Raw genomic sequence first — 115,484 nt, 5'->3', positions numbered from 1 at the left:
TTCTTTTTAGTCCCAACATTTTTTCTTTTGGCCTGAAGACTTGCACATCCTCCCTTTTTTTTTCAACCGTGTCCTGTCCAGCAGAGTAGCGCTCAGAATTGTGTTCTGAGTGCCAAGAAGAAGCCCAACATATTTACTTTCACAAGTGGAGCATTACAGCTAACCATTTAATGCTCTGCTTGATATTTATTAAAGAAACGTTATTAGAAACTGCTAGGGATTAATTCAATTGTTACAGAGACCGAAACAAAAAGGAAAAAATAAGAATCATAAAAGAGAGTGGGGCAAAAAGGAAAACGGGAGAGAAGGAGAAAAGAATGGAGGGGAGAAAGAAGGATGAAGAGAATACAAGATAACACCCTGCTTGCTTCTACATCTGCAGAAACATATATGAAACAGCTTTTTTACCAAAAACTGAATGCAAGATGCATTTAGTGGTAACTACAGAACATTTGTGTATCTGTTAACAACTGAATCTAAACACCTGTGGGTCTGAATGTGAGCGTGTTTGTGTATACAAGGTTTCTCCATAAAAACATGCCATAGCGAGTGTGAGGGGCCACAGACCTGCTCCCCTGGACCAAGACAGACAAGAGGAGATCCGGGCCATAGAGATCCAAAGGCCTCCCAGACCACAGGAACCCCAGGAGAACCATTGCCAGGACTACCACTACCCCCCCAGAGAAGAGCAGGCGAGAGTCCCAGGGGAACCTCCTAGCAGCCACAATGCATGAGGCCCTGGGAAGCTGCAGCAACGAGCCCACAGGCCCCGCCTGCAGCCATCTACGCCAGAGCAGATCCAGCCATGGATCCAGAAGCTCGAGACCCCGGGACATATAACTCCCCAAGCACAGGCCCGACAGAGCCCAAGGGCCCAGGCCCCGGCAAGTAGCCACCGGGAGTGAGCCACCACACACCGAAGCACCCAGTCCCGGACACCGTGAACCACAAATACACAAGCGGGCAGAGACACCAGCCACCGACAGGTAGTGTGGCAGGGAGCAAATAGGCCTCACATTTGATGGGGGGCCTAAACTGATCCAGGAGAGGGAGCAGCCCAAGATCTACCTGACACAAAAAACAGGCACATACAGTCACAGCCACACATTCCCACCCTTATGCGTACACATAAAAACACTCACAACTATGCACCCAACGTAAAGACAAACAACAATGGATGTAGTACACTCACCCACACTCCCCATACATACTCTATACTCCCAGGTCCAGGTGCCAATACCCCATAGGGGCAATTGGGCCCCGGACCCAGGAGGTGGCCCCCTGCCGTCCGGGCAGGAGACACCACCTGAACCCCAGCGACCCTGGCCTGGACCCCGACCCCCTGCCCCGACCCCAATTCCCAACAAGCCCCATCCCCATCCGGAGAGGGGGCCATGTACAAAAGAGGGGTCTACCTGGACCAAACGTGCCCACCAACCAGAGCCATCACAGGATGAAACAGTCCCAACCCCCATGAACCCCAAAATGAACCCAAATGGCATGAATTCCCTCCCCACAAGGGCACAACCCCACAGGTGAGCTCCATCCCCGAAAAGCTGATGAAGACACATCCGCACAGCGTAAAGTCCACACACAGCCCCGCTCCAAGCACCCCCGCCACATCCTGCCCCTCACCACACAGTGCACCGCAATGGCAAGGCAACGGCCACATGCAATACCACCCCAGCCACCGTCCACAGGCGCAACAGGGCAGACACTACCATGCACTGTGCCCACAATGGAACCCCCAACCTGACACCAAGATGGGACAAACCTGGCAAGAGGTCCCTGGCCAGCAGCAAGCACCTGGGCCAGCGTCCCCACCACGCACCCCGCAACTACACAAAACACCACATCACTGCCATTGCAATGACAGCCCTGAGAAAAACATTAACCAGCTCCAGGCCAAGCACTACCTGCCAGCTGCCCCAGTGCAGGCAGAAGACATGCTCCACCTCCCCACCCACTCGACCGCCAACCGCAGCCCGTCGCCTGGCCAGGGGCTAGAGCCAAAGAAGGAAGCATCCAAGGGAAGCCACTACAGCATGCCAAGGACCAGGCACCCTGCAACCCTACAACCAAACCCCAGAGGTGCCCCAGCATGCCAATCACCCACACTCCCTCACAGCATACCCCGCTGCACCAAGCAGGCCCTCCATCAAAGTGGAGTCCGGGCACTGAGAACCAACTGAGAACCATGACCCAGGCAGTCAGGCAGACCCCGCGACGCACCACCCCGCCCACCACTGTGCTCAAAGGAAAGATGGCGGCCCAGCAAGCCAAAGGCTGCCACAGAAAGGCTACGGCATGCACAGCAAAGAGGCTGCACCCCCACCCACCCCCTAAGACGCAGAACCTCCAACATCCAGGCCTGCCAAGCAAAAACAATAGAGCCAAGACAAGTCATACCACAGTTCCCCCTGAGCCAACACCACATGTCTTTCCATATGTCGGTAGGGGCACGGTGAAGACCACCAGCACCAAGCACACACACCACCCACCAGGAGCCACCCAGCAGACAAGCAAAGCTCACCCCAGTATAAGACCGAGAAGCCTGATGCAACGCCCATCTCACAACCCACACACTTGCCGGCCAGAGCTGCCACGCACGCCATACAGCGCACTCAAAGCAAAGCCATGCACAAAGCCCACACAGTGCAAACGCACCCTCACCAACTTTCCAAAAATACCCCCCCACGAAAGTGTACCCCCGTGAAAAGAAGACCCACAGCATCCAGACCCAAGAACTTGCTGAACACCCATACCCTAGCCAGTAGTTGCCCTATGAGAAAACCCACACCAAAGCTCACAAAAGGCAGAGAGCCCACAGAGCCAAAACCAGACCCATCGAGAAGCCGAGACTAGTCCACCCCGAGATCAACCCCGGCCCGCCCCCCAGACAGAATTGGCACTGACGTCAGGAACCAGAACCAAGAGAAGGACCCAGAATCCAAACTGGAACCACCCAGATCCAAACGATGCCTATCCCCACCCTAGGCCAACCATCCACCTCCACCCCAGAAGAAGAAATTTCACACCCACTCCAACATTCAAACAACTCCCAGAACACATAAGACATTAGACACCCAGGTTGACTTCGCCCCACCCCTTCCCACGGACCCTCCGCCCTGTCAGCAGAATGCACTCCTTGGAGGAGAGAGCACCTGCAATGAGATGGTACCTACCCGCCGGTTTAGGAGGCCCTTAAGCCCACTGATGCACTGAAGGCTCCCGGGCCAGGGCCGGGTGCCAGAGCATGTACAGACATAAAACATCCTTCCTTTTTAAGCACACAATGCAGAATATGACGTCCTGGTCAGGTACAAGTGCCCGGACTGAAAATCTGTATAAAAATGAGCTAAAGTCCAAATGCAGTCATTGAAGTCAGCAATACCAGTTTCTTAGATTACACAAATATTGTGTGGTGGTGTAAAACATTTGCACTGTATTGTATTGTATTGTACAGTCATTTTTAATACATTTGAATATCACTGTAAAGTAAATTGTTTTCAGTAACTCAGTTCACTAAGTGAAACACATTATATAGATTAATTACACACCAACTGATGTTTTCCAGCTTTTATTTCTGCTAATTATGGGGATTTTCTTACAGCTCATACAAGATGAACATTTAAGATTAGAATATTACATCAGATCAATAAAAAAACATTTTAAAAACAGAAATGTAGGTTTAATGAGAAAGAATGTTTACTTCCTGCTTAAATGTTGCTAATGTCAAAAGATACTTTTAATCTAGCAAGTGAGCCTCATCGAAATTCATATTCTAATTTATTGAATATGACTGCAGCTGGACAGTATTAAGTAAAGGCCCTGCATTATGCGGTGATTAGAAAAACAAGTTCAGTTGATTCATGAAGTCGTTCACATTCTGCCTATTCAGCGAGAGCTGCATGCAAGCACTGTCTGAGCACCAACACACACACACACACATACTCAATGACCAGCACGGGTTAGAGTCTGGGCTCCGAGTTATTCAGCAAAAACGTTCAGCTATTCCACATCGAACAATGCCACAGACAAAACGAGCTTCAACACCATCCACTTTCTGTAAGAATACGCATGTCAGCAGAGGGAGCTCTTTGGGTATATGAATGTGTGTTTTAAAGACTTTCTTCTAAATAAAGAGAAAAAAGGAAGTATCCCTGTGTAGAAGCAGAAGGGTGTGTCTTGGACAGTAGTTTAAAAAGCCCTGTGATAAAACTGAGCTCTTGACGTCAAATAAAATGTCTATTCAGTGTAACTACTTTAAATTGTTGAAAATGTACAGTAAGGTACAAAACTTATAATCCACTACATATTATAGCTTAACGAGGTTGAGAGATTCAGTTTTCAGAAATCAAAGTTCTTTCTTTTTGGTTATGATTCATTCTCAGGATGTTTACTCCCTCTATACTCCTTACTAGCTTTACACCTCCCATGCTCTTGTTTCTCAAGAAATTATCAGCTGCAGTCATTGTAGGTCATCTGTTCCAAATCTCTAAATACAACTATACTGTGCCTTACAATAGTAGAAAGTATAATGTTGCATGGTTTTTAAAATTCTTTTCAAGGATACATCTGAAAAGTATGGCTTTACTCATATCCTGACACCTGAGTCAGTACTTTGTAGAACCAACTGCAGTTGGAGTTATAGCTACAAGCCTTTTGGGGTGTGTCTTCCTGAAATCTTTGCCCAGTCTTCCTTGCAAATTAGTTAAAGCTAGGTTACATAGGACTGAGAGCATATGTGAAAAGCACTTGTTGCGCCTCAGATTGTCAATTGGATTTGGGTCTGGACTTTGATTGGACTTTCATTATATCTCGCTGAATGTTCAGGGCTGTTGTTCTGATGAAAGATGAACCTACACCTCAGTCTTAAGCCTTTTAAAACCTCATACTGGTTTTCTTCCAGTACTGGTATTCCTCCAGTATAGTCCTGTATTCAGCTCCGATTATGTTTCCATCAACTCTGACCAGCTTCCTCGTCAGTCCTGAGGAAAAGCAACTTCATAGCATGATGCAGCTACTACCATGTTTAACCATTGGAATTGTTCAAGTGTGTGACAGATGTTCAGTATGAGGTTTGCAACACATATAGGCTGATTTACTAAAGATTTGCATATATTAAAACATGTGCAAACTTGATAGCAAGTGCAAAGCTAATCTACTAACCAGGTGCAACAAGGATTGCATCTATCAAATGAGCAAAATAGCAGGTGTAATCCATTTGAAGAGCATTCATAAATATGCTGAACAAATGCTGATCATCAGGATGTGCAAAATACAGGGAGAAGGAAATGCAAATGTGCTTAGTTACCACGTGAGAATAATAGAGATATCATCTATCCAGCAATGCCATTTTGGAGTTGCAGCATTCTAATTCCAGTGTCCATGAGGGCAGCCAGTAGCACACGTAAAATTCTCAGTATTTCTTTTTGCACGTGCAATTTAGCACCACTTAATTGGGATCTTTGTAAATCAGGCCCATAGCGTTTTGTGGGTAGGCCAGAAAGTTGAATTTTGGTCTCTTCTGACAAGACCACCTTCTAACACATTTGCTGTGTTACCTACTTTTCCTGTTGCACACTGCACATGTGGCTTCTCATTACTTTCTTTCAAATTCTTCTCACCACTCTTCCATGTAGGCTAGATAAATGATCCCAAAAGCTGAGCAGCCAACACTTTCTTCCACTTGAGCTGTATCGCTACTTGAGTACTGCTACACTCTTCAGATTTGTATTTGTAAAAAAAAAAAATTAAATACCGCATATCGTTTTTCTCCCATAAAATGGAAAAAAATTCACTCAGTCATTTTATATACCGCTTCTTCCATAGTGGGTTTTGGGGAACCTGGTGCCTATCTCCAACAGTCTATGGGTGAGAGGCGGGGTACACCCTGGACAGGTCGCCAGTCCATTGCAGGGAAAAAAATTCAAGGCACTGTGTTTGATACACACTTTAATTTTCGCCATGAGCCCCTGACAATTTGTAAGAAAAATGGCAGTTGTTTGTTGTTGTCAGGTTTTTCGCACATCTTCAGTATGTCACGATGTGGTTTTGGATCGGACCAAAGTGCAGACAAGAGCTCGGCAGGGTTAGGTTTAGGGTTATTTATTTGAAATTCAAAGATTTATTTACAAGGTCAAAAACGTAGCAAAATCCCTGCAGGTTTCCCAAGGCAAGGTGTGGCAACAAACAATCATAATCATGGACGAGAACGAGGTGTGACGAACACAAGGAACCAGCAACAAACAATGACACAAAACCAACTAATATACAGAGGGATAACAAAGGGCAGGTAATCAGAGAAAACAGGGAACAGGTGTGACAAGGAGGCAGGGAAACAGAAGGAACAGGTGAAAACAAATACAAAGACTGAGCATGGGCAAAGTAACTAATAAACAATAAACAGAAACACAGACCAAGCAAACCTATAGACAAAGATAAATTATCAAATGGGGAATAAGAAAACTAGAATAATCATGACCTAAAGTAAACGGAGCAACTAGAGGGAACATTGGAACAACAATACCAACCTAAGAACAAACAAAGAACCCATAAAGAAAACCTGAATACAAAAGTAAACAAACCTAACCACAGTGACTGAATAGACTGGAAAGGAAACAGAAAATAAACTAGTAAACAAGAAGAGTGCAAAGGAACAAATAATAAAACACAATTAAACACAAAGATACTAAAGAGAAATAAAACTAGAGAATCCAGGGAAGACCAAGAACTATAATAATAATAATAATAATAATAATAATAAACCATACCAAGTAATAAGAAAACAACCATAAAAGAACTTAAGAAGAAAACACTAGGAGGCAGAAGAGGGAGAAAAGAAAACATGATACAAAAACCGAAATAGAAACATCTAAGCAAAAGGTAAACAAACACAAAGCCACAAACAGAGTCCAAAAATGTCACTCTGTGACACAGTAACTGGAATGATGAGTTATGTTTGCAAGCAATGAAAATGCAAAGTACCACCCACTCATAGGAATTAAATATTGTGCTATGCAAATAGCTACCACACCATCACAAGGAGCACATTGTGTACAGGTGCGTGCATTAATAAATGTTGATGTCTCTCCCATCGATCAGAGTGTATAGAGATATTTTAATGGTGCAAACAAAAACAGGTCTTGACAGTTTTTTTTTTTGTGCTCATTTTGTGTCCAACCACTTGAGTGAACTAAGTAATAGGAATCCTGAGGCTACTAACTGGCTTTGTTCATATATATTTGATAGGGACAAAATGCATACTTATTAAAGGAAAAAATCTACCCAAAGCAACCTGCCTCTATATAATACGTAATAACCCCCCCTAAACCTAAACATTTGGTGTGCCACTGTTGGCAACATCAACTGTTATCAAGTGTTAGTGATAAATGGGGATGTGTCATTTACATCACTGTGGATACATCTTGGCCCACTCTTTTTTGTAGAATTTCTTCACTGTAGCGACATGCAATTAATTCAATAACACAGTTTCTCTAAACCTGAGTTTATATTTTCAGCAATTACAGGTTTTACTAGAAACATGGGCTATGGTGTCACCAACATACTGACCTTCTGAAGACAAATATTAGGGCAAACATTTGAAAGATGGTTTAGGTCCCATGCATTAAAAGCATGGAACCTAAAATGGTTCCCTGTGGTATTCATGTTTCAGTTTTTTTTTTTTTTTTGGAAAAACATTTATTTAAAAAAATTATAATGCAGACTTCATGTCCTTTAGATCTGATTTAAAAAAAAATTATAATAACTTATCAAACTGATTATGTTATGGGATGTCTTAGATTACAGTAATGTAAGATATTTACACTGAGATACAGTGACAGATTTTGATATCTGTAATGGCAATAATTACCATTGCTCAGATAAAAACAATCAGGAAACCAGATAAGGAAAAACGTTTTCACTCTAAGCTCATCACATACTAATGTTTGGAAAGGTTTTCAATCTAAATGATACCTCCAGTAACTAACTTTTTGATTTGTAGTGTTTTAACATTTGATGACTAAAGTATACCATGTCATTGCAACAGTTCATTTGGGGACACTGCTACTGCTTGAATGTCACAAATATGCAAGATCACTTGTAGCGCAGTTTGCAGAGTGTTACAAAGCTGATCCCGAAGACCATGTGTCAATACATGGCAGGTTTAGAGTACAAATGTGTTAGCAAAACACATTTTTGACCGCACACATATGTGTACATAGAGGCATCAACTTTTATCTATTATGTTTCCATTCCTCCGCCTTGTTCTCTCCAAGCTACAGCTGGAACCACTGATAATCATTTAAAAATAACTATTCTAACAAGATTTGCTCAATTATTTTAACAATTCAACCTCCAAAGGCTGATATGACAACTTGTAAATTGTCATATCAACCTGTGATTAAACTAAATCCTAGAAGCTGGTGAGACAAATTTCATAATTTCCTAACAGAGTTCTGTGTGATTGAAACTAAATATAACATGAGTAATACAAGCAAACACCCTCAAACACAACTTTGGGTCATCAGGGAGATTCTTTGTTGACTGACAGAGAGCAGGGTGGTGCCCATGCACCCCGTCAGCTGTCCTGACTCACTGCCTGAACAGAATAACCCCAAAATAAAAATATTTTATCTCTCTGTCTGCATGTTTGTGCAGTGCCTGCATTCAGCACTTGTGGTGACTGCTGATGATAATAAAAATATCTTTGTTCTAAGGAAGGAAAGCCAGTGAAATGTGTCCTTGTGTGTCATAGTGTTTGTGTAAAGGAAGGGAGATAAGCTGGGCAAGCGGCCTGCTTCAGGATGTAAACGTACATAGGCAGTAGTTTCTAACTTTGAAAACAGGAATAAGCACTGACAGATGCTGGTCTTCATTCATGCTGTTTTGAATTACCAAAAATGAGATAAAACATTGTGAAATATTGTATCATAAATTACAGCATCCACCACTCTCATGAAAGCCTTAAAATAGCCTTTTTTATTGCAAAAACATAATCATAATATCTGACTTATTATTAGAAACTAATTAGGTAATTAAAACCACAGGTGTCACTGTTAGTAGCACCCCTAACAATTCTAATAAATGTAACTCTGTCATGTGTGTTAAAAATAACAATGTCATTCTGGCAACAATTACAGATACAAATGGAAAGGTTAAAAGTTTATTGAAACAAATGTAGAAGTAGATGGTCCTTCAGGGTTTACAGCGGGATGCTGGGTTGGCACTGAGGAGAGGTAAGTGGTCAACGTCTGAGGCTTGAAATGAGGAAATATGTTGAAATATTGTCAGAGGTGAACTTGCACTGTTTGAGGAGGTGGTGGAGGTCCAAGGGGAGGTTAGAATACCCAGAGAGTCTGAGGCTGACAGGTGGTGGTGAATGGTGGCTTCATAATGCTTTCCTTTGTTGTTTTTTGTCAGAGTTGGAGTCTGAGGACTGGAGGAAGTGTAGCAAAGAGTGACATTTTGGAGATCAACAATGCTTAATTGAAAATGCTAAGACTTTTGTACAGTTCTTCACCTGGAGTACCAATAACTCCAGAAGGTGCTGTATGTGGTTTGGCAATATTTTAGTGATTAAACTGTGCGTAAAAGGTGTGCTTCGGGTGATCTGCTTCTCAAACATGTTTTAAAGTTAGGGTCCATTATGTTGGCTTCTTATAGCATTAAGGATTTATGTAGCTTAGAGGTCTTGTTGAAATCTTTTTAATTTCCCTGTCATCTTCTTTTATCCCATCATTTTCATTTTGGTTTATTAGTCTCTTGGTTCCTTAAGTGTCTGAGCTTCTGTTCCGAATTTGGCCAGGTGCTCACGCAAATGAATGAAAATCTGGGAATGCAAATAAAATGGAAAGCATGTGCTGATGTGTGTATGTGATCTTTTGTTTTGACCAGAGTGGCCAGCGGTAGTTACACACATATCCTGTCTGCAAGGGTGGGGCGTGGATTTGAAGGCAGATGGGAAAGGGTGTTTAGTGCATAAATTCTTTACTTTTTTCCTGCCTTTGTCATCTTATATTTATTCTAGGATAAAAACTACAAATCTTTATGTCTCTGAAAGTGGGTCCACACAGTGTTTGTTAGACTTTTGTTACAGGCAGAAGTGAATCCTGAATGTAATAATATCATATTCCAAACTATACTCTAGAATGCAGCAGAATCCATTGACCTAACCATGGCAGTGTTTGAGTGCTAAACCTTACACCAAACTAAGCTTGGCTTAAGTTTTAATGTTTAAAACTGTTGCAATTTAAGTGGAGAAGCTTTTGAAAATGTTTCAAGAGAGTAAACGATTGTTTTTTCTGTGTGTGTTTTAGTGAGTGGGCCTGTCATGCATCCATGTGGCAGACGTGCAGTGATGGCGAGGAGACTTTAGGCTTACTGCTCACACATGATGAACATAGCTGAATCATAGCACTTACCGTATGAACAATCAATATTGGTTTGAAATGCTGCATTTTCTCATGCATGTCTGATGGAACAAGATCACTCACAGAGTGTAGAAATGAAATTTTGTCACTAAAATGTACCAAACATGTCAGATTTAATGATCTGCCTTTTTCAAACTTGCAACAGACCTAAAAGAGTCAGTCTCTGAGAGAAAAGGGAACAAATGAAAACAACATGTATCCAGGTTTGTCATTTATAATTATACATTTATGTTTCATATACAGCCATGTCAAAATCTTAAGACACCCTAAGAAAGCCTGTGGATTTTCATTTGATATAAATTTCAATTATATAAAAATAATCATATAATAATTAAAAAAAAACAAATATTTTTTTCTGTAAAAGGTAAAATGGAAAATGCAGTTTATAGCAAGGAATAAATAACTATTCCTGCCTAAAATGTACAAAATAACACATAGGTGTATTACATCATGCATGTGATTATTTTACACCATTATTTTAAAGGAAGTTTGCCCTTGATGAACCTTAGCCATTTTGAAGTGTGAGTAAACACCATGCTGAGTTCAAATGTGCTGTTTGAGGCCTTTAGAACGAAGGTTGTAGCAGCTAATGAGTCTAGTGAGGTATTTAAAAAGGTTTTAATTTCAAATCAGTCTGCAAGGGGAAGACATTTCAAACAACTGCCAACACGACCAGGTCTGGTCGTGCAAGCAAGTTCATCCCAAGAGGAGACCACAAGAGAAATAAGTCTCTAAAACCCATAAAATGTCATCATGGGACCTACAGCACACTCTTGCTACTGCTGATATAAATGTGCATGCCTGTCAGCAAGAGGCAGCACACGTTTTTCATGGAAAGTGTTCAAGGAGGGAGCCTTTACTTGCTAACAAAAGCCCAAAGGCAGAATGAAGTTTGCCAGAAATATGTAGACAAAGACCCGGACTTCTAGAAAAATGTTCTTTGGACATATTGGTCTAACAAAAGAACCTCACACCAACACCAAAGCATGGAGGTGGAAGTGTCATGGTTTGGGGATTCCTTGCTGCAGATGGACCATGTCAGCTCCTGATTGTAGAATCCATGATGAATTCAACATGTCTCAGCAGGAGGGGAAAATGTGAGACTGAATGTACATACAAAAAGCCCTTTAAACATTTTAGAGCAGAAAGTGAGAATCTGGAGAAACCTACTTTTGATAGATGTTGGAGACAGGTAAATGGCAACAAGAAGCATCTCAGTGAAGTCATTCAGCTAAAGGTGTCAGGATCTGCCATTTTGGGTTTTGTGTTTGTTTACTTTTTCAGTCAGGTATTCCTTTGGGTTTAGTAGTTATGTTTGTTTATTCCTTCTGTCATCCTGACAGTTTTGTTCTCTCTCCTGCCCCCTAGTTTTAGCAGTTCTTTCTCCCCTCGCCCATAGCTCCCTTGGTGGTTGCTTTCTCATTTATTTATTATTTAGGATAGTTTTCTCCTCTGGTTATTATGATTATCATTATTATTAGAACAGTTCTCTTTGCTTCTTTGGGTTTTCTAGTTTAGTTTCTCAGTTAATGTTTCTGTGTTTGTTTACTGTTAGGGTTTTTATTTATATAGGCTTCCTTAGGTCTGTTTTCCATTAGCTTTTTCTATGGCGTCAAATTCATGCCAAAACCCAATAGGAGCAATAAAGAAGATCACGAGCAGCTCATTTTAATTCCAGGAGGGCGTGGATTACGTTCCATGTGCGCATTGGAAGTCCCACGTGCCCACAATCCAATGACCACGAGCACTACTCTTTGCTGCAGGCACAAAAGTTAACACAGGCGCGCCAGAGATGCTCCTTTCTGTGCTCTCGGTGTATCAATCTGCTCACGCGTGGATTACTCCTGCGCGCTTGTGTGAAAAATTGGGCTGTTTAGAAAAAAAAAAGACATTTACCTGCCTATGATTGGCCACTTTTCCGCTATCCCCGCCCCGTGACCCCTGTTGCTAACCGTGACCAGCTAATGCAGCAGAGATGAAAACTTTACCATTATATATAATACCATTATCCTGGTATTATATATAACACATTTTTGCAAAAAAAATTATCATTATTTTTATAATACCAGCACATAAGTGACACATTTTTGTTCAAATCTTTTGCTTAATGAGTAAAACATTAATCTGGTGTTCTAACCTTAACCAACAAAGAATAAACCAAGACAAGTGCTCTTATCTTCAAAACAAAATGAGGTAATGCCATTTTTTTCCACGTCTCCATGAGAGTTTTAGAAATCACCAGACGTCCAAGAGAAGAAAAGCTAGGCTGTTGTAGCTGCTGGTTAAAGTCCAGAATTTTGATTTCAGTTAATTATTCCTGGAAGCTGACGGAGTAGAAAGATGAGAATTTTTAAAATCAAATACAAAATAAAACCCAACATAATGTTAGATTTTGGACTGTACATTGTAGTCTGTCACCATTATTATCTGATACTATTTGCCTTTGCGTCTTGGTCACCCACTAATTATAATTATCAAAGCACAAAATATCCCAGTCCAGTTCAAATTTAACATTCTGTTTTTCTAGGCAGGTTGTCCTGTATGCTTGGTGTCCATACTTTGAAGCAGTTGTATAAAAATCGTTAACTAGGAGATTGCAAAGGTGACTTTTGATTAAATGTAAAAAAACATGAGAAAACAACTATCTACTTTGGCCTCACGGGAGACACAGCACTTTACTAAAAAGCCCCTTTTCCTGCCGTTTCGCTGCATATACGACTGCTTCATTGTTTCCACCAGGTCTCCAACAATAGCAGGTAACTGATATGAGTTCACAATGATTTATAAATGAAACCTGTGTAGTCTCCAATGCCTTTATCTCCAGTTAAACTAGTTCCTACCACTGCTACATGCATATGTATGTATGACAGTGCGTGAGATTGTTGGGGTCAATGGTCTAAAGGGCTGAGGCAGATGGGATTACTTTGCTGGCTAAACAAGCACTGGCTTTGGAGGTATGTATGTTTATGTTTGAACTATTTATTGCATCGGTATGATGTTGAAATTAACAACAAGTGGGCAGGACGCGTACACAGCACAGACACAAAAAAGTTAAAAAGAGACAAAATTAATTGGAAAAACATCAACTTTGTAGTTTAAACATATGGAATAAAGAAACTTTGTCTTAACAGGAGGAAGCTTTAAACTCAAGATTGGAAGATACAATAAGATGCCGTAACAGAATCCATTGTTAGGTGTGTTGCAATGTCACATAATCAGCTTAACATATAGATGCCATTCAATCTCTACTGCAGCCTCAACAACATTGCAGCTGTTCTTACCAGTGTTGCTGTATGGAATTTGTCCCATAAAAGAGCTCAGCAGAATAAATTGTGTGAGTATGTGTCATGAGTGTTATTGGTATAGGAAGATACTGTACGCTGCCTTGGCAAATGATCTTCCAGCCTCAGCGTCCGACACTGTGCCTTACACAGTTTGATCTCCAGCTAAGCTTGCCTGCCACAGATTTATTTTGGACATGTAAAACATTTTACAAAACTCTGAAATGCCATACATATGACACACTGCTTACTTATTCTCATGCTACACTATGCATAAGCTCTGCCTTTGTTCATGAAATTCTGCATTATGAAAGCTTGAAGAGACTCCTAAATGACGGTCGGATCTACTTTCTGTTTATTTTAGTGAATAATTATTTGACCAGCTGGGGTCACTCAGAGCATCAATCGTCATCTCTATATGGATATTAGAGCCTAAAATATGAGGAAAAATATAAAACAAGACAGTGATGAGACTGTGAAATTTAAAGTGTTTCATCTTAATACACCTGCACTAAAAGAAAAGGGGGCTGGTCACTGTGCGTGGCATAGTGGTAGAGGTCATGACCCATAGACAGAGACTTCATTCCTCGATGCAGCTGTCCCTGGTTGGAGTCTTGAACCTGGAGACCTGTGCTGCCTATCTTCCCCCTCTCTCCACCCAATTTCCTGTCTACCTACCTTCCAAAATATGACAAAAATAAAGGCCACTAGTGTGGCAAAAAAAAAAATCTTAAAAAAACCGAATAAATAACAGGGCCATTGGAAGCAATACTCACACACACATGAAAGATATGACAGGACTTCATGTTTCTCAAAATCCCATTTATTTCCCCATGTTTAGACCTGTGAAACATGCATTTTTTGTTACACCAACATCCACAGCAAAATAGGAAGCTGGATGTTATGTTATGGATGTATGATTCTGTGGCCTTTTTCAAGGCCCTGGTGTAGATTCTCAGACATCCAGGACGTGAAAATTCTAAGTGCTTCAGTCAACTGGACTTCTAAAGTTTCTTGAAGAGGTTTCACCTCTAATCCAAAAGTCTTTTTTCAGTTGTGAACTTGGTTAAAATCAATAGCCTTATAAATTGTAATCAGAACAATCACACTTATAGGGAGATTCAAGTCACTAATGGGACAATTAGGACATGTGAGCCACTGGCAAAACCCTCTGTTCAGCTTATTGCTTGCATCGTTGTTGTCTGATGATCCAAACATGTCACTAACAATGACATGTTAGTTGTTTTGGTCACACGTCCCAAGGTGTGAATTGCTGAAAAACCGCCTGGGGGGGACGAGTCAGGGCTGAAGAGTATATACAGGGGTTGGACAATGAAACTGAAACACCTGTCATTTTAGTGTGGGAGGTTTCATGGCTAAATTGGACCAGCCTGGTAGCCAGTCTTCATGGATTGCACATTGCACCAGTAAGAGCAGAGGTTCAATTAGCAGGGTAAGAGCACAGTTTTGCTCAAAATATTGAAATGCACACAACATTATGGGTGACATACCAGAGTTCAAAAGAGGACAAATTGTTGGTGCACATCTTGCTGGCGCATCTGTGACCAAAACAGCAAGTCTTTGTGATGTATCAAGAGCCACGGGATCCAGGGTAATGTCAGCATACCACCAAGAAGGACGAACCACATCCAACAGGATTAACTGTGGACGCAAAAGGAAGCTGTCTGAAAGGGATGTTCGGGTGCTAACCCAGATTGTATCCAAAAAACATAAAACCCAAATCACGGCAGAATTAAATGTGCACCTCAACTCTCCTGTTTCCACCAGAACTGTCCGTCAGGAGCTCCACAGGGTCAATATACACGGCCGGGCTGCTATAGACAAACCTTTGGTCACTCATGCCAATGCCAAACGTCAGTTTCAATGGTGCAAGGAGTGCAAATCTTGGGCTGTGGACAATGTGAAACATGTATTATTCTCTGATGAGTCCACCTTTACTGTTTTCCCCACAGTGTTACAGTGTTACAGAGTTACGGTGTGTAGAAGCCCCAAAGAAGCGTACCACTCAGACTGTTGCATGCCCAGAGTGAAGCATGGGGGTGGATCAGTGACGGTTTGGGCTGCCATATCATGACATTCCCTTGGCCCAATACTTGTGCTAGATGGGCGCGTCACTGCCAAGGACTACTGAACCATTCTCGAGGACCATGTGCATCCAATGGTTCAAACATTGTATCCTGAAGGCGGTACCGTGTATCAGGATGACAATGCATCAATACACACAGCAAGACTGGTGAAAGATTGGTTTGATGAACATGCAAGTGAAGTTGAACATCTCCCATGGCCTGCACAGTCACCAGATTTAAATATTATTGAGCCACTTTGGGATGTTTTAGAGGAGCGAGTCAGGAAACGTTTTCCTCCACCAGTATCACATAGTGACCTGGCCACTATCCTACAAGAAGAATGGCTTAAAATCCATCTGACCACTGTGCAGGACTTGTATATGTCATTCCCAAGATGAATTGACGCTGTATTGACTGCAAAAGGAGGCCCTACACCATACTAATAAATTATTGTGGTCTAAAACCTGGTGTTTCAGTTTCATTGTCCAACCCCTGTGTGTTTCTGCTCCAGCTCAAGGAGGCCCAGCCCTCACCAGTCAGTATAAAATCAAGGAATAATGTCATTTAAATAACCCTTTTGCACTTTTTGTTAACTTGACTAGCAAGTACCTTGCATGCAACTTAATTGTTTGATCTGAACTGAAGTACCAACCTTCTCACGGTGTGAATATAGGCTTTGTCCTGTGCACTGCTTGTTTAGCCTGCTAACAACAGGCAACTCTCACTTCCATGTTCAGCATAGCTAAAGTAATGCCTAATGTCCATTCTAACTAACCATCTCCTTATGACCAAAAGAACATAATTCCATTCCCAACACAACGACTGTGTTAGCTCATGTTAAACAGGTAATTGGTAATTTGATGGTGTGGGTCAGAAGACAAACATGATTTTCATATTAGCTGTTCAGGGTTTAGGTAAATATTGGTTGTGTTATCAACTAGTTGCCAGTGGAAGGCTGTGATATGTTGCCAGCACTACTCCATCATAGTCATGTGAACAACAGGCAACTCTCTCTTCCATGTTCAGCATAGCTAAAGTAATGCCAAAATAAATGTAGCCTTGCTGACAATTGAGCCTGTTTAGTTCACTTACTGGGAAGGACAGACAAAATAAGAAGGAAAAAGAGAAGGAGTTTCCTTGGTCGTTCCTACATTACCCCGGAAAGAAGAAGAAAGATGCCTAGCAATATCTAGCAATTCTAGCTAAGCAGACAACCCAGACTCTCACCTGTACTTCAATGTTTGGATACGGCTACACATGACCCAGTGTGTCCCAACATGTTGCATGCAAAGGCTGCCCTTGCTTGCACAGAGTTCAGTATGTCATATACTGTAGGTCTTTGTGCTATTCCTAGCGATTGGATGAATTCCCTGTTTTTGGGATGGAGGATGGCTGTCTTGCGGAACGAGGGCCTGAGAAAGATAAGAAAATGTGTGACAGGACATAAACTTGCTATCTTTCTAGCTTTATTCTCATGTACAAGGCTCAAACATTTTTGCAGAAGGATCTTCTATTTTTGAAATGCCAACAAATTTGGTTTAGTTTTATTGTTAATTAAGAAGTCACTTCTTTGGAAACTCTTTGGGTCTTAAGACTTCACACTTCACATTACTCTTAGTAAGTTCTAGCAGCTCTTGCACAATGCCCTTTAACAATTTTTGGCCAGCCAACTATGTGGTGCTCACTTCATTTCTCACTCAGCCTTCAATTTCAAATTGTTTACATCATGCCAAGTCATTTTCACTCGTGGTCACTGTGATTCTGGTTAGGAAAAATGCATGGAATTATGAGTGGGACACTGAGCTGTGACAATGCCCTCTTCTTTGCCTAATGTCCATTCTAACTAACCATCTCCTTATGACCAACAGAACATAATTCCATTCCCAACACAACGACTGTGTTGGCTCATGTTAAACAGGTAATTGGTAATTTGATGGTGTGGGTCAGAAGACAAACATGATTTTCATATTAGCTGTTCAGGTTTTAGGTAAATATTGGTTGTGTTATCAACTAGTTGCCAGTGGAAGGCTGTGATATGTTGCCAGCACTACTCCATCATAGTCATGTGAACAACAGGCAACTCTCTCTTCCATGTTCAGCATAGCTAAAGTAATGCCAAAATAAATGTAGCCTTGCTAACAATTGAGCCTGTTTAGTTCACTTACTGGGAAGGACAGACAAAAGAAGAAGGAAAAAGAGAAGGAGTTTCCTTGGTCATTCCTACATTACCCCGGAGAGAAGAAGAAAGATGCCTAGCAATATCTAGCAATTCTAGCTAAGCAGACAACCCAGACTCTCACCTGTGCTTCAATGCTTGGATACGGCTACACATGACCCAGTGTGAACAAACTATTAATGTTCACTTAATGATGTTTAATCTTCTTTTAATTTTCACCCTGGGAAAGAAGGAATATTGTTTTACCCCATTAAATATTAATATATACGTATATACTGTAAATATATATTTTCTAACTAGGGGAAGAAACTCGTACACGATGTTCCTAATATCATGCACCTTTTTTGGCTGAAATAACTTCAATGAGATGCATCTTGTGGCCATCTACCAGTCTGACATTGGTGTCATGAAAACCTGACCCACTTCTCATATTTAGTAGCTGTGTGATGTTTGAGGGGTGTCAGTGTGGTGCAGAGAAAGGCTGTGACGCTGGGCTTCCTTGCGACTGCCTGCTCAGAGCAGCTTGGTATATCAGCTCTGTCTCACACATAAAACAGTTCGATGGGAAGACTTCGTCCTGCCAGCAGTTTAAAGCGTGACATGGTGTCTGCGTATTTGGCCGTAAAAACTGAGGTTTGCGTGGATGTGTCTGGCAGACGTCCACATTGAGTCTGCCTCGAGTACGTGCAGACATCCGCGGACTCAAGTACACCTGAGTATGTGGGAGCCATTAGGCCCTGTTTACACAACAACATTTTTTGGTAAAAAATTAAAAAGTTTACTTTCATTTCTATCATTTGTGTACACAACAAAGGCGTCGTTTCTTTCTGAACAACACATTTTGAAAATTTTCAATTTTCGTAAAAACAGAAAAAAGGGAATCCTCCCATATGGGGAAGCTGGGAAACATGTGCAGAATGACTGCAGTCAGTAGAAATCAATGCAAACAGCATAATGGATGCCGACCACTTTAAAACACGCAGAAGAAGAAGATATCAATGATGACAATGCAGAGTACTGTTTGTGCTGCTAACTCTTTTGAATCTAAAAATGCTTCTCCAACAAAGTATTCATTTTTACCCTGTTTTTTAAGCAGGGAGTGTTAGTACACATATGAATGTTAAGTTTCAAAGAACATACTAGGGGTGCGGCAGGGGAATTACACCATTTTCCTCTTTCTACTAGTGTGGTGTGCACGGAGATCAAAATTAAAACGTCATCATGTAGATGTGTTGACAAAAATGGAAAGAAAGGAAAAAAAAAATCCCGTTTCCAATGGATTGTTGCCATGTGCACAAGGTCTTACAGTGCAATGCTTTGAACACCTCCCATGAAAGTTAAACTTATCAAGAATAGCAAGAACCTGCTGTTGGATCTGTGATGACTTTTTAGGGTGCTTGGAGATTTCTTTGATCATGTGGTCTGCTTTTAAGGCAGACTTCCTTTGACAGCTGGATCTTGGCATGTTGCTGGTTGTTATGAATACTTTTTTTTGGAATACTTTCTTTCATAAAGTAAAATTGCTGATTTCAAATGCTTTGGAAACCTCCTTAAATCTCTCACCAGACCCATAAGCTACAACAACCTTCCATCTGAAGGCCTCAAACAGATATGTTGACCTTACCATTGAGTTGACTCTTTACTACAGTCAGGACCACACCAAACTAAATGTCATGAGGTTCTAACCATGTGCACCTAATACTAATACCCCTATTTGTCATTTTATCCATTTGAAAAGAAGTGGGGAGACTGATTAATTTCTGACCAGAAATTTTGTTTTTAAAATGCATTTTCTTATGTTTTGATGTTTTGGTTATATTAATTTTCATTTTTTCACAATTAATGTTCAATATCTACATGCCCAAATATGGCTGTCGTTGACAGTTTGAATGTTATTACATGTGTGTAACTGATATACCTTTAGAGATTAGTGTAACATTGTTTAAATTCTGGCTTTGATATCTTCTGAGTGACTTAACATCACCAGGAAGTTTGGCAAAGAGAACAGAAAGACTGGACAGAGATTTGCCAGCTTTTCTTCTGTTTTATCCTCTGTGCAAAACTATGTTAATCTGATTCTGATTGTGGCTCTGTGTTTACTAAACAGACCCTTTCTGCTGCAAACAAGAGTGACTGAAGGAACCGCCAGAAGACATGTCTGTGCTGAGGCCGGCGATGTGTGTCAGCACAAACAGTCAGAAACTGATGTCAAAGCATAGATATGAAAGTCTTTAAAGAGACAAAATCTCTTTTTCCATGTTGGTTGCTTTGCTGTATCATGATTGCACTTTGAAAGAAAGCCAGTCCTTTGGACTCTAATAAGTGATGTGCCTCATTAGAACTTTCATTAAAATGCCCATGGCAGCACGCCCAAAGGGAAGGGGCGGCCTCTCTATTCAAACCAAACATTGAGGGCAGTTCAAACATCACATCAATAGAAAGGAGTTCTTCCCAGGTGAACAAGAATAACAGAAAAATGCAAACAAAGAAGTCACAGTGAAGTGAACTGCTTCTAACACGGAATCAGGAACTGATAAGGCACTGAACTATAAAATTTTATACAATGCCACAACCAAAAAGTTCAGTGGATTGTATTAGGATCCGATGTGAGAGAACAAAACAGTGGTGTATTGTTATGAAGTGGAAAGAACAGGATATCAGGTTTTAAAAATTCTTCCAAAATAACAATGTGAAAAGTGTGGCTTGCGTTTGTATTCAGTTTGTTTACTGTGACAACCCTAAATGCAATCAAGTGCAACCAATGGTCTTTGGAAGTCAACAAAATAGTCAATACAGTCTACCTTTCCTTTCACTAAAAATAAATCAAGGTAGGTTACAAAAACATGGAAGAAGGTTCTTCTGTCAGATGAGACCAAAGTGGAACTTTTTGGCCTACATGCAAAATGGCGTGTGTGGCAGAAATCCAACACTGCGCATCACCCTGAACACAGCATCCTTACTGTGACAGATGGTGATGGCAACATAATGCTATGGGCATGCTATTCTTTAGGAGGAACATGGAAGATGGCCAAAGTTAAGTGGAAGATGGGTGAAGCTAAATTTTGGGTAATACTGGGAAAAATCTGTTGGAAACTGCAAAATATATGGTGGATGTTAACCTTTCACCTCTAAACTTGTGTAGATTCTCAGCCATCCAGGGCATGGCAATCTTAGAGTTTAAGTAGAAGACAACTGGACAAGAAACAAGAGAGTAGGTCTAGTTGTCTTCTACTTAAGCACTCTGTGACTTCCAGCTCTAAACATAGTCAGAGATGTCCTGTTCTTATGGCTTTTAAGCTTTGTTCTTTCTTTGATTCCGTTTTGTCACCGTGGTTTTTGGCTGTCTCATTTTGGTTTTTCGAGTTTATGTGATTTATGTCTCTCTTTTCATTATCCTTGCATTTTTATATTTGCCATGTTTCCTGTATTTATTTAGTTTTTCTAGATCCCTGTATTTTTATTCTACAGTAATTTGTCATTTTCTCTTAGCTCCTCGTAGCATTGCTCTGCACACGGGTGCAGAGAATTCAGTTAATTGACTTCATATGATTTCCATGGATCTAATCACCTCCAACCTTTAAGCCCTGAAAAATATGGGGGAAATTTACTGCCAAAAATCAAGAGCACATATTTTCAATTTGAGAGCAAAATATGTGCTCTTGATTTTTGGCAGTTTCCCCCGTATGAAAATACCTGAAGCTGTAACTGCAGCAGAAGGTTGTTCTACAACATAGACTCAGAGGAGCTGGGCACACTTTTTTATACGCATAAATTTATGAAAATCATGTTTAATTTTTTATTTACTTCACATTCTACAAGATACAAATACCTCTATAATACATTACAATTTGTGGTTGTAACGTTGAAAATGTGAAAAACCTCAAGAGGAATGGATTTTTCAAGGCAGTCTATGTAGGATTACTATCATATTCCATTTTCTGAACCCTTATATCCTGCTCCTGATTGTTCATCCCCTTTTCATCTCTTTCATTTCCTCTTGTCTGCCTCTAACTGAACATTTCTCTTTTTCCCTTCTTTTCTCTTTCCACGTGAGAGGAAACGCTTTTCCCACAAAATCCTAAATACATTCACGCACACACTCAAATTTCCTAGAGCCACTCAATTTCTGTCCTACTGCTGTTAAGTCAAACCATCATTGGGTTTTTGTTCTCATATAGCCCTTTATGTACACACGCACAACTCGAGAGCCCAGCTCCAACCGCATACCACACCCTGCTTCAGGTCTCGAACCCTCCCACATGCACTCGCGACAGCCGGGGTCAGAGAGCGAGAGCCCATTGGACTGTTTTTGGGATGTTTTTGAGGAGGGGGGCTTCGAGTAAAGATTCCTGCTGTGTGTAACGTTTGGAGGCGTTTTTCTTTCTCTAATCTTTCAATTTTTTTCTTTCCTGGAAACTTCACACCTATTTGCTTCCTCCACGGTCCAAACTCGGTAAGTACTAAAACTGAAATTGGTTATATTTGGTTCACTTAAATGTTGAACATAATTTTGTGTGAAAATTCTCAACATTCAAATAAAATGCAGAGTTATTGAAACTCTTTGGGAGAAGACTGTGCACTAAAACTAGTATTGGTAAAATGTATTGTTACTTTTAATCTCTTGAAAAGTCTCTTTCTGCTGTGTTTTGCCTGCGGATATTTTTACTGAGCTCATAACTCAGGCGCTGGAGATGGAAGGGGCGTTGTCTGTCTGTGTGTGTGTGTGTGTGTGTGACTTTTAGAGAAACGTAACCCAAAGTTTCAGGGTTGTGTATGAATGTTTGGTGCGTTGGGAAGGAAGTGAAATAGTCATGCTTTCTTTACTTCAGTTGATGCAGAAAATTTGTCTCCCAGTAATTCAAAATAAAGGGAGACTTTTTTTTCTGTTCAAATTAGTTCCTTCAAAAAGTCATGGTTTATGTTTATGGAACATTTAAAACAAAAGTTAACCAAAGTGCTAAAGTCATCATTAACCTAATCAGCAAAGATAAACTACAACAAAAACATTGAAATATACAATAACTCTTTAAAAACATGATACATGTGCAGGATAAAATATTATTTGATTCACGTATTGGGGCTCAAATAAGTGTGCTCTTCTGTATAACTAGAAACAACTAAAATGCTGATTTCACTCCAATAGTTCAATGTCCTTCCTAATCACGGCCAACTGTGAAATGATCACCAGTGAAATGACTAGGGCATTCCACTGTTCAAATTAAATGGAGATTATAGTGAATTTGTGATATTTATATAAAAACATGAGCTTATATGAGTATTAATAAGTTATGTAAAAGAGCCATTTTATAATGAAATAGTTGTTGTAATGAGTCCCAATACATAACAGTCCGGTCTTTCATTTTTATGTCGTGGTAGAATACTACTGCAGTCTGCCTCTACTCAGGGCGCCCTCTTGTGGACCCAACTACAAAGAAAGGAATTTTTACCTCTGAGACACTGGGGAACATTTCTTTAACCTGAATCAGAAAAGGTAATCTATGTAAAGCCACATGTTGCTTTAATGTCACATGATGTCGGTATAAGCTGGTATGAAACGCTCATGGAATGATTGCATTGAGTAAAAATAGCATGATGTTTCTTTGTCACTGCTACTTGTACTGATCGAACAATTGTGAATAAATCTAATCACTTTTATTTGACAGAAAGGTGGTTAGATATTTTTTTCTTCCTATTTCTGCTAATATAAAATAGTATATTGTTTGCTGCTGTTAAAATAATGTTATTATTTTCGTTTATTTATTTTTAACAGGATTTTGTAACAGAAAAATTTGAATGAACAACTAAATATAGTAGCAGAATTTTATACCTTTCTACTGTTCTGCTCTTCACAGAACAACATGCATCTAAGCTGATTATAGCTTATATATAAATGTTGTTGCGATTCAACCATTTGTGTACATGATAGTGGGGCGTACTGTGTGACGGTATATCGTGACTATCTGTGCTTTTGTGACCAGAAATATTTCCAGCCACTGAATGTTGTTTTTGTAAGAAGAGTGAGAAGTGTAGGAACTCTTCTTTTAACCAGTCGGCCCGGAGTGTACAGCAACAGGTGTGGACTAAACTGGTCTCTGCTGCACTTTCTCTGGTATTTCATTAAAATGACTTTAAATTTTACAAATAGTATGAGTAAAACCTTTATTCATTTAAAATCACTAACTGTTGTATGTCTAGACATTTTTAACTTAAAGTTTTGGTCACAAATCCAGGCAAGTATTATGGAAACCTTGGTACACAGCTGTTGTTAGCATGCAGTAATGGAGAACTGGACATAATGTACTGAAAGGCAGAGATTGTGTAGAAAAAAATATATATATATTTTTGAATTTGGACCATTTAAGTCCAGATGTTCAGTTCATCACTGGCACTAAACAGGTGCATAATATAAGGGTGGTGATTTAAATCTGCAAGAAACACCCCAAACCTCTTAGTTACCATGGTTGAACGCATAGCTCAAGCAGTCAATGAAGATCAACACAAAATCCAGGAAAAAAAAAAAAAACACTTCGCACATAGGTTAAAATTTATTTGCGTCTCACTGAAATATGTCAGTATTCAATCCCAATGGACCTGGTGGAATAATCTTTGTTGGAAAGTGCAGTGGTAAGACATCTTCTGTACTTGGTCACATCTTAGGGAGTCTGAATCCACTTTTCTTTACAGAAACGCTAAATCATTTAGGTTTCATGGCAACCTACTGTCAACTAAAACCTTCAGCTTTCTCGAAGATTGTTCTGCAGAACTGAGGTCTAGAAACTGGCTAGGCCACTCCATGACATTTAGGTGCCTTTTCTTAAGCCACTCATTTGTTTCCTTAGTGCCATATTTTGTGTCTCTGTCATGCTGGTAGACCAATGCGCATATTTTATTCAGCGTTTCTATTGAGATACAAGGTTGTCCAGAACTTTATGACACATTGCCCCCCAATGGGGCAAGAAAAGAAACAGCGACAGACCATAATATTTCCATCTCCAAGCTTGACTGTGTGGATGGCATTCTGTGGGTAATACTGTTTCTTAAGTACTTTCTCCTTAGCCTTCTGTGAATTATTTTTGATATTTGGACAATTCAGATGGACCAGTGCATGTGCCTTCTAAAACAGAGGTCTTCAAGATTTGAGTCCATTACAGTGTACTGTGATTGGTGTTTGATGTGGTCCCAGCCAGCATGAGATCATTCAAAGCTTCACCTGTGTAGTTATGGGAAAATGTCTCATCTGTCCCTTTGTCATCCACACCCCATAAGACGAATCATTGTATATATCTTCCATCTCTGAATAGTCACTCAAACAGATATTACAAGGTTCTTACTATTGATCTTGAAGGTCTTTTTGGTAATGTACAAATCTACTATCTTGTCCAAGACATCCATTGGCATCTTTTTGCTTTTGTTTATGGTGGTGGGAGAAGACATTAAACAGCAAGATATGCAAACGTTGTAAGCTGTGCTGACATATATATTGCCACTGAACAAGTGTAGAGTATTAAGGAGAAGAAGAAGAAATTCAGACAACAGGTAGATAATAAATAGATGGAGATTAAAGTAGAGATCTTCTTTCTGTCTCACTATGCCATTTGGAAGTCATTACTCAGGGCTGTCTCACAAGGAATGCATGAAAAAAGACACAGGCACATAACAGCCCTGTTGGCAATCAACATGAAGGAATTCCTATGTCAGAGGGAGGTCTAAGCAGAGGAGAAAAACAGTTGTGTGCCTTTAAGTGTGTGTGCATTGTTTTTTAAGCACCTTTTCAGTCATCTAGACATTAATGGCTACACACTACTCTGTTTAAAGCTGCAAAATGCTGTGTTTCATTTACAGTGCAGATACAGAGGCTTATGGTATTATTGGCCGCTGTTGTAGGAGGTAAAAAAAAAAAATTGAATTTGACTTGAATAATTGTTTTAGCTGATTGACACTGTAGATTTTTAAGCAGTAGCAGGGATGTCAGGTTAAATAACTTCATGTTCCTCCATTCAATCACTGTATGTTAAATGTTAGCATCTAAACACACAACTTGCCTCATTGTGGCAGAAATCAGTACAAAAGAATGAAGCTCTGATTAAATTCCCATAACCTTTTGATAAGAAATAGATTTATCAAATGTTCTTACATGTTTGTTACTATGAATAAAAACGGAGATAAATTTTAAATAATAATTAATCCACTCTGGCTTGGCTCTTAGAAATACTTTATTCACACTTGGTCAACTGCTTGCAGTAAACTAAGTATACTGTAACAATTGTTTACCTCACCCAGTACCGTTTGCAGTGTACAAGAAGTTGAAGCCTAAATGGTAAACGTCTTGTTTACTGTATAAACAATAAACATATGCTATTTCCATCACCGTATTTCAAATTAAGTCTTCCTAAAAAAATAGGAGGTAAAACACCTTCAAAGATTGCTCATTTAGGTGCATTAATGGCATTTTTTTACTATTTTGCTGACATAGTTTTCATTATTTTTTAAGTGCAAAACAATAGCAACTCCCTGAAAATAATTCAGTAGGGCTCTACAAGAGAGAACAACACTCTCCAGCATTATGTGTTTTTAAATTCTGCCCACCTTTAACAGAAAACCTAAATACGGAGAAGCCTGAGCTTTATTCCTACATTAAGAGTACTAATGAAGTATGGATACATGTGGAAATAAATATTTCACAGACCTGGATAAGTATGAAAAAAGAAAATTGAATTTCGAAAAATATTTTGATATTTAATCTTTCTATTCCCTGTCTCATTGTTTGTCCATAAATGTACAATAAACTTTTGTATTCACACTTAAAATATGCAAAAACGTATTGAGAACAGTGGAACCTGAAGTTAACATGAAAAATGTGTTGGAGCCATGTAAAGTTATAGCCTCAAAATTCCTAAAATTGAAAGGAATTATATTTCTTCACTTAATGTATGTGTAATTTTTTTATAGGACAGTCAAGTATGTTACAGAACATTTGGTCAAGAAATGGGGCCTATCCTGTCGCAATACCCTAAAAATACCTTAAAACTTGCCTAGAGAAAAGTATCTTACCATCTGTCATCCAGCTTGTGCTTGTGCTTATTACAGGCAAAAGTATTATGGATTACAGGTATTACATTAGTTGTATCTATAACTCTTGCTCACATTCTGCAGTGTGTGTGTACATGCTTTCCTGTGCGCTTTTGTGTGTGCTTCCTAAACAAATCTGTATTTGTTTATGAGGTTTGGAGATGGGATGGGATGTGTCTTTTGCGTTTCCCTAACAATAAACTACAGCATGGCTGCCGATGTAGAGGTACCGCTGCAGATTAAAAATTACTTGAATGTTGCAGTATTTGCTGACTGTAACTCTAGTTTTGTGTATAGTAAAGCCTTCAGAGCTCTGAAGGTTAACATGTTGCTACACGCAGTAACAATAGAGTACTTATCTTGGGGACAAAAGTTTTAACCATGCTATTTTTGGACTTTAAAACATATATAACACTACTTTTACCAGCAAACCCATACTGCAAAGACCAGAAAAGCACACGAGTGACCAGTTCTTGAGCCAGTGAATTGGTGGTCTTTCTGGGTTCCCATGGTACAATGGCTGAACATATGTAGAACACATAATGGTGTTTTGTTATTACAAAACACCATTGCTGGTATTACATTAACATAGTAAAAAGTCAACCGCCATCTCAAAAACTATGGTTGTTGTGAAAAATTTGTATCTGGCTCCAGCTGCGGTTTTAGAAAGGAAACTTCTTGTTTGCAGTTTGACTTTACCAGAACACCTTAAAGCCTCCCTAAAACATTTTCTTCAGCATGTCAGTTTCATGGAGAGCACGAATACACTGTAAATAAATGATTAGTAAATATTTATTGCAGTACAAACAGTACTTTCAGATTCTGATTTTGTGTCCAGTGATACTGCAGTAATAATACATTTGTGATATATTGTGATAAATATAGCCGTAGTGTCGAGATGTTTCCCATTAACAGTGTCAGAGATCATAGTGTGGGAACAGCAGCTGGTGAGGTCCAAACCTGATTTCCAAAGAGAGGTGACTTCTCAGTCTGATTTTAGACCAAATGAGGAGTATGAGATTTTGATATTACTTTTGATATAGTTAAAACTTTCAATCAGTTGACAGTACTCTGAATGTTCAGAGTTCGTTCATTTCAAAATTTCCCTCAAGTAGTTTCATGTTTGTTTGCTTATGCTTCATTTCTTTGTTTCTTTCTTAATTATGATGTATTAGTGAGATCATTGATAGGTTAATTATTAATTCTGTGACTACTCCCAAACAAATAGTTTCATTTTGAACAAAAGTGCCAATGTGATGCTCAGACTAAATGTAATACATTTATAATACATTAACTGAATTTCCTTCTATAAACCACTGACAATAAAAATAAGACTTACAATTCAAAATGAGGACTTGAATGTATTCAAGACAATATGCAAAATAAATATTTGGACATTAAGCCTCCTTTTATAGTGGAATGGAAGTCTTTTACAGCAGTAAAGTTGTTCAGACACTGAAATATATTCTTGATGTCTTTATACCTTGGTCACCCTTTTCCATAGCAAGAGTGAGAGAAACAGAGAAGCAGACAGAAAAAGAAAGAGCTGGACACTGAGAGAGACGGGGGAGTGAGACTCAGCAGCCCAGTTAAGTCTGTGGCTTTGTGTTTTATGAAAGGAGTAAAAAAAGGACATTAAAAGTCAGCATTTTCCATCAGGCAAGGGAATCAGTCGACATGCTCACACAAACACACACACACAAACTTGCACTCAAACACAGAGTACCCCCGCCTCCTATTATAAGGCTGAGTGAAGATGAGGAATGGCTGCATGTGTGCTTGCTTATTATATGTGTTAGTGCGTTCAGGAAAGGTGGTTGGAGTTTATCTGTCCCTGTGGTTCCTTGTATTTGGTTCCACAAAGCCTGAAGTCAAAATTTCCAAGCATCAAATACAGCGGACACCTCCTCATGCAGAACACACTGAGTCAAGAAAATGTGCTGAAGTTAAAGTGGTTTACATTATAAAAGTCCTCTTTATGTTTGCGCATTTTTTCCTACTTCAGAATTTTCTTGGCTTTGTCTGCAAGTAGAGCGGGTCTTGTAAATCAATAGCTCTTTAAACAAGATATAAATCCACTTTTATTAGCTCCATAAACATTACTCTTACAGGGAAAAACATTATTCTACAAAAATCAGTTTTTCAAGCTATTATGTTTTTTATTCTGTTTCCATTTTGTTTTTGTGACAGGACCAAATCTCTGACTTTTGCATGTAATTGTGCTGTGGGGTGTCTGCATAGAGACATCATCTGGTTGGCTGCTCTGTGAGTTTTTCACAGATGCAGTGCAACCATTGCAGTAAACCTAACAAACTGAATTTGTTGCATTAGTTAAAATGACATGTGGTTTGTTTGGGTAGTGAAGGCCCATCTCTCATGGGCACACTATGCCACTGTTTTACTGACATTATTATTTCAATTATTTCTGTGATAAACTCAAATAGGAAATATATGATAGATGATAAGTAATTGTGTGCTTTGCTTCTAGTCACCGAAGGAAACACTTTTCCACAAAAATATTCCCATTTAAAAAAATAATAATAAAATAATACTAAAAATCTTGCATGTGGTAACTAGCTATGTATATGTGCACATTTGTTTGTCAGAATGTTTTTCTGTTATTGCTGCTGTGCATCATACTAAAATAGCAAATTATTTAGTTTTTTGTTTTGTTTTTGAGGTTTTGTCTCAGCAAGGCTGCATATTTTAGTATGTCATCATGTTATGCGGAGTTCTCATTGTTAAGCATTAATTTAAATTGGTGTGTTGAACCAGTGAAACATTTAAAAAAAAGGGGTATTCAACACCAATCCTCCAGAACTTATCAGCAAGCTGATTTAATAACCAGGAATACAATTGAAATATGGAATACAGAAATTGACAGTTATAGATTAGAGAAAGAAATGAAGAGCCTGAGCTGGTTTGCTAGGGACCCGAGGTTTAGACCGGGGGTTTATGATAAAGGGTTCAAGCATTGAGCAGATAGGGGGATTACAGTGACATGCAAAATGCTAGAACAAGATAGGCTGCTGAGTTTCGAGAACTTGAAGACAAAATTTGGACTGGGTGATCATGATCAATATCGATATTTACAGATAAGAGACTACTATGAGAAAGAGGTAAAAACTAAAATAAGTACAATAATTGGAATATTTCTGAAGGCTTACAAGGGGAAGAAATGTAGAGCTACGGTATTTCGGTACTGTATCGGGGGTTGATTGGAGGCAGGGAAACATCTACTGCATATATTAAAGAAACATGGGAAAAGGAACTGCAGGAACATATAAGTGAGGAAGAATGGTTTAAAATCTGTAAAACGCAGTGTACAGCCACTTGCTCCAAAGTTTGGAGAGAATTCAATTGGAAAAATATAATCAGATTTTTTATAATCCCAAAAATTAGAAAGAGGACAGTAACAAGCTCTCAGCCATGCTGAAGACTCTGCAGTCAGATGGATGTGGGCCATACCCACATATTTTGGTCCTGTCGAAGGTTAATTGGATACTGGGATAACATATGTGTTATTTTGAAAAAAATACTCGGATATGAAATACCCAGATCATGTAAGGTACTCTATTTGGGGTGTCTTACACACGACATAATTCAAAAAGAAGATGAATACCTGGTATAAAACTCATTTTCTGCAACTAAGAAAGCCATCACAAGACTATGGTACAAAGACGAACCACCAACTGTGGAGCGGTGGCTGGGCATTGTGGAGGAGATTTATATGATGGAAAGACTCACTATAAACTGAGACTGCAAGAAGACCAGTTTGTTGAAAAATGGGAAAAATGGAGTGATTATAAAAACAAGAATGATACCACCTTCACAACAAGCCAAAATGAACATTGATACAGAACAAATGAATATGGATGTATATATGTTGATACCTCTCCACTGTAACTGTTTAAATAAACGTTCAATAAAAAATAAGTAAAAAAAAGGAACTTACCAGCAAACATGAATCAAATGAATGGTTCATGACTAGGTCTATGCAAAACTTGATGACATGTTGAGGAGGTAATTTAGCCATTTGATTCAGGTGTGTTGGACCAGGGGTCAATCTAAAGTTGAGGGCCAGTGCATCTTGAGGATTGGAGTTGGAGACCCCATGGAGTGACCTTTTAGGCTCAACACTGGACACTACAGATTATTTTAATGTTGAGTTCATGACAATATCATATTTTCTCTTTGAAACCAATGTTGCTCAGCATCACATTGAAAATGAAAGTGAGAGGTGAGACAATAGTTTATTGGTCTTTTTTGTCTCCTACAAATAAGACATGGTGTTCAAAAGGAACTGACACACAAGATGAGGGAATTAAAAGCTTAAAATTTACATAACCACGCCAAGTCATTGACATGCTTTTATGTCTGCTCTTTGTGTAGTTTGGACTGTTGAATCATTCCAACTGCTTTTTTTTCTTCTTTTTTTTAACTTTCTTGGTAAACCAAAAATATGTGTTTGTGTGTTTATGTTTGCAATGTTCTTCTCCTTACACTCCAATGGAAATCACTTTCTTCTCTTTCTGCCTCAACCCTTTCCCCCCTCTGTTCAGTGGGACTGACATAGCAGTTACAGATGCAACTTTGTGTGCGTGTGTGTTTGTGTGTCGGGTGTGTGTGTGTGTTTTGTGTGTAAAAGTTTATTTATTTCACCAAAGAATTCTCCAGCTGGTTAGATTAGACCTGGGTTCCAGAGGTGGATGTAGCCCTTCAGTTTGCCCTTTAGCTTGTCTGATTTGTGTGAGGCTGCACAGGGGTGGAGCTGGTAGCACTGTTGCCTTGCAGTAAGAAGGTCCTAGGTTCAAATTCGGGACTGTAGTCTTTCTCCATGGAGTTCGCATAATCTCCTTGAGCATACATGAGTTGCGCTGTGCCGGTCCATTGTGGTGAAGAGAGAGCTGAGCCGAAAAGCAAAGCTCTCAATTTACTGGTCGGTCTACGTTCCTACCCTCACCTATGGCCATGAACTTTGGGTCATGACCGAAAGAACGAGATCACGGATACAAGCGGCTGAAATGAGCTTCCTCCGTAGGGTGGCCGGGCACTCCCTTAGAGATAGGATGAGGAGCTTGGCCATCCGGGAGGGGCTCGGAGTAGAGCCGCTGCTCCTCCACATCGAGAGGAGCCAGTTGAGGTGGCTCGGGCATCTATACCGGATGCCTCCTGGACGCCTTCCTCGGGAGGTGTTCCAGGCACGTCCCACCGGGAGGAGGCCCAGGGGACGGCCCAGGACACGCTGGAGGGACTATGTCTCTCGGCTGGCCTGGGAACGCCTTGGGCTCCCCCTGGAGGAACTGGAGGAGGTGTCTGGAGAGAGGGACGTCTGGGCGTCTCTGCTGAGTCTGCTGCCCCCGCGACCCGGTCCTGGATAAGCGGAAGACGACGAACGAACGAACGAACATACATGAGTTTTCTGCGGGGACTCTGGCTTCCTTCCACAGTGCAAAAACATAACTGTTAGGTTAATTTATCTCTTCGAGATTGCCCTTAGGTATGAGTGTGTGTGCACGGATGTTTGTCCTATGTGCCTCAGTGTTGACCTGTGATGAGCTTGCATAATGGTTGTCTCGCCCATAGAGCACTGGAAGTAGATACCTGCTCTCCTGTGACCTTGTAAGGACATGCGAGTTTGGAAAATGAATGGTTGGAAGATTGTGTGACCCTAACAGGTTTTTAAAGAAATTAGGATAAAACAGGCGAATCAACTGATATAACTTATCTCTGAATTTTATCAATTGGTTTTATACATGTGCTGTCAGTGGGAGTTGGCACCTCCTACTTGCTGCTCCTGAGAACAGGAAGAGTATTTTAGGTGCTTTGTGAAGGACTGCACTGCATTTTATCCCACCCAAGAATTTAAATGATTTTCAGCTTTTTGATTGGTTAGGGGACAGTAGAAAAGGGGCATGCAGCATTCATGGAAGAACAGCCACTGGACACAGGACTATTAGAAACAGGACTAAATGAATGATTATATGGACCTCTGCAGACCTATATTTTACCCACCCTGTGTCCCCTTTTATTTGTGAATTATGCCCTCATGTACACATATGAAAAAATCCATTACTGCCTACACCATACCTACACATTCAGATGACTTAGTTTGAATGTGTCCCCACTGCCATTTTCAGGATAAATGCTGTTTCCCCTTCCCCCACCTCAAACAGGGAGGTCCTATTCTGCACCACATCCCACAGCCACATGCTCTGTTTGCACACGAAAACCATGGCTGGCTTCCTGTTGGTGGCGAGAGGTTGTTTTTATTGTAACTCTACTTTGGCAGACAAGACTAATTCCACTACTGTCTGGCTCTCTGTTTTTGAGTGTGTGTCTGAGTGAGCACACATGTGCCTTTTAAATGAGTTTGGGTCTCTGCCTCCACAGCTTCAAAGTGTTATTTCTATATGAGTAACAGAGTTTGATATGCAGTACAATACTCAGAAAGCAGACAGTAGGTGTAGTCTTGGTACTCATGTGGTCCTTATTCTATGGTCATGTAATGTTTTAATCAACCTATAAGCTTAAAGGAGAACTGTAAAAGTAGTTTATACAGATTTTGGAGTGTTCTACATTTACCAAAGTCAGTGAGCAATACTTACAGAGCATAAAGGGAAGGTTAAAGCCTCACAGTTAGATATTAAAACACATACAAGAACTTCCTATATTGATAATGATAGTAATCAGGGTGCCCTTTGGCAAGGTTTTTGGAAAAAAAATACTTTATTTAGTCATTTTTATTACATGCGATGGTACAACTTGGTATTTTTTGGTTTTCTGTTGTAAGTATTGACACTTCACTCCATTTCATTTCATTTATTTCTGGCATTACTTTGACAAAGTTTTCAATCGAGCCAAACCGATACTATAGGGTGAACACTGGACAGGAAACACTGGACGTTATTCCTATCAGATATGAACGTCAACAGTTTTTTGCATAGCTCAGCCCATTTCAGTTCCTTCTTTCCTAGGGTCGTTTCAATGTCTGGCATAAAATTTACAGCATAAATGACAGCTCTCTCATGTCATTGTAAATGTATGTATGTAAAAAAAGTAATAATAATTCCCCATGACCTTTTTTATGGTTTGTTACACAACAATCACAAACCTTGATATATTTTGTTGCATTTTTAATGTAATAGACCAGTGGTCCCCCCCCACCCCCCCGGGTTGCGGACCAAGGGTATGGAGGACTAAAGGGACAAATTAAATAAATTACTTTTTCATGACATAAATACATGTGAATGTCCGATGAAATAAATAAAGTCAGTCAGTCATTTTCTACTGCTTATTCCATAGTGGGTCGCAGGGGAGCTGGTGCCTCCAGCAGTCCAGCAGTCTATGGGCGAGAGGCGGGGTACACCCTGGACAGGTCGCCAGTCCATCACAGGGCAACACACAAACAACCATGCACACACTCATTCATACACCTAAGGGCAATTTAGAGTTACCAATTAACCTAACAGGCATGTTTTTGGACTGTGGGAGGAAGCCGGAGTACCCGGTGAGAACCCACGCATGCACGGGGAGAACATGCAAACTCAATGCAGAAAGACCCCCGGCCGGGAATCGAACACAGGATTCCCGGCCAGGCTGCACGGTGGCGCAGTTGGTAGCACTGTTGCCTTGCAGCAAGAAGGTCCTGGGTTCAAAATAAATAAATGTACCATGAAATATCCCATTAAATAATATATGATGAATATAAATAATCAAATGTCATTTTGGATAAATAAGTTAAAGTTAAATTTAAAAATACATAGAATTATGTAAAAATTATAAAGTGTGTAAAATATATGTATTTTTAGGGGGCCGCCTGTCTCTGGCACCGTTATTTAGGAAATTTGTATTTGTATCTAGCCCTTTCAATCTTTTACTCCAAATAAAAACCAGCTTCTTCAAACTTCTTACAGAGCAGTGTTCAAGCCGTACTCGTCATACTCGTACTCATACTCGTCGTACTTGTACTCGTACTTGTCGTCTTCCGCTTATCCGGGACTGGGTCGCAGGGGCAGCAGACTCAGCGGAGACACCCAGACGTCCCTCACCCCAGACACCTCCTCCAGCTCCTCCAGAGGAAGCCAAGGTGTTCCCAGGCCAGCCGAGAGACATAGTCCCTCCAGCGTGTCCTGGGCCGTCACCTGGGCCTCCTCCCGATGGGACGTGCCTGGAACACCTCCCGAGGAAGGCGTCCAGGAGGCATCCGGTATAGATGCCCGAGCCACCTCAACTGGCTCCTGTCGATGTGGAGAAGCAGCGGCTCTACTCCGAGCCCCTCCCGGATTGCCGAGCTCCTCCACCCTATCTCTAAGGGTGTGCCCGGCCACCCTATGGAGGAAGCTCATTTCAGTCACTTGTATCAGGGATCTCGTTCTTTCGGTCATGACCCAAAGTTCATGGCCATAGGTGAGGGTAGGAACGTAGACAGACCGGTAAATCGAGAGCTTAGCTTTTCAGCTCAGCTCTCTCTTCACCACAACGGACCGGCACAGTGCCCCCATTACTGCGGCAGCCGCACCGATCCGTCTGTCGATCTCCCGCTCCATTCTTCCCTCACTCGTGAACAAGACCCCGAGATACTTAAACTCCTCCACTTGAGGCAGGAACTCCCCTCCAACCTGAAGACGACAAGCCACCCTTTTCCAGTCAAGAACCATGGCCTCGGACTCGGAGGAGCTGATCCTCTTCCCAGCCGCTTCACACTCGGCTGTGAACCACCCCAGCGCATGCTGTAGGTCTTGGCTAGAGGGAGCCAGCAGGACCACGTCATCTGCAAAAAGAAGAGACGAAATCCTCTGGTCCCCAAACCAGACCGCCTCCGGCCCTTGGCTGCGCCTAGAAATCCTGACCATAAAAGTTATGAACAGGACCAGTGACCAAGGGCAGCCCTGCAAGAGTCAAACATGCACCGGGAACAGGTCCGACTTAGTGCCGGCAATGCAAACCAACCTCCTGCTCCGTTTGTACAGAGACCGGATGGCCTCTAATAAAGGGCCCCCGACTCCATACCCCTGGAGCACCCCACTGGGCATCACGAGGGACACAGTCGAATGCCTTCTCCAGGTCCACAAAACACATGTAGACCAGTTGGCAAACCCTCATGACCCCTCGAGTACTCTGTAGAGGGTATAGAGCTGGTCCAGTGTTCCACGGCCGGGACAAAAACCACACTGCTCCTCCTGAAGCCGAGGTGCGACTATCGGCCACCAGACTCTCCTCTCCAATACTCTGGCGTAGGCCTTACCAGGGAGGCTGAGGAGTGTGATCCCCCTGTAGTTGGAACACACCCTCCGGTCCCCCTTCTTGGACCACCACCCCAGTGTGCCAGTCCAGAGGCACTGTCCCCGACCTCCACGCAATGTTGAAGAGGCGTTTCATCCCATCCCATTTCCATGACAGCCCCACAACATCCAGAGACTTGAGATACTCAGGGCGCATCTCATCCATCCCGAAGCCCTGCCACCGCGGAGCTTTTTAACCACCTCGGTGACTTCAGCCTGGGTGATGAAAGAGTCCATCCCCGAGTCCCCAGCCTCTGTTTCCACCAGGGAATGCGTGATGGCAGGATTGAGGAGATTGGAAGAAGTACTCCTTCCACCGCCCGATAATGTCCCCAGTTGAGGTAAGCAGCCTACCACCCCCACTGTAAACAGTGTTGGCGAAGCACTGCTTCCCCCTCCTGAGGCGGCGGACGGTTTGCCAGAATCACTTCGAGGCCAACCAGTAGTCCTTCTCCATGGCCTCAGCGAACTCCTTCCAGGCCCGTGTTTTTGCCTCTGCCACCGCCCAGGCCGCGGCACGCTTGGCCTCATGGTACCCGTCAGCCGCCTCAGGAGTCCCACAAGCCAACCATAGCCGATAGGACTCCTTCTTCAGCTTGACAGCGTCCCTTACTGCCGGTGTCCACCACCAGGTTCGGGGATTGCCGTTGCGACAGGCACCGCAGACCTTACGACCGCACCTACGGGCAGCAGCATCAACAATAGATGCGGAGAACATGGTCCACTCAGACTCTATGTCTGATCAAAGCTCTCCTGGGGATGGGAGTTGAATATATACCTGGCCAAGGGCTCTGCTAGACATTCCCAGCAGACCCTCACTATGCGCTTGGGCCGGTCAAGTCTGTCCGGCTTTCTCCTCCTCCAGCGGATCCAGCTCACCACCAGGTGGTGATAAGTGGACAGCTCAGCCCCTCTCTTCACCCGAGTGTCCAAAACATGCGGCCGAAGGTCTGATGATACGACAACAAAGTCGATCATTGACCTCCTGCCTAGGGTGTCATGGTACCAAGTGCACTGATGGACACCCTTATGTTTGAACATGCTGTTCATTATGGACAATCCGTGACTAGCACAGAAGTCCAACAACAAAACACCCCTCGGATTCAGATCGGGGATGCCATTCCTCCCAATCACGCCTCTTCAGGTGTCACTGTCGTTTCCCACGTGGGCGTTGAAGTCCCCCAGCAGAATAATGGAGTCCCCGGGAGGGGCACTATCCAGCACCCCCGACAGGGACGCCAAGAAGGCCGGGTATTCCGCACTATTGCTCGGCCCATTGGCCGAAACGACAGAGATCTGTCCCCAACCCGAAGGTGCAGGGATGCGACCCTCTCATCCACTGGGGTAAACCCCAACACGAGACGGCTGAGCTGGGGGCAACAAGCAAACCCATCCCTGTGGGCCACTCCCGAATAGAGTCCAGCCCCTCTCGAGGAAATGGGTTCCAGAGCCCACGCTGTGCATGGAGGCGAGCCCGACTATTTTTAGTCAATATCTCTCGACCTCCCGCACAAGCTCAGGCTCCTCCCCCCCCAGCGAGGTGACATTCCACGTCCCTAGAGCCAGCCTAAGCATCCGGGGAGGTCTCCACCTTCGTCCGCCACCCAATCCTCTTTGCACTGGTCCCTCACGGTTCCCCCTGCAGGTGTTGGGCCCACTGGGGGATGGCCTCACGTCTCTTGTTCGGGCTTGGCCTGGCTGGGTCCCGTGAGGAGCAACCCAGCCGCCAGGCGCTCTCCGACAAGTCCTGACCCCAGGCCTGGCTCCAGGGTGGGACCCCGGTTCCGCCGTACCGGGCGACGTCACGTGCCTCGATTTTGTAGTCGTCATGAGGGGTTCTTGAACCATTCTTTGTCTGACCCATCACCTAGAGCCTGTTTGCCATGGGAGACCCTACCAGGGGCATTCAAGCCCCAGACAACATAGCCTCTAGGATCATTCGAGCACTCAAACCCCTCCACCACGTTAAGGTGGCGGTTCAAGGAGGGGAGTGTTCAAGCCATCATTCAAAAATAGAAAGAGATGCAAATGCAATCTTACCAAGATATGTGCTGTTGATATTTATCAGATAAGCTGTCAATAGCCGAATGTCAACCCAGGAAGAGCTGTGTAGCTCAGGTGGGAGAATCTGGACAACTATTAGATACGTATTTTTCAAATCTGCCCTTTATTTGAGAATGTCATAAGCACTCCTATATAAAGTTGACCACAAGCAGTTAAGGGGACACAGCAAAGTTGGAACAACTTTTTGGCCTGTATGTAAAAATAATATGTGTGGAGGGTATATGTCTGGTCATTACCCTGAGGACATCTTTGATGTGGTGAAACAGGGTGATAGTAGCAGCATGGTGTGGGCGTGCTTTTCTTTAGCAGATACAAAAAAGCTGATCAGAGTTGTAGGAAAGATGGATAAAGCAAATTAGAGGGCAATCCTGGCAGACATTTTGTGAAAAACTGCAAAAGATTGAGACTGGGGATGAGGTTCAAATTCCAGCTGGACAACAGCCCTATAGCTAGAGACAGAGCTACTATGGAATGGTTTAGAGCATATTCACTATCTAGAATGGCCCAGTCAAAATTCAGATCTGAATCCAATTGAGAATCTGTGCAAAGACTTGAAAATGTTTGTTCACGAATACTGTCCATCTAACTCTACTGAGTGTAAGCAATTTCATAAAGAAGCAAATATTTCAGTCAGTAGATGTGCAAAGCTGGTAGAGACATATTCTATTAACCTTGCAGCTATAGGTGCAATAAAATGAGTAAAATGAGGTTCTACAAAAATATTCACTGACGGGGCTGACTACAAATGCAGTTTTACGATTTTTGTTTGTTAAAAAAAAAAGGAAATCTGTGTGTAGTTTTCTTTATAATTCATAATTATTCTATATTTTGTGTTGGTCTTTCACATAAAGACAATGTTGTTAATGTGACAAATGTGAAAAAGTTAGAAGTTGTATTAATTATTTTGTAAAGTACTATAATATTTTATGAATGCTAAAATAATTTTTTGGCTTCATTACTACTGTATTTTCTTGCACATTTATAACTAAAAAATGCAGAGAATTAAGATCTAAATGGCTGATAACATGTTATTCAGAGGGTCTCACAGTTGTTCGGACAGAATTCTATGTTTGAAGTTTCTGCTTCAGTCAACAAGGCATTGTCTGAATTAAGGCCTTGAAAGAAACACTCCCACTCATTGCAGATGTATACACTAACAAGCATAGCATCTCAGACAGCCTCGGAGGCAGACACAACACAAACATTTCTCTGTAATTTGAAGGGAGACTTTAAGACAATTATGTTTCTGTTTTATTACCACTGCATTTTTCTCAGAGGTTTTGGTAATGCTGTATGTTGGGTATTGGCTCCAGATGTGTTGAAAGCTATACCCAGTATACACATTAATGGTGCTTTCTTCACCTCTCATTTAGTTTAGACTTACACATTTAGAAAATAAATAATGGTTGAATTTATACTTATCTTCCATCTCTAAGAAAAATGTAATTCCTTTCAAGAGTTTCTCATGACTTGTTAGATGTTGTAAGAGTGCAGCTTGCTGTGAGAATCTGTATTTCACAGTTCTTGATCTTACAACAAAGATATTAATCTTGTGTTTACAGATGATATACAGGTCCTTCTCAAAAAATTAGCATATTGTGATAAAGTTAATTATTTTCCATAATGTCATGATGAAAATTTAACATTCATATATTTTAGATTCATGGCACACTAACTGAAATATTTCAGGTCTTTTATTGTCTTAATACGGATGATTTTGGCATACAGCTCATGAAAACCCAAAATTCCTATCTCACAAAATTAGCAAATCATTAAAAGGGTCTCTAAACGAGCTATGAACCTAATCATCTGAATCAACGAGTTAACTCTAAACACCTGCAAAAGATTCCTGAGGCCTTTAAAACTCCCAGCCTGGTTCATCACTCAAAACCCCAATCATGGGTAAGACTGCCGACCTGACTGCTGTCCAGAAGGCCACTATTGACACCCTCAAGCAAGAGGGTAAGACACAGAAAGAAATTTCTGAACGAATAGGCTGTTCCCAGAGTGCTGTATCAAGGCACCTCAGTGGGAAGTCTGTGGGAAGGAAAAAGTGTGGCAGAAAACGCTGCACAACGGGAAGAGGTGACCAGACCCTGAGGAAGATTGTGGAGAAGGGCCGATTCCAGACCTTGGGGGACCTGCGGAAGCAGTGGACTGAGTCTGGAGTAGAAACATCCAGAGCCACCGTGTACAGGCGTGTGCAGGAAATGGGCTACAGGTGCCGCATTCCCCAGGTCAAGCCACTTTTGAACCAGAAACAGCAGCAGAAGCGCCTGACCTGGGCTACAGAGAAGCAGCACTGGACTGTTGCGTTTTGAGTGCATAACTGTACATGGTTATTTGAAGGTTGACGTTTTTTGTATTAAAAACACTTTTCTTTTATTGGTCGGATGAAATATGCCAATTTTGTGAGATAGAAATTTTGGGTTTTCATGAGCTGTATGCCGAAATCATCCGTATTAAGACAATAAAAGACCTGAAATATTTCAGTTAGTGTGCAATGAATCTAAAATATATGAATGTTAAATTTTCATCATGACATTATGGAAAATAATGAACTTTATCACAATATGCTAATATTTTGAGAAGGACCTGTACTGTGTAACAAATACATTACTCTAATTTATTTTTCTTTTCTCATGTGACAGACTTTGATCCAGTCTTAACCGCCACCCTGCAGCCCAGCCTGTCTGACCTAAAGCACCAATATTCAGAAGCAGCCCTACCCAAAGCATCAACATACATTTTACAGTTTACAGCCAGTGTAAAAACCGACCAGCTCCTGGAGCAACCTGTAGGCCATCTGCCTGCTGTAAACCAAAAAGAGAGATACACTTTGAACTAGTGGGTCAGACTACAAGGGAGCCATGTTAATCATCTTAGCCTTCATCATCCTCTTTCACCTTGCTGCAGCCATACTGCTCTTTGTTGCTACAATTCACAATGTAAGCACACATTAATTGTATGTACGCCTCCACACACAGTGTTTCAAGATATGCTCTTAATTGTGTCAACTTATCCCTCCCTGGTAAAGGCGTGGTGGGTGGTGTCACCACCTGGACGTGATGTAATCTATGCTGACTTGTGGTACTCCTGTAATGCCACCTGCTACCCCGTGGAGAACAGCCACTCTGTTGAAGCTGGTAAGATGAAAAAATAACTCTGTGTTCCTTACATGTTTGCACTGTGTTTGCATTTAAAACTCATTTTCATTTTTTTTCCTCAGCTTATTTACAGGCAGTTCAGGCTACTATCATCCTGGCGACCATTTTGTGCTGTGTCAGCTTCTTTGTCTTCATGCTTCAGCTGTTCAGCATCAAACAGGGGGAGAGATTCATTTTCGCAGCTATTATCCAGTTGCTTGCTTGTAGGTAAAACACACATGCAATCACTTCACGAATGTGATGTTGTCATCTGATATTGGGTATTGTTACCATAAAAACAAGATCATGTTCATGATCTCTTATGACAAGATCTCGTGATAATAAAATGAAAAAATGCGATCTCTCACATGTCAGAATTTTATTGATCAGTGGATATAAGGTGCTATATAGGGTTAATAGCAACGATATTTATTAAAATTAACCCACATTTTCCTGTCATTTTTTCTATTCCATCGTTACAATTTCCCCACCATATTTGGTGAACATTTGATCAAAATCTACTCTAGTAGAGGTAACTGAGTAAATGTAAGTAGTTACTACCCACCTCTGGATGTGGAAGCATGTTGTACAGCAGTAAACAGTGATCTGATCATTCAGACTGTATTTTATTCAACCAGGATGCATGTTAATATCAAGTCTGAATGGGACCTAGTCAAATCTGTATTGGAATATTCTACAGTAATTAGGCTCTTCAAAATAAAGTTTGTGATGTGTAAAAAAACACAAAACATAAAGATTCTTAGTTTTCCCCAAAATACAACTAAAATCTCCTCTTGACCTTGTTCTTGTGACCCTATCATGCATTGTCTCACCTTGTGGCTGTATTGCTATACCCCTAGTTAAAAACTAAATAAATAGCAAGCATAATTTGAACCCTTAAATGTACTTACAATGTTACCAACTCACTTAGTGACAAAGTAACATTAAAAATATATACCCAACACAATTGACTCTGAAAGAAGTGAGCTGACAAATAATATAAAAAGCCCTCCAATATCCAATTTATAGCATTTTATGTTTGCAAATGATGTTATTCCTTTGGCTAATTTCAAAGTTGGATTTGTGATGCTTCATCATAGGTCTGTTGTATGCAGGACTGCTGATGTGTACAATTTCCAGTGATTTACTCCTCCTCTCTTATTCACAAAGCCGACATCTCCTTTCTTATCCACATATAAGTCAAGTTCTTCCATGGTATAATAGCGTCCTCTCTGCAAACGTAGAAACTGTATAGAAACATACGTGTTCCAATTTGCATAGTGGCTTGAAAAACGTTTCATATTCTTTGAACTTTTACCCTTTTTCTCACATTTCACAATTCTTTTAATTATGATCTCATGTGATACACCAGCACAAAGTAGTGCATAATTGTGAAAGGGAAGAGAAACGTGATGTTGTTTTCATAATGTTTTACTAATAAAAAGCTAAAAAGTGTACTATACATTTGTATTTAGCACCTTTAATCTAATATCCCTAATTAAAATCCAGCACAATGAATTGCCTTAAGGAGTAGATAAGGATAGAATTGTCTAGTGTGTAGAAATTACGCATTATTTGTCACTATAAATACAGGTGGTTGTCGTCTGACAAAAAGTGGAAAAGTTCAAGGAGTGTGAGTACTTTTGCAAGGCACTTTATGCCAGGATTCCTACCTTATATCATGAGTAAAATAATGTAGAAATGCACAAGAAGATGTGGCAAAGTGGTCAAATAAAGAGACAAATTCAAGAAAAAAAGATATAATTTACTGCTAAGTAAAAAAAACAAAAAAACACTGATGCAGTTTGTTATTAGTTACTTAGGGTTAGGGTTATCCTAACACTTTAGGATTTAAAAGACTGAATATCTTTGTCTTTTTAAAAAATATATATATTTGATTTTCTTTCAGTAAATTTGAGCAACAGTAAATGCATCCTGAATATTCACTAAATGTGTCTGGCTAACTTGGATCTTTCGCCTTTATCTCTTCCTTCCAGCTCTATGTGTGATGATCTCTGTGTCCATCTACACAGCTGAGAACAAGAACTTCCATGTGCTCAGTCTCAGACAAGGCTCCTATGGTTCCTCTTATACTGTGGCATGGGTTAGCTTTCCCATGACTCTCATCAGCGGCCTTATGTACTTGGTGCTCAGGAAACGTAAATAGAAGAGACAGGCAAGTCACAACATAGTTAGGATTTTTGGACATAAATGGCTAACAACAACGGGGCATTTACATCTTTTATTTCTAGCCCTCAGGTTTTAGTATTGACATCAAGGAAAACCATTGCAGAATATCTAGTCACAAGTTCAGAACTGGTTGAATACCCTGTCAGCAATGTGTGTATTCATAAGCCCTTTGCTAACACATTGTGTCCTTCGTCCTTTCTGTTGCCTGCCAGTTTCATAAATTTTTATAAAAAGAAAAGTGTAAAAGATTCTGTGACTGTTACAGCACCTAGAAAGAGTCCAATAAGGTCAGTAAAACTCTACAGCATTTGTTTGTACATTTTTGAAGTGTGTGTTTAGCTCACTTTAGATTTTAGCAGTAGAAATAAATAAGATACATTAATAAAAGCATAAGAGAAGTGTAGGGAAATTATATTAAAAGTGTCACGTGTATGATTATGACGCTTGGTTTGCATTCATTTAATGCTAATTGGTGTATCAATGGTGAAAGAGAAACCGATGATATAACGTGTTATTTAGGATTAAAATTGAACAAAACAGACAAACTTGAAATATAAATGAATATATTCTTTGTTACTGACTTTTGTCATAGCTTCTCTGTAAAGCTATTTATTGTTATAAACCACTGTTTATCTTGTATTTTTAATCAGGTGACTAAAGATGTTTGAAGTAATAAACGTTTGCCGTATTTTCCCTTCTGGTCAAGCTGTTGTCTGTTCCGTACTGGAACAATATAATTCATACATGCTTAATAACGAATGCATTTTTCAGTCTCGGTCTTGCCTGTCATGTTTGAAAAATTTATAGAGATCAATCAGAAAATCCTTGAAAATAAATGTTAACTTGGCCTTCGATGATTAATTGTGCTAATTTGCTATACAAATATTGAATGGAGTTTAAAGTCTAAAATAAAGAGGACTTAGGGAATAGACATGCAAATGATTATGCTCTGCTATCTCTAGCTGATACTTTAAAATGAATAGAATACCAGATTATAGGGGATGATTGTGAATTCCTGTTTTATTTCTACATATATGTCAAAATTACAGCAAATTTTAGCACTGTGGTCAACATTTGCCTTTTATCTCCTCATTTAAGATAATAAAGCCTAATTAGAAGTGACCTACCTTTTTCACAAGTCATCTTATGGTATCACTTACTGTACTGGAATCACAATAAAGAAATCAGCATTTTTCACCTACAAAGGCTTTTTTGAAGTATTAACTCTACATTGGTTGAATATTTTGCATTGTTCTATTTAATTTTTTAAGAGCTTATATTCAACACATGTTTTTTTCACTGTATATATTATTTGTTTTGTTTTATCACCTGTAAATGTTTAGTACTGTTTTTTGTTTTTAATCCAGCTTTTTTCACGCTATTGTCATTGACCTCAGCTGCAACATCTCTGCCAGCTTCAGTCATTTGTCGGACATCATACTGTTTTTATCTGTCACATTTCATAAAACTTAAGATTGTTGCTGGCTTCTGACACTAAGTGGACTGTTAGGGAACTGCAACATTTAATACAAGATACAGAAATTTGCCCTTCATCTTTTCAATATAAATTTTAATAAATGTTAATGTGAGTATTAAAATGATAATGCATTTTCCCTTGCCCTCCAATTTCTTGTCTGTCTTGGTTTGAACACCTGGATTACATTACAACTACATGCCAAACAGAAAGTGGCAAAAAGGAAGCAAGACTCCAGCTGATCATTTGGCAGTTAGAATCTGAATGAACAAAACTCACATGTGGGCCTCCTCAAGGTTCTGTTTTTGGGCTTTCAGTGTTTGAAAGCTCAGACTATGTAGTTCTACAGCATATATTACCATACCTATGCTGATGACACATTAGTCTGTAACTCTGTTTCACATCTTATAGTCACAGCAATGAGTGTGTCCATAACATCGAGTGGATGGGTCAGAATTTCCCCCAGCCTAATGTGAAAAAGTCAAGTAATTGGTTTTGATCCTAAAAATGCAAGGCTTGAGATCAGCACTCAACTAGACTCAATGACACTAAACAATGCAGCCGAAGCCAGATTCCCTGGGGCACTTATGGATTCAAACATACAGGAACAACAACCACTTAAAGGCGTATGCTGAATCAACCAGTTATTAAAAACAGTTAGTATTAATGATGCTTTTTTAAAACAGGACAAAGAAATCTGGTCCATATTTTTCCAGTACTTTATATCAGTAGCTTAGATTCTGTGCCTTTATAGGTTTCTGTAAACATATCAGTCAAGCAGCTGCAGCTTATCCAAACCAACAGCAGGGAAATGGATCATATACTGCTAGTACTTAAATCAGTGCACTGGCTCTTTCTGGGTGAGTGTATTTGGGCTTGAATACATATCGGAGATACTTGAAAGGTTTAAACAGCGTTGACTGCTTACATCATCAGAGACATGAGGACTTGCTATAATCGGAATTTTAATACCATTTCTCTTACTGTTTTCTCCTTTTAGTAAATATGTTTGTATTACCTTGAGTAGAAATTGCACCAAAGAAAGTGCCTTGCCTTGATCATCAAACCCAGTGAGAAACAACATAAAAAGAATGAAAATAATGAGACTTCGTTTTGCCGGGGGCTCAGAGTAAAGTGGCTGTGTTGTGACTTGAGCAATGGAGGACCCCAGAATGCAGACGAGCAGGCAGCATGACGGTAAGTGAAGAAACGTTAATTAACAAAACCTCTCTCACAAGACCAGGCATGAACAAAACAATAAACGGGCAGGCAAGACAGGCATGGCATGATCCGAACAACAAGACATGAGCATGATCTGAGAAATGTTTCCGCAATGAATAACTGAACAGGTGTGTATATATGGAGTGTGAACCAGGTGGAGCAAGGAGACAGATTGGCTTGGAGCAGGTGAACCAGATAAAGTTAATTGACAGGACAAAACATGGCTTGAGCAGAACGAAAATCCAAGGATGCAAACTAAAAGAAACATAACCAGAAAAACATGAAACTAAAGCATAACCAGATCCAAAAACCAAACTTGACAAAACATGACCAGAAAATAAAGAGAAACAAGATTCAAAACTTCAACTGTGAAATAAGACCAACAAAACCCCAAAACACCCACAAATCATAATAGGCTGCACCTTTGCATCAACATTAGCCTGTTGAGACAGTTTAACATACAGTAAGGATGTCCTCTGAGAGACATGTCTCATAAACACATAAGGAAAAACCAAGGGAAACCCCTCAGAGCTGTAGGAGCTGTGGAGAGGAACGTTTGAGAATCTCTGTTCAGACTGTTGTTCTCATATTACACTCAAAATAAGTAGTGGAACAGTTTAACTATGTTTTTAGGAATATGTTTTTCAGGGTTTTTTTAAATGAAAAAATGACAATAGCAGTAATATTAATATTAGCAATAAATTTATTGATTTTATTTTAATTGTTAAAGATGCATTATTCATATGAACAGTTATTGTTGTTTTGTTAAGTATTATAAAAATGAGTAGTAATAATAATAATAATAATAACAGAATCTGTCAGCATGTTTTATGTGAATACATCTTAAATAAGTATTATACTTATCAAATGTTATTTAATTATACGAGGCAATATACAAGGCAATAACTTGTCAGATACTGTACTAGGGTTCTGCCACCTGCAGCTCTGGACCTGCAAATGATTCTTTGGACCTCCCACAACAGCTCTTAGTAACTTTGGCAAAAAATTATGACTAATGTTTTTAAATTTAGATATAATATCAAATGCAGGTTTTAGCAGGTTTTCTGTTTTTTAAATGGAATGATTACATGGTCTGCACGGTGGCGCAGTTGGTAGCACTGTAAGCACGGTACTCGGACTGTAATCGAACCCAGGTCCAGGGTGTACCCTGCCTCTCGCCCATAGACTGCTGGAGATAGGCACCAGCTTCCCTGCGACCCACTATGGAATAAGTGGTAGAAAATGACTGACTGACTGACATTGGATTTCTGCAACAGAATGACACCATTAATATTTTATCACATGTATTTTTGTTGTCAATAGGCTGGAAATGATGCACTTTTTTAAACATGATTTTCCACAAATAACGTTATATTGAAGAAAATGTATCTGTCATGCTTTTGTAAAAGTTTTACGTTTTTACAAATGTTTAATACAAATAAAACGTTGGTTCTTCAATAATAAATGATAATAAATTTCCTGTAACAGAAAAATTATAACTTTAAAAAAAGTCATGTAACTTTTGCGGCTCTAAACGAGTTTAAATTGGCTAAGCGGGGGGCTAAAATGGGTGTTTGGATTGTAAAGCCCCTTGTACTGTACAATTATAAAAAAAACATGCGCTTTTGGCTTTCTGGTACTTGTCGGGCCATACTCCAGTCCAGTAGGCGGCGTCAATACATGTTGCGGTTAGTTTGCTAGCTGCCGTTAAGCATCAATAGAACACGAAGAAAAAGCGAAATAAAGCCTAGGGAGAACCCGAAGATTTGTGAGTATATATAATTTAACTGTTGGACTAATAACTTTCTTTTTTCGTTTTGCAGTGACTTAATTTTACATTAAAACTGTCTTACTTTTCTCAAACCATATTTCCCTCAGTATAGGAAAATAAAAAAAGAACCAAAGCCGAAATGTATGCTCGTTAGCAGGCGGCCTGTTTCAGTAATCAGTAGCCTTATACTGTAACGTGTACCTTCTAGAAGCATCAGTATTTTATCCATATCAAGGGTTACAAGATTTACATAGAAGTAAAAGGAGAACTCAGACCCTAAGTGAAGATTTTCTTTTTATTCATGCTATCAAAACGTTTTTTTTTTTTTCGATAACGTGTGCTGTAAAGAGGAAACAAAATGACTGACCTCATGAACACTTGGTTGTTTTTTTAAGGCTGTATCGTACTGGGAGGTTCCTGGAGCGCATGCTATGCGGTTTCATATAAACATCCATGTTGCTGGTTGTGTTTTGAAAAACCGATGAAAGAAAGGAACATTTTAGTAATATATCTAAAAATATGTTTACTACAGTAATTAGGTTCATACAGGGACATGTATATAGATTGATTACATACAGAAAGATATATTTCAACTAGTCGTGCACCGTTATGAAATTTTGGGCTGATAACCGACATTTACTGATATTATATATATTTATACTTCCTATCCTTTCAATATCATGAAAAAAATTACCATACAGCTGACATTTGCTTTCATGTTTCAGTTGAACTTCCCACAGTCCTGGGCTGCATCATTTTCACTGTCAGATGCCCAAACAAATACCACATGGCAAACTCCTACCCTTCCCAAAACACAGACAAAGGACAACAAGCTGGACCAGTAAAAAAAGCATTGAAGTACAATAATGTCAATCTATTAAAAAGTGTGTTTATGTACAGTACAGGAGCCCATCAGCCTGTGGCACCGCTGAGATGTTACTCTAATAGTGGCCTTTAGCTTTTCTGCATTGTTGGCTCTGGCGTCTCTCATCTTCTTCTTGACATTACTCCTTTCTGGCTAATCGAGCATAGTGTCGGTGAATAAACCAGGTATTTGTACTTTTGGCCATGTAGACAGGTGCATAGTTCGGTTGGAACTAGTTCTAACATAATAATTCATCGGTTGGAATTATTATTGGATAATGAGGGAAGCATAATATTGCCCAGTAGTTGCCTACATTGACTTAAGACTCAAACACATTGGACCTATAAAAGCAGATGAAAGCACATGGCTCCCCAAAGCATCACTGACTATGGAAACTTCACATTTGTACTGAAGCAGCTTGGATTCTGTGCTTCTCCACTCTTCCTCCAGACACTAGAACCTTGAGTTCAAAATAAAAACCTAAATTTACTTTCATCTGAAAAGTGGACTTTCAACCACTGTGTAAATGTTTGTTTGTAACTCCGGTGCGACATGTGATGTTGTCTCTGGTTCAGGAATGGATTAACACAAGGAACATGACTGCTGTAGCCCATGTACTGGGTAGAACTGTTTGTGGTGACCCTTGAGGCACTGACTCCAGCTGCAGTTCATGCCTTTTGATTCTGATCAGAATTCTTCGATGCACCTTTTTCTACAACTCTTTTTTTCCTTTCACTCAACCTTCCATTAATGTGATAGATACAGCAATCTGGGAACAAACACCTTGTTTAACAATAGCGTTTTGCGGCTTACACTCCTTGTGTAGAGTGTCGATGACTGACTGTCGGGACAGTGGTCAAGTTGGCAGTCTTACCCATGATTGTGTAAAGATAACCATTTTTCTTATTAGAAAAGTTTTTTTCATTGGTTTTATGAAATGGTGTGATTTTCTGAGAAAGGGAAATTTTACGTTTTATCAGCAGTAAGCTATAATAGAGCTGGTCGATATGGGCAAAAAAACTAAACAAAAACAAATCACTATATATGTTACTGAATTGAAAGGTTGAAATATTTCACAGGGCAGTTTTAATTAAACAGTCCAGTCTCTAAGATGGCATCTGTTTTAATACCAACTGGATTTATTTAAATTTAAAATAAATTGTTATTAATTACTAATAGTATTTATATTAAAAATTTGCCGTAAACTAAACAAGCAATTCCCTGAAGCATTGTGGGACACAGAAAAAAAAACACTCAAGTGTAAAATAATTATACAAGCATAAAAAACATAGTATAAGTACAAAATTAATGAAGTTCAAAGGTTGAAATTTGTTCTCAATCTTGTAAAAATCTTTTAAAATATGGTGGCCCCATGTACTGCCTTATAGGCCTGTTTTATTGAATTTTAAAGCCTGCCTTTATCATTGTTGTCATTTTCTACTCCTCTATGAAACTTTGAAATTGTTTTATTGCCCGGACTAAGCTCCGATCATCAAAATTAAGAACAACAAAAACAAGCACTTGAAATATATCACTCTGTTATGAATCTAAATGAATTTCACTTTTTGAATTAAATGAACACAAAAATCGACGCTATTCTAATTTTCTGAGATGCACCTGCACTCTTTGTGCATGATCTTATAAGCTTCTGTCTCTACAGCATGCCAGAGATTTAAACCCAGCATGTCAGCCATACCAGATCAAAGCCCAGCTTCCACTGGCTCCAGTGGACTTGCTGATCTGTCCACCGAACACAAGAGAGGGAAACATTTAAATAGGACACTGTCGAAAAGCTCCAGGCGCGATTGTCGGATAAACATTGGCTTGGCCTTTAAAAATTGGCGTTCCCTCAAAGTGTCATATGGATTCAGGTCTGATGCAGAGATGGCCTTGAATCTTCTGGATGAGTAAGTTGTCTGTGTAAAAAGCTTCATTAGCTGCATCTTCAGAGCACTGTGCACTGTTCCATATGTTCGTGCATGGAAAAAAATCTGTTTTTCTTTCTGGCTTGCACTTTCACTGTGTTTGTCTCATTTGGATTCTTGGTTTACTTTGTGTTTAAATGCTACCCTATTTATTGTGTGCGCATCTTCCTCCCTGGGCCAAAAAGAGTGTTATGAAAGTACTGTCAATCATTTTTTCCCATATTGCTCTACTTATCCTGGAAATGTACAGCAGACACACAATGTAGAAATAAGACAATAGTATTAATCCTTTTTCTCCACTTACCAAAGTAATGGCCCCCTTTTGTTGTATACCTCTTTCCAGAAGGGAGATGTTGGTGACTGTTGAGCTTCACTAGGGTGTCGGTTGGTGTCTCTAGAAGGTAGACTATATTGCCAAAAGTATTCGTCTGTCTACTTTTACATGAAAATGAGCTTTGGTGACATCCTATTCTTAATCTATAATGTCCAATTTGTTGATGGACTCACCGCTCCCAGCAATAGCTACTTTAACTATTCTGTAAACTTCTTCCACAAGGTTTAGGAGTGTGTTCATAGTTAGATGAGAAAACCAGAATTGCAGCCTCCGTTCTAATTCATATCAAAGGTGTTCAAGAAGGTTGAGGTCAGGACTCTGTACAGGCCAGTCATGTCTCTCCACAGCAAACTTTATACAGCTGCAGCCACAGAAGAGCTTTTAACACTGGAATGTATTGATTTTGCGGTGCGACCCAATACTTTTGGCACTATAGTGTATGTGGTTCTGAAAATAATCAGTAGTACATTGCAAATAAATAGGGGATTACTGATGCTTTGTGTCTTAAAAGTCTGTCTAAACTAGGAGTTTTGTGTTTCGTTACTACTTCCTGCAATCTATAATCAAGCAATGTTTAATATTATGTCTGATTTTACTGTTATGATGGAATTATAATTAGGTCCAATAAAAGAGATTGGATTGGGTCTGTGAACAATTTTCTAGATAATTTTTTTCTTAACAGTAGCTATGTTGATGGAAAATACAATTTCTCAATTTTCCTTTAAAACTAAAAACTGTTTTTGGATCATTGACACACATTCAGAATGCAATTTTAATACTCTACAATTACTATTTGATTTGTGTTTTAGTATTACTAAGAAAACTTAGTACTTAGATTTGTATCAGTTCTGCTGCCCCTTTTTTTGCAACTCTCAGGCTTGGATAAAAAAAATACCAATTTCTGATTGGTGGTTATGTTTGGCTTTGACCTGCCAATTCGGATTTCTTTTTAAGAGCTATAATGGTCAGCATTCACCATATTTTAAAACACACCATGTTTGTGGCTGGCAGAAACCCCACACTGTAATTGTAATAAATTGTGTTGTAATAACTTCCACTCTGAAGAGTGTTGTTGCCACCTCAACCTAACCGGTCATCAGCTGATTTCACATTGCGTCTCTATGTTGTTAGCTGCCAAACTAACTAAAAATAGAAGATAAGGGAAAAGGGGTGTGTAATTAAAGACATTTCATAAAATGTAATTTGCATAATTTAAATAAACATTCTTGTTCCATTTTTATATTTTTTTAGCATTTGTGGTAAGGAAAAATAGATGATCGTAGGCAAAGTTTGTCAAGTTTAAAACAACTGTCAAAGAGATGGCAACGTTTTTCTGCACCAAATATTTTTTATGTGAAGCTAAAATGTATGTTGGGAATGTAGTTTAGATTTTATCCAAATTAAAAACATTAAACTCACTAATAGTTTTGTGTCATTTACACAGCTTAATTAAAGCCCAACTATATATTAAGTTTAAAATTTTAGTGGCATGGCAATATATTGATTAAGAAATATTAAAAATAGCCCTTAAATGCAACATTTGAAGTGAAACCAGGATGGGGCTAGACATGGATCCTTGAGGAATGCCACTTGCAAGTAGGTGACACTGAAGAAAGACAAATAGGATTATTTTTGTTGCATTCAATCATGACACTGGGTTTGGATACATTTTCTTTCAATTTTGATCTACCTGCTGAATAATTTTATATTCTCCGTTATTTGTCAGATCTTATGTTGTACATGTTGCTTTTTGGGGTTTGGCTTTCTCTGGCAGTGTGATAGTGTGGCGTATGTTCCACTGTAATGCATCATTTTCTTTTTTTTTTCCAATTTGTGTGTTTCTAAAAAAAATTAAGATTTTTGTTAGCTCCTTTTGATGATATATATATAGGCCAATACTAAGCTAATATCTAATTGTTTTTTGACTTTCTGTCTGTTTTCTGGAGAAGACTGAAGACATTACCTCCTGGGTCTGGTCCAACTCGAGCCAGTGATATGAAGCTAAAGACCTCTCAATCAGAAGTGAGAAAAAACTTGAGATTTTGTGGTTATTACTAATTTAAAGATTTAAATAATAAACTTTGTATGTGCAAGATATTTTAAAATGTTTATATGTAAATACCATGGTTTCTCATTCTCGCTGGCTTTCTGTGTTTCTACAGGTGCAAACTCTGATTGAGCAGGAGGTCCAGAAAGCAGTGGCAAACAGAGAAAGGGAGCTTCAGAGTGTTATACAACACATTCAAGACACAAACGATGAAATCCGCTTAGAAACTTCCATTCAGAAACTAGAGGTGAGTGAAATTATTAGTGTTTTCTTTGTTTCTGGTCATTATGTTTTTTAGCCTTCGTTTATTTTTCCTGTGATTTATTTGTGTTTTTTCGTATCTGAGTTACAATTCCTCAGTCAACTTTTAAGCATTTAATATTTGATAATGTTATTAAACATCTAACTCTTAGCTTGATTATCTTGTTCCACTGCATGTTATCTTGTTTGGTTCATGTCTTTCTGATTTTATTTTTTGAATGTTAAATCAGTTGTAAAGTCCCCTGATGAAGTGTTGACACAAGTTGAGCTTTTCCACATTTTATCAGGTTACAACGGCTTATTTCAGTGCCTGTATTTATAGTTTTATGGACATGCGGGAATCTGACCTATTGCAGACATTTTATTGACCTCTGACAAAGCCAGTGCAGAAGGCCTTCATCCTGACTTTAGATTAAAGAGAGGTAAAAATTCAGAACTAACTAAACTTTTTTCAACTTTTGTGTAATGTTGCTGTGCCAGTCTTTCCTAAATGTCCTGTGGTTCTGTTGATCAGCCGCCTTATGACGTCACAGCGGGGTGACATCTGTGTGGTCTGTATTGCTCCGATTTTTTAGCAAATTGAGAAATCACACAGAAACAGCACCAAAAAGCTTTAGGATCATTTTTTTTTATACTTTGGAACTTCTGGAATAATGTTCTTTTGACAGATGGGTCTAATAACGATTGTCTTGGATGCCAGAACCGAGGGCATCTGTGGCGTAAACAAAGTACAGCATTCCAGGAAAAGAACCTCATTGTGAAGCATGGAGGTAGAAGGGTTATGGTCTGGTGATGCTTTGCTGCAGCAGGACCTGTCCAGCCCCCCATCACAGAATCCACCTTAAATATTTCTGTGTATCAGAGTTTGCTCGAGGAAAATTGTGGGAAAATAAATTAAGCTCAGGCAGAACTGGACCCTCCAACACGACAACGACCCAAAACATACCAGCAAATCCACCAAGGACTGAGATGAGAATAAAAAAAAAGGAAAGTCCTGGGCTGAGTCAAAATAAATCTTTGTTGACATATTTTGCTTAATAATTTAAATTAGCTTAATGTTTTTGAAGCTTAATTGCAGTTTCCAGAGATGGATTTATGTAAGATTTGACATTAATATGTGACCATTTGTATCCCTGCGCCTTCGGGTTGGGGAGAGGTCTCTGACTATCATTTCAGCCTACGGGCCGAGTGGTAGTGCAGAGTACCCTGCCTTCTGGGCGTCCCTGTCGGGGGTGCTGGATAGTGCCCCTCCCGGGGACTCCATTATTCTGCTGGGGGACTTCAACGCCCACGTGGGGAACGACAGTGACACCTGGAGAGGCGTGATCGGGAGGAATGGCCTCCCCGATCTGAATCCGAGTGGTGTTTTGTTATTGGACTTCTGTGCTAGTCACGGATTGTCCATAACGAACACCATGTTCAAACATAAGGGTGTCCATCAGTGCACTTGGCACCAGGACACCCTAGGCAGGAGGTCGATGATCGACTTTGTTGTCGTATCATCAGACCTTCAGCCGCATGTTTTGGACACTCGGGTGAAGAGAGGGGCTGAGCTGTCCACTGATCATCACCTGGTGGTGAGTTGGATCCGCTGGAGGAGGAGAAAGCCGGACAGACTCGGCAGGCCCAAGCGCATAGTGAGGGTCTGCTGGGAACGCCTGGCGGAGCCCTCGGCCAGGGATGTATTCAACTCCCACCTCCGGGAGAGCTTCGACCAGATCCCGGGGGATGTTGGAGACATAGAGTCAGAGTGGACCATGTTCTCTGCATCTATTGTCGATGCTGCTGCCCATAGCTGCGGCCGTAAGGTCTGCGGTGCCTGTCGTGGCGGCAATCCCAGAACCCGGTGGTGGACACCGGCAGTAAGGGATGCTGTTAAGCTGAAGAAGGAGTCCTATCGGCTGTGGTTGGCTTGTGGGACTCCTGAGGCGGCTGACGGGTACCGTGAGGCCAAGCGTGCTGCGGCCCGGGCTGTGGCAGAGGCAAAAACTCGGGCCTGGGAAGAGTTCGGTGAGGCCATGGAGAAGGACTACCGGTTGGCCTCGAAGCGATTCTGGCAAACCGTCCAACGCCTCAGGAGGGGGAAGCAGTGCTCTGCCAACACTGTTTATAGTGGGGGCGGGAGACTGCTGACCTCGACTGAGGACATTATCGGGCGGTGGAAGGAGTACTTCGAGGATCTCCTCAATCCTGCCATCACGCATTCCGTGATGGAAACAGAGGATGGGGACTCGGGGTTGGACTCTTTCATCACCCAGGCTGAAGTCACCGACTTTAAAAAGCTTTAAAAAGGTTAAAAAGCTCCGCGGTGGCAAGGCTTCGGGGGTGGATGAGATCCGCCCTGAGTACCTCAAGTCTCTGGATGTTGTAGGGCTGTCATGGTTGACACGCCTCTTCAACATTGCGTGGCAGTCGGGGACAGTGCCTCTGGACTGGCAGACTGGGGTGGCGGTCCCCCTTTATAAGAAGGGGGACCGGAGGTTGTGTTCCAACTACAGGGGGATCACACTCCTCAGCCTCCCTGGTAAGGCCTACGCCAGGGTATTGGAGAGGAGAGTCCGACCGATAGTCGAACCTCGGCTTCAGGAGGAACAGTGTGGTTTTCGTCCCAGCCGTGGAACACTGGACCAGCTCTATACCCTCTACAGGGTGCTCGAGGGTTCATGGGAGTTTGCCCAACCGGTTCACATGTGTTTTGTGGACCTGGAGAAGGCATTCGACTGTGTCCCTCGTGATGCCCTGTGGGGGGTGCTCCAGGAGTATGGAATCGGGGGCCCTTTATTAGGGGCCATCCGGTCCCTGTACGAGCGGAGCAGGAGTTTGGTCCGCATTGCCGGCACTAAGTCGGACCTGTTCCCAGTGCATGTTGGACTCCGGCAGGGCTGCCCTTTGTCGCCGGTCCTGTTCCTAACTTTTATGGACAGGATTTCTAGACGCAGCCAAGGGCCGGAGGGGGTCTGGTTTGGGGACCAGTGGATTTCGTCTCTTCTTTTTGCGGATGACGTGGTCCTGCTGGCCCCCTCTAGCCAAGACCTACAGCATGCGCTGTGGCGGTTCGCAGCCGAGTGTGAAGCGGCTGGGATGAGGATCAGCTCCTCCAAGTCCGAGGCCATGGTACTAGACCGGAAAAGGGTGGCTTGTCCTCTTCAGGTTGAAGGGGAGTTCCTGCCTCAAGTGGAGGAGTTTAAGTATCTCGGGGTCTTGTTCACGAGTGAGGGAAGAATGGAGCGGGAGATCGACAGACGGATCGGTGCAGCTGCCACAGTAATGGGGGCGCTGTGCCGGTCCATTGTGGTGAAGAGAGAGCTGAGCCGAAAAGCAAAGCTCTCAATTTACTGGTCGGTCTACGTTCCTACCCTCACCTATGGCCATGAACTTTGGGTCATGACCGAAAGAACGAGATCACGGATACAAGCGGCTGAAATGAGCTTCCTCCGTAGGGTGGCCGGGCACTCCCTTAGAGATAGGGTGAGGAGCTCGGCCATCCGGGAGGGGCTCGGAGTAGAGCCGCTGCTCCTCCACATCGAGAGGAGCCAGTTGAGGTGGCTCGGGCATCTATACCGGATGCCTCCTGGACGCCTTCCTCGGGAGGTGTTCCAGGCACGTCCCACCGGGAGGAGGCCCAGGGGACGGCCCAGGACACGCTGGAGGGACTATGTCTCTCGGCTGGCCTGGGAACGCCTCGGGCTCCCCCTGGAGGAGGTGTCTGGAGAGAGGGACGTCTGGGCGTCTCTGCTGAGTCTGCTGCCCCCGCGACCCGGTCCTGGATAAGCGGAAGACGACGAACGAACGAACGATGTGACCATTTCCTATTAGAGCTAAATTGTTTTTAAAGGCATATTCCAATTTTTTCATGACTGTACATCTAATTTCTTCACTTTAAATGTGCAATAAGATGCTTCCCTGACAAAAAAAAATACCCCTTAGATTAATTGATAGATTTGAGACTGAGAAGATCTTCAATACGTAAACATCTTTAAATAGCTTATTCATTGCTGCATTTAATGGTCTCATGTTTGCGAGTCCAAGTCCTTCCCTGCGAAGTTTGTCAAGATGTATCACGCCACGCTTTTTAGATTTGTATTCATGAAAAATGTTGACAATCCTTTTCTTCATGTCATCTTTTGTTTTAGTCTGTGACCTAAAATCTGACTAAAATACATTAATGTTTGTGCCTGTAATGTGATCAAATGTGGAAAGATTCAAGGGGACAAAAACTGAAGGGGTAATCTCCCATAAATGGAGCTTTAAATGACCAATGTTATCTGTTTCTTCTTTCTTCCTCAGAATCGAATCAGTGCAATAGCGAGGAGAGCCGAGGTAGTTTTCTCCCACATAGCAAATACTCAGAAACAGGTTTGTATAAAATACTACCCAGTTTATTTTTATTTGTGATTCTGTATAAAAGCATTTTAATCTTAGCAATATGTCCCAAAGTTGAATCTATTCCTAAATTCTTGTAGAGTTCTCCATCTTCCACTGGTAACACTGACATCCTCAGGTATGTGGGACTCGCTCAGTTCCTAATCAGTGTTATGAAGAGCCTGAATTTGTGTGCGACTTGAATAAGTGTCGAGGTAATGAGCTTTGTTGTGAACTTTTTAGGGAAACCCCACAGCATGACACCGTGGAAGCAATGCCACAGAGTAAGAGCTCATCAAGCGAAATTACACAAGTATCTGAATTTAGATTGTTTGTTTTTAATTTGTTTGTTTTGGTTTAACCATAGTAGAGAAAAAAAAACCCAGCTGTGAAGCAAAAGGTGGGGAGCTTCTCCAAATGATGGTAAGTGTGCCTCCTTTCATCCTTGATTACTAAATCAATTTATGTTTATTCTTTAAATAAGTTTGATTTTTAACATATAGTTTTCATGAGGGATCAGGTTGTTTTTTTTAATCAAGCAGCTCCAATTTGCTTGACAAGTCTTGCATTTTGGGAAGGGTGATGGTGTACCTGAAATGTATCTTGATGCTTTTTATTTTGTTTTATGATGACAATACAATAATGCCCATCCCTGCTGTAGACCTTAAAGCTGTTAATTGAGCAGGTATATTAATGCAAATACAAAACAATCTTTCATTACCAAACACATTTTAGTTTAAGTTAGATGAAAACAGTGCTATGAAAACGTATTTTCCCCCCTTTTTGCTTTTTTGTCACATTGAACAAATTCTAATATCAAACAGGATATTCTGGGTAAAGATTAAAGGTAGCTTTGTTTCCTTTTAATGACATTTTATTTAAAAACAGTTTTTGTCTTTACTCAGGTTATGATTGTCTGATATTAAAATTAGTGAGATTATGGGCAGCAAACTTTCAGGCATAATTCTGTCCTGCAATGAGTTGACTCCTAATGCAGCGGCTTTTCATCGGTTTGTTCAGGAAATGACAAGAAATGCACTGAAGCTGTTGTGTGCTGATAATGAAGGTAAGTTAATTTCAAAGCAGTAAATATTTCAGCCTTTAAGGTTAAAAATGATTTACAGTATTTTGCTCTAGTATCTTTTTATGCAAAAATAATTGAATTAATTTATTATGTTCTAATGGCCCAATGCATTTCAACTAGTGAGAAAACTGAACATATTCATTTTGTTTTATGGCCTTGTGTGTGTTTTATATTGTTTCCTTTTTGTGTGAAGTGTTGACCACTGCTATGGCAGATTTAGAACCGCAGGAGCCTCCTCCTGTTCTTACTCCTTGGGGTTCTCCTGACTCTAAGGTAAAAACATATTTTTGTTTATTTAAATGTCAGTCAGTCAGTCATTTTCTACCGCTTGTTCCATAGTGGGTCGCGGGAGAGCTGGTGCCTATCTCCAGCAGTCTATGGGCGAGAATGTTATTTAAATGTTTTGAGTATTTATTTTTTTTAAACATTTAGGCATAAATTTGCTGCCTTCAATAAACAGTGAAGGTTTTATTTTATCAGCATCATATTTCAGGTTCAAACTTTCAAAATTAGAGAATTAGTACTTGTTCCATTAAAAGTAACCATAATGCATAATGATTAGAAAACGTTTGTACATTAAGAAGTTTGTGACTATTGTGTGGCTAACTAAGTAGAAGCTCCAACAACTGTTTTATAAAAATAAAAAGAGAATAGCCATTGTGCTCTAAGTGGATTGTTTTTGCCTTATAGGAAATAAACAGGGAACTAAAGGATCGGTGCTCAAGTAATGAAGGTAAGTTGCTTTGCAGATGTCTGACTTTCCCAGATAAAACCATGTTTACTCCTGCTAGTATAGATTGTGTGACCCTCGCACAATCCTAGTCACCACAAATTGAGCTGTTTTGACATCTCACAATATTCCCCAACAATTACAGGCATAGAATAAATCTTCTTATCTTCACTCATATAAGCGGTAGTATAGATTAAATTCAGTTAGTCGAACCGATCTGCATGTGAATAAAAGCTCTCTTGTTGCTCCCTTCCTGATCTTTCTCCTTGTTTATCTGTTATCTGCCCCAACGTTCGACGGCTGCTGTGGCAGATTTATGTGAGAAGAAGCCACCACCATGTCTCGTTCCCTTCGACTCTTCAGAGTGCATGGTAGGATCGGGGTCCATCAGAGTAAGGACACCACTTGATTACATCAGTAATTTAAAACTATTTTGAGACGTCTGTGTACTTGTACCATGGATTTATGTATATTGTTTACTTGTTATATATGAAATGTTATCACTGATTATTGTTGTGCTTATGTCACCTTGTTTGTTCTTTGTTCAATGATTTTTCAAAGCAAGAATTGGGTGCATAAGTTTAAACTTATGGTGGATTTTCCCTAACACACTCAGTGAAAATTATACATACAGGCTATTATATGCATAAACAACTAATGCTATTTGTATAAATTCCTCTACTCTTATCCTACTCTTATCACAAATGACACAGCTCATTTGAATTGATTTGTTGCCTGGCATGGACCCGGCTTTTAGACATTGTTTGCAAATTTTCAATTGGGTTAAGGTCAGGACTTTCCAGACGCTTAATGTTGGCTTCCTTTATCCCTTCCAAAACCAGTTTTAATTCATGTCAGGGATCATTGTCCCGTTGGAAGAAGTTCCAGTCGCTGGGCTGATTATTTAAATTCAGGGTTGTCCTTTTCCCTCGTTATTTTATCTACTGCCTGTGGACATGGCAGTAAGAGAAACCCACAGGGTGATACTGCCATCCCCATGTTTGGCAGTTGAAGTGTTCTTAGGGTTCAAAACATCACCTTGACTCCTTTAAAAAAAAACCTGTCACTGGGGCCTAATAGCTTTATCTCTGCATCGTTTCACTATAAAACATTACATTTTACTTGTCCATGTGGGCAGTTTCTGTTTTCAGAATAGCTTGAAGGCACCAGTTGTAGTGCAGGGCTTCTTTCTTGTCTAGTTCAAGAACACCCTGAATATTTTGCTTTCATTGAAGGGTAGCATTTAGGATCCCAAAAAGGAAACCCTAAAACACATAGCAAAACTGGAAAAGGTAAAGCAGACTGACATTGAGGGTCCACATATCCAGGCAGAATTTTGCCAGAAGCTTATTGGTGGCTATACAAAGTGTGGGTATGAGATGCAACTTGCTAAGAGCCATTTAAATGAGTAGGAGTGTTTTTACATTTGAGTGTGTATGCATTATTTGGACCGTGTGGATAACAGAAAATACATTTAAACCTGTGCTAGGTGCACATTGGGATTTGGTATTTTGTTTTTACAAAAATCATTGAATATTTTAAATACATCTACAGTGCTGCAGGAATTGTACGCTTCTTACTGAAACTGTATACAGTATGTTCATCCAACTGAGCTCTCAATCAAACATCTTTTCATAAGATTTCATTTCATGGTTTTTATTTTTTTATCTGTTGCCTTTATTTTCTTTTGGGTTGTCAAATTCAGAAACTTGCCAGCACAATAAAAAGAGAGGTAACAGATTTCCAAGAAGAAGACTACAATGACAAGAAGCTAGAGCATTTTGAGGAGCCAGTGGCTAAAAGGATAAAAAAAGATGATTCCCCTCCCAGCCAGAGCAGCAGTCCTCCGCTCAAAGAAATAGAAGGCATAGAACCAATGAAGGATGTTGAGGTATTACACATGCACCACAGATGGAAAATGGGCATATTTTTGTTTTGCAAGTTTCAAAACATCTTCTCTTTGTTTTTGCTCCAAATAGGATATGTTCTTTTATCCGCCTCTTCCCAACATCCCCTTCCCTTCCGTCCTGAAGATGGAAGCAGCATCGTATAGTTTGCCTCAAAGAGTAGACGTAAATCTTGCCTTCATTAGGAACCCAACTCGAATATCCGTTCTCTGGAACGTGGAGGACAAAAACCCCTGTGCGCCGCCTATGGAAAGTTACACGTAAGAAAAAACACTGGACAAATATTTAGTGAAATTATTGTGAAGGCAAGGAGTTTGTCATCACATTTCCTCTCTCCCTGCTGCAGCATCCTCCTGACGATGGAGACCTTTAAAGGGAGTGGCGTCTTCCTCAAGTGGGATACTTACGATAAACTGGAGGCCAAGTCTCTGCCCATGTGTGCTCTGATCAATAAGTACAAGCGTGGCCACAGGTTGTGTGCGGCTGTAGTGGGCAAAGACATATTTGGCCGATATGGACCCTATAGTAAAGTTGCTACAGCGATCCTGCCTGATTAGTTAAGAATAGAAATTTAGAATATTTAGAATAGAAATAATTTTTTTACACAAACAGATCTCAGTTTAATTAAAACAAAACAAATGCACATAAAATATTTAGCTTCATATAGAGGACATATACAAACCTACAGCTGGGTGTTACTGATTAAGATGGTGGAGCAACAACATGGTACTGTTTCTTTAAAAACAAAGTAGCAAGATTTGAACTAAATGTTGGATTTTTTTTTTTATTGTTTGCAATAAAGTTCATATTTTAATGTTGCATATTGTTCTCCTTTGCAAAGTAAAACAAATGATTTTTTTAATGTGAATTTTGTTTATCATTAAAAGGGTTGTTAGACTATACCTGGTTAATTACTGGCCTTTTTGGGGTTGTACTTGAAATACTTTTTAAGTTAACATTCAGGTAATTACAAGGAGTTTAACTTTCATAATAAAAATAATTGGTAGCATAACACCAGCAGGTGTATGTTCATATGGTTAAAACGGTCAACCTGTACTACGTCAAATTAGGCTCGTTTTCTTGGTTTAGGCCAGTTAGAACATTTGCACGTCAGTTTTCTACACTAATGTTATTGTGTTAGAAACAACAAACAGCTTTGTCTGCTCGTGTTTGAGTTCAGTACTTTAAGAGTCATCCAGCAGGTTGTTATGCTTTTAAACGTCATACATTTTTCCCAAAAAAATCCCTTTACATCCTTAGTCGATATGAACCTATAACAAGTACTTTGCAGATGTATTAATGCAAGATAATTTTTTTTTTTTTTGCATTTTTCACATTACACCCACAAATTTTAATATACATTACTCACAAAAAGGGAAATCCGCCTATCAGGTGGAGTTTCAGGATGAACCTAAACTGCTCTATAACCTTTACAGGTGAACTTAATGTGACCTATAAACTTTTGAATGTCCAACTGTTAAGTGTTTCAGTACTTTTTGCACAACTTGCCGTTTTCTAACAAGGAGCTTAACAACAAAATTCACAGCAGGTGTTTGATTAATGAATCGATCTATAAATTTCCTGGTTCAATCAGAATTGGTATTTAAACAGTCCTCATCATGCTGGTCACATTTTGACATGAGACTAAGACGACACCTAACAATTGATCAACAGTACCTCACCAGTGAGGCTTAAAACAGGATCTTCTCAGACAGAAGTGGCCACTGATCTAAAAATGTCACAGAGAGTCATTAGCAGGTTGCTACAAAGAGACAGGAGTGGACGTCCTAGGCAACATCCCACACTGAAGACTGCTTCATTGTGAACTACAGGTCCTTCTCAAAATATTAGCATATTGTGATAAAGTTCATTATTTTCCATAATGTCATGATGAAAATTTAACATTCATATATTTTAGATTCATTGAACACTAACTGAAATATTTCAGGTCTTTTATTGTCTTAATATGGATGATTTTGGCATACAGCTCATGAAAACCCAAAATTACTATCTCACAAAATTAGCATATTTCATCCGACCAATAAAAGAAAAGTGTTTTTAATACAAAAAACGTCAACCTTCAAATAATCATGTACAGTTATGCACTCAATACTTGGTCGGGAATCCTTTTGCAGAAATGACTGCTTCAATGCGGCGTGGCATGGAGGCAATCAGCCTGTGGCACTGCTGAGGTCTTATGGAGGCCCAGGATGCTTCGATAGCGGCCTTTAGCTCATCCAGAGTGTTGGGTCTTGAGTCTCTCAACGTTCTCTTCACAATATTCCACAGATTCTCTATGGGGTTCAGGTCAGGAGAGTTGGCAGGCCAATTGAGCACAGTGATACCATGGTCAGTAAACCATTTACCAGTGGTTTTGGCACTGTGAGCAGGTGCCAGGTCGTGCTGAAAAATGAAATCTTCATCTCCATAAAGCTTTTCAGCAGATGGAAGCATGAAGTGCTCCAAAATCTCCTGATAGCTAGCTGCATTGACCCTGCCCTTGATAAAACACAGTGGACCAACACCAGCAGCTGACACGGCACCCCAGACCATCACTGACTGTGGGTACTTGACACTGGACTTCTGGCATTTTGGCTTTTCCTTCTCCCCAGTCTTCCTCCAGACTCTGGCACCTTGATTTCCGAATGACATGCAGAATTTACTTTCATTCAAAAAAAGTACTTTGGACCACTGAGCAACAGTCCAGTGCTGCTTCTCTGTAGCCCAGGTCTGGGGAATGTGGCACCTGTAGCCCATTTCCTGCACACGCCTGTGCACGGTGGCTCTGGATGTTTCTACTCCAGACTCAGTCCACTGCTTCCTCAGGTCCCCCAAGGTCTGGAATCGGCCCTTCTCCACAATCTTCCTCAGGGTCTGGTCACCTCTTCTCGTTGTGCAGCGTTTTCTGCCACACTTTTTCCTTCCCACAGACTTCCCACTGAGGTGCCTTGATACAGCACTCTGGGAACAGCCTATTCGTTCAGAAATGTCTTTCTGTGTCTTACCCTCTTGCTTGAGGGTGTCAATAGTGGCCTTCTGGACAGCAGTCAGGTCAGCAGTCTTACCCATGATTGGGGTTTTGAGTGATGAACCAGGCTGGGAGTTTTAAAGGCCTCAGGAATCTTTTGCAGGTGTTTAGAGTTAACTCGTTGATTCAGATGATTAGGTTCATAGCTCGTTTAGAGACCCTTTTAATGATATGCTAATTTTGTGAGATAGGAATTTTGGGTTTTCATGAGCTGTATGCCAAAATAATCCGTATTAAGACAATAAAAGACCTGAAATATTTCAGTTAGTGTGCAATGAATCTAAAATATAAGAATGTTAAATTTTCATCATGACATTATGGAAAATAATGAACTTTATCACAATATGCTAATATTTTGAGAAGGACCTGTAGTAGAATCATCACTTGGACTTGAATATTAGTTTATAAAAACATGGCTGTTTTTGCCCATTAATTTCCCCTAACTTAACATTATGTTTTCTCTCCCTTGCCTATTAGAAATGAATGATCACACCTTTTACCACAACAGTAAAATTTGTATACATACTTTGAATTGGTCAAGATAATATTTATTTACAGCTTCAACATAAGAAGACTATAGACAGACATATTGGCTGGACAAAAATTAAAACTAGACAAATTTACAGATACCTCATTACAAAACACCACAGGGAAAATCGTTTTTAGGCTTAAAAATTAAAAGATACTGTCAAACTTTCAAGAACATGTTGTTTAAACATAGGTCATTCAATTAAGATAAGTATTCAACATAAATACAATGTGCTTATTTTTAAAATCTAAAATAAATAATAGTATAACAACAATTGGTGTAATTCCACCTGTAAATAAACACTGAACAAATTGCAGAGTTGTGAAAAACTTCAACAAGTCATCTTCCCTCAACAGGCCTTACAAATAAAAGCTGCTGATGTGTTTGGACATCCACAGCAAACATGGTGAAACCACCTCAAGCACACATCACAGGATATCTGCAGAACAAAAAGATTTAAATTTATTGTAATATTTCACCTGTCATGTAGGTACACACATAGCATATATTTTAATGTTTCATCTACTATTAAGACTTATTGCCTAAGAGTGGAAAATATTTGATCTTGGGATCTATATGCAAGATTAACAGTGTTAATAGGGAAAGTCAGTTAATCATCAGTTTACTTACTACAGTTGACTGATGCAAGGCTCACCTTGAATGATCTGTATTTTATACAGGAGCTCCTTTGTGGCCCTTTGGGAGAAAGTCCCAGTCACAGCAACTAACTTGTCTGTTTACTGTTTTCTTCAAGCCATATCTGGAACTTATGTACACTGACAACATCATAGTGTGTGTCAGTGCTTATTACAATACACTTACAGACACTCTCCATCCATAATAATTCATCACAGGCAAACATTATTTTGTGCCAAATCCAACAAATAATTGGGACTCAACAAATTCAAAAACATTTTTGAATAATTAGCCTTCTACTTCTACTTAAAATATATGTAGCTGTCTTTCATATACACACTAACACAAAAGTAAATGTTTGGATTTTGGGGCTTCCTTCTTTCTTTGTGTGACATGAGGCCATATCCCAATGGATGTCTTCATGGGAGGTACAGTCACACATGTCTGCTTCAAATGCCAAATAAGCACTTGGGAACTCCTTAGCCTGCACAGTCTGGTCCAGGAGCTACACAAAGCACTTTCCTTGCACCTCTGAATTTTATTTAAAGTGTTTAATTTTTATTTTAACATCATTCTAGCAGCAATAGTATTACCTATTAACTTTTTTGTACTTTATGATTTCATGTATAAAATATTTATCTTAAAGTGTCAACATTTTCTAGAACACTGTATTGAGAATTATGATTATACCCAAATGATGCTGTTCTTCTCTTTGGGATCGTCTTTCTGTCCACAGATGCAGCAGATATCTGTCAAGTCATCTGCAAGGATGAAAGTGGTTATAAACTAATTGTCCAGTTTGCAAACTTTAGTACATACCCTAGAAACACAGATAGTTTTACTTTACGGAGCTAAACGGACCTTTAAATGATGTAGTTGTTATCTTTTATGAGAGCTACTTTTGTTACCCACCTGATGCTTCCAGCACAGTGACTGCAATCTGCCAACGTAGCATTTCCACATCCTTACGTCCGGCAGGAAAAACAGGATGTTGTCCATCAAGTATTTTCTCTTCAAACTGAAGTACAAACACAAAACACATATAGCCCAACATGTATCTCAAGTGAATATAGGAGTACATTTTTAATACGTTTATGGCAAACACACCGCAAGAGCTGGAGTCAGGTTGTAGGGGATGTGGAAGTGTGTTGCACTCCCACCTTGACACATTCAGGCCCTGTTTCTTCACAAGAGCTCTAAAAAACAGCAAGGTATTAGCAATTATCTAACTGAAACATGCCTGTTTCATGCAGAACAGTAAGCTTGCTTTGACAAATAACTTTGAAAAATAAACATATTTAGGTAAAGTTCCTTGCGTTCCTTTCTAACTTACCAAAAAATAAAAAATAAAAAATAGCATACATCAAAGATATTTACTTGTGTATATGATTTGACCAATTTGTTATGTAATTTTGCTTCTTGGTACATCCTGGAGGATTTGTGCCATATAAATAAACACAATTTAAATTTATAGAATTATCCTGCCATCACATTTTTATTGATACAACTCAAAGAAATACAAAGCATGACAGGAGAAATAACTGATAATGCAAAGGATACACATTTGTTTTCAAGGACAATTATGTGCCATTTATGATGTTGATGTTTGCAATTAAAAGTCTTGCCATTTTATAGACTAAAAAGGCTGTATATCACAGCAATTACAATGTGATACGTTATACCACGGACAGCCTGCATCCACACTTGAAAAGGCATGCTTAGTCATCGAACATATTGAAAAATAAACGTCTCTATGTTGGTCTGATGTAGAGCTACTGATGGTCTCAAAAAATTATCCAAATTATTTCATTCTCAACTACCCAAAAATACTAAAACTTTGTCATGAAAATAAAAAATCACAAAACACACACATACCTTGATATTTCTTGACATCTCTTCAACTTCTGACTACTTTCCCCAAGTGAGTCCAGAGGAAGAGATTTTCTCTGTTTTGGAAATGTAATCTGAAAAGACATCAACAGATATGATTTGGCCACTAACTGTCTGCCTTGTATTGCTTTAAAGGCACATGAATGTAAGATACACAAGTCAAATCTACCAAATATTGAGGAAATGTATGTAAACCTCTGCACTATACCAAAGAAGAAAAAATCTCATTATTCTGGCATTTAGCAAAAAGAAAACATTTTGTTAATCCCCACCGACCTAAAACAGAAAAACAAAGTTCTGTCTTAGTTTATGACAAAGTGAAAAAAAGGTTTTCTTTTTATACAGTGTAAGTAAATAGCTAGTTACAACTGTGTGCATTCATATAAATCCAGAATGTGAAAACAATCCAACATGGACAATATAAGAAAATCTTGTGCTGTTCTGGAGGCTTGTGGGTAGTGGTCCTAACTGGAAGTGGGCACCCAGATAAAACTTTGGCTAGAGTAATGGGTCAGCTCCTATTGGGTAATAGAGCAATCAAAATAGGCTTCATGGACAAAACATGTTACTGTCTGCTTTGCTAAAGGAGTGGTACCAAATCTGAGAGAACTGGGGTTTCATAATGTTTTGTTAAATGTATTTACTATGTTGATGTAAAACTTAATGGATATGACATTGTTTACTATTTTGTTTTTGACAGGTCTGATAAAACCCATCATCAGTGGATATTCTCAAGGCAATATTACCTTCGGTCAGAATGTCACTATTACATGTTCAGTGCCTGATGGACAAGCTGGAGGAACATTTGTCTTCAAGAACACACCAGGCACATTAAATCTGACTGTAAACTCAATCAGTAGCTCTGCTACTTTCCATATTCCTCAGGTCAGGTTTGAGGATGAAGGATCATACCACTGCCAGTTCAAAATTAAGGTTTATGATGAAGAGTTTAGTACACAATTTAGTAATCCTGTCCAGCTGAATCTAACAAGTATTTTAATATTAAAATAGATTTTATAGTTTAATTGAATAGACCCTCAGGTTGGTTTAATGTCACAAAAAACAAAACTTTGGTTTCATTTTCTTAGTGATTCTTCAAAACCAAACATCACTATAGATCCTGCAGGTGCGATTACGTGGGATCAGCTCATTACCATCACTTGTTCCATCTCAACTAAACTTTTAGCTGGATCATTCACTCTGAAGAAGATCTCAGCCTCCTTCAATCTGACCTATTCATCAAGTACCAACTCCTCCACATTAAGATTTCTTGAAGCCAGCGAATGGCATGCGGGACATTATCATTGTTATTATGAGAAAACAGTGAAGAATAAAACTTTTACCTCCCCCCAAGTGATGATGTCAAAATATCTGTAATAATTGAATAAATAACACATGAGATTGTTTTTCTGACTATCTCCCCAAGATACTTTTTTCTCATTCTCTAAAATACAAAGATGTGATCTGATAGCTAGATTTAAATAGTCCGTTTTGAGAAAGCTGATCCAACAGTAAAGTGGAAGAAAAAACATGTATAAAAGATTATTGACTATTAATGAACCCACAGACATGTTTTTTTTTTTTCCAGAGAACGTGGGGTTTAACTTTACTTGTGACGTGCCATTGTTAAAATATCCAGGATGAGCTGTAAGATGGTTGAGGGTAGTTATTATTTATTCACCCGCTATTAATTCTTCATGGTTTATTTCTTCATATTTTACATTAAATCTTAGCTGGGATAAAATATGATTTTATGATTTTTAGATTTAGAGCATGTTTATATTTGTCATTTTTTATTGTTATTGTGATTATTCAATGTCAGTATAACGTGTTTATGTTTTTATTGCCTGGTTGGGATTTTCAATAAAACTATCCTTGCTGTAGTTATGAGGATTACTGGTGCAGAGAAAGGGCTGGCAGAATCAGTCGGTCAGAGGCCGGGTCAGACAGCCAGTAAAAAACTGCCTGAATAGGTACCAGAATCACAATAACATTTATTAAATGGGTATTTTTCAATATACATTTTGATCTTAGTAAGAAGAAAAGGCCTTTGCTCATATACTGTGTATGTTGCATTTCTTAACAGACAGAGAAAGTTGTTAACTTCAGATGTTTCAAATATAACGAAGCTTTTTCCTGGGACTTTATCGCCCTCTCCCTGTCATCGTTTGTGCTGCAACTATGATCATCCTGAATAAACAAATAATCATCATCTGCACAAATAAGTGACTACAAAACAAATAGAAGGCATATGTATGTGTTACATTAAATAAAATATTTTTCCTTGTTTATTTATTAGGTTTTTAGTGTAATATTGCAATTTTGTTTAAATTAAGAGAAATGATAAAACTATTAAAATGGCACACATATATTGAGATTAATTCCTAGCTTTTTTTTTAATTCTACTGTATAATACTGGATGTAGTAATAATCCTGGGGCCTGTATATTTATTATCAGTTCCACTATAGCCAGCACTGCTATATATTTTTTATTTCACAATTTCATACTTATCCACACCCAAATTAACTTACAGAATTCCGCTTTCTTTATATGACCGTAGAAATTTAAATACAAAATATTGACCTTGAACTGCAGTAGAAGTCTTATCAGGAGGTTCCACCAATTATGAAACAACAAAAAGTTGAAACTTGTTAAAATTTTTGCAGTGTGGTACAGGGCCATTTTGCAATTATTTTGGCATTGGGACTAAGTTAGACCAGCTCTATTTCAAATTCTTCAACTCTTGCAGTCTTAAAATGTGATTTGGAATATCCTACAGTATATGCCTTTTATTTAAAGCAACCTTTTAGAACTGTATCTTATTTCTGTACCTTCATATTTGTAAATAAATAAACGTGTCTTAATGTGTTGTTTGACATTTCAATTCCTTTCTATTTTAATTTGAAGGTATCTTGTAGAATAATTTTATGATTGCCTATGTTTGTTTATCCTTATATATTCTTAGAGTTCTTAGAGTTAAGTTTAAATGCAATCTGTGTGTGACCTGTGTATGACGTGTGGGACATCCGTGCATGTGTAATTGGTGACCTAGAGGTTAACTTGGAAGTTATCTGGGTAGACATCTCGACTCCTCTGTGATGAACATTTCCCCATTTGCCTGTTAAAGCACTGAAGATGACCAACAGGAATTGAGCAGGAAGGAAGGTGGAAGCCATTGTCAGGTCAGACGGATCGTCACCTCAAAAGCAGGACAAAAGCATTTAATTTTTTTTTTTATCATAGTAGGAACATAAGTCCGTTTGGAGGGGAAGCGGGGTGAAACAGATGCTTCTGGATAAGATGCTAGAGTTCAGAAGGTTACCACATTCCAACGGTGTGTGGCTTGTGTATGTGTGGCTGCAGGGGAGGAGGGGATTTGGTAATGAGTATAATAGATGTGTAGTAGATGTGTTCTGGAGTGTCATTGTAAAGCTGATGGTTTTGGTCTGGCAACCTCCTGTTGCAACAGCTGTTTAATCTTACAACAACCATCTGATGTGTCACAAGATTATTTAAAGGTGTAATTTCCAGCAGATATTATAAGTCCAAAAAGTTTTTGAACACTGAAGTGTAAAATATCAAAATCAAGGAATGATGTTAAAAACCAAAAATATAAGGACTGATTAAAATACAAATCAATGTAAAAGCATCTGTCGTTGTTAAGCATTATTAGATTTTAGTCATTTAGAAAACCGAAGATGAGCATAAAGTCTGAAAAATTAAACAGTTTTCCACACTCAATTTTCATTTATCCAGACCTGGGAGAAAAAGAATATTCCACATTTATAACCCAGCACAAAAAATATGAAAGAGAAGACAGATGGAATAACAAAGAGCAGTGAGACAGAAGCAGTTTTAATGTTTTTTTATTTATTTAGTTATATTTAAATTAGCTGAACTGTTGAGATTTAATCTTTAATCAGGACAAGACTAAATAACATCATATCTGATGTACTTACAGTACAGACCAAAAGTTTGGACACACCTTCTCATTCAAAGAGTTTTCTTTATTTACATGACTATGAATATTGTAGCTTCACACTGAAGGCATCAAAACTATGAATTAACACATGTGGAATTATATACTGAACAAAAAAGTGTGAAACAACTGAAAATATGTCTTATATTCTAGGTTCTTCAAAGTAGCCACCTTTTGCTTTGATTACTGCTCCACACACTCTTGGTATTCTGTTGATGAGCTTCAAGAGGTAGTCACCTGAAATGGTTTTCCAACAGTCTTGAAGGAGTTCCCAGAGATGCTTAGCACCTGTTGGCCCTTTTGCCTTCACTCTGCGGTCCAGCTCACCCCAAACCATCTCAATTGGGTTCAGGTCCGGTGACTGTGGAGGCCAGGTCATGTGGCGCAGCACCCCATCACTCTTCTTCTTGGTCAAATAGCCCTTACACAGCCTGGAGGTGTGTTTGGGGTCATTGTCCTGTTGAAAAATAAACGATGGTCCAACTAAATGCAAACTGGATGGAATAGCATGCCGCTGCAAGATGCTGTGGTAGCCATGCTGGTTCAGTATGCCTTCAATTTTGAATAAATCCCCAACAGTGTCACCAGCAAAGCACCCCCACACCCTCACACCTCCTCCTCCATGCTTCAAGGTGGGAACCAAGCATGTAGAGTCCATCCGTTCACCTCTTCTGCGCCGCACAAAGACACGGTGGTTGGAACCAAAGATCTCAAACTTGGACTCATCAGACCAAAGCACAGATTTCCACTGGTCTAATGTCCATTCCTTGTGTTCTTTAGCCCAAACAAGTCTTTTCTGCTTGCTGCCTGTCCTCAGCAGTTGTTTCCTAGCAGCTATTTTACCATGAAGGCCTGATTCACACAGTCTCCTCTTAACAGTTGTTCTGGAAATGTGTCTGCTGCTAGAACTCTGTGTGGCATTGACCTGTTCTCTAATCTGAGCTGCTGTTAACCTGCGATTTCTGAGGCTGGTGACTCGGCTGACCTTATCGTCCGCAGCAGAGGTGACACTTGGTCTTCCTTTCCTGGGGCGGTCCTCATGTGAGCCAGTTTCTTTGTAGCGCTTGATGGTTTTTGCGACTGCACTTGGGGGCACTTTCAAAGTTTTCCCAATTGTTTGGACTGATTGACCTTCATTTCTTAAAGTAATGATGGCCACTCGTTTTTCTTTACATAGCTGCTTTTTTCTTGCCATAATACAAATTCTAACAGTCTATTCAGTAGGACTATCAGCTGTGTACTGTATCCACCTCCTGCACAACACAACTGATGGTCCCAACCCCATTTATAAGGCTTGAAATCCCACTTATTAAACCTGACAGGGCACACCTGTGAAGTGAAAACCATTTCAGGTGACTACCTCTTGAAGCTCAACAGAATGCCAAGAGTGTGTGGAGCAGTAATCAAAGCAAAAGGTGACTACTTTGAAGAACCTAGAATATAAGACATATTTTCAGTTGTTTCACACTTTTTTGTTCGGTATATATTTCTGTTTTTATTTTGTGGCACTAGTGACCTTTATTTTACAGTATAGAGACAGGGTATGCTGAGAGAGGGAAGGGGAAAAGACATCCAGAAAGGTCCCATGAGCGGGAATCGAGCCTCAGACAGCTGCATTGAGGACTTTTGACCTTTGTATATGGTACGCATGCTCTACCACTACACCATGTGCCTCTGCCGTCTGTCCCTCAGCCTGATAATGACACTCTGGTTTAACATCCACCTCCCATCTTGCTTGCTGAATCAGTGTTTCGGTTGACTTCTGGGCTACTTTACAGCTGTTAGAAGTCACACTGCAGCCAATAAACGGGTTGAAATTTACATTTTTACGCATCAAATATTTAATTTGTTTTAGCTTCCCCTGCATGTTTCTTCTCCTGTGTTTTTTACTGCTCACCCTCCCTCTTCTTTTTGATGTTATAACCCTAAATATTTCAACATCAAACTGGAGGGTCAACAGCAGCAGGGGATGCTTCCTTTATTGACCAAATGTTCTATCTGCAGGATTAGCTCCCTTACATTTCTACTGCAGAGGTTTAAACTGCCTGCAACATTGAATATTTATGATAAATCTAATTACATGTATGGAAAGGAAAATATTTTAAAATATTAAAAAATATTTTGTGAAGGAAATTCATGCAACTGAAATGAACAGTTGTTGAGAAATATGGTCATAATTTTAACTAAAAAGGTACTTCCAGTCTACTCCTTTGTGATTTTATAGCGCTTTTTTGTATGGGAACCCCGGCACCTAAAGTGACCATGGCTGCGATGGCTGACAATACAGGCAGAAGTAAAGAATCTGATGTTTTTTTAGATATATTTTAGTCACTATCAGAGAGAGACGATGCAGAATCAGAAGTAGAAAGTCACCTGACACCAAATGGCAGAGTACGAGTTTTGGGCGCAGCTCCTTATATGTTGGAACTGCCAGCAGAGCGGCAGTGAAAGAACCGGAGGCAAAGCTGAGCAGCATGGAACAGTAGCAGCAGACACAATGGATGTTTCAAGATTTGAAGATACTACCTTATGTGTCATTTTTCTAAACTTTATGTTAGAATATTCAGATAAACATTTAAATGTGTAATTGATCTATTTCAATAATAATGATTTCTGATTTTTGATTATTAACAATAAATGTTGATATCTTAAGATACTTTTGCAACAAGGAAGTATACTTGCAGAGCCTTGATCTGTTTAGCAACAGCAACAACCTTTTCTTTAGGGATCTTTTCCCAACAGATGCATTGAACAGTGTGGCTACAGCATCTACTTTCAACATTCTCGTTCGTCTTTCAGATATGCCGACCTTCGACATCATTTCTGTTGTGAATTCAGAGGTTTCTTGTCCGAAGCAGTTTGCCAGAAAGTACTCCAATCACAATTACCTTTAATTGGTGGGACCAGCCCATCGGTTCCTCGTCAGTTTTCCATCTCGGATCCAGGCAGCTCTTATCTTCTTCGCTTCAGGAAAGTAGACTAATGGCTGCTGTTGCAGTATTGCTGCAACCATATATTATAATATAATAATATTATCTTTTCTTTCAATATCTATTTGTGGGAAAAGCATGTCACTGGCAAGAGATATTTAGAAGAGAGAACACAGTTATGACTAATTTTTGAATGAGTCAGTCAGTCATTTTCTACCACTTATTCCATAGTGGGTCGAGGGGGAGCTGGTGCCTATCTCCAGCAGTCTATAATTTTTGAATGATTGCATCAAAATTCCACCAATTGTTGACTGCAATGACTAAGAACATGTAAAACCATGGAAAGTCTGATGAATATTTTTAGAAAAACGACTATTAACCTTTCTGTACAAGTTGCCACCTGTATGTGTGCTTCCTTTGCCTAAACAAAGTTGTAGCTGACATTAGGAACAGCTGCACAGTTTACAGTCTGTTCTTCCTTATCACAAATCTACTGGTGGGCACAAATAACCTTACTGTGTAATTTAAATATTATGAAGGCACCTATTCATTCATTGGTGGTATCATATTTACATGATCAGATACTTCTCTGGGAATGCAAATGTTTGGTTATGCAGGTTACAAAAAACACTGAGTTCTGAACTTGTGTTTTTACTGAATATACATTCCTAACAGGGAATGCGTGTTTTTACTGAATATACACTCCTAACAGGGACATTTTGTATATAAAGACCCCTGCTGCTCTGTCGACAAGCAGAGAAGCAATTAATTTTATACTTGCTCTCCCTTGTTGTATTTGTATCAACTCTTCATAGCCTCTGCAAAGTCAGCAGGATGGTCAACCATCTGTTTTGGCTGGTTTTAGGTGAGCAAGCTAAGTCTTTAAGGTTTACCTTAAACTCAGTATGAATGTATATTTTATATCTGTTATGTAAAGTTTTTTCTTAAGTTCAGTGCATGCAGAGTAGGTTAGGTGTGAGACAGGTAAAACATATAAAGCTCTGACTTTCTATGTGAGCAAGAAATATTTTAACTTCTTGTTTCCAGTTAAGAAACAGATCTTCAGCAAATTAGCTAAACATTGTACAAATTGTACTGTTTCTCCAACAGGCATAAGTGAAGAAATTTGATCAACTTAGATAAAAAATATGAATGTATTATATTATGAATATGATGAAAGATGAATGAAACAAGAACATGCCATTATTTGCATGATGCTTGTGTATGCAGGAGAATGGTCAGATTATTTTTTACTAGAAGACTATAAACCTTATCTACAGTTTGATCATGTGTATTTTTGCAGAAATTTATAGAAAATGTAATATAATAGTGACAATAATGTTTCCCTAGAACAGAATTACTTAGAAACAGAAATAGCATGTTTTTAAAACCGCACAGAACCCTGAAGGTCTTACTTCTGTGGAAGTTGGAGGTCACCACTTAAACAGCAGCATATAAAGCATGCATCTGTGTTAAGGCAGCCAGTGTTTACATTTTAATATTTAATATTAAGGCTTAATCTATTACTATGTGACCATGAAAACAACTGTATTAAATGTATTTATTTAATGTATTTATTTACTCATTGTGACACTGTTCTTAGTTGGAAATACTTCCAACTTTTATGTGCTACTGTAACCAGATTTATTATTTTCCCCTCTACTCAGTGTCTATTTTCATCCCCTTAACCACAGCAGGTGAGTCCACTTGTCTGTTTTCTTTAGATTTTTTTTTCCTTTTTTTTCTTTGTTTAATACTCATATTTTTGTTATTTACATGTAGACGATTTGATCAGATTAGCCGGTTCAGATGGGTATTGCTCTGGAAGAGTTGAAATATACCACAACGGCACCTGGGGAACAGTCTGTGATGATGGCTGGGATGCAAGAGATGCAGAGGTAGTCTGCAGACAGTTAGGCTGTGGACAATTGTTGGATATTCCTCCACCAGGCTACTTTGCTCAAGGCTATGGACCGATCTGGATTGATGATGTGAACTGCAGAGGGAGTGAAACTTCTCTTCTCACATGTTGGCACCAAGGATTCGGAACACATGACTGTGAACACTACGAGGATGCTGGCGTCATTTGTTCATGTAAGAAAGTTTTTATAAAAATATTTCGATTATGTAATATATTGTTTTAAATGAGACCCTATGCTTTATGTTCACATTACAGCTGTTTTATGAACAGAATAAAAGACACATGGTTTCAGGAAGATACATATCAGTCCTTAGATACAGTGAGCAGATCTGTTCATACCACTATTTTAGCTCAGACTCAGTTTTCTCTTGGTTACAGTGATGTGGTTACTGAGGGGTCAAAAAATATCCTGTCCACAAATACAGGCTAATGACAAATATCCGTTGTCACCACACACATAGATTCACAAACAGGGTTCCTACACATGTTTTATGCAAATATTTCAGACCTTTACAGAATCAACTTTCGAGGCATAAGGAATAAAAGTAGGTAGGACACAAGACAAGTTGGAAAAAAAGGAAAGAAGCAAGGACACAAGGAAAAAATGGAGGAGACAACTTTAGACAATAAGAGAGAGAATAAACTCTTAAAATACAAATTTCTTCCATACTCTTATTTGCTTTTTCCATACTTGTCAAGACCTGGAAAATAGTGAAATCAAATTTCATAAGTTTCCTGGCAGTGTTGCCTATTATTATAAAAACAGATATTAGTTAGATAAAAATCAGATATTCAAATATATATATATAGTCAGTCAGTCATTTTCTACCGTTTATTCCATGGTGGGTCACGGGGTAGCTGGTGCCTATCTCCAGCAGTCTATGGGCGAGAGGCAGGGTACACCCTGGACAGGTTGCCAGTCCATCGCAGGGCAACACACAAACAACCATGCACACACTCATTCACACACCTAAGGGCAATTTAGAGCTACCAATTAACCTAACAGGCATGTCTTTGGACTGTGGGAGGAAGCCGGAGTACCCGGTGAGAACCCACGCATGCACGGGGAGAACATGCAAACTCCATGCAGAAAGACCCCCGGTCGGGAATTGAACCCAGGACCTTCTTGCTGCAAGGCAACAGTGCTACCAACTATATATATATATATATATATATATATATATATATATATATATATATATATATATATATATATATATATATATATATATATTGTCAAACATTAAGAAAACAATTAAGCACAGCAGGTTGGCTATGGTTGCATTTTTAAGCAACTTTTAGCCAAAATATTTAAATTGTACATTTAGATTATCCCAAATCTTCACTCCATTCTATTGCATCCTCATGGGTTCATATCCACCTTCAAAGATTATCAGATGAGCAAATATCAGAGAAATAAGAAAATATAGATGGAGTCCTAAAATGTGGCCACCTAGTGCAGAGGGATAGTAGGTTCTGCAACTGATCTTTTTGTTCTATGTGAAATAATGACTTCTTTATTGTTTTTCCTTATGTAACTTAAGATAATAAAATCCAGGTATTTAGATCATGCAGTGGACCTGTTGATATATACTATGATGGTGTCTGGAGAGCAGTCAGCAATAATGGGTTCGACATGAATGCTGCTAATGTGGCCTGCAGACAGATGGGCTGTGGTCCAGCGTCATCGATCTATCGCTACGACTCCTCCAAGAGTTATTTTTATGAAATGATCTGTTCAGGAAATGAAAGTTCTCTAACAGAATGTCAGAACGGTAAATTGTTGCCATATCAATATGGATACCATTCTGTTGTTTATTGTACAGGTGAGACTGATGTTTGTATTTTCCAGAAATTCTGTTAGTATTCATTTTATATTCATCATTTTATTCAATTTGGGGATGTAGAGTGCATTCTTGAGCATTTGTGATTACCTTTTGTATGAGAATACTTTTGGCTCAGTCTAAGATGTGTTAACATTTATTTATTATCTGTCTTTTAATTTATGCCCTATCAGGTTACTCGGTCAGATTGGTCGGGCCATCCCGGTGCTCTGGAAGGGTTGAAATCTATTTCAGTGATACCTGGGGAACTGTGTGTGATAATGGCTGGGATATAAATGATGCTCAGGTGGTCTGCAGTCAGTTAGGCTGTGGTACAGCACTAGCTGCCCCTCACTCTGCCTACTTTGGAAAAGGAATGGATAAAATCTGGGTTGATAATGTGGCCTGTACAGGGACTGAAACACACCTGAGTGGATGTTCATTTAGTGGATTCAGAGCACACAGCAGTAGCCACAGTCAGGATGCAAGTGTCATCTGTTCAGGTAAGTAAATGCTCTTTATTGTTATTTTAACATGCTTTAGAAATGCACTGACCATAGTTTTTGGAGTGATACCTCCCAATCCTCAGTTTAGCTGATTCGGTTTTTTTTATTGTAGGAACAGTGATGATGTGTGAGAGGGGAGTCACTGTAAAACAGGGTTTAATTCAAAGCGATTATGGATGTGACACATTAATCTGTCTTTAGCACGTTATTTCCACAAGTCACATGGTTAGCATTGTTACTTGAATCAGACTGTGTCTGTATTTTCTGGAGAATTTAGATTTTTTCTTTTTTATAGTTTTTTTTTTTTAACAAATGCATATAAAAAAGAAGAAGCCATGGAAATGTATATATGTATGAAGTATATATTTCTAAATATATACAAATGTAAATTAAAGAAACTGAAAACAATCTATACCTTTTTCAAAGGCTGGCAACATTTCCAAACCCAGCAAATTCAAAGACGGACAGAGGTTGAAAGCTCAAAAGGATAAAACAAAGTAATTTTGTCGTAGACCCTCAATCCTCTGTGCCATCTGCTGAAGTCTCACTACCCCCATTTAAAAGTAACAGCATCAAAACTAAACCTTTCAGTTATTTTTTTAGAAAGTAAAGTTTTCTTTTAAACACCTTTTCAATCACCTCACCTAATTTTAAACACCTGACTGATCTTGAAAATACACTTTGAGTCGGTAACAACTTGTATACTGAACACCAGGAAAAAATCTGTTTTTTGAGTTTCCAACAGAACAGTCCAGCAGAAATTAGGTCTTGCCGGTTACCAGATGATTTCTTAACTCATCTCCAGGTGTGGGTTTAAGATAGATACAGCTAGTAATGTGTCCATAAAGGATTTTTTTTGTGGCAAAACAAATTTAACTAAAACAAATTTGACTAAAAGTCAATGGGAAAATGTTTTTTTTTAAGAAGAGGACTTAGACGCTTAATTGTTTAGCAATACACATCAACGTAATTTTTCTGGTGTAACTTTGCTTTTGATTAAAAAATAATTTTTTACATTGTAAAAGGTGACAGACACAGAGTGATAGATAAATTAAATTGCTCTGGTGCTGTCCACTCAATGATTACACACATACAGGGGTTGGACATTGAAACTGGAACACCTGTCATTTTAGTGTGGGAGGTTTCATGGCTAAATTGGACCAGCCTGGTAGCCAGTCTTCATTGATTGCACATTGCACCAGTAAGAGCAGAGTGTGAAGGTTCAATTAGCAGGGTAAGAGCACAGTTTTACTCAAAATATTGAAATGCACACAACATTATGGGTGACATACCGGAGTTCAAAAGAGGACAAATTGTTGGTGCACGTCTTGCTGGTGCATCTGTGACCAAGACAGCAAGTCTTTGTGATGTATCAAGAGCCACGGTATCCAGGGTAATATCAACATACCACCAAGAAGGACGAACCACATCCAAAAGGATTAACTGTGGACGCAAGTGGAAGCTGTCTGAAAGGGATGTTCGGGAGCTAACCCGGATTGTATCCAAAAAACATAAAACCACGGCTGCCCAAATCACGGCAGAATTAAATGTGCACCTCAACTCTCCTGTTTCCACCAGAACTGTCCGTCGGGAGCTCCACAGGGTCAATATACACGGCCGGGCTGCTATAGCCAAACCTTTGGTCACTCATGCCAATGCCAAACGTCGGTTTCAATGGTGCAAGGAGCGCAAATCTTGGGCTGTGGACAATGTGAAACATGTATTGTTCTCTGATGAGTCCACCTTTACTGTTTTCCTCACATCCGGGAGAGTTACGGTGTGGAGAAGCCCCAAAGAAGCGTACCGCCCAGACTGTTGCATGCCCAGAGTGAAGCATGTGGGTGGATCAGTGATGGTTTGGGCTGCCATATCATGGCATTCCCTTGCATACCGAACCATTCTTGAGGACCATGTGCATCCAATGGTTCAAACATTGTATCCTGAAGGTGGTGCCGTGTATCAAGATGACAATGCACCAATACACACAGCAAGACTGGTGAAAGATTGGTTGGGTGAACATGAAAGTGAAGTTGAACATCTCCTATGGCCTGCACAGTCACCAGATCTAAATATTATTGAGCCACTTTGGGGTGTTTTGGAGGAGCGAGTCTGGAAACGTTTTCCTCCACCAGTATCACGTAGGAACCTGGCCACTATCCTGCAAGAAGAATGGCTTAAAATCCCTCTGACCACTGTGCAGGACTTGTATATGTCATTCCCAAGACGAATTGACGCTGTATTGGCCACAAAAGGAGGCCCTACACCATACTAATAAATTATTGTGGTCTAAAACCAGGTGTTTCAGTTTCATTGTCCAACCCCTGTATGTTTTACGTTCATTTTCTGTTTTCAACTTGTAAACATATCACCTAACTTATGTTTTCTGTTGTTTAAAGCTGGTCTGATACGATTAGTCGGACCAAACAGGTGTTCTGGAAGAGTTGAAATCTACAACAATGGATCTTGGGGAACAGTCTGCAATGTGAGCAAAGACCTAAAAGATGCCAGAGTATTCTGCAGACAGCTAGGCTGTGGTACGGCACTGGGTCTCCTTCACTTTGGAGAGGGAGCAGGGCAGATCTGGCTGGATGATGTGGCCTGTACAGGGAACGAAAGATATTTCTCTGAATGTATGCGAAATGGATCTGTGAGACAGGACTGTGCACATAGTGAGGATTTAGGTGTAATCTGTTCAGGTAGGAAACCATTTTAATTTAAAACATGCTTCGTCTTCATATAAACTGATTTAAATAATGCTGACTTTCACACCAGATGAAAAATTTGAAAATTAGCAATGAACTAGGGTTATGCACAATGGGAAAGTTTTTTCAATGAACAACATGCTGTGAATAAACTAATACAATAAACCCTAAAAGTGCTACATTTACTACATCTGTTTCATTTTTAAAACTGTATATCTTGTTAGATTGAAGACAAACTTGATAAGAATAAGCTCTATGGTTTTGTTTTTTTCCAGGCCTAATAAAGCCCACGATCACCATAAATCCTCAAAGTAACATTACCTTGGGTCAGAATGTCAGCATCACTTGTTCGATCCCTGATGGACAACTAGGAGGAACATTTATCTTGAATCGGACCTCAGACGCATTCAGTCTGACTGTAAAGTCATATAGCAACTCTGGTACTTTTTATATTCCTCAAATTGGTTTTGAGCATGAGGGAAGGTACCAGTGTCAGTTTCAAATTAGGGTTTCTAATGAAGACTTCAGCACAGACTTTAGTAACTCCGTGCAGCTATTTTCAAATGGTATTTTTTTTTATTTTACTTTCTAATTATTTCTAAGATTGCCCAATGGATGAGTTAGACATGTAATATTAAGTTGAATAAAGGTTATTAGAAATGAAGATTGTTGTTTTTTTTACAGTAATCCTTCCAAAACCCAGCATCACCATTGATACTGCTGGTGCGATTACCTTGGGTCAGCTAGTTGCCATCACTTGCTCCATCTCAACTCAGTTGTTAGATGGTTTATTCACTCTGCAGAAATACTACCCGCATGGTAATCAATACATTAAGACCCAATCATCAAGCACCAACTCTTCCACATTCAGATTTCTTGAAGTCAACTCTGATCATGTGGGGAATTACCAGTGCTACTATCAAAAAACTGTGATATCTCGAAGTCTAACCTCCCCTGTAAGTAACACTGTGACACTTTCAATTAGCGATAGCTAAAGTGATGTACACAAAAACGTTCTTTGAAACTTTCCCGATTATGCCTTGTTCTTTAAGGTTTGTCCCTTTATTTTAGCCATGTCCATTTCCCCCATGTCCCAGTCCTTTTATTTCATTTGTGACTTGCAGAACTTGCAGAACTTGCAGAAGTCCAATACAAAGTAGACGCAGGTTGGTTACAGGGGGTCAATGTTAACCGGTGGTGGAAATACAACACTAAGGCTTTTTCTAATGGTATATTTAGAGTAGTGTGAGCAACCTTCTGTGAAATGAAAGGATTTTATGATTTTTAGATATAAAGCTTTTTTATATCACAGCTAATAATGTCACTGTGTTTTAATGTAAATGAACAGATTTTTGTTTTTTTGTTGATTATTTGTTCATCATTTTCAATAAATCTATCTTAACGATTAAGAAAGGATTCTGACCTTTTTTGTAGTCTTGTAACTTCTAACATGCACACATCTTTTTTAAACAAACAGCAATTACCTACCTGGTTCTTTTTTGCCTAATGTAAACAATTTAACTGAACAAAGTCACAACAGTTGAAAGTTATTGGCTGGCTTATCAGTGTGCTTTCTTCCCAGATTGGCATTCTTACTCTTAAATAGAGGCAATGACTGTTCATGTATGGAGTTAAATACAGAAAATACAAGCCTGGGTATAATGTGTGCCGCTGTGGGGAACAAATATGTTTTTGTCAGTAGACCTTATAATCAAGTTGCTGCAGAAAGCATACCTGACTTAGATAGAAGCATAATAAATTGCTCCAAAACGTTTTCAAACTTTCATGACATATGTCTAGTAAAATTCTATTGAACAATGATGTCATCTAAGAAATTAAAACAGGTGCAATAACCTGGAAGTGCACGCACATTTAAAACTAATATATTATTGAATCACCTTTTGACAAACTGTTGCATTCAGTCTTGAGTTCACATCCTCAATTATAGTGAAGTTTTGAGTTAAAATGAAGTTAAGCTGTTAGCATCCTTGGGATCATTCCCTCATGATGATGGGATGTGAGGAGGAATTGATCTGTGAGTCAAAGGCAACTGGGGCAGTTTTTGGTCTCACACCAAAAGAAATGTCCAAGAATGAATCCAAATCAACAAAAGATCGGCTTCACTTTAGGCAAATTAGAATGATTAAGTCCAGGTTTGCCGGTCTGTAAGTTGCTGTTTTCACTCTTTTCACAATCTAATGTACCATTGACAAAAAACAATGGTTTGTGTTTTTACAAATAAAATAAAAGTTGCAGAAATCCAAACTTTGTATTGATAAGCCTGCAATTAGTGTAGAATGATTCCATCCAGCCATGCCAGTCACGGCATTAATGTTTTCAAAATGTCTCAATTTAAGTTTTTCTTGGTGCCATTTTGTCAATTTGTGTTTTCAAAAACTAAATAAAGGTTTAAGCAATCTCAACAGTATTTGTAAAAACAATCTCTGTTTTGTGTAGAATAATTAAGTTCATGTTTGACCAGTCTATGCAATTTAGATTTGAAGGATTTAGTACAGCGATTTTCTTTCTTATTGTGTTTATCCTATGGACAGCCCATGAAGGCACCCACTTCCTAATAAGTGGAAATGCAAATAAGCAACAGGAAACAGATTCAGGGGCATCTGAGAGATGATTGTGTTTTCATTTTCCAATGCCTGTACTCCCTCCTCACACAAAGGTGCTCTAAGCAAAGAGATATATTGTCCATATCAAAAAGTACTGTTGACAGAAAGGTAATTTTCTTTTATTTTTTCTTTTATTTCTTTTATTTTTTTTATTTTAGAAACATTTGCTTGTTTGTTCATCGGATGTCACATCAAAAGTGCGCAAAGCTTTTAAGTTTATCATGGTGTTAATGTTTTACATCACACTAGTCTGGGATTTTCATAGGGGTTTGCATGCTATTTAGATCCACTGTACCTCCGTTTGGAAATATTTTATTTGGGTAAAATAGTAACACAAGTACTTAACCACATTTATTACAAAATTATTTGTTTATAGGCAAATATGTTGGTGTAGGCTGCATGACATCCTATAATAAACACAGATGCTGGCAAAACAAGTTTTGTTGCACCTTATTACCTTGAATTTTACTACTTGTACATCTATATATAATATGCATCAGTACTGTGGAAGTTGTATATGAGGGACCAGACCACAAGCTGAGACGAAACCAATTTTAGCAAGAACTCTTTTCTGTTGTGTCTCTATTGAATCTTCATAACATCCGTACATTCAACAGAATGGTGAACAATCTGCTGCGTTTAGGTGAGCAAAGCGGGTAGTTTGGGAATGATTCACAGGGTCAGCACTGGTTAATCTTGAATGTGTCCTTATATTTATGTGTCAAAATTTAAAACCTTAATTATTTAGTTATTCATGCTGATGTAGTTCAACACAGTGGTAGTTAAAGCATAAAGTTCTGATTAGCAAATTGACAAAAGAATGGCTCATGTTCTTGTTTCAAGTTTTAGTGAATAATAAACATTAACTATTTCTTTTTACAGAATGTTGTTGTTCCGCCAGATCTGCAATACTCTAATAAAATGTTATATTCTGATGACTCGTGTTAAGTATGAACCTAAACATACCGAATGCATCATGTTTTTACTTTGCAGTGTCTTTTTTCCTGTCTTCATTTTCTGCATCAGGTTGGTTCCTTGTTGCATATTGTACAATTTTGTGGTGGTTCATGTTAAACCAAACTTTAAATTCTTTTTTTTTAGATAGTCTGATTAGATTAGCAGGATCAAATGCATCATGTTCTGGAAGAGTTGAAATATACCACAATGATACCTGGGGAACAGTCTGTGATGATGGTTGGGACCTAAATGATGCTGAGGTGGCCTGCAGACAGCTAGGCTGTGGTCCTGCTTTGGGTGCTCCTCAGTCTGCCTACTTTGGTCAAGGGACGGGACAAATCTGGCTTGATGATCTGGTCTGTTTAGGAAATGAAACTTCTCTTGGCATATGTAGGCACAGTGGATTTGGGACTCATAATTGTGTTCACAACGAGGATGCTGGTGTCATCTGTTCAAGTAAGATTGTGTCATTTATTTTCATTATTACTTACTTGATTTATTTTTCTTACCATTATGAAAGACTTTGATATTGATGAAGAGAGCAATGACTTTGGGTAGTTAAGATAAAGAATTTTGACTCAATTAATACGGAAACCTGAGAGGTCCGTAACAGGTCTATGTTGTTTTGTGATGAAAAAAGAGTGAAACATACTTTAGTCAGTAAGTGCCTGTATGAAGTAGACCCATGGCAAACATTTGTATATTGTGTTCTTTGTTGATCTTTCATGTTTTTCCATTTTGTGTTATAAAAATTTACAGATTATTCAATTATATTAGCTGGATCAAGTGTTTCATGTTCTGGAAGAGTTGAAATATACCACAGTGGTGTCTGAACAAGGACAAGGAAAGAACAAGGAATTCATTTGGGCACAAAATATCGTAAAGTCCTGCTAGAGGGATGCTTTACAAAAGCATTAATAAATTTTTTCACATTTTGTCACGTTATGACCACAAACCTAATTAGAACATAATTGCAAGTGGAAAGAAAACGAGAAAAAGTTTCTTGAATAATTTTCATAAATGAAAATCTGAAAACATTCAGTTTGGGTTAAACATTCTAAAAGCTAAATAATATGTTATGGTCCAATAAACTCACACTCATATCTTTGGGTAACAATTCCAAAAACTATATTTGGAACAAAAACTAAGATTGCACATCACAGAAAGAATACTGTACCCTTGGTGAAACATGGTGGTGAACATGGAAGGCTTTTCTTTGGATAAAACCGGGTATTGGTTACTGTGGTAAAAGTGAATAAAATCATGAACAGTTACAAATAACAGTAAGTTTTTATGTAAGACCTTCAGGTGTCTGCTGAATCGCTCTAAGCTCAAGCAAACATCCAAATAAACTATAGAACGGTTTCACATGAAAAACATTTTGGACTTAGCAAGAGTTCAGAACTAAATCTGAAAGTTAATGCACACTTGCTACCAGTTGCAGGTTTTTTACTTTTTACTTTTGTTCCCTATTAAATTAAATCTTCAGAATGTACATATGTCATATTAAAGATACAAAAAGCTTAAAATATTCAGATTTTCTTATGTCTCAGGATTCTGCCATTTTAATAAAGGGGTGTAGTTTGTAAGAGCAACTGTTTGTACTAATTTCAGTTTCTCTGTCACCTATATTTCCATTAAAATACTTCAGTGTGATATAATAAGTTGAAGGGGAATGGATATTTTGCAAGGCCAGTTTGAGATCTAACACCACGTTGATCATTTGTTCTCTGTGAAATACTAATGTTTTCTGTGTGATTTCTTGTGTAACTAAAGACCCTCAAATCAGATTGGCTGTTTCAGGTGAAGCATACACTGGAAGAATTGAGGTATACTACAATACCTCCTGGGGAACAGTCTGCAATGATGGCTGGGACATGAATGATACTTATGTTGCCTGCAGACAGTCGGGCTGTGGCCCAGCAATACCTGCAACAGGCATTTATACTTCTCCACCATCTCCACCTCTTTTCCCATGATGGAAATAGTTTTTGACCTATTCCTGTTTCTCTTAAAATCTACAATCATCTCCTTTGTTTTAGTCACGTTCAAGTTGAGATGATTGTTTCTACACCATGCCACAAAGCGATCCACCACCTTCCTGTACTCAGCTTCTTGTCCATCTCTGATCCACCCCACAACTACAGAATCATTCGAGTATTTCTGCAGATGACAGGAGTCTGTCTTGTACTGGAAGTCTGAGGTGTACAGAGTGAAAAGGAATGGTGAGAGTACAGTCCCCTGTGGTGCTCCTGTGCTGCTGACTATCTGGTTAGACTCACAACCCTTCAGTCTCACAAACTGTGGTCTGTTTGTCAGGTAGTCTTTGATCCAAGATATTATTGAGGCCTCCACCGCAGTCTTCTGGAGTTTCTAACAAAGAAAATTTCGGTTGAATTGTCTTAAATAAACTGAAGAAATCAAACAACATGATCCTCACAGTGCTGCTGGCTTTGTCCAGATGACAGTGGGTTTGATGAAGCAGGTGTATGATGGCATCTTCAACTCCAAGTCCACCATGACAAGCAAACTAGTTTATTGTTTGCTTACTCAGGTAGACCAACAGGAGTCTATCTTGGACCTTCATGATGTGGGATTTTAGGGCAACAGGTCTATAGTCATTGAGGACTGATGGGTGAGTTTTCTTTGGTACCGGAACAAGACAGGAGGTCTTCCACAATACTGGGACCTTCTTCTGGGCCAGGCTAAGGTTGAAGAGGTGCAGCAGAATTCCACAGAGATGGTCTAGGCCTTCAAGACTCTAGGGCTGACATGATCTGGACCTGCAGCCTTATTCCGATTCAGTCTCTCCAGTTGCATCTTCACTTGACTTCTTGAGATACACAGGTGTAAGGTGGAGGCAAAGGGAGCATCAGCATCTTCTGATTTGGTTGAAGGCAAACATGTAGAAGCAGAAGGGTACATGGCTGAGGTGGAAGATAAAATATTCGACAACATAAAAAAAAAAAAGCTGTGGGTCAAAGGAGGGTGGAATGTCTGTTTGACTGTGAGCAGGAGAGGAGGATCCTGAGCTTGTTTCTGAACTGAACCTATTGAAGGATGTGTTTAGTTCATTGCCTCTGTCCAGACATCCATTGGTCTGATCGTCCTTCTGCTTGAAGCCTGTTATCTTCTTCATCCCCGACCACACATCTCTGATATTGTTTTGCTGGAGCCTGCTCTCCAGTTTTTCTTGAATACCTCCTTGCTGTCTCTTATCTTGACTTTAAGTTGCTTCTGTGTTCATATGTGTTCATTCACAGTTTTGATGCCTTCAGTGAGAATCTACGTTCAATGTAAATAGCCATAAACGTAAATAAAACCACTAAATGAGAAAGTGTGTCTAAAAATTTTGACTGACCTGTTTCTGTTAATCATAATTAACAGAAATTGCAGCAAGTAGTCTTGCACATCACAGTTTCTAATTTTATATGAGGCCAAAACGTAGGGGAGTTTCCTTCCTTTGTATTAACATTAGTGTGCAGTTGCTAAAAAATCAGGTTCCTGCTGTATGTTATTTCAAGTTTTAAAAATACTACATATGCATAACAGCTTATTCTATTCTTAGGTGGCAACATCAAATTGGTTGGTCCAGTTCTGTGCTCTGGAAGAGTTGAAATCTACAACAATGGAACCTGGGGAACAGTATGCAATGATAACTGGGACATAAATGATGCTAGAGTGGTCTGCAGACAGCTAGGCTGTGGTACAGCAGTGAGTGTCCGTCAGTTTCAACAAGGAACAGGACAAATCTGGCTTGATGAGGTGGCCTGTATAGGCAGTGAAAAATATTTATCTGAGTGCTCCCACACTGGATTTGGGACACATAATTGTGTCCATAGTCAGGATGCTGGTGTCATCTGTTCAGGTAAGAAACACTTTCTTATTTAAAAATGTTGGTAATCAGCTTTATTTCTTTAGAGAATGGAAACATCCTCAATGAATAACGAGATAATTGGAAGGAAACTCAGGATCTGAGTATAGCCAGCATATGGTTGAATACATCAAGCAGTAAATAATTATTAGATAAACAAATATTATTTGGCACATTAGAATAAACCAAAATAAAATAACAGTTTGCAAGCATAAAAGATTTTGCACCTTAGCCTCGTCTCATCCTGACACTTTAGTTAACAAGACAGCTGGAAAAACAGTGTTTCAAAGGGATCAATCAACTTACTGTATTGTGTTTATTACATCAACAACATATGCAGTGTTTGTTTCAGTGGTTTAATAAAGGAAACATTCAGTCTCCAATGTGCAAACAGTAAGATTACCAGATAGGTAAACTGGACCAAGATAGGGACAGGACTAATTTTTTACCATCAGTGATAAAGTCATTTATTTATGTCATAGTAGCTTATAAAAAACAAACAAACAAACAAAAAAAACAATATGAAATACAAAACTCATACCTTTTCAAATGTATTGATGAACCTTTATTGCAATGTCCAAGACTTGGTGAATATGAGGTTCTCTGTTCTACTGTCTTTCAACAGATCAAATTCAGCCCAGAATCAACATGAATCCTTTTGGTAATATTGTCTGGGGTCAAAGTGTCAGTATCGGATGTTCAGTCACTGACGTACAAGTAGGAGGAACTTTTATCCTCCATAGGTCCCCTGGTTCTTTCATTCAGAGTGTGGAAACTACCAGCAGTTCTGCAACATTCAATATCCCACAAGTCACCTTTGAGGAGGAGGGATCCTTCCAGTGTCAATTTAAAGTAAGGGTTTCTAATGAGGACTACAGCAGCATTCTGAGTGCCTCCGTCTGGCTAAATGGTAATGTTTCCATTTGAAATGAGAAATTAATCAAATATGAAAGAAAATAATTTTTTTTTAAATTTTCAGTGACCCTTCCAAATCCAAACATTACCATGGATCCTGCTGGTGCGGTTACTTGGGGTCAGCTTATTGCCATCACATGCTCCATCTCGATACAACAATTAGGTGGATCGTTCACTCTGCAAAAGATCTCTGGCTCATTCAATAAGACCCACCCATCAAGTACCAACTCTTCCACATTCAGATTTCTTGAAGCTAACAATAATCATGTGGGTGATTATCAGTGTTATTATGAAAAAACAGTGAACTATAGAACTATAACCTCTCCTTTAAGCTCAGTTGTTACCATTTCTCTTACACCTGTTTAAAGTAACATCTAGAAGAGATTTAAAGACATTACCTGATCATCCAGTATAGTTTAGATATTGCTTGCTACTTCTGTCACCTTCATGGCCAGCTCCACCTTGATACTTTTTTCACCAGCCTTAAATATACCTCAGGCTTGGAATTAGTTTTTTGTTTTTTGAGGGTACTCTAGTCTAAAGAGTTTTGTTTAATTGTTTTAGAGCTACATTATCACAACAAGGTCACAGAAAGGCTTTTTTATGTTCCATAGTCTCTTGAAGAGAATTCTCAGGTTTGAATTTATTGAGTAATTTTAAAACAGTTGTGATAAATATGTGATGGTATGTAGCAACATAATTCACCTAAGTGAACATAACAACAATGTACAGACACAAAACTGAACTGCATGAGTATTGTCTTCTATGTCTTTTCTAAAATTACTCATTATTTTTGTGTCTCCATCTCTAGTGCGTGTTTTTAATAAAATAACTCTATTTCTATTACTACTGTACCAGCACCCTGATTATCATTAGAAAAAAACCATCTTTTGCAAATGTTTGACCCTCCTGCTCTTGACTTTCTGCAAAGAGGGCAAACTATGTGGACTAATTTAAAATCTATTTTAAATATTCCTGTTGTCACCAAAAACACTGAGTGTGAACAGAAGGCAAATGCAGAAATAGATCTTTGTTTTGCAAAATATACATGGTAGTGTGAGCTGGGTCTCACACTAGCATGTGAAAATAGGAGGATCAAGTATCATTATTACAATAATGTTAATTGGGATATTAAGAAATACCTGCCCATGCCTTCGTGTAAGAGGGATATTTTAAAAACATGTTTTAACTTGTTAACCCCTGAGGGGTTTTAGAAAAAATTCTGCCGGAAATTTCTTAACTGAAATAAATCAAGTATAACTCTACAGTTATAAAGTCTAAATGCAAATCTTAGATACCTGTATAACGATAAAACCTGAAAGAATATTTTTCCAGTAGAACAACTATTGCAACTCTTACAATGTCTGATTTATTTGTGATTTAGAAAAGCTTCAGATTGTTTTCATCAACAACTTGACTATAACTGCAGCAAATGTGGACTGGATCAATGGAAGCATATTACCAGATGAAATCAGACAATTAACATAAAAGTTTTACACTAAACAAGTGAAAAAATGGCTTGTTGATTCATACTTCTGTCAACATTAATAGAAACTCTATCTATTAAACTGTATTCTATTGTTTCTATTTTTTCAGCAGTAATGTTTTGTTGTTTCCTGTGTGTTAGGATTTGTTTAGTTTAATTTTATGTCCTTACTAATTTAATGTCTGTGTTGTAATTATAGTTTTGTATTTTATTGCTTTTTTAACATCTTGGCCTGGGGACTACAGACGTAAAATAGCGCTTTAGCTAATTTTCGCTTTTTTAACTCATGAATTCTCACGTGTTTTATTAAATTGCACTATCCCCTTTCAAATAAATTAATCAAATCAAAAAAATTATTTGTTCCACAAATGTATTCACAATAGAGCCAAATGTGTTAAAACTGAGCCTAACTGTTCTTCACCTCATGAAAGTGAATCCAGATTTGTGCAGTGTACGACTGATTGTTGTCCTATGGACTGACTCTCCCACCTCAGCTGTAGATCTCTGCAGTTCATCCAGAGTGATCATGGGCCTCTTGGCTGCATCTCTGATCAGTCTTCTCCTTGTTCGAGATGAGAGTTTAGAGGGACGGCCGGGTCTTGGTAGATTTGCAGTGGTCTGATACTCCTTCCATTTCAATATGATTGCTTGCACAGTGCTCCTTGGGATGTTTAAAGCTTGGGAAATCTTTTTGTATCCAAATCCAGCTTTAAACGTCTCCACAACAGTATCTCGGACCTGCCTGGTGTGTTCTTTGGTCTTCATGATGCTCTCTGCGCTTTGAACAGAACCCTGAGACTATCACAGAGCAGGTGCATTTATTCAGAGACTTGATTACACACAGGTGGATTCTATTTATCATCATCAGTCATTTGGGACAACATTGGATCATTCAGAGATCCTCACTGAACTTCTGGAATGAGTCTGCTGCACTGAAAGTAAAGGGGCCGAATAATATTGCACACCCCACTTTTCAGTTTTTTATTTGTTAAAAACGTTTGACACATCCAATAAATTTCATTCCACTTCACAATTGTGTCCCACTTGTTGTTGATTCTTCAGAAAAAATTAGAGTTTTATATCTTGATGTTTGAAGCCTGAACTGTGGCAAAAGGTTGAAAAGTTCAAAGGGGCCGAATACTTTCACAAGGCACTGTATATATATATATATATATATATATATATATTTTAATAATAATTAGTGTGGGAGGTTTCATGGATAAATTGGACCAGCCTGGTGGCCAGTCTTCATTGATTGCACATTGCACCAATAAGAGCAGAGTGTAAAGGTTCAATTAGTAGGGTAAGAGCACAGTTTTGCTCAAAATATTGAAATGCACACAATATTATGGGTGACATACCAGAGTTCAAAAGAGGACAAATTGTTGGTGCACGTCTTGCTGGCGCATCTGTGACCAAGACAGCAACTTTCCTGTTTCCACAAGAGCTGTCCGTCGGGAGCTCCACAGGGTCAATATACACGGATGCGCTGCTATAGCCAAACCTTTGGTCACTCATGCCAATGCCAAACGTCGGTTTCAATGGTGCAAGGGGCTGTGGACAATGTGAAACATGTATTGCTTTCTGATGAGTCCACCTTTACTGTTTTCCCCACATCTGGGAGAGTTACGGTGTGGAGAAGCCCCAAAGAAGCGTACTACCCAGACTGTGGACAGGTTCGTTCTGATCCTGATAAGATCAAGGCAGTCCTGGAGTGGCCAATTCCAGAGACAAGAAAACAACTTCAACGCTTCCTGGGATTTGCTAATTTTTACAGGAGGTTTATACAGAACTACAGCCAGACCGCAGCACCTCTGACGGCTCTGACCTCCACTAAGTTGCATTACACCTGGACTTCGGAGGCAGATTCAGCTTTTCAAGCTCTAAAAATGAAGTTTTCCCGTGCACCAACCCTTATCCACCCTGACACTACCAGACAGTTTACCATGGAGGTTCTGACTTAGGGGTTGGAGCTGTTCTGTCCCAGTCTGCTGCTTCTGATGGTAAATTGCATCCTTGTGCTTTTTTTTCCCGCAGACTAAGTGATGCAGAGCGCAATTATGATGTCGGTGACAAGGAACTGTTAGCCATTAAATTGGCTCTGGAGGAGTGGCGTCATTGGCTTGAGGGAGCCTGTTTACCTGTCATTGTGTGGACTGATCATAAGAACCTGGCCTACTTACAAGCTGCTAAGCGACTCAATCCCCGTCAGTCTCGCTGGTCCTTATTTTTCTCCCGCTTTAATCTGGCTATTTCCTATCGCCCAGGGTCTAAGAATACTAAACCTGATGCTCTGTCCCGTCAGTTTTCTGCTGATGAGGTTGAACTTAAACCGGTCTCCATTCTGCCTTCTAGCTGGACGGTGGGTTCTCTTAGGTGGGAGATTGAGGACTTTGTTACCCGCGCTCAGCGGGAGGAACCTGATCCAGGCACTGGTCCACAAGACAAGATTTTTGTTCCCACCATTGCCCGTTCTCGTGTCATCCATTGGCACCACTCTGCTAAGTTTTCTGCTCATCCTGGTACTAGTAGAACCGTGGCCCTTATTTTGAGAAGGTTCTGGTGGCCTACTGTCCACAAGGACGTGAAGGAGTACGTTCACGCCTGTATTATCTGTGCTCGAAATAAACATTGTAACCAACCACCTGCAGGCCTTTTACAGCCTTTATGCATTCCTGGTCGTCCTTGGTCACATATTGCTTTAGACTTTGTTACTGGCCTTCCTACCTCTCAAGGAATGACTACCATTCTAACTATTATGGACCGCTTCTCTAAGGCCTGCCATCTGATCCCACTGAAGAAGTTGCCTACTGCTTTTCAGACCGCCCAGCTGTTGATCAAACATGTCTTCCGGCTCCATGGTATTCCTCAGGACATTCTGTCCGATCGTGGTCCTCAGTTCACTTCACGAGTTTGGAAACAGTTTGCTTTAGCCCTTGGAGCTAAAGTCTCCTTGAATTCTGGATTTCATCCCCAGTCCAATGGCCAGGTGGAACGAATGAACCAACAACTCGGATCCACTCTCCGTTGCCTTTCATTCTCTAATCCTGCTGACTGGTGTAAACACCTACCTTGGGTTGAGTATGCAATCAATGCTCACAAGTCCTCTGCTACTGGTTTTTCTCCTTTTGAGGTTTCAGTTGGCTATCAACCTCCCATTTTTCCTGCCGACCAGGGTGAGGTTTCCGTCTCCTCTGTTCAACACCATATTCGCCGTTACAGGGCTGTTTGGAACTCCACTGTCCGGGCCCTTCAGCGGACTGCTGAACTCAACAAACGTTTTGCTGACAGAAGACGTCGACCAGCTCCTGTTTACCGCCCAGGGCAACAAGTCTGGTTATCCACCCATGACACTCCTCTAAAATCTATTTCTAAGAAACTTTCTCCTCGTTTTATTGGACCCTATGTGATTGACTCTTTAGTCGGTTCCACTGCAGTTCGTCTTCGGTTGCCTCCTAGTCTTCGCATCCACCCCACTTTTCATGTTTCTCAGGTAAAGCCAGCGTTCACCAGTGTACACTCCTGGACTGAGCAATCTTCACCTTTTACTGGATCTGTGCTACATTACGACAAGCGTACTTCTCCTGCAGACCTGTCCACCCTCCTACGTAACTCCTGCTTCACCTTCCGCTCGCTTTCCACAGAAAGCACGTTTCGCTGTGAGCTCTACTTCAGTTCTCCTAAACCCCGTCTCCCCTGGCGGATTCCGTTCACTCTCTAGTAAGAGCATTTATTTATATTCATGATATTTATATTTATATATTTATATATAAATTGCCGTCCTGTTTTCTTATCAGTTCTTTTTTCTCGTACAGTTGGAGAGACCATATCCCTGTCATCCCTGTGTAGAATTTAGAAATAATAAACTTCTTTTCACCGTTTGATGCTCTCTACTTGTGTTCTTTCTGCATGTGGGTCAGATCAGTGTCAAAAATGATGTCACAGACACTTTTTACTTTTACGTCTAGACTTAAGACTTGATAAAGCTTATATCTTATTTATTTAGAGTGGCTTATCCTGAGCTATCTATGTAGTTATGCATCTATACTGTAGGTTTAGGTTGCTGGAGGACATAATGATCACTTTTCCTGACTGTCATTAACTTTATGTTCTGTGTGTTTTTTGTTTTCATAAATTTACAACTAGTTCTGTGTTTCTGTGTCTGGTTGTCACCTTCATGTTTCCAATTTATAGATGATACTTGTTAGGCTGTGTTTACCTTCTCCCTCACCTGGACAAAGTCAGTGAAGCAGTAATTCCTGCACCAATGATTACTGTCTTTTTTATCCCACTCTGAACTTATCCTTGACAAATTCACTGACAGAGCTGCTTTTACTATTGACTCTTTGCACCTTTTCTTAAACAGAGAATGTATTACTTTATAAGTGCTTTTTTTGTGCTTGCTCTGCTTTGTCAAACCCCCAGACACGGACGGCTGACAGCTGCTCATATTGACCCTGGGTCTACTGGGCATACAGGTCCTTCTCAAAATATTAGCATATTGTGATAAAGTTAATTATTTTCCATAATGTCATGATGAAAATTTAACATTCATATATTTTAGATTCATTGCACACTAACTGAAATATTTCAGGTCTTTTATTGTCTTAATATGGATGATTTAGGCATACAGCTCATGAAAACCCAAAATTTCTATCTCACAAAATTAGCATATCATTAAAAGGGTCTCTAAACGAGCTATGAACCTAATCATCTGAATCAACGAGTTAACTCTAAACACCTGCAAAAGATTCCTGAGGCCTTTAAAACTCCCAGCCTGGTTCATCACTCAAAACCCCATTCATGGGTAAGACTGCCGACCTGACTGCTGTCCAGAAGGCCGCTATTGACACCCTCAAGCAAGAGGGTAAGACACAGAAAGAAATTTCTGAGCAAATAGGCTGTTACCAGAGTGCTGTATCAAGGCACCTCAGTGGGAAGCCTGTGGGAAGGAAAAAGTGTGGCAGAAAACGCTGCACAACGAGAAGAGGTGACCGGACCTTGAGGAAGATTGTGGAGAAGGACCGATTCCAGACCTAGGGTGACCTGCGGAAGCAGTGGACTGAGTCTGGAGTAGAAACATCCAGAGCCACCGTGCACAGGCGTGTGCAGGAAATGGGCTACAGGTGCCGCATTCCCCAGACCTGGGCTACAGAGAAGCAGCACTGGACTGTTGCTCAGTGGTCCAAAGTACTTTTTTCGGATGAAAGCAAATTCTGCATGTCATTCGGAAATCAAGGTGCCAGAGTCTGGAGGAAGACTGGGGAGAAGGAAATGCCAAAATGCCAGAAGTCCAGTGTCAAGTACCCACAGTCAGTGATGGTCTGGGGTACCGTGTCAGCTGCTGGTGTTGGTCCACTGTGTTTTATCAAGGGCAGGGTCAATGCAGCTAGCTATCAGGAGATTTTGGAGCACTTCATGCTTCCATCTGCTGAAAAGCTTTATGGAGATGAAGATTTCATTTTTCAGCACGACCTGGCACCTGCTCACAGTGCCAAAACCACTGGTAAATGGTTTACTGACCATGGTATCACTGTGCTCAATTGGCCTGCCAACTCTCCTGACCTGAACCCCATAGAGAATCTGTGAGATATTGTGAAGAGAACGTTGAGAGACTCAAGACCCAACACTCTGGATGAGCTAAAGGCCGCTATCGAAGCATCCTGGGCCTCCATAAGACCTCAGCTGTGCCACAGGCTGATTGCCTCCATGCCACGCCGCATTGAAGCAGTCATTTCTGCAAAAGGATTCCCGACCAAGTATTGAGTGCATAACTGTACATGATTATTTGAAGGTTGACATTTTTTGTATTAAAAACACTTTTCTTTTATTGGTCGGATGAAATATGCTAATTTTGTGAGATAGGAATTTTGGGTTTTCATGAGCTGTATGCCAAAATCATCCGTATTAAGACAATAAAAGACCTGAAATATTTCAGTTAGTGTGCAATGAATCTAAAATATATGAATGTTAAATTTTCACCATGACATTATGGAAAATAATTAACTTTATCACAATATGCTAATATTTTGAGAAGGACCAGTATGTTCTAGGTAAATCTAGGAAGCTAGGCCTTTCTACTGTCACCACATGCTTGCTCAGAAAGAGGAATTGCTTCAAACTTTACAACTCGATGCAATCAGGTTGCCTTCCTTTGGTACATAAATGTTTACCAATTCACATTGTAAAATGAATTTGACTGGACTGTTTCATACCTAGGATCCAACTGGAATGTATGTAACTGAAACTGAATCTGTCCATATGATTGGGTGAATTAAGATTGATTTTATCATTTATTACCAAATATAGATTTGACTTATAGAATGCCTTGAGATAACATTTGTTGTTAAACTGGCAGTATATAATCTCTTATATGACAAGGTGTGTCATGAATGACTGGCAACCTTGTCATTTTACTTATGTTAAATGTTTAGATATGCAACTTAGCTCTGGTAAGCAGCCATGCACATTTGAAATAGTAAATTAAACATTGTACTATCACCGTGAATTTGTCTCCTGAATGCCACTGTATGCCACTGCAGAGGCTTAAGGGTCTTTTTCTGAAAAGAAGAACAAATTGTTCTTCATTTGTACTTGCAACTTTGCTTTTCAAAAGCTGAGAAAGTCTTTTTTCATCACTTCCATAAAGGCTTTCGTAAAGAAACAGAAGTATTTATTTGTTGTTTCATTTAACTGAAAAATAACTACCTGAAAATAAACACATCTTTTAAAACAAGCATAATTATCAAATTTATAACAAGAATAGGAATGTAGGATTAATTGTTCTGGACGTTATGTATGTGGGGAGTTTTCAACTTGTTAAACTCCGAGGCTATTTAGGGAGTTTGTTTAAAGAAAGTTAGTTCCAGACATACAATGACAAGGTGAGGAAGGAAGAGGCTCGTTTGTTGTTATTATACAATATAAAACTCTTGCCCTAGTTTCTCTCTCTCTCTGTCTCTTTCTCTTTCTCTTTCTAACACAAACACACACACACACACACACTCTTGTTTTGCTTTATGTAGTGAGGACCATCTGTTGACTCCCATTGTCTTCCATTGATTTTCAGTCATTTTCAACCCTTTCTATGCCCTAACCCTGACAATAACCCTAAACCTAACCATTACCAGTGCTTACCTAATCCTAACCTTAACCTAAAGTCAATTCACACCTTAGTCCTAAACCTAACCGTTAGCAAAATAGGTTGTGAGGACCGGCAAAATGTCCTCACTTTGGTACAAACGTTCCTCAATTTGATGGTGAAATCGGGAAAATGGTTCTCACTGTGATACCAAGACAGGAACACACACACACACACACACACACACACACACATGTCTGACATGTCTGTCAATTTGTATAATACATAAACTTTTTATCACATAAAAGGTTTGTTATTAGTTAAGATATCTTATATGGGAAGAAACTTGTGCCATCAGAAACTGAATTTGAATTTCTCAGACTGAATCTGTATTTGTGTAATATGAAATTAAATGCATTGGTTTGAAATTAATTTCACTTAATTGAAACTGAATTTAATGGTTTGGAAACTGAATTTATTGGTTTGAAACTGAATTTATTGGTTTGAAACTGAATTTATTGGTTTGGAAACTGAATTTATTGGTTTAAAAACTGAATTTAATGGTTTGAAACTGAATTAATTTGCATTGAAAATGTATTTCGTTGTTTTGAAAATTCAGTTTGCCGACTTTCACTTTCAGTTCGAAAATTCAATTTCAGTTCTAAAATTCTGTTTTTTGTGTCACACATCCGGGTCCTTGAGGATAGCCTTAGATTAATCAAACACAGATTCATCGATTTACGTTTCACATCAGCTTAAACTTACGTTACAGCATTTTGAGCTGGAGCAGTGCAGCATACATGAACTTGGCGGATGTCCATCACCAAGTGAAATTAACATCTTTAAGAAACGTCAAGTAGACAAATGATGGTCAAACAGCAACACTTATGCTACCTGTAGCTATTAGCTAAACATACCAAATCAGCATGGTGCGGCCGGTGTTACGTCGGTCTGCGTTTCCCTTGCCTTTACCTCAGCGTAATTTATGTTGCCTAGCAACAGTGATAGCGTGAAGCACAGAGCTGTGAAGCTGAACAAATGGAGCCCTAATGGCTTATTTTCTTGTTTTATAATCTTGTTCATTATTCAGCCATTTAAATTGTTAAAGTTTTGTGTTCATATATAAAAATCTATTTGTAAATCTATTTGTAAAAATGTAACAATTTAAACACTGACATATTAACTTTAGGAACAATGCTTAAATCAGTTTATTTGTAGAGCATAAAAATAAAACCAAACATCAACATTAGATATCATCTGACTGAATTATATCTGTGTTTAACTTCCATCCATTGGGGAAACCCAGCAGGAGTCAGCTGTTCTCTCGGGGATAATCGCACCTCAACCCCCCGGTCAGCTGTGCGCTGGGCGAGGCGAGCCGGCTCTGAGCCCGGTGTCAGGGCAACAGAAGCGGACATCTCCGAACACGTCGGAGCACGTGTGGAATTAAGCGAAATCTTGATAAACCGAGCAGATATTTCAGGTTTACACAGCTACATTCTAGTCTAAAAACAAGTTCATTTTGTTTCACAGAAAGCGGAATATATCCAACTTTGTTCACAGCTTTTCCCTCTCCTCCAGGCTTTGCTACTTCCGTTAGCACAATCTACTTTGACCCGCAATGAATCATGGGATAGGGTGGCCCACAAAGGATACACCGGACCCATCCTTCATATCTGGGAAAAAGAAGGACGCATTTGTCGGCCCTATTCGGAGGAGCCTGCGAAGCTGTAGACTTCATTGCCTCACAATGACGTAATCGGCCAATAAATGCATCCTTCAAAGAATGCAGCCCCTCAATTTGGACACAGCAATAGTGAACGACATCTGTGAATTGGTGAATCTGTGTTTGATTTATCTGTGGCTTCAAGGACCCGGATGTGTGACACAAAAAACTGAATTTTAGAACTGAAATTGAATTTTAGAACTGAAAGTAAAAGTAGTGAAACTGAATTTTCAGTTCAACAAAATACATTTTCAGAGCAAATGAATTCAGTTTCAAACCATTAAATTCAGTTTCAATTAAGTGAAATTCATTTCAAACCAATGCACTTAATTTCAAATTACACAAATACAGATTCAGTTTGAGAAATTCAGTTTCTGATGGGACAAGTTTCTTCCCATAATCTTAGGGTATAAACGTTGTCTAAGAAAATAAAATTATGTAAAACCATACAATAAAACAAAATATAAACAGCTAATGTAAAACACTTATGGTAAATTATCTCTACAAGCAAAATGTGAGACTGGCAAAGATAAGACATTTTGTACTTTCACTTTTAAAGACTTTGTCTGAACCCTGTGTCAACTCTTATTAAAAGCAAGTTAACCTATTCCACAAGCAGCAACAACATTTTATTTTTATTATTTGGACTGATTTCTGCCTTAAAATATTTTATACCTGACAGAGTCACTGTGGTGAAGAAATAACATCATGGGCAACCAATGCTCTGCCTTCAAGAGGGGAAAGGAAACGAGGAACGTAAATAAACATGATAAAAAGACAGATGTCTCTGACAAAGTGAAAAGTGAAGAAACTTCTTTAGTTGCACATTCTTCTTTAGAGGATGTCAGAGATAAAAATGAAACATCGAAGGAAGAGACTTCATGGAGTCAAGCAGAACAGACTTCCTCTGTTAAGATAGGTGACTCTACTGAGAATTGCATCAGTTTGGCAAATAAGTATACAACTCTTGAAGTTCACATTCCAAGGTAAGCTTTTTTGGATTATTTTATCCTCCTATAGATTATATCCAAGATCATTTATGAGTATGCATCACTATACATGTAGGTTGTGACTAAAAAAAAAAAAAAATCAAAAGGTTTGTTGCAAATATAGTTTTTATGGATTACAAACTATGTTCTAGAGAATCTGTTAGACGTTTAGAATAATTTGCTCTGGGTTGAAATAGCTCATGGTGCAGTGTATTTGGTCAATTTAAGGTGGTTCTATTATGGTTCTCCTGTGTTAGGTGTGTTGAGTTTCTTGTCTATTTCTCTGCCCTTCCATATTTAGTTGCTGTTATTCTTATTAGATTAGGTTGATGGTCATTCTTGTGTTTAGATATTTGTGTTACTTCCCTGGACTTCTCTGTGTTCCCATCTATGTTTATTTGCCCCCCTCCTTCAGTTGCTCTGCATTGTCCCTGCCACCAGCTGCTCAACATTTCACCCTTCTAGTTCATTGGTCGTTTCCCACACGCCCTCTGTATCTATACTCTTGAATAAATATTCTACTCACCATTAGGCTCCCACACTGTTGTCTGCGTGTTGGTCTTGTAAAACACAGTCCCACATGACAGGTTCTAATGCAAAAAAAGCTTTGAAAATAATTTATTTCAGTTTCATTATATAGCACTAAACAACAATTCTCGTCTACAGAACAAAAAAAAAAAAAATCTATTTTATATAAAGAAATATATAATCTGTTTAATTTAATCATAGACAAAAGTAGTTATAAAACAACGACGCTAAGTTCAGCTTTTCTTATTAGTTTATAGAAAAATAAATAAAAAACAAAACCCAATCTAAGGAAACCCAACCAATTGCATTGAGTCACTGACCTTGCAGCAATCACTCTTCCTGAATGAACACCTAGTGACAGTGGACAGCCGATTGCATGGTGTTGTTAAAAATAGTAAAACACCCCTTTAGTTTAGCACTGGTATAAAGCGCTGAACCAATTTTAGCATTTAACGGCTAATCAACATTAGCCAGTTGCAGCTCTTGCAGTGGTTAGAAACTGTGTGCATCTTTTATGTCCCCCTATACATGTTTTATTCCCAAACATGTTGTCACATTAAAGTTTAAAATGTCGTGGAGGCTTCTTCAAAGCTTATGTAACCAAGTGTTGTCGGCCTGTCCAAGTTCAGACTTTTCAGATTGCTCTGATAAATTATGACTTATATTTCTGGCACTCATCTTCATCTCCATGGCCCAAAAAAGTACTTGATCATAGACTTCCTTATAATGAAATATATTTGTTTTTTTAAAATCATAAAATCTCTAGCTTTATTACACCCTTAATATAGATGTACGAGTACGAGTACAAATGTAACACCAGATTCAAGCATCTCTAATCTTTTAACTTTGTATAGTCACTCTTCTGTCTCTTGTCAGCCCATCCAGTCCTGTGTCAGATGAACAGAAAGGTAAGTAAATAAAAGAAAAATATCTAAATATAGTTTCTTAATATAGAATTAAATTCTAATTACAAACTCAAACTTTTGCTGTATTGTGCCATAACCTTTTTTTATTTAAAGATGCAACCTGGGTGGACAGTAACAGGGCGGAGCTTATACAGAGCGTCACTTTAGTGATGCCCATAACTGACCAGATGCTCAAAAGGCACATAATCCATAAAGAAACGTACGACCAAATATGGATCACCAGTAAGAGCCAGGATCAGATGAGAGAACTCTTCAAAGCACTCAATTCTACGATGGCAAAAGCTACTTTCTACAGAATCCTTCGAGAAACTCAACCTGAGACTTGTGAAAGTATGTGGTGTGTACTTTATACAGAATCTATGTCTCATTTATAGTTTTTAAGTTTTGCCTGATATATTTGCCACACTATCACATACAAGGCTTGCTTATTAATATTGCACAAATATTCCAGTATCACATACTGATTCTAATACTAGGACATATGTAAATCAATCCCAGACTAAGGCAAGCAGCGAAAAATAAAATAAAAAAATGAGTGCTATGAATATTACAAAAAATCTATGCTATACACCCTAGCAAAGCTATAGAGGTGCTCCATACTTCACCAGTGATTGACTTACATCGGCTTTATGAATGCTTGTGGTTGCAGTGACACATTTTAAATATCCTAACAACTATGCATACAGAATATATGAAATGGAGTCAGATCATATGGACACACATACTTCATATATTTGCAGGACTTGGTGTTTTATAAAATGTGGTTAAGTTATTCAAGAAAATGGGATTTATGACATAAAATCATGCAACATGCATGTAAATAAAAAATATGTTAGCACTTTTAAAGCGGATCCTGGAAATAAAGTCGCTAAAGAGCAGGCTATGCTCTAGCTTTTTCAGCAATTTTTACAAGCAAATCTTTTCTTGAGTTTGTTAATACTTACTTTAAATTCAGGTCATCATTAAAATAATGATACAATGCGGTAGTGAAACATTAAATTTTTTTTTAATTGTTTACTCTTGTTCCCACAGCTGAGGATGTCATTAAAGACCTCATCAAAAAGAACAAAGAATATTTGAGGAAAAAGTGCACATGGGAGTTTGAAGGGTCTGAAAGAACTCGTGAAGAAATGAAATCATTGGACCAAATCTACACAGAGCTTCATATTGTTCAAGGAGAAAGCGAACATATCAATAAGCAACATGAGATTTGGGAGATGGAAGACAAGTTTAGAAATCAAGCAACAAAAGGAATTAAAATAAACTGCAATGATATATTTAACAGTACACTGGAAAATACCACTTTGTCTGGCTCAGAAGGAACAGACGTAAGAGCTATAAGAACAGTAATGACCAAGGGAATTGCTGGAATCGGTAAAACTGTGTCTGTGAAAAAGTTCATTCTTGACTGGGCAGATGGGAAAGCCAATCCAGACCTGGATTTCATTTTCATGTTTCCGTTCAGGGAGCTAAATCTGGTCAAGGATGATGAACACAGCCTTGAAGGCCTTGTTAAAGATTTCCATCCAGAGCTGAAGAACATAGCAGTTGCAAAAATAATTGCTAATAACAAAGTTTTGTTCATTTTTGATGGTCTTGATGAATGTCAACTTAAACTGAACTTCCGAACCAAACGATTGACAGACCCCACAAAGGAATCATCTGTAGACATCCTGGTAACCAATATAATCCGGGAACATCTTTTGCCCTCTGCACTTGTCTGGATGACTTCAAGACCAGGAGCCATTCAGCGCATCCCCAAAGAACATATCTACCAGTGGACAGAAGTCAAAGGTTTCAGTGATCCACAGAAAATATTGTACTTCAGGAACAGAGTTCAGAACAAAGTGGTTGCTGAAAAGATTATTGATCATATTAAGACATCACGGAGCTTATTTGTTATGTGTCATATACCCATCTTCTGTTGGATTGCCTCAAAGGTTCTCGAGTACTTACTTTTAAAAATGGGAAACAGCCAAGAGAAAAACACCAAGATATCCACAACTCTTATTGAAATGTACACACACTTTTTTTGTATTCAGATAAGGGTCGCTGCTGACAAATATAACAAAGAAAACGAGCTGGATACTGCTGAGATCATGAAGACAAACGAGGAATTTATTTTCAAACTGGGCAGGATGGCATTTGAAAAACTGGACAAAGGTGAAATCATATTCAGCAGAGATGATCTTAAAAAGTATGACATTGACCTTGAGAAAGCTGGAGTCTCCTGTGGACTGTGTACTACAGTATTCAAAGAAGAGAGTGTCTTTAATTCAAAGAAACTTTACTGCTTTGTACATTTGACAGTTCAGGAGTCCTTTGCTGCTCTCTTTGTGTACAGGAGCTTTGCAAGTAAAACAATAGATTCTCAAAGCCTCAAGGACTTCCTTTTGATAGGATCTGAGGAAGAGCTGAAGACAATCTTGGATGCAGACCCAGTTGATCTACCTTTGGAAGAGCTAATGGAAATTGCAATAGCTAACTCAACTTTGAGAAAGACAGGAGAACTGGACATGTTCCTTAGGTTCCTCATTGGTATGTCTTTACAGTCTACACAAGATCTCCTTCAAGGCATTATTCAGCAAACAGAGGACCACTTTGAAGTTGTTGAGAGTGTCAGGATAAGTCTAACAGAAATAGATTTACTAGACTGCTCTCCAGACAGATGTTTAAACCTTGTTCAGTGTTTGGCTGAACTAAAAGATGATTCCCTGTATGACAGTGTGAGGCAGTTTCTGGATCCAAATCAATACCCAGAAATAGAGCTCTCTCCTGTTCAATGCTCAGCTTTGGCTGACTTAATCCTAATGTCAAAAACACCTCTAGAGGAATTTGACTTGAAGAAATACACAACAACAGCAAAATGCATTTTCAGGCTTCTGCCAGCTGTGAGGAACAGCATAAAGGCCAGGTGAGTTTTATTACTGTTATTATGCTATATCTGCATTGTAAAAATAATAATATAATAATTCATTGGGATGAAAATTTGTATGTCATTACATACAAATGTACAACAGTTGACCCAAATGACAGTTTTACTTTACCAAGCGATTAGATAAGAGGCTTCAAAAAGAAAATAACTGCCATGTTTTATATGTTTTCCCCAGTAACAAGTTCTTTAACTATCGGGCAGGTTCTTTATACTTAACAACTGCTATGAATCAGAAAAAGGCGGACCCAAGATTCAGCCAGACACAATACTGAAAGATTAAAAGGTTGATTCAGCCACAGGAAAATGTCACACAGGTAACACTCCTCACAGCTTCCAGGAATCACTGAGGCAGAAAGAGGAATTAGTGACTTGTAGTCTCTCCAGATTTTGCAGGGATCAGAAAAGCCACTAACCTGCTTTTGTCTTGAGTGGAACTTGAAACCCAGAGGGGAAACCTCAGTGAGCGGCAGGCGGTGATCTCTACAGCACAGGTAAGAAGTGACTCCAGGCTGAATAATCCGAGGGCTAGGCTGGCTCAATAATCCAAGGACAGAAACAGGGTCAACGATTGGGACAAGAGGCATCAGGCAGGCAGAGGCATAAATCCAAAAGGCAAGGCAAGGCAAGGTCAAGAACAATGATCAGACAGGAAGGAACGCTGGATATCTACTCACATGAATGGCTTTCAAAAATCTGGCACCGTGTGCTTGTCAGAGTCGGTATATATCAGGGAAGACACAGGTGTATGGCATGCCACAGATTGCACTGCACAGCAGCAGCCACCAGGTGGATCTAATCTGCTGATTGCAGCCAGGGAGACAGGGTAGAGCAGACGTGCCAGAATCATAACAGTACCCCCCCTCTAAGGTCCGGCTCCTGACGGACTACGAGGCTGATCAGGATGGAGACGATGAAACTCACGAATTAGGTCCTTATCAATGATGAACCTCGAAGGAATCCAAGTCCGTTCCTCAGGCCCATAGCCCTCCCAGTCAAGCAGGTATTGCATTCCACGTCCTCTTCACCTGGACCTGAGAATACGCCGGACCGAGAACACTGGACCACCATCAATGACCCAGGTGGGTGGAGGGGGCCCGGAGGTGGGCCCAAGTCGGGGCTCCACGAAGGGCTTGACCTGAGAAACGTGGAACGTGGGGTGAATCCTCATGGAGTTGGGTAATCTCAGTCGTACAGCGACAGGGTTGATGATCTTGGAGATTGGCAAAGGTCCAACAAATCGGGATGCCAATTTCCGGGATTCTACCCTTAATGGGAGGTCCTTGGCGGAGAGCCAAACTTTCTGCCCCACCTGGTACTTAGGGGCAGGGATCCGTCTCCGGTTGGCCGTTCTTGACTGAACCAGTGACATTCTGATCGTCGACCTCCTGGCCTTTCTCCATATTCTTTGGCACCTTAGGGCAGCCGCTTGGGCGGACGGAACATTAGCTTCTCTCTCCTGAACTGAAAACATGGGTGGCTGGAAACCAAACACAACATGAAAAGGAGACAAACCAGTGGCACTTGATTGCATAGAGTTCATGGCGTATTCAACCCAGGGCAAATTTTGTGACCACTTGGTCGGGTCAGACTCACATAATATACGAAGTTTGGTTTCAGCTTCTTGGTTGGCTCTCGGTTTGGCCATCAGACTGAGGATGAAACCCTGAGGAAAGACTAACAGAGATTCCCAACAAAGAACAAAACTCCCTCCAGAAACGTGACACAAATTGGGGTCCTCTATCGGAAACAATGTCATTTGGGATTCCATGGAGCCTGAAAACGTCTCGGGTCAATATCTCACCCATCTCCTTAGCAGATGGAAGCTTCTCCAACAGCACCAGATGAACCATCTTTGAAAATCTGTCAATTATGGTTAGAAGTACAGAGTGACCATTAGAAACCGGTAGACCTGTCACGAAATCCATCGCAATATGTGACCATGGGTGAGGGGGAATTGGCAAAGGGTGCAACAACCCCGCAGGGGGGCGACGAGAAGGTTTGGCTCGACAACATTGAGTCTTTGACATCCTTGACCAGCGATGGCCACCAAAACTGAGTTCGAACTGTCTGAATGGTTCTGCTGATTCCTGGATGACAAACTAAACGAGAGCAATGACAAGACTCCAGTACCTTAGGCACAAGGTATTCAGGGACAAAACAGCGGTCAGGTGGACATGATGGTGGGATAGGCAGATCTCTAATGGCTTCCTGGACCTCCCTTTCCACCTCCACTCGGGACACAGACAACCTGACGGTTTCAAGAAGGATAAACTCCTCTTCACCCGCAGACTGAGATTCTTCAGGCTCTTGAATCCGGGATAGCGCGTCAGGTTTGCCATTTTTACTCTCTGGCCTGTAAGATAGGGAGAAATTAAAACGACCAAAAAACAAAGCCCACCTAGCCTGTCTGGGATTTAGCCGTTTTGCTGATTTCAGGTATTCCAAGTTCTTATGGTCAGTCCACACCATAAACGGCTCCTTAGTCCCCTCCAGCCAATGTCTCCACTCTGTCAACACCAACCTGACAGCCAATAACTCTCTGTCTCCCACGTCGTAATTCCGCTCAGCCTGTGACAGAGTCCTTGAAAAGAAGGCACATGGGTGAACACGATCATCCTTACCTCTTTGGCTTAATACTGCTCTGACCCCAGTGCTTGAGGCATCCACCTCCACAATAAACTGTCTCTCTGGGTCAGGAGACTGTAACACTGGAGCTGACGTGAAGAGTTCCTTCAACCTATTGAAAGCCTTCTCTGCATCCTTATTCCACACAAATTTCACCTTGGAAGAGGTAAGAGCGTTTAGGGGAGTAGCAACCTGGCTGTAATTTCTAATAAACCTCCTATAGAAGTTTGCGAAGCCCAGAAATCTTTGAAGCTGCTTGCGATCAGTTGGAACAGGCCATTCCAATACGGCCTTAACCTTGGAGGGGTCGACAAGCACTTAATCTGGGGAAATGATGAAGCCCAAAAAGGAAGTGGTAGTTATGTGGAACTCACATTTCTCTGCCTTGACCAACAACTGGTTTTGGAGAAGATGCAGGAGAACAGCTCTGACATGTTTTCTGTGGGTTTCCAGATCTTGAGAATACATCAGTATGTCATCAAGATAAACAAATACGAATTGACCCACCATGTCTCTTAGAACGTCATTGACCAATGACTGAAAAACTGCAGGAGCGTTAGTAAGTCCAAATGGCATGACCTTGCATTCATAATGGCCCGAGGCTTGTTGAAAGCCATTTTCCACTCATCTTCTTCTCTGATTTGGACCAGATGATATGCATTCCTTAGATCCAGCTTAGAAAATATTTTGGCTCCCTGGATCTGATCAAGAGCTGTGTTCATGAGTGGTAAGGGATATCTATTTTTAACTGTTATCTCATTAAGGCCTCTATAATCAATGCATGGTCTCAATGAACCATCCTTCTTCCCAACAAAAAAGAAACCAGCACCTGCAGGAGAGGAACAGGGTTGAATGTGCCCTTCCTTTAATGCCTCATCAACATAACTCTTCATGGCCCTGTGCTCTGGACCAGACAATGAATAGGTTCTGCCTTTAGGGGGTGATGTGCCAGGAAGCAAATCAATAGCACAATCATAAGGTCTATGGGGTGGCAGAGCTGTGGCCTTGATTTTATTAAAAACCTCCTTTAAATCATGGTATTCTTGCAGTATCTTGGATAAATCCGGTTAGGTCTCCTCAACCTCATTCTCCACACTGACCTTCGTAGCAGCAGACAAAAGACAGTCAGCGGAACATGACTCAGACCAACCCAAAACTTCTTTTTTCTTCCAGTCGATGTGAGGGTTGTGTTTCTGCGACCAGGAGGCCCCTAGGTCTACAGGAAGTTCAGGTGAATTAATCATCATGAAAGTTACTTTTTCTTGATGATTACCTCCAACTGTTAAGGTAATCTCCTCCGTCCTGAGATGTGAATTGTTCATGCTGTGACCATCCAAAGCTAGCACGTTTCTTGTGTCAGCTGACGGAATAAGTTTTATGCCGTTCTTCTTTGCAAATGTTTCGCCCATGAATTCAGTATCTGCTCCTGAATCAATAAACACGGCTCCCTGGAGAGACAAAGAAGAGGTTTGAAAATGGGCAGGAAACAAGAAGGAGGAGGCAGTTAGTTGACTTCGGCTCAGTAGAGACCTCCCTTCCTCTGCTGAGCCTGTCCTTTTAGTGGACACCTGAGTGCTAAATGTCCCTTCTCTCCACAATAAAAACAGAGCTTGAATCTTCTCCGATGATCTTTCTCCTCAGGGGTAATCTTGGTTCTGCCCAATTGCATGGGCTCACAATTATCATTTTCCTCAGTGAGAGGTGACCGACTCCTTCTCTCATACCGGTGTGCAGAAACCTGAGTTAATGATGAGCGGCCCTTCTCATGGCGCTTCTCCTTCCTTCTCTCTGCCAGCTGAATATCAATGCGAGCAGCCAAATCCTCGAGTTGTTTCAGGGAAGATGGATAGTCACGGGTCGCTAGCTCATCCTTGATGTCTTCGTTTAATCCTTTCATGAATGCATCCATTTGTGCTGCCTCATTCCAACGGCTCCCTGCAGCCAACAAATGAAAGTCAATTATATAGGTCGAGACAGGTTGATCACCCTGTTTGAGGGACATTAATCCTCTTGCAGCCTCACGACTTGGAATGACTGAGTCAAAAACTCGAATGAGTTCCTTGGAAAACGTTTCATAAAGATCACAAGATGCAGACCTGTTATGCCATTCAGCAGTTCCCCACTGTTTTGCCTTTCCTGCCAGCAGAGATATAACAAACGCCACCTTGGAACGTTCAGTGGGAAAGGATGATGGCTGAAGTTCAAAATGAATTTCACACTGAGTTAGAAAAGCTCGACATTGGTCTGAGTCTCCCCTGAACATCTCAGGCGGAGAGAGGCGTGGCTCCCTTACCTCTGCTGTTGTCCGTGTTACTTGTGCGTGGTTTCTTTGTGATGGTGGCAGCTCGGAGACAAGATTGCCAGAACGTAATGTGGAAATTATTTCCTCCATGCTGGAACCCAACCAGGAAAGGGTCTCATCAATGTGGGTACGCCACTGTTGTGCTGGCAATGGGTCCATTGTTGGCCAGATTTTTCTGCTATGAATCAGAAAAAGGCGGACCCAAGATTCAGCCAGACACAGTACTGAAAGCTTAAAAGGTTTATTCAGCCACAGGAAAACATCACAAAGGTAACACTCCTCACAACTTCCAGGAATCACTGAGGCAGAAAGAGGGATTAGTGACTTGTAGTCTCTCCAGATTTTGCAGGGATCGGAAAAGCCACTAACCTGCTTTTGTCTTGAGTGGAACTTGAAACCCAGAGGGGAAACCTCAGTGGGCGGCAGGCGGTGATCTCCACAGCACAGGTAAGAAGTGACTCCAGGCTGAATAATCCGAGGGCTAGGCTGGCTCAATAATCCAAGGACAGAAACAGGGTCAACGATCGGGACAAGAGGCGTCAGGCAAGGGGCAGGCAGAGGCATAAACCAGATGCAGGAAACAAGGTCGACAACCAAAATCCAAATAGTCCGACAGGGAGCAGGCAGAGGCATAAATCCAAAAGGCAAGGCAAGGTCAAGAACAATGATCAGACAGGAAGGAATGCTGGATATCTACTCACACGAATGGCTTTCAAAAATCTGGCACCGTGTGCTTGTCAGAGTCGGTATACAGGTCCTTCTCAAAATATTAGCATATTGTGATAAAGTTCATTATTTTCCATAATGTCCTGATGAAAATTTAACATTCATATATTTTAGATTCATTGCACACTAACTGAAATATTTCAGGTCTTTTATTGTCTTAATACGGATGATTTTGGCATACAGCTCATGAAAACCCAAAATTCCTATCTCACAAAATTAGCATATTATTAAAAGGGTCTCTAAACGAGCTATGAACCTAATCATCTGAATCAACGAGTTAACTCTAAACACCTGCAAAAGATTCCTGAGGCCTTTAAAACTCCCAGCCTGGTTCATCACTCAAAACCCCAATCATGGGTAAGACTGCCGACCTGACTGCTGTCCAGAAGGCCACTATTGACACCCTCAAGCAAGAGGGTAAGACACAGAAAGAAATTTCTGAACGAATAGGCTGTTCCCAGAGTGCTGTATCAAGGCACCTCAGTGGGAAGTCTGTGGGAAGGAAAAAGTGTGGCAGAAAACGCTGCACAACGAGAAGAGGTGACCGGACCCTGAGGAAGATTGTGGAGAAGGGCCGATTCCAGACCTTGGGGGACCTGCGGAAGCAGTGGACTGAGTCTGGAGTAGAAACATCCAGAGCCACCGTGCACAGGTGTGTGCAGGAAATGGGCTACAGGTGCCGCATTCCCCAGGTCAAGCCACTTTTGAACCAGAAACAGCGGCAGAAGCGCCTGACCTGGGCTACAGAGAAGCAGCACTGGACTGTTGCTCAGTGGTCCAAAGTACTTTTTTCAGATGAAAGCAAATTCTGCATGTCATTCGGAAATCAAGGTGCCAGAGTCTGGAGGAAGACTGGGGAAAAGGAAATGCCAAAATGCCAGAAGTCCAGTGTCAAGTACCCACAGTCAGTGAAGGTCTGGGGTGCCGTGTCAGCTGCTGGTGTTGGTCCACTGTGTTTTATCAAGGGCAGGGTCAATGCAGCTAGCTATCAGGAGATTTTGGAGCACTTCGTGCTTCCATCTGCTGAAAAGCTTTATGGAGATGAAGATTTCATTTTTCAGCACGACCTGGCACCTGCTCACAGTGCCAAAACCACTGGTAAATGGTTTACTGACCATGGTATCACTGTGCTCAATTGGCCTGCCAACTCTCCTGACCTGAACCCCATAGAGAATCTGTGGGATATTGTGAAGAGAACGTTGAGAGACTCAAGACCCAACACTCTGGATGAGCTAAAGGCCGCTATCGAAGCATCCTGGGCCTCCATAAGACCTCAGCAGTGCCACAGGCTGATTGCCTCCATGCTACGCCGCATTGAAGCAGTCATTTCTGCAAAAGGATTCCCGACCAAGTATTGAGTGCATAACTGTACATGATTATTTGAAGGTTGACGTTTTTTGTATTAAAAACACTTTTCTTTTATTGGTCGGATGAAATATGCTAATTTTGTGAGATAGAAATTTTGGGTTTTCATGAGCTGTATGCCAAAATCATCCGTATTAAGACAATAAAAGACCTGAAATATTTCAGTTAGTGTGCAATGAATCTAAAATATATGAATGTTAAATTTTCATCATGACATTATGGAAAATAATGAACTTTATCACAATATGCTAATATTTTGAGAAGGACCTGTATATCAGGGAAGACACTGGTGTATGGCATGCCATAGATTGCACTGCACAGCAGCAGCCACCAGGTGCATCTAATCTGCTGATTGCAGCCAGGGAGACAGGGTAGAGCAGACGTGCCAGAATCATAACAACAACCTTAATTTTAAAAGGGTCACAACATGTCTAATGGTGAAAGCAATAGTATTTTCACAGTAAAAAAGTGAAGAGAACTCAAGATATATGACAAACAATGAAGCCTTATGACAAATCTGGCTTCAGTTTTATTGGAAAAAAGTCTGAAGTACTAACAAGTCCACATGTTCAATTGTTTTGTTTTTTGCTCATCAGACTAAATGAGGGCTAATAGTAGCTACCACTGTATTATTCAAGACTATTTCTTTGTCGTTGTTTTTTATTTATTTCCTTTATGAGTAGGGTTCTATGGTCAAGGTAGCCATGTTTTTAAGTCCTGCCATAGAAAATGACTTCAATAGTTGAACAGAAGTTGCAGGAACACGCATATACTGTGTGTCTATTTCATGTAGTCAGTAATAATTCCTTTATTTTGCTCCAATCCAGTCAGTTGGTGTGGAGAGGTGAGCAAGTGTTTATTTTGTATTGTCTATCAGTTATATTTAATGACTAAAGATTTGTTCTAGTTTTTTCCAGGTACTTTGAAATGGCATTGACAGTTAAATTGTCTATAATTATTATTATTAATGTTTATTGAAAGAATGACCATAGAAAGACTCATAGTTTGCTAAAGATTATAGAGAAAAAAACTCTTTAAAAACAAATTCATTCTAATCTTCTGGGCCTAAATTCACAAAGAATCCTCAGATTAAAAGTAGCTCCCAGCGTCGTCATCTTAACATAAATTTAAGAATTTCTCAAAATCTAAGATTTTTCCTAGAACTTTACCTCGATAAGATAAAACATATTTACAAAGCACCTTAGGTCTTAAGAAAGCTCCTAAAGTAAACGAATGTTAAGAGTAGTGAGGAGGACTTTTAGTAAGCCTAAGAGTGTCTTCAGCAGAGAAGATGGTGAAAAGACAGAGAGAAAGGAGAAATATTCTCACTGCAATAAGTGACAGTAAATTAATGAAATGCTACCAGCTCTATGATGCAGGGATCCACCCCCTAAACAGTCAAGTAAATAAACACATAAACTTCTATAAAAATTATTATTATAGAGATAAGATAAACTTTATTATCCCCCTAGGGGGAATTAAATTGTTTCAGCAGCAGGACAGATTAAATGCTTACCTCTAGTGAAGTAATTTTACGAAGGATAAATAAATAATAGAAAAAAATAACAATAAATGAAAGTGAAGAAAATTGCAAACAATATAGTACAACCAAATTTAAATATTATTTACAGATTGTAAAATGCGGAAGGGTTAGGGCCTGCAGAATCTTTGAATGCTGTTTGAACGCTGTTTACTGACCCTAGTGAAAGCTATGCTCAGTTATAGTTTATAATTTACAAAACACAATTGTTAAGTTTAAAAATGTTATGTGCCTTTTGAAAGTGTTTATGCACATGCACTGCTGGTATGTTCCACATAGGTTACAGAATCCTACTTCAAAACTATAATGGAACACAACTTGTGCCATCTTGAAGGACTGTCACTTAATCTTTCCAGAATCTCAGGTACGGTCCTTAACCCTTGGATTTGTGAAACCATTTCTTCTGCTCTGTGGATGCCAAGATCTGCACTGACTGAACTGCATCTGGTACATAACGCTTTTTATGATAAAGGTACTTTGGTCTTGGTTGATGGCCTGAAGAACTCTCAATGTAAACTAGAGGCATTAAGGTTAGTGAAACTATTTTTATTATTTCAGTTGTTTTACTTGGTTTCTCTTTCTTAATCTAAAACTATATGAAAAAAATAAACTAAAAACATAATTATTATAGGTACATGCTGTGAGCCATTTCGGGACACAGATCCCCCTTGCCGTCTTACAATGCTGCCGCACACAAAGAATCCTTGCCTTTGATTTTTAACTTAACTTCTACATTGAGCCAAACTGCCTAATTAATTATTATATGGTGAAGCTAAGAAATATTGACCTGGGTCCATAGCTATTTTGTATTTCTTACACTGTAAAATCCTTTGATTTTTATCTGACAGTATTTATTGGGAGACAGCTGAACAAATATTAGATTTGGGGCTACTCTGTTAGACTCAGTTTAGTTTACCTTTTTCTTTTTTTTTTTATTGTTTAATAATTAATTAATTAATAATTTATCATGGAGCCAGATCATTTTTTAAGTAGTCAATAGGTGAACAGCTCACCAATCAGCTGTAGGGCAAAATTCCAATGAGGTTTTCATCTCAAGGATTAACAAATGGACATTTATAATGCCACACTCCAGATTCACTAGGTTTTTACCCTAAATTTATTATTAAATTACTATTTAGACAAAATAAGGTTTAACAGCAAAATAAACACTATATATAAACTTACTTAACTTGGCTCCCACATTTTTTAAAGTTTATATTAGAATG

General features: G+C 39.7%; 3 protein-coding genes and 1 long non-coding RNA gene across 7 annotated transcripts; 3 read left to right on the top strand and 1 right to left on the bottom strand.

Annotated features, from left to right (window-relative positions):
- Positions 1-22,121: 22,121 nt before the first annotated feature.
- Positions 22,122-45,346, top strand: LOC124862252 (epithelial membrane protein 2-like). 2 transcript variants are annotated; one of them, XM_047356071.1, is made up of 6 exons: positions 22,122-22,433; positions 23,357-23,471; positions 41,049-41,345; positions 41,435-41,543; positions 41,627-41,767; positions 43,541-45,346. In XM_047356071.1, the coding sequence occupies exons 3-6, from the start codon at positions 41,268-41,270 to the stop codon at positions 43,708-43,710; spliced, it is 498 nt and encodes a 165-aa protein (XP_047212027.1). In that variant the 5' UTR covers positions 22,122-22,433; positions 23,357-23,471; positions 41,049-41,267; the 3' UTR covers positions 43,711-45,346. The 2 variants fall into 2 exon arrangements, with proteins under 2 accessions (XP_047212027.1, XP_047212025.1); XM_047356069.1 differs by lacking the exon at positions 23,357-23,471.
- A 2,735-nt stretch (positions 45,347-48,081) lies between these two features.
- Positions 48,082-62,533, top strand: LOC124862331 (activating transcription factor 7-interacting protein 2-like). Of its 3 annotated transcripts, none has more exons than XM_047356180.1 (15): positions 48,082-48,196; positions 50,725-50,971; positions 53,273-53,345; positions 53,486-53,617; positions 57,919-57,987; positions 58,095-58,132; positions 58,237-58,277; positions 58,361-58,416; positions 59,014-59,059; positions 59,271-59,350; positions 59,768-59,810; positions 60,120-60,199; positions 61,513-61,698; positions 61,787-61,974; positions 62,061-62,533. In XM_047356180.1, exons 2-15 carry the CDS (start codon positions 50,748-50,750, stop codon positions 62,269-62,271), a joined length of 1,467 nt encoding a protein of 488 aa, XP_047212136.1. In that variant the 5' UTR covers positions 48,082-48,196; positions 50,725-50,747; the 3' UTR covers positions 62,272-62,533. The 3 variants fall into 3 exon arrangements, with proteins under 3 accessions (XP_047212136.1, XP_047212134.1, XP_047212137.1); XM_047356178.1 differs by having other exon boundaries at positions 61,498-61,698; XM_047356181.1 differs by lacking the exon at positions 50,725-50,971 and having other exon boundaries at positions 48,099-48,196; positions 61,498-61,698.
- Positions 62,534-65,326: 2,793 nt separating this feature from the next.
- LOC124862191 lies at positions 65,327-67,130 on the bottom strand. Its single transcript, XR_007036884.1, has 3 exons — positions 66,820-67,130; positions 66,598-66,668; positions 65,327-65,710 (listed from the first exon to the last, which is right to left on the bottom strand). It is a non-coding gene; the product is annotated as an uncharacterized LOC124862191 (long non-coding RNA).
- A 6,909-nt stretch (positions 67,131-74,039) lies between these two features.
- Positions 74,040-94,877, top strand: LOC124863041 (deleted in malignant brain tumors 1 protein-like). Its single transcript, XM_047357282.1, has 13 exons — positions 74,040-74,070; positions 76,375-76,404; positions 76,490-76,801; positions 78,173-78,454; positions 78,646-78,954; positions 81,354-81,653; positions 81,935-82,243; positions 82,344-82,478; positions 85,385-85,696; positions 87,044-87,178; positions 88,809-89,108; positions 93,783-94,037; positions 94,738-94,877. The coding sequence occupies exons 1-13, from the start codon at positions 74,040-74,042 to the stop codon at positions 94,875-94,877; spliced, it is 2,850 nt and encodes a 949-aa protein (XP_047213238.1).
- The last annotated feature ends 20,607 nt before the right edge of the window (positions 94,878-115,484 follow it).

Source organism: Girardinichthys multiradiatus, chromosome X (assembly GCF_021462225.1).
Source record: "Girardinichthys multiradiatus isolate DD_20200921_A chromosome X, DD_fGirMul_XY1, whole genome shotgun sequence".
Lineage (NCBI taxonomy): Eukaryota > Metazoa > Chordata > Actinopteri > Cyprinodontiformes > Goodeidae > Girardinichthys > Girardinichthys multiradiatus.
Note: the sequence above shows the minus strand (reverse complement) of the source record. Positions and strands in the feature narration are given on the sequence as shown.

Excerpts from the sequence above, each read along its gene's own strand:
- LOC124862252 (XM_047356069.1), top strand. The coding sequence starts at position 41,268 with ATGTTAATCATCTTAGCCTTCATCATCCTCTTTCACCTTGCTGCAGCC. Across the intron at positions 41,346-41,434 it reads TTGTTGCTACAATTCACAAT|GCGTGGTGGGTGGTGTCACC; the intron begins GTAAGCACACAT and ends TCCCTGGTAAAG. Across the intron at positions 41,768-43,540 it reads TATTATCCAGTTGCTTGCTT|CTCTATGTGTGATGATCTCT; the intron begins GTAGGTAAAACA and ends TCTTCCTTCCAG.
- LOC124862331 (XM_047356178.1), top strand. The coding sequence starts at position 50,748 with ATGTCAGCCATACCAGATCAAAGCCCAGCTTCCACTGGCTCCAGTGGA. Across the intron at positions 58,417-59,013 it reads GGGAGCTTCTCCAAATGATG|GAAATGACAAGAAATGCACT; the intron begins GTAAGTGTGCCT and ends CGGTTTGTTCAG. Across the intron at positions 61,699-61,786 it reads AACCAATGAAGGATGTTGAG|GATATGTTCTTTTATCCGCC; the intron begins GTATTACACATG and ends TGCTCCAAATAG.
- LOC124863041 (XM_047357282.1), top strand. The coding sequence starts at position 74,040 with ATGGCTGCGATGGCTGACAATACAGGCAGAA. Across the intron at positions 76,405-76,489 it reads CATCCCCTTAACCACAGCAG|ACGATTTGATCAGATTAGCC; the intron begins GTGAGTCCACTT and ends ATTTACATGTAG. Across the intron at positions 85,697-87,043 it reads TGCTGGTGTCATCTGTTCAA|GTGAAGCATACACTGGAAGA; the intron begins GTAAGATTGTGT and ends TGGCTGTTTCAG.